This window comes from Peromyscus maniculatus, chromosome 4 (genome assembly GCF_049852395.1).
Source record: "Peromyscus maniculatus bairdii isolate BWxNUB_F1_BW_parent chromosome 4, HU_Pman_BW_mat_3.1, whole genome shotgun sequence".
Taxonomy (NCBI): domain Eukaryota; kingdom Metazoa; phylum Chordata; class Mammalia; order Rodentia; family Cricetidae; genus Peromyscus; species Peromyscus maniculatus.
The window spans coordinates 100,368,209-100,511,478 of NC_134855.1; the positions used below are offsets into that span (position 1 = coordinate 100,368,209).

General features: G+C 44.1%; 4 protein-coding genes, 1 long non-coding RNA gene and 1 pseudogene across 8 annotated transcripts; 4 read left to right on the top strand and 2 right to left on the bottom strand.

Annotated features, from left to right (window-relative positions):
* Window positions 1–405: 405 nt before the first annotated feature.
* On the bottom strand, window positions 406–18,192 carry Gatm (glycine amidinotransferase). 2 transcript variants are annotated; one of them, XM_006981392.4, is made up of 9 exons: window positions 17,977–18,192; window positions 16,571–16,789; window positions 10,155–10,350; window positions 9,083–9,273; window positions 7,072–7,209; window positions 6,765–6,929; window positions 4,674–4,737; window positions 3,849–3,965; window positions 406–1,455 (listed from the first exon to the last, which is right to left on the bottom strand). In XM_006981392.4, the coding sequence occupies exons 1-9, from the start codon at window positions 18,043–18,045 to the stop codon at window positions 1,343–1,345; spliced, it is 1,272 nt and encodes a 423-aa protein (XP_006981454.1). In that variant the 5' UTR covers window positions 18,046–18,192; the 3' UTR covers window positions 406–1,342. The 2 variants fall into 2 exon arrangements, with proteins under 2 accessions (XP_006981454.1, XP_076426624.1); XM_076570509.1 differs by lacking the exons at window positions 406–1,455; window positions 3,849–3,965; window positions 4,674–4,737 and adding an exon at window positions 6,339–6,469 and having other exon boundaries at window positions 6,695–6,929; window positions 17,977–18,134.
* A 12,283-nt stretch (window positions 18,193–30,475) lies between these two features.
* On the top strand, window positions 30,476–31,607 carry LOC102921154 (serine/threonine-protein phosphatase 2A catalytic subunit beta isoform pseudogene; annotated as a pseudogene).
* A 12,853-nt stretch (window positions 31,608–44,460) lies between these two features.
* Afg2b (AAA ATPase AFG2B) lies at window positions 44,461–58,173 on the top strand. Its single transcript, XM_015999888.3, has 8 exons — window positions 44,461–45,606; window positions 46,518–46,703; window positions 50,484–50,642; window positions 53,126–53,335; window positions 54,488–54,680; window positions 56,087–56,217; window positions 57,162–57,287; window positions 57,985–58,173. The coding sequence occupies exons 1-8, from the start codon at window positions 44,527–44,529 to the stop codon at window positions 58,147–58,149; spliced, it is 2,250 nt and encodes a 749-aa protein (XP_015855374.2). The 5' UTR covers window positions 44,461–44,526; the 3' UTR covers window positions 58,150–58,173.
* A 5,490-nt stretch (window positions 58,174–63,663) lies between these two features.
* Coxfa4l3 (cytochrome c oxidase associated subunit FA4L3) lies at window positions 63,664–66,951 on the top strand. 2 transcript variants are annotated; one of them, XM_076570510.1, is made up of 6 exons: window positions 63,664–63,818; window positions 63,954–64,015; window positions 64,179–64,264; window positions 64,810–64,973; window positions 65,099–65,159; window positions 66,575–66,686. In XM_076570510.1, exons 2-6 carry the CDS (start codon window positions 63,980–63,982, stop codon window positions 66,579–66,581), a joined length of 354 nt encoding a protein of 117 aa, XP_076426625.1. In that variant the 5' UTR covers window positions 63,664–63,818; window positions 63,954–63,979; the 3' UTR covers window positions 66,582–66,686. The 2 variants fall into 2 exon arrangements, with proteins under 2 accessions (XP_076426625.1, XP_006981453.1); XM_006981391.4 differs by lacking the exon at window positions 64,810–64,973 and having other exon boundaries at window positions 63,674–63,818; window positions 66,575–66,951.
* Window positions 66,952–104,650: 37,699 nt separating this feature from the next.
* Window positions 104,651–122,853, bottom strand: Slc30a4 (solute carrier family 30 member 4). Its single transcript, XM_042276118.2, has 7 exons — window positions 122,253–122,853; window positions 115,044–115,190; window positions 108,922–109,075; window positions 107,422–107,626; window positions 106,519–106,624; window positions 105,552–105,686; window positions 104,651–104,890 (listed from the first exon to the last, which is right to left on the bottom strand). The coding sequence occupies exons 1-7, from the start codon at window positions 122,641–122,643 to the stop codon at window positions 104,736–104,738; spliced, it is 1,293 nt and encodes a 430-aa protein (XP_042132052.2). The 5' UTR covers window positions 122,644–122,853; the 3' UTR covers window positions 104,651–104,735.
* Window positions 122,854–123,437: 584 nt separating this feature from the next.
* Window positions 123,438–132,163, top strand: LOC121828804 (uncharacterized). Of its 2 annotated transcripts, XR_006071398.2 has the most exons (3): window positions 123,438–123,712; window positions 124,588–124,774; window positions 131,668–132,163. It is a non-coding gene; the product is annotated as an uncharacterized LOC121828804 (long non-coding RNA). The 2 variants fall into 2 exon arrangements; XR_006071397.2 differs by lacking the exon at window positions 123,438–123,712 and having other exon boundaries at window positions 123,780–124,774.
* Window positions 132,164–143,270: the final 11,107 nt, after the last annotated feature.

Here is a 143,270-nt window from a genome sequence, read left to right on the forward strand (position 1 = left end):
CCATCACACGTGCGCACACACACATGCACACGCACACACACACACACACACAAGAATGCACTCGCATACCTCAACTAACAGTTATCCACACAGCACACACATCCCCCCGCCCCTAGTTATCCACACAGCACACACATCCCCCCCACCCCTAGTTATCCACACAGCACACACATTCCCCCGCCCCTAGTTATCCACACAGCACACACATTCCCCCGCCCCTAGTTATCCACACAGCACACACATTCCCCCCGCCCCTAGTTATCCACACAGCACACACATTCCCCCCGCCCCTAGTTATCCACACAGCACACACATCCCCCCGCCCCACACACACACAAAGAACTCATTCCACAGCTACACTCTTGTCACTTACACTAAAGTCATGAGACAAAGGCCAAACTCTAATAAAATCCAATCTGGAACAAAAAGTTTATTAGAATAAAAATACATATACAATATCCAACATTAAAATGACTTCATGTCACATTTTTTTAACCTGCATTAGTTTTTAAAAAATGCTTTAAAACTCTATGCTTTAAACAATTTGCACATATGTAAACAAGTCTTAGATTACCAAAGATGTCATAATACCTGTTAGATATGGAACATCAACATTTAGGGATAGGAACTATGAGTTATACCTATTATACTAAGCATTTCTGTAAATTTTTGGGAAGGAAGAAAGAAGACAAGAATAACCCACTTGAGATGAGGTAAGCTACAGGATGAGATCTTAGGACCAAATGTCGGCACGAGAATGTTAAAAGCGTTCATGGAAAATTCACTTCACTTTCTCAGTGTTTGCATAGTCTAGGTTATTTAAAAACAAATTAAAAAAAGAAAAACTACCCAAATTTGATTTTTAGAAAAAAAAAGACAAATATCTGATTCTACTTAGGATCTGTGGGTAATTTTTTTCCCCTAAGTCTTTGTCCCATTTAGAAAAAAAAAAAAAAAAAGCAAACTGATACCAACATTCACAAGTTCACCAAAAAGAGGGGAAAATAACATTAAGACCAACATTTCAAGCTGCCTTTCGGAAAGAAAATTAAAAACAGAGGTAGATGGTTAAATATTAGCGGCCAAGTTACTCAAGTGACTAATTTTTGCCTTGGGATACATTTACTCAGCTTTTATACTTGAAGCCAAACAGTAAAGAACTGTAGGAGAAGAAAGGAAAACCTACTAAGAGTCATCTTCCTTGTGACAAAGAAAAGTAACCCAGGCCTGGGACCCCTGTTAAAGACGTGATTGTTCAAAGCACTACAGTTCATGCATGTATTAAAGCGAGAGAATGGGCCTTGCTGCTGCGCTTCTTAGGCGTATCTGAGGCCAGGCCTGCTCAGTCAAAGTAGGACTGAAGGGTGCCTCGGCGCCGGACGTCACAGGTCCAGCAGTGGAAGCCTCCCCCCAGGGAATTGGCGTTTCGAATGTTAACCTTGATGGTATTGATACCTGCATTGAGAGAAAAAGACAGGTCCGTTAGATGGACTAACATGAAGATATCCCAGCAGGGGGTAAGTCCAAACACCTGGAGGAACACAAAGGTTCAAATCCCTCAGGTCTATCCAGTCTGCAATGGTCTTTTCTTTTTTAATTTTGTTTTCATAGACTATATTTCATTTAACCTAGCCCATTACTGATATAACATCTTCAACAACAACAACAACAAAAAATGTCTACAGACTCAAGTTTTGTTCTATTGACTGTTCACAAATCAATAGCCTGGATGAACAGATATACCTAGCACTAAAATTAAGTACTAAAAAGTTAATTCTATACAAGCACAATAAGGGCACGTTCATCTTTTACAGATTAACTGTGCTAGACCACCTCAAGGAAAAACTGCATCAGAGCTGTAGTTTACTATCTAGGTCATATGGTTATTCAGGTTTCAGAGCGGATGAGACAATTGGCTTCATGGGGCACCATTTGTAAGGACACGGCTACACTGTGAATGGGCTACTCTATTAACAGCACTCAGAAAGAATACGTTACGTTAGACACGGTAATCTGTTCTTTTTCCTCCTCCGTTTGAGGGGCAGATGAGCTACAGTCACTACAGGGTTCACCGTATGGTGAGGAAGACAAGGAGGCAGGAGGGAGACTCCTCTGAGGCACTCCTATGTGGGGCTTTGAAGACTAAGAGTGGGGTTTGAACAGAAACACAAAGCAGATGAGGGATGAGAAGCATCCATGTCCTGTCTGGTCATGGCATACTCATCCTGAATTGGAGGGAATCGTAGCTATTTGAAATATAAGTTCTCCTTGTCTAAACAGACTTTAACTACAAAACCAAAACTATCAAATCAGATTATTGGGTGCTTTCCATTAGTTTAAGTTTGAGAAACAACAAAATCATAACAGATGAAAAAGCTGAACTCAAGTAATTTTGTTACTGAATGAAGGCCAAGGAAAAAGTGGCTTGGCATTTTGGGTCCAATCACTGGATTCTGCTCAGTTCAAAACTGTCAAGCTATCTTTTTAAAACCAATTCTACATTAAGGATGGATGCGGCAAATAAGAAAAGAGTCCTCTATGGAGTATATCTGAAATGTAGAACAAAATCTTAACAACCTAATTTTGACAAGTAAGTTGCCTGGCTCTTACCGAATTCACAACGTGTTAAGAACGGCTCACACATCAGCTGTACCTGCGACTCACATGAAATCCTTTCTTTCAGTGATTTAAATGTCAGGATAGGAAAACTGAGGCCCAAGTAAAAATTAATCCTATTCTTTAAGAGTGGAATGACTGACTGGCATCCTTTATTACATTTCAGAACCATTTTAACTGTTAGTTTTTTTAAAATCATTTTACATACCAACCACAGATCCCCCTCTCATCTCTACTCCCACCCTCCCACCTCTCTCCCCTGATGCACCTCCCATCCCCTCTTCCAAAAGGGTAAGGCCTTCCATGGGTAGTCAGCAAAGCCTGGTACATTCAGGTGAGGCAGGGACCAAGCCCCTCCCCACTGCATCAAGGGTGAGCAAGGCGTCCGACCATAGGTAATGGGATCCAGAAAGCCAGCTCATGCACCAGGGATGATGATCTCAGATTAGACTACTAGCAGTAGCCAAGAGGGTGCCTGAACTGGCCATCTCCTGTAATCAGATTGGTGACTACCTTAACTGACATCATAAAGCCTTCACCCAGTAACTGATGGAAGCAGATGCAGAGATCCACAGCCAAGCACCAGGCCGAGCTCTGAGAGTCCAGTCGAAGAGAGGGAAGAGGGATTCTATGAGCAAGGAGGGTCAAGATCATGATGGAGAAATCTACAGAGACAACTGAGCCAAGCTCATAGGAACTGAGGAACTTTAGACCAACAGCTGTGGAACCCTCGTGGGACTGGACTAGACCCTCTGCATTCGGGAGAAAGTTGTGTAACTTGGTTTGCTTGAGGGACCCCTGGCAGTGGGATCAGGATCTGTCCATGTTAACTGTTCTTAATGCATACACATGTCACTTTTCCAGTTGTGTTCTTATAAGCCCTCTGAAGCATGAGATTACCATTAAATTACTTCTAAAGGACCTTCAGTAATTTCTTCTTTGTAGAGGGCAAAGCAGCTCCTCTGAGTGTGGGTGACCCTCCACACATGGGCACCAGGAAACCAGCAGACTTACAGAAGACTGATTAACTATTGCCAATGGATGTTCCAGGAACTCACAAGGCTATGCTTATTAGAAATGAAACCACTAGCCAACTATAAGGTAATAATTTGGTACCTTAAGGGAACAGAAATTGAATTCAATAAACCATATGTTAGACTATGCGTGTCTTTGCTTCCGTTAGTGGTGAGCATTTACATGTGACAAGGTGGTGATGCATTTATCATACATACCCAGCTTCTCAAACATCTTTTGAATTGGGACTTCATTGGCATCTACCATAACACGCTTCTCATCTAGCATTAAGACGTTCATGGAAAGCCATTTGGATGACATCCAGAGGGGATGATCTGAAAATAGCATCAACAGTCAAAGCATGCGTGTCTGATCTTTTTTTTTTTTTTTTTTTTTTTTTTTTTTTTTTTTTTTTTGTCTAGAGCAAAGACTTACAAGGGAAGGGCACTAAAGTGACAGCTTGGTCCCCTTCCTGCTTTAGTTCCCATGTGAGAGCTTATTTTATTATCCTATGTTCCCCTTTTCTTTCTGACAAGTTTTCTCTACAACAGAAAATGACACTGAACTTAGAGTTGTCCTGCCTCAGCCTTCTCTGTGCTGGCTTTACTGGCCTGTTCCACCCTGATCTGCGCTGCTTGTGTTTTCAGTTAGTTTTTCTACTACTGGGGATCAAACCCAGGGCCTTAAACAAGTCAGGCAAGCGCTCTACCACTGAACTACATCCCCAGTTCTGAGAACTCATTTTAATTGTAGAATAATGTATCTACAAATCTTACAAATCAACGCACATTCATCAGACATTTGGAATTCATCCTGTCTTATTTTGAAAGTTGTATCTTGCTTCATATGATATTTTAAATTCTGTCTTCTCATTTTCATTTTCTATGCAAGAAGAACAACTCACAAACACTTGTCCTGGTCTTACTCTAGAGTCAGCCATCACTTTACTGCTCAGTGGGGAAATGTCATCTCTAGTTTGACCAGAGTTGGCTTTCTCTACAGGTGAAGATACTTGGTGACAAAGGACGTAAAAGCAGACATACCATCAGGGATGACTGGGGTTGGAGGAGTAACAATGGTCCATCCCGCTTTCTTGAAAAGATCAATCTGTAAGATCAAGCAGCCCAACAGACTTAAATCCACATTTGCCATTAGGTTTCTGGCAGTTGTTGTGATTTTGTTTTTAAAGATGGGGTCTGCCATGTAGCCCAGGCTGGCCTTCGCATTACACTCCACTTGCCTCAGCATCACAAGTAGTTAGGACTATAGGCATGTGCTATGACACTCATCTCTCTTTATCATTAACAGCTCTCTTGGCAAGCCATCTCCATTTACAAAATGAGGACACAAAAAAAATTTAAAGTTGATGATTTGGTAGGCTGGAGAGATGGCTCAGAGGTTAAGAGCACTGGCTGCACTTCCAGAGGACCCAGGTTCAATTCCCAGCATCCACATGGCAACTCACAACTGTCTGTAACTCCATTTTCCGGGGATCCAACAGACATACATGCAGGCAAAACACCAATGCACATAAGAATTAAAATAAATAAATCACATTTTTTTTTTAAAGTTTTAAATAGCCGTGGATACCTGTACTGGGTCTGTACAAGAATGGGCTGTTGACAGTGACACATGGATGGAGGAGGGACCCAGGGGTCCTACCCTTCCCCAGTGAACCATTGGCTACTGATAGAGTCATTGCCTTCACTTTGTATCCAGTGGTGATCCCGCTGGGCTCCAGTGGATAATCTCAATCCAGCTGTCACACAGATGGCCCTGGCCAAACTAAATGGGTCACAAAACCCACCCAAAAGTCATGAACGTAGAAAGGGACTGGCAGGGAGGGGTGGGGTTGAGAGGGATGGGAGGGTTGAAGAGAGAATGCATTGTATGTCTGAAGTTGTCAAAGAACAAACTTAATTGTGTGTGTGTGTGTGTATGTGTGTGTGTGTGTGTGTGTGTGTGTTCGCTTCCAGTGACATTAGAAAGCAACAGAACTATTAAAGCTTTTCAGGTTTCAAAATTTAAAATACCAAAGATACTTTCCCAAGACATTCTCATTAAGAAAAATTTAAATATCTCCGGTTTAGTTGTGAAAACAAACATTGTGATAATGCCAATCTGACAGCCTATCTGCTCCATACTCCCATCATTTTGCAGGGCCATGAATAAGGACAAATGTCAGGGATGTAGTCTCAAAGCACCACAGTTGCCACTAGATATCCATTACAAGTCAGCCATCTCCACATACAACCACACTCTCGATATATCAACACACTCTATTAAGTGAAATGGATCATCCTGGTCCTTGGGTATGAAAATAAGGGCTAGAAACTAGCTGTGCATGGTATGAAAGTACTTTTAAAAAGGGGTCCAGCAGCCTTGCAAATAACTCACTTCCCAGCTGGACCGAGAGGCAGCAGGTAGAAGACAAGAGGCTGTGAGCGGCAGGTAGGGAGCAGGGCCAACTTGGCAAATTGCTCCTCCCCAAGTGGGCAGGCTGAAGGGAGTCTGACCCACTTGAGGGGGAAGATACCTACTGCTCAGTGGCATTGCTCTGGCCACACCGAAGTCACTTGCTTATAATCCTGTTGAAAATGGTAAGGAAATCACAGTTGAATGATAATATAGTCAGACATGCAAATTTGATGCTTTGGCAACTGCAAAGAGCTAGAATCAAAGTCTGATGACCCTATACTAACCATCACAATGATGGTGTAGATTTCTGCACATTGAGACTCTTGCAAATACATAAGCAACTCAGTGTTGGATAATCATGCCATTGCTAAAATTGACATTTAGAACCACTGGGAATCATGAGAATGCTTAAGGTGCCAAGGTTCTATTTATTTATTTATTTATTTATTTATTTATTTATTTATTTATTTATTTATTTATTTATTTATTTTCTGGTTTTTTGAGACAGGGTTTCTCTGTGTAGCTTTGCGCCTTTCCTGGAGCTCACTCGGTAGCCCAGGCTGGCCTCGAACTCACAGAGATCCGCCTGGCTCTGCCTCCCGAGTGCTGGGATTAAAGGCGTGCACCACCAACGCCCGGCACCAAGGTTCTATTTATTGTTTAAAATACAGATGCTAGGCTCGATAGCTTTTCTGGTGTCCTAGGAACTCTCCTACCTGATGACATGGTCTGTCAGGGTTGGAGAGCACAAGACCAGGTCCAATGATGTTGAAGGTGGCGTCAATATGCATTGGGTTGGGGTCCTTGAAAGAGATGGTATGTACTCTGTAGTCTGGAGCAAGATGCCTACGCATCCACTCGATGCCCAGGTAGTTTGTAACCTGAAAATAAAAACAATCTTAAAAAATATTCCATTCTAAGTTTGGAAAATGAAAAGTATGTGGGACTTTAAGTTTTTAAATTTAGGAATAAAGAATGCAATAATGTATGTAGTCTGAGCCTTCAGAGCCAGCTGTTAGCAACCTGGCTTCTCTGTGCAAAAATATCTCTTCCAGCTCGAATGAAGTCAGCAGCGTCAAAGCACGGCTCGAACTCAGTCGTCACAAACTTTCCCTGAGAGGCCAATTTGTGTCTGTCTTCCACAGAATGGATGGGATAATCCTAGTTGGAACAGAATGAACACACACAATGCATTTATTTATTAAGGAACTAACTTACAAGGATATACATGATTTTAAAAATTAGTCAGATACCACCATTTCCTGAAACACTCCAATTCAACTCTAGATTGAAACACCCATAGGAAAGATGTCAGTCTGTGATGATCAATTCTGACTGTCAATCTGGTTGGATGAAGGAAAGCCTATGGGATTAGTGAAGCACATCCCTTTGTTATTTCCAGGAAAAAAAAAAAAAAGGTTATGAAGGGCTGTAGCCTAATCAATGGATTCATGCCTTAGTGGGGTCATCGGATCGCATTATTGAGAGATGGTGAAAGTTGGGAGGTGGGGGCCTCGCTGGGAGAAGGTGGGTCACTGGGGGTGTGTCCTTAGGGGCTCTGTCTTGCTCTGGTCTCTTCCTGAACCCCCTTTCTCTTTTTGGTCTGCCAAGTAGTCAAAACATCTCTTGCATGCTTCTGTCAACACACTGTTTAGCCAAAGCATGTGGGTGCGGCCAGCCAATGAAATCCAAACGATGAGCTAAACCAAGTCCTTTCTCACTTAGATTCTTTCCCTCAAGTACCTTGTCGTAGCAAACAGAAAAGTAATATAGGCAAATCAAAACAACAAAAGCACCAGCACAACAACAAAATGAAAATCTAGGCATGAGAGTAACTTCCTGACACTTAGAAACAAGTGGTACAGGGTGGCAACTGATTCTGAATACAATCCATGACACACATACACATGTATGTAGCTAATTACAATACGGAAGCCAGTGGGATGAAGTCACCCTTCTCCTTTAGAGAAAGAATTTGGTCCTGAGCCCAATTCGTACCCTAAAATGAGATGCCGTGTTTCTCCCTGCCAATTTTGGATGTGCTGGACTTATTTTTCATTTCTGCCTTTAAATCCCTAGAATAGTTTTTCATTTTAAAATTATTTCTATGTGATTTTTCTATGAATAATAGTTACCTTAATAAAGACATATATCCCTTGTATTTGTGAGGGGGATGGGTTCTAGTACTCCATAAATACTAAAATCTATGGATGTTCAAGTCCACTGCATAAGCTTAGACAGTGTTTGCATAGGAGTTATGCATGTCTCCTGCATCCTTGAAAACCTCTCTAGGCTAATTATAATCCTCAGTCCAACCCAAATGTTACATGAACAACCATTATGCCATATTGTTATTGAATGAGAGGGCAGGACAATTATCAAAAACAGTATTGATTTACAGTTGGTTAAATTCATGGAAGCAGGACCTGGAGGCAGGAAATGGCTACCCATTTCACCTCACTGTGAATCTGGCCTAGACACCAGATTCTTCTGCTGGAACAGGAGAAAGACTTCAGCCTAAAGAGTTGTGGCTTCAGCCTAAAGAGTTGTGGCTCCAGCAGTGAGTAGCAATGTGTCCTTAGGACAAGTTTTGCTCCCTGTGATGAAAATGATACCATTATATCACTCCCTTCTAAAGTTGTTTTGTTTTGTTTCAAGACAGAGTTTCTCTGTGTAACAGTCCTGGCTGTCCTGGAACTCACTTTGTAGACTAGGCTGCCCTTGAACTCAGAGATCCACCTGCTTCTGCCTCTCCAGTGCTGGGATTAAAGGCGTGCGCCACCATCACCGGCTCTTTCTAGAGTCTTCGTATAAGAATAAATATGATTGATGATATATCCTGAGCCCAGACTCAGTGCAGAGTAAGCAGTAAAACATTAGCTATTATTGTTGTTGTTACTCCTAATTTCATCTAAATATAATAATTTTTTAAGTGGAAATGCATAATATATGCAAAGTATCAGCGACTTCCGTTCTTACCCTTTGTGGATTATTTTGACGTCACTAAGAAGCCAGTCTATGCCTGGGGACCTACCTTGTCGTACAGTTCATCAGCCATGGTGGGCTTGGGTGCCGTTGTCCACTTGGCGCCACGGTGGAAGTAGTCTTTGATAAGTGACCTGTATGCTCTGTACTCAAAGAAGCGTGAGCGCCATGCCATGGGAGCCTCAATAATCTCATTTCCCACAACCATCAGGATGTCTCGGGGCATCGCACTGTATAAACCTATCGGACCAAAAGTTCCATGGCCACCTCAGTGATGCAAATTTCCAAGACATTAAAGTATGTGTAACATCACCTATTCATAGAAAAAGTTTACTAAAAACCTGTTTGTCTACATAATTATATAAAACAGGGAAAGAGGAATGATACACACTAGAACAGATTGTTAACAAGAATTCCCTGTTGAGTGTTGCTATCAAGCCAAAAATGGAAAGGAAAAAGTGAGAGAGGTTTTGAACCATCAAGCCTTCTCTACTTACTTGCAGGTTCATTTTTTTTTTTTTTTAAAGATACAGAAACAGAGCTCGTAATGGATAGGATCACATGGTAAGAACCAGGCTAAGATCATTCTGGAAAAACAAATTCTAGAACCCAAACACAAGAGCACTTGTGAAGTAATAGCAGTTTAGAAAAGGGAATGTTTCCATTCTCCCCCTAAAAAAACTGAAACGTGTGTACATGTGTCGGTGTGGGACTATGTGCACCAGAAGAGGGTGCCAGATCCCCTGGGGCTGGAGTTACAAGCTGTCATGAGCAGCCTGATGTGGGTGCTGGGAACGCTGGACCCCCAGGTGCTCTGCAGGAGGTGTGCTGGCTCTGAACTGCTGAGTCGTCTCTCCAGCCCCCCTTTCCCTTCTAATTTCCGTCATTAAGGAAAACTAAGGACAGTTCACGGTTCTTATGTAAAATGTCTATAATGTTTAGAATGTGGACACCTCAACTATATCAAAACGAATCGGACACTTCCTCAATAATCTCTACAGTTTGGAAGGATTAGCAAGTAAAACAGGATTGTTAAGAAATTCTAAGAGCATTCTCCTTACATATTCAAGAAGGAAATGGAGAACCAAGGCTCTTCAGATTACTCTCTTGACGGCACTTACCTGTAGACTCAAAATCAGGAGTCTTATACTTCAGTGACCAGTCAATGGGGTCAGGTCGCTTCACCGTCACGCCTTCCATTTTTAAAATATTGCACATTTCTTCAACTTCAGCCACAGCCTTTTTCAAATGGTCTTTGGGAAAATAAAGACCTCCATTTTTCTGGTAAAATGGCCAGTACTTTTCATAGGTGTTAGCCTAGAAGCAGAAGGAAGTAAATGAAAGCATTACAGGAGAATAACGCAGCTCAAGGTAGGTTCATAAGCTGTGAACAGCTATTTGTATGTTGTGAGAGGGACCCAGACCCAGACTGCAAACAGATCTTGTTCAGAGCTCATCCCCAGCACAGAGCACACCAGCCTCTACACAGACACCCAGGATTTGTTGAATGAAGATCTCTAAGTCATCTTGCTATATATTTTTAAAGATTTGTGTGTGTGTGTAATGAATTTCCTGGAGCTGGCGTTACAGTCAGTTATGAGCTGTGCCAGACATTGGTGTTGGACTAAATCAGGGTCCTCTGGAAGAGCAGGAAGTACTCTTAACCACTGAGCATCTTTCTCCAGCCCTAAATTATCTTGAGGTCTTTGATCCTTCCGCCTCAGATCTCATGCCCAACCCCTAACAGCTTGTGGGTTCCCAATACAGGCTTGGAATCTTCCTGGCCATGCTTCACAGACAAAACAGCACACAGACACCCCTGTTAGAGAGTCTCAGTGAGATGGAACGAGCAGACAAACAAAACAAAGGATAAAAACTTCTACACTAAGCCAAGACCCTAAACTATCCACAAACTCCCGAGTTCTTATGGGAAAGCTGCACTTCAAGAGATTTTTTTATGGGACAAAATAGATATTTTTTAACTGTGTGAAGATTATGTTCGCAAATGTTTGACATGTCTTAACACACATGGCTCACTTTCCCACTGGACCGAATTTGCACTTAACAACACTGTGCAGTGGTGCAAGCCGGGCTTTGGAGCTAGTCTGTCGGTGTGTCTCACACCCAACATCCCCCACCTCTCTTGAATTCAACCTCACATCATTCTGGGCCCCTTTGGAAGAAAGGTAATCTGGAATGCAAGTTCACCCAGTTTCACTATTCCAGAAGCTAAGTGTGTAAACACTTTCCAAAGGTGAGGTGCAAAACATAAAAATTGAAAGAGTCTATGTTAAGATTGTTTGGCATGCATCTAAGTTATCAGTCAGTTTAAACCATGCACACTGGTCATGTGCATGCTGTATATTACAATTACCCAGACAGATGAAGCAGAGAATCCAGACCCTGGGAAAAACTCTTAGAACTTCTCAACACTGGCAAAGTCATGCAACATTTTAACATTTTTTAGTTGAAAAACACATTCAACACAGATATTATTTTCAAGTTTTTTTTTTTTTTTTTTTTTTTTTTGTATCACTGGTTGACAACCAACTACTGGTTCTAATCATGTCTTATACATAAGGTTTCTACCTCAAATATGACATTCATAGATAGTAGTAAGTATTAAAAAGAAGGGGCAAAGATGGATTAAAGCCTCCAGTGCATTGGAATACACTTAGTTTAGCTAGATATCCATAGCACTTGGCAACCCTACCCAAGAGACAAGGTGCTCAAACACATGGCCTTTTCACATGCAAGGACCAGGTTCAGAGAGGTTGTGTACTCACCTCCTACCTGATTAAACAGGACAAAAACGTCAGTCCTCTGACTGGACAGTGTTCCAGATAGAGTCAGTGGCTTGGCTACTGCATTCTATACGTTTGAACATTTTCACCTTGATATATAAAGCCTTCGAACACTAGGATTACTTATTATGGTTCTAGTGCTTAAAGGTTTTTTGTTTTGGTTTGTTTTGAGACAGGGTCTCTCACACAGCCCTGACTGGCCTGGAATTCACTATGGAGACCAGGCTGGCCTTGATCTCACAGAGATCTGCTTGCCCCTGCCAGGTGTTGAGAGTAAAGGTGTGTGCCGCCACACTTGGTGTTTCTAATAGTTTTGCTCATCAGGACTGGATGATATGTCTATGTCAAAGACATTTTCCCCTAGGTTTATGTCTCTGCTTCCACATTTACCTTCATCTGACACAGAACAAGCTGAAAAACAAAGCTTTCAAAGACATGAAGGATGCTAGCTAATTAAGCTCTGAAAGCTGAGTTGTTGGTAAACTAAGGTCCCCAGGCCAAATCCAGCCAGGCTGTTTATTTTTATAAACAAACACTTAAGGGGCCTCACCACGCTAATTTTGTGACGTGGTGCCTGGGGTGGCTTTCCCATTACAGCGGCAGGGCTGAGAATTAAGAAGCTGCAAGTAGACTTCTGCTCTCTGCAAAGCTGGGATCATCTACCGTCTGCCCCTCTGCAGAAAACAAGTTTGCTTGTCCCTGTTCTGATTAACTTGACTTTGGAAGATCTATGAACAAATAGCAGGCTCAACTTCTAACCCAGGAAAAGACGTCATCAGCATGAAACATTGGAATGTTTTGATGGCTAATCCCCTCTCAGCAAAAACAAACTACGGGCAAACCAAACAACAGGGGGTCCTCTACTCATAGGCATTTAATCAGCCGCAGCTAGAACCAGAGGAGAATGACTCTTTATTTTCCTCTCTGACACATCCTGGTACTACTCCCCATCCATTCACCACGCCCATCTTCTTATGCCAGGCACATCTCCTACAGTCCTCTAAGGGACAAGAAGCCTTTGACAATTCAACGCTGAGTGACGGCAGACACCGTCAGGTCATCCTGCCAGACGCACGCCAAAGCATCTAGCATCAAGTATCTGTTCAGAGCGAGCCTTGCTTTGATATGAAATACTAAGTCAACTATTCTGGGAGAAAAAATTTGTTTGAACAAATGTTTCTGCAGTTTATAATCTGGCAAACATTGGGCAAAGTCCAAATGATCAGGGCAAATTACATTTTCTAAGAAAGATTTAGACGTTGTTTACACTTCCTTTATAACCTTGGTAAATGAGTTAGCAATCATTTACCAAGCATTTTCCAGACAATGAGCACTCTACTGTAGCACGGGATGTCTTTAATAACCTATGGCAGAGATGGAGCTGCATTCCTGGAAACTTTGTAGCCCCCACATCCTCAAACCCTCTCTGCAGAGTCTGTCTGCGACAATAATTTTCAAACACTCTCTTTGAAAAACCCTCTAAGAAATACCAATAGACAAACTTTTTGTTAATCTGGCAATATACTTATATTACTTAACCTTAATTAATAATATTTTTTGAAGTCCTCTATCAATGGCCTTATTAAAACTAAGACAAAAACATATTTACTATGTTTTAAAAAAAGCCATTAAGGTTTTGAAATAGTGCTTTCTGACCGATGTGTTTCTTGTTCTTTAAAAAAATTTCCAACATGTATGCCTTGTAAAATATTTTAAACTCTATTCACCTAGTGCCACTCTACTACATTATTTATCATTCTTTTCTTTTTGAAACAGGGTTTTGCTATGTGGGCTAGGCTGGTCTTGAACTCAAGATCCTCCTGATTCAATCAATGTCCTGAGTGCTAACATAGACATGTGCCACAAAACCCAGGCATTATTTCCTTCCTTCCTTCCTTCCTTCCTTCCTTCCTTCCTTCCTTCCTTCCTTCCTTCCTTCCTTCCTTCCTTTCTCCCCCCCCCCTCTCTCTCTCAAAACAGGGTTTCACTGTGTAGCGCTGGCTGTCCTGGAACTCACAGAGATCCTCCTGCCTCTGCCTCCAGAGTGCTGGGATCGAAGGCGTGCACCACTACTGCCAGGCTCTTATCGTTCTTAAGTAATCTATCTGTGTTCCTGGGTCTAGTGGCACACATCACCCTAGCATTGGAGGTAGAGGCTGGGGGATCAGGAGTTCAGGGTCATCTTTGGATGCACAGCAAGTTTAAGGCTAGCTTAGGCCTCATGAGACTCATCTGTCTGTCTTTCTACCTCCCTTCTAGAGGATGTATATATCTTCTGTTTCCTTTCTTTTCCCTTAATACCTAGCTTAGTCTATCACATAAGATAGGAGCAACCAGAAAAATGAATGAAATCAATATGGCTAATGCTATTGGTATCTACAGCTTATGTTCTCCCAGCATACTTTTGTGCTGTAACTGACAAACTGGGTCCATAAAAACTATGACTTGTACTCTCCATATTTGGGGCTCTTCAATATATAATTTTATACCTTCAAGCTTAATCCTGTTGGCAAACTTCATAGGAATTTTGCAGGTCAAGCAGCTGACAAGGCTAGTTTCCAACTTTTATCAAGTCACTAATTCAACGCCAGCCTCCGGACTTCAGTGGTGTTAGTTCCACAAGTGTGCTAAGCTACAAAGTCTGAAGTCCTAAGTCAAGTGACAAGGCACTTCAAATGACGTCTGGGAATGCTGATTCCGTAAGGTCATGCGGTACTGGGGCTGGAAGGAGGGTTTGGAGGTCAAGAGCACTTGCTGTTCTTCCACAGAACCTGAGTTCGGTTCCCAGCACCCACGTCTGGCAGCTTAGAACTACCTGTAACTTTAGCTCCAGGGGATCTGACACCCTCTTCTGGCCTCCACAAGTACGTGCACAGGCATGTGCACAGGCATGTACACACACACACACACACACACACACACACACACACACACACACACAGATACCTATAAATGGAAAACATTTAAGGTCAAATCTTATGAATGTATAATGGTCAATAATTTTAAAGACAGATTAAATGATAAACTATTACCTGACTTTGAATTGTCCCAATCAAAATGTGTAGGGATACTTCTTCTTTTTATTTTATATTTTTAAAAAAGACTTTGAAAGACCATGTCTTCTTTATTGTAAAATGTGAGGATAGCATATAAATTAATCTGCTTATCAAATTTCAGTTATCAGAACCAAAGGCGTATTCAGAACAATAGGAAGAAACCATTGCTGTGTCTGCCAGGTCTCACCCAAGAAGGACTTCCTTCAGAATGCTTCACAACTACCCAATGCTTGGCACAGCTCTTCCCTTAGCGATCCTCGCACTTCAGCTGCCTTGCCAGCTGGGTGGCACAAGAGACTTAGAACCTGCGTTAAGGTATACATCATAACTCTCCAAACGGAAATGAAGCTCCTTTATGTCGATGTATTTCTGGCGATAGAGGCACTGTTACAGACTTACTTACCCACTCTGCGGGACAGATAAAAATGTAGGTATCTAGGAAGACCTCATGTACACTCTGAGATGTATTTATAACTCACGATTAACAAGATCTTAGGCACTGCCTACAAAATGGAAGGAACCCTGATAGAACACTTCATCTGAACACTAGCCCATAAGGACCCTGGCCATAAGAATATTGCAAGTGAATATTAGGAGTTTAGTTTTTAAAGGGAAGATATTATTTATTGCTAGGAGACTCTGGAAGGTATTGGGAAAGACACGTTAGAGCTGGGTAGTGGCAGAAGTGGGTGCAGGGAAATGAGTGAGAGACACTTGGGTGGGAGCAAAGGCATGGTTCTTATTGGTCCTTGTGTGTTTGTTCAGGTCTGCTAAATCTCCAGCGAGAGTACTAGAGGAGAAAACAACTTGAACAGAAATAAGTACCTGCTAACTTGCCAGACTTAACACACCACTAAGATGCGGTAACACGGGAACTGGGAGTCCTGGAGTGCAAAGAACCAGCTTGTGGAGAAACCTGATACGGTGAGGGCTTTCTTCTCGGTAATGGAAGGAGGGTGTTAGTAAAGCAGAGGAATTGTGGGAGCACAATCAGTCACATGATCGAGTCTGGCTTCAGAACAAGTCTCTCCAATGGTGGCTGGGATACGGTCTGGGGAGGGCAGTGAGGGGGAGGCAGTGGGGAGCTAACAGTAACGGTCCAGGCGAAGATGAACTCCGGACCTAGGGCAGAGACCGAAGCGTGGGGCGAGATTCCTTTTGACAAAAAGGCTGCACGTGGGGGATGTGACTGTAGGAGAAATCAAAGATGGCTGGTGTTTTGATCTGATTAAGCGAAACTGCCAAAAAAATTAAAAGGAAGAAATGAAGATTCTGGCTTAAAGATGTCCCGCAACGGGAACTCCAGCTGATACACTGTGGCAGTATCCACCATGGAGTCCACAGTGTAGACCTAGGCTGGGTGGCGCATGGGGGAGGGGTCTGGACTGGAGGGAAGGAGGCCGGAAGGAGGAAAGTGCAACAACAGGTTCACAAGTTGTGAAGGGAGATATGGAGGAATACCCAAAGAATAACCTCCCAGGAAAGTTCTCTTCCACTCCCAGAGGCGTTTCAAGAAGGAAGCAATGTGTAAATATTACCAAATACTGGAGGTATCAAGCACAATTACTTAAAATGACTCCCCTGCCCCACTGAGGGGAAAGCCGATGCAGAAGAGGGCGGGAGCAGAATCAGGCTGCAGATGCTGAGGAGAGAACCCGCTGGAAAACTCTTGCTTACCTTCACCTCCACCGTGAATGGTGGGACACAGGCATTTTCTGCTCTGCCCACTATCACTTCCTCTAAAGGGTCCCATTCGTTGTAAGAGGAGACGGGGCAGTTCTTGGGCAGAGGATCGGTGGCCTTGTCTTCAGCCGCAAAGGAATTCCGGGAGGAAGCTGTAGCTGCCTGGGTGCTCTGGAAAGTTCGCTGCACCCATCCTGTCAAGGATCCTCCAAGCTTAAGAAACAAAAACAAACAAAAAAACTCAAACAAGGTGGGGTTAAAGTCTGAGCACCCAGGATAACACAGACAGACATCTACTTTAGGAGACACCAAAATGTTAGTTAATGGAGGGGTTGTGGGTTACTTAAAACAAACAAACAAGCCACACAACTTTCTTTGTGTGATTATAGATTTTGTTGATTATAGATTTTGCTTTTGTTTGTTTATGTTAAAAGCTGTAACTTTTTAAAACCTCTGGGAAGATCTGGTTCCTGGCTACCAAATCCCCCATTTGCATTTCAGAATAATACAAACAAGCTTTCAGAAACTTTCACAGAAGACAGGTCATTCTCTTCCCTAAGTAAGTGCCTTGCTGTGTCGGACTGGGGGAGGAAGTCTTCCTTCCTTGGTCTGGTAGGTTACTAAAATTAGGCTCTTTTTACAGAAAATAACATGGAATCATTTGAAAAGATCTTATCTTTCAGAATAAGCAGCTCAACCTATTTTTTTTTTAAGTCTCTGACATATACTTCACATTCTTTAGCATTTCAAATCGGAGAGTGACCAACTGTCGAAACTGCACCAAATTACAGATGGTCCATGGTTCCCTAGCTACCTACCATAAGGACCAACCCAGACAGGCACAGAATTTAAACTTAAAAGTTGATCTAAGCATGTCAAAACGTCTTTTAAAAATACAGGCCTAGGTAACCTAGAGCGGGTAGATTCCCTCACCTCCTCCCCTGCGCCAGCCTCACCCCGCCCCCTAATCTCAATCAGGCTGTTAAAATTCCTCCAGAAGGGGGCTGGAGGGACCCCAAGGGTGGAGACCCACAGCAAGAGGGCGAGTGACAGCTGTTCAGGAACCAGCTGCTGGCAGACCTCATCTGCCAAAGCTATTCCTGTTGAGGAGCTAGGGAGAGTCTGCAGGCATGCGCGACAAACTAGGGAAGCAGAGGGCAGGACGGAGCGGCAGGTGGGGAACAAGATAGACTCATTCCAACTCCCCTGTAAGCCCAGGGAATCCATGTTACAACTGGAGTCAGCAACTCCATCCACCCACCCACTTGCATCTTCCCAGAAAAAGCGCCTTCGCGGGCAGCCGAACCCAGACCACGCCACGGTCTTACTGGGGAGTGCAGTCCCCCTCTGGGTCCCCACCCTGAGTCGCGCAGAGGTCCCGAGGCCGCGGAGGAACGCACCCGAGAACCGATGTAGTGCACCGCCTCGGCGCCTCGGCTGCCGCCGCGCAGACACCGCACCCTCAGCATCGCTCAGGTCCTGGCTGCTCCGCGTGCACAAGGTCCCAGCCACCGCCCTCGCGCCAGCTCCCAGCCTGCGGCCGCGCGCGCTCCTTTTGTAGCCGCGCCCTGGGCCCGGCCTATTGGCTGCCGGGAACAGGTGGCCTCAGCGCCCGCGGGTCACGTCCCCTCGGCTTGCCCTTTTTTAGCTCTTGCGTCCGTCCGTCCGGTACTGGCTCAAGGGAGCGCCGCGAAGCCTCACAGGGAGGCTGCCCGATGCCTCCTCGTCCATGTGGTCCGTTCCTCTATCTAGTTGGAAGTCCATTTTTTTTTTGCAACCTGAATTTGCAAAGGCCAAGGACAGTCTTGAGCTTAAATTCGGGTTTGTGCACTGACTCAGAACCCAAGGTGACACCGAGTGAAACGATCCTGTGTTAGCTTCCTAGGTTTGCGATCCGCGTCTGTGGGGTGGTCTTTAGAACACTGGCCCTTTCAGTGGGGTTTGGCTAGGCGCAAACTCAGCCTTGAAAACAGACAGACATTAAGTCAGAAATAAAGGAGGGCTGCGGATAGCTTTCCCTTCCGAAGCACGTCTTTAAAAGATTTCTTTCGAAACTGTGCTTGATTGCATTGTTTCCTTGCAGCGCCGTCTTACCCGGGTTTGGAGAACTAAAAGTAGAGAACTCTAATAGACACGTCGCTTCTTAACGGAAGAGACAAACGCTTTGAGTAAATCTCCTTGTGATTTTTAAAAACGCTCTTCTGTGCTTTAGAGTCTGGCTGTGTAGCTCAGTCCAGCCTCGAGCGCACCATTCTCCTTCATTCTGTGATTACCGGCTTCTTTGTGGTCTCTTCTGGAAACCGAGAACAGTTGCATTGATTTCCCCTGGTCCACGAGCTAACCAGGGACCAAATAGATGGTGCAGGTAAAGTGTGGGCAGCTCTAAGAGTTGTATGGCTATGAGGTAATACTCTTATCAACGGAGAGGCCCCAAGATCCTGGTGCAGTCGAAGGAGCCAGCGAGTCAAGGTTCCTATCTTAGCTCTGGTCCTAAAAGGCTGTGTGGCTTGGATTCGCAACTGTTGACCTTTCTAATGAAGGTTCCTTCTGCTAGTGAGGACTTTGGGAAATCTCGAGAATTTCTCAGAACTTAAAAAAGCAGTTCACTCCATAGAGGAACACAACCAGCTCTGGGGGCTACATCTCTGGGTGAACTTAGGGTGACCAGATGTGCACCCGCCTCAGTAAAGGGATTTAAAAAGATGGTAAAGGCTAGGGATATAGCTTAGTAGCCGAGTGATCACCCAACATGCATTTCAAAACAAGCAAACAACCAAACCAAACCAAAACCTCACCTCAAACCTTGCAAGGCCTGGCGTAGTCGCTCAGGCTACAAATCAAGTTCAAGGCCAGCTTGGACTACCTGATACCCCTTCTTAAACAAACAAAAGCTGGTAATTCACTTAACAAGACTTTTACTTTGCCTCACTTCAGTTCTGCCTGAGATCTGAAAATACCCTCATGTCTCTCATTAAAGACATTATTTTTATTTTGAAAGAGTAAGTTCTAAGAGTGCCTGGCTAAAATAAGGCTAAGGTGCAATTTAGTTTTAGGTAACGGAAAACTCTCACAGCCAAATAGATACCCTTATCTCTTGGAATCCAGTAGTGTGGTGGTGGTGGGGGAACAACAGTGAGATAGAGGAGCCCCACAATCCTACAGTCATAAAAGCAACGCAGATCACTCTCTCCACACTTGCTTTTTTTTTCTTTTCTATTTTGAGGGTTTGAAAAAATTCTGTAGCTTTATTTTTTTATAACCTCATCAACTGAAATCATGTCTTCTCTACTGGCTGTGTGCCTAACCTTGGGGCACATCTGTAAGGCATCTGTAGTAACACTTGACAATGACCTGGTCTTTAGCTGCTGCCTCATTCAGAAGACGTACAGAATGGGAGCTCCTGACTTCTTCCCTCCCTGGAGATAACACCAGTTGAACCAATAACTTTAGAATGTTGGAGGTCTCACACTAATGTTAACAACATATTAAGTCTAATAGTATCATACTTTGTAGATTAACTCAAAGGCACAATTCAGAGTAGAGTGGGTATGGGAAGATAAAGGGCAAAGTGTAGGAAGTTATTTCAGAAGCATGGGGAAAGAGTTTTTGCCCTTTATTTCTCCCTCATTGATGTTGCCTTAAAGATATGCCTCATTCAACTTCATTCCAACCAATAAAATACAGAGTTTTTGAAGTATTTTCTGAGATTAAAATGAAACAAACAAAAACTAATGAAGTCACTGGACCAGCAAAATGAGCAACAAAAGAACCTGTTGGAAGAAACCATATTTCATAGCTATGGTTGACATCGAACTTGTGTGTAGGTATGGAGTCTCTGAAATTTTCCCACATGTCCACACACAATGGGTAAGGTAAGCTATCTGCAGAAGTCACCTATTCAGAGACACATTTGTATCTATAGTGTAGGGGATTGGATACTCCCAAATTAAGCCAGAAAAAAATACAGTAATATTCAAGTTCAAATAAAGTAACTAAAGTGTATTTTCACAACTGGGATGTAAATAAGGGAAGTCACAATTGAAAATATTGACTCCTAATGATAGTTCCTACACTCAGATCAGCGCCTTGCTCAGCCATCATCAGAGAAGCTTCCTCCTGCAGAAGATGGAAACAAAAACAGAGACCACAAAGGACAAGGTATGGAGAGTGACAGACCTCAGAACACTCAGTCCCAGATGGGATGTCTCTATCAAATTCCTCTCTTTGGGGCTCAGGGAACCCCTCTGAAGAAGAGGCAGAAAGAATGTAAGAGCCAGGAAGGATGGAGGACACCAAGGAAACTTGACCTATGAGCTATATCCCTGACCATTGTTTTTCTTAGTGTTGTCTTTCCTACTTGCCTAATCGATTGGAGGAGCTAATGAAACCCCTTTTCTATACCTAGGATGCTACAGGATTGGCCTCTTTGCCCAATACCCAGTGTTCTAGTTCACAGCATCCCCCCCCCCAGTTGCTTACTGGTCCATTTTTTTTTCTATAGGCTTCAGGCTCCTCAAGGACAGGGAGCCTGTTTTATCTTCCACTACGCCCTGAGCACAGTGCCCGATACAGCCCGACCCTCAATCAGTTGTTCAATGCTGAAAGCCCAGCCCCATCTCTTTGACCTCTTACAGTCTTTGACTTCAACTGAATCTTTGAATGCTCCTGGGGGCATCCTCGGTGCTACAACCTTACAAATCCACTCAGGGTATGTATCAGCTATGAACAGCCACATTCTAACTGTTCAGCACGTTCTCCTAATGAGGAGGATTCTTTCATCAGAAGACAGCTGCAGTGAGAAGCGCCTGTGAAGGTAAACTGCAGCTTCCTCTAAGTATTTAAACTAATCTCAGCTTAAGTCAGCCTTCACACTGATCTAGCTCTAAGAAGATGGAAGGAAACAAAGGCATCTTTTCCAGGGGACTGTCTTACTTCTTTCACATCAGTTTTCAGGTATCTTTTAGAATTCCAATGCAGTAAACACTTTCTCTTCTTTCAGGTCCTGGACAAATACAAACTAAAAGATGATGCCAATCCATCTGATAGTATCTTGATATCAGAGTATATAGCAGACAACTTTCTGGATGGGAAAAGAACTGCATTTGAGTCTCACACTTAGCAGTTTTTCAAACACCCGTTTCATTTGATAGAATCCACACAACATAGAGCTCGTCTGTGCTTTCTCCCTCATTCCATTCTCCAAACTCCTCTTCCACCCTGTTTCCAGCAGTCTTCTTTCAGCTGACTCCCTGTTTTTGTTTCTGGTCTAGACCTTTAAAAGAAAATCCTATAAAACAAGAAACAGATCGAATGATCAGGCCCACAAGAATGGCTCAGGGAGTCACAACACATTTGGCTTAGGGCAAAGTTCTTCACTCTCAAATGAGCAAATACATTTTTTTCTTAGTGGATGGTTCTTTTTTATTTTTAGGTTTAAGCACTGATTTATTTATTGTGTGTGAGAGAGCACACAGTTCCACAGATGTAGGCACAGACAGAGCTCAGAGAGCAACCTAAGGAAGTCAGTTCTCTTCCTCCACCACACAGGCCCCAGGAATTGAATGCAGGTCGTCAGACTTGGCAGCAAGCAGCTTTACCTGCTCAGGAACATCACTGGCCCCTGAACATTCCTTAAGTGAATTGATAAAGTTAAGATTTAGAGCCGGGCGGTGGTGGCGCACGCCTTTAATCCCAGCACTCGGGAGGCAGAGGCAGGCAGATCTCTGAGTTTGAGGCCAGCCTGGGCTACAGAGTGAGTTCCAGGACAGGCTCCAAAACTACACAGAGAAACCCTGTCTTGAAAAACAAAACAACAACAACAAAAAAAAAAATAGAATAAAAAAATTCCATCATAGGACAGAACATGCATCCTTTAAGAAGGAGGTTTACAAAGAAATCTAACAACCCAGAACAACGTTGATATCAAAAGCACACTAAATCAAAGCAAACAAAACAAAAACAAATAACCCAAAATAAAATGGACCCTATAGTAGTCTCTCAACTATATTAGACATGTGTGCACGTAAGCCAAGAAAAGTTCATTACAATGTTAATAATACCTGTTGGGCTAGAAATGCAATAGGTGGTCTGTAGTTCTCTCTGCTTCTAAGTATCTCATGTACTTTTCTGCAGGAGACATTATTACGTTTATAATCAGAGAAAGAAAACCCTAAAAGATGTTTTCCTTTAGGCACAGATACTTCCTTGTTGTCAGTGATATTTTCCTTTGCATCTCAGCTCAGGCAAAACCGTAGGCGCTGCTCTGGGAGCAAACCTCCCACGGCCACCTGGCTCCCCTCGTTCCACAGGCAGCCCTGGCCCGGAGAAGAGATAGGCGTGGGAAAGCAATTCTGCCAGGCTCCTTTGTGCGCTTTGCAGGGCGAGCCGAGACCCGCGCTTGCTCTTTCACTCTGGCCTGTCTCCCTTAACTCTGCTGAGCATTTCCCCAGAATTATAATCCCCCCAAATAAGATTTTCTCTTCTCTAGGAGTCCATAATATCCAGATCTGGGGCAATATCACAAAAGAAGAAAGTTGTCCTGTGCTTCTCTCCAAAATACTGCCACAGTCATTGGCCTGGGCTTTAAGAAAAGCCTGTGTGAATTTGTAAGGTTAGTTTTAAACATTTGCTTAGGAACTCTCAATTTCTGCCTCTACTGTTATTCAAAATTTGAGGGCAGAACAGAATACCAGGACTACATATTGCAAGGCCTAAGCCAGGAATCTCGAAGGATGGAAATGGAACGCACTGAGAGGCAGGGCTTTTTATTATGAAGGTCTAATTTGGAAGTGACAGACTATGGTAGCCGACATACTGCCTTTTCTGGAGAGCAATTACTGACCTCAGGGGACAGATTTCAAGCCTGTCTATCTTCCCAGCAAAGGCTCCTGTAACAAGTTACATGCATGTTTTTCCTAGCCCAACCCTGCAGCAGTAGAATGTCGGCACTCAGAAGCTCTTTAGTTGTGAAAAAAAAAAAAAAAACAGCCAAATAATCTCCAACTTTTCCTACCCAGTCATTTAGATAAATGTTTGCTATTATTGGACTGACTCTCCACTGAGTCTAGTTAGATGAAACACTGTTTCACATAATCCTAGTTTTTGTGCCTACAGCGCCTCTGACTTCTACAGAGGGAGTGAATTAATTTCCTGATAGACCAGCGCATCTTGCTAACACAGCATTCACCAAGTATCTGTAAGAGCCTGCTGCTTATGGAGAGATCTCTTTCACCAGGTTTAGACCTCATTGTCTAGTCTGAAAGTTCCCTTTGAAGTGATTCAACACTTTCTGTAGGTGGGATACGCAGCACAAGAAAGCTCAGTGAATTATCCAAACTCACCAAGCACTCCAAGAAGCAGTCCTCAGCACAATTTTCTTCTCAAGAGTTAAATGAACCAAAGGAAAATGGACTTTGATTTGACACTCTGGAAATGTAAATCTGTAAACCTTTAACTCCAGTGCTTACCAAAATAGCGCAACAGGCTCCCGTGGATGGTTTGAAGTATGGAAATCACAGGCATTTGCACACTTCTTCCTTCTAAACAGTAGAAAACTAAAATGAAATAGAATCTGCTTTTGAAGCCTTATCCTTGCTTTTTTCCATAGGTTTGTGGGAAATTATTTATTTATTCATTTGCTAAGAATGCAACTCAGAGTCTTATGCATGTTAAGGAAACATTTTTCTCAACTGAGTTACATCTCAAACCCTTTATTATTATTATTTTTCTTAACTTCTGAGACAGTCTCTTTAAGTTGTCCGGGCTGGCCTCGAACTCTCCTTGCACATGTACTCTTTTTGCCTTAGTCTCTGGAGTAGCTGGCATTACAGACAGGAGCCAGTTGTATTTCTTTTCCATTTTAGTTTTTGGATTTACAGTCAAGTTATGAAGATGGTACAAAGAGCTCCTGCGTACTTGTCAGCCTGGATTAATTGCCTCAGCCTTACTCCTGACACACACAGCCTTTCATGGATCCTGGTGTATTTGTCCAAACCGAGGAAACAACACTGGGAGAGATGAGCTGAACTCCAGAGCAGGGATTTCCCAGCTCTAATGTCCCTCTGCTGTTTCGGTCTAACCCAGGAGACCACATCCCATTTAGCTGAGATCCATTGTCTGCCTTCCTCTGCTCTACAACAGCATCTCATTCCTTTTGTTTTCCAGGACCTCGAGGCTTTAAGGAGTGTGAAGTCTCAGGCAATGCACTGTCCTTTAAATTTTTTTTATGCTATTCTTCGGAGCTTTTGCAAAGAAATAAAGCAGCTTTCTCACTGTATCCACATAGGAAGGGGAGGATGTCTTCATCTCACTGGTAACAGTAACTCTGATAGTTTAAATAAGAACATGTTTCTCGGCTGCAAATTTAGTGTCCTCCAATCCGCATGTTATTATTTGGAAGTGAGTCTTTGAGACCAGAATCAGAAGGAAGGTGAAATTCTTTCGTAAGGAAGATATTTCTTTCTTTTTTTCCTCCATTTGTTTATGGAAACTTTAGTTTGATAAGTCTTTACACCCTAAAGGCATCTCTGCCAACGCAGCAATCCAAATTAAACCAAATCAGACCGAACTGGAAAAGCCCACCCTCCTGGGTGATTCCTGGCCTGGGGTGGGAGGTGGGGGCGGCGGTGGACGGAAGAACCACATGTCTGTTTTCTGGGATGCAGCTTATATACCCTGTGGGAGTGGTCTTGAGCCTCTCTGGGGGAGGAGCTGTGTTTGGTGGGCTTTGAAGGGGTGGGTGTAGGGAAAGAGATAAGGGGAGGGGAGTTGAGGTGGATCTTCCACCAGAACATAGTTTAATAAATAATAGTGTTTTTGAGTCTGTCGAGAGTGAAGCTAAAATTATAATTGTGCAGTGCAGCAGCTTTTGGCAGATATGCAAGATAACACTGGAATACAAGTTTAAAGACTAAAAATCAGGAGTCGAAGCAAGTGGATCTGTGAGTTCAAGGCCAGCTGATCTACAGAGAGAGTCCTGGGTCAATCAGAGATACATTGTGAGAACCTGACAAATCTAAAAAAAAAAAATGAAAACAAATGGATAAAAATAAATAGACGGGCTGGAGAGATGGCTCAGAGGTTAAGAGCACTGACTGCTCTTCCAAAGGTCCTGAGTTCAATTCCCAGCAACCACATGGTGGCTCACAACCATCTGTAATGAGATCTGGTGCCCTCTTCTGGCCTGCAGTCATACATGTTGTATAATAAATAAATAAATCTTTAAAAAAATTAAAAAAAAAAAAAATAAATAAATAAATAGACAAACCTCTTTATGGGATACTATCATGGCCCAGACATTTCATGTCAGTAAACTTTCATAACTGAAGCAAATTCCTTTAGTCAGTACACATTTTGTTTTAAATATGTAAGCTTCTATCGATTCCCAAACTCCTTTTACTTTCTTGAAAATAACACAACTTAACCTTCCCAGAGGGGGAATGGCGATTTCGCTGATGTTCACAGCAGTGATGTTGGTTGAACTTGATGGTCTGTGAGTATCTTCCAGTCTAAGTTTCTGTGGCTTAACTACCAGACAGAGCCATGAAATGATATCTTCATACGACCAAGAACCAGGGTTTTGTTTTTTATACATATTTATTTTGTTTTTAATTATGTGTTTGTATGTATGTGTGTCTGTGCACATACAGGATACTGAGGAGATACTGGCCCCTCTTGAGGGGGAGTTACAAGAGGCTGCGCCATATAAACCCAGATCCTCTGCAAGAGCAGCGCACACTCTTACCACTCAGCCATCTCTCCGGCCCTCATGGACCTGTTCTTAAGCTGTTTGCCATGGAATTTGGTGTCGTAGTCTCAGCCTTACTTACAAACCACAGGAAAGCAATAAATAGGTGTGCACACGAAGGGACCCAGAGCAGCAGAGAGCCATCACGTCCAAGCAGGTAGGAACTTTGTTCAGAAAAAAAAGTTCTGATCTGGGCCTGGAAGTCTCCATTTTGTCGGGGGTAGGATGGGGCGGGGGAGTGAGGGTGATAAAGGCCTGAGAGCCTCTCTAACACTCTGAGGGGCTGGGATGTCTAACGGTCTCCCAGCTGCTGTCGATGTCGATAAGTAGGACAAGGCAGGGAAGCCCACACACTTTAACTGTGGGGCCTGCTTGCTCACTGGGCCAGTAAGATGCTGAGTGGTGCAGAGATTTTCTCACAGGCTATGGTGTTTTAATTAATCGTGCATCATGCTAAGTGAAGAGGCTGGGAGAAAGGACCGGATCCCCAAAGCTGCTCTTTGACCTCCACCGAGGCAGGTGCCCCACCCACCCCATCATATATAAACAGTAATAACAAAGTAGAGTTATAGGACTAGAGAGATTGCTCGGTGCTTAGGAGCACCTGGTGATCTTGTAGAGGACCTGAGCTTGATTCCCAGCACCTACATGGTGGCTCACAACCTTATGTAACTCCAGTTCCAGTGGATCCAACACCCTCTTCTAACTTTTGGGGACACCAGGCAGGCCCACATGTGGTATGCATGCATACATTCAGGCAAACACTCATACACATAGAATAAAATTTAAAAAATTAAAAATAAGGAATTTAACTCTCTCTTAAACAAAACAAAACAAAACAAAACAAAACAAAACAAAACAAAACAAAACAAAACAAAACAAAACAAAACAAAAACTAATCAATGGGGCCAGGCAGTGGTGGCACACACCTTTAATCCCAGCACTCAGGAGGCAGAGGCAGGCAGATCTCTGAGTTTGAAGGCAGCCTGGTCTACAAAGTGAGTTCCAGGACAGCCAGGGTTATGCAGAGAAACACTGTCTTGAAATAAAACAAACAAACAAACAAACAAAAAAACCCACAACAACAAAAGCCAGTCAGTGGGAAGAATTCCTAAATCAGTTACCCACCCCCCCTTTTTTTTTTGGCGAGGCGGGTGGGCACAGGGGTGGGGGGGGTGGGGGTGTCAATGACAACAGCCAGAAATTTTAATTCATAAAACATCATAAGGTTAGTGAAGAAAACAAAATTAATCCTCATCTCCTGTTTTATTCAAAGACACTCAAGACTAGCTTTCCCTGCCCGTCTCTTCTAGTTGCAACCGTTGCCTGGTTGCTTAATCTTTAAAAAAAAAAAAATGTTTCAGACTTAACACAATAAAGAAACCAAAAAACAAAACAAATCTTTAAACAGAACTGCCTAGAACATTCCTTACTCTGTGGCTCCTTTGATGGTCACAGGACATATCCACTACATCAAAAGGCTCAGGGAAGCCAAGGCCTGGAGAGCAAGGCTTGGGTCAGAGGCGGAGGGGCCTCAGCCTCAGCGTGAGGGCTCCAAGCCCAGGCCCTTCACATGCCAGGGGTTATATCGGCTTCCTTGCTCTGCATGGGGTCCTGGGCGGTTCTTAGGCCTGGCTCCGTTCTGCTCTGGACTTCTTTTATCATGGGCTGGGGAAAGGAGACAATTCGCTTCCCCTGCCTACAAGGTTATAATGTGGTTTAGGAGATGAAGACCACCATGCAGCAGACTTTTTCTTTTGGGCCACCAACCAGCTCCCAAATCTCGCCATGGAGACGTATTAGTTATGAATGCCTGGCCTTAGGCTTGCCCCTCTATCCCTTATAACCTAGCCTGTTTCTCTTCTAACTGAATCTGTTTCTCTTCATCTGCGTTTTGCCTCGGGTTTTTTTTTCTTCACCTTTCTTTCCTTCCGTATATCTTACTTTCACTGCTTCTCGTGTCTGTCTGTCTGTCTGTCTGTCTGTCTGTCAGCTGCCTGGCTTCTGGCCTCCGGTGTGTCCCTCTCCTTCTCCCTCGTTCTCTCTTCCTTTTTTTCTCTCTCTTTTTTTTCATTACTATCCACAAGACAAGCTTGAGTCTTTATTCAAAGATAGGACACATGAAACAAAAAATGCCTTAAAAGCTAAGAAATGAAGTCATCTAACAGCACCATTATCCTACTTTGAGAAAACCCACAGATACAAAAGATTTATTAAGCAAAGGGCTGAATCTATTTACTGAAATCATTCCAAAGAAAAAATATTTTCACACACCAAACAAGTATTTCTAAGGAAAGGACCTCCTCAGTGGTTGAGCAACTACCTAGCATGAGCTCTGTCTGGGTTTCACTCCCAACTCGAAAATTATCTAGAATAATGGAGAATCTAAGATATGCAAAGCAATCATAATTGTAAAAGCAAATAAGCTTTATAAAAGGAAATCTGAAAAATAATGACGGTTTAGAACTAATTCATGTAGACATGGGCCTCCCCCCAAAAACAAAAAGCAAACAGAAATCATACAGATCTGAATGAAAAACAAGATTATTCTCCAACTCTGAATCAAAACCTCTGCAGTATGAACAAAGGAGCAACATCTTCACATTTTACATGTTTAATCATAAGCTGGACGTGGCTTGTGCGTGGGGTAAGAGTATCAAGGCAAGGCCATCCTCAGGTGAATAATGAATTCAAGGCCATCCTGGCCTTCTAAAGGCCAGGCCTCAAAATAAGTCTGACCCCAAATTTTTAGCCCACACATGTTATTCTACTTTTTCAAAGCACAACCAACACTGGCATTTAGTGGTCATATAAAAAGATCTCAGCCAGGTGTGGCGGCACACACTTCAATCCCAGGGCTCTGGAGTCAGAGGCAAGCAGATCTCTGAGCTTGAAGACAGCTTGCTCTGCTCAGCAACTCCAGGCCCACCAAGGATACATATTGAGACTGTTTCAAAGAACTTAAAACCAAGGTCAGGCATGAAGTGTAAGACTTCATTCCCAGCACTTGGGAATCAGAGACAGGAGGATCTGCCTGTGAGTTCAAGGCCAGCCTGGTCTACATAACAAGTTTCAGGACAGCCAGGGCTACATAGAAAAAATGTGTCAAAAAAAAAAAAAAAAAACCCCAAACCAAATCAATAAGATCTTTTTTCATTACATCAAAATATTAGTTATTACTTAACCCTCAAAGTCCTTTAAAATCTGAGTGTCTCCAACAGGCAGCCTTTTAAAGGTAATTGATAACGATTCAAAATGATTCTTCTAAACTATTAATATTAAATGCAAAAATATTTTATGCATCCTCTCCTCATAGTAGCCAAAGTATTCCAACTATCATACTTCGCACGTATTTCTTTTATGGCTACCAAAACAGACTAGTTCTTTGAGGTCAGAACTTTTCAGAACATGCTGTTATGTCATAAAAATAAAGAATAACAAATTGAACAAAAAATTCAGTTCTGTGTAAATTTATTCACCACCCATATCCTAAGTGTTCTTTTTAAAAAAATCTTTTTAATTTTACATACCAACCACAGTTCCCCCTCCTTCCCCTCCTCCTACCCCGCCCCCGCGCCCCCATCCACTCCCCAGAGAGGGTAAAGCCGCCCATGGGGAGTCAACAAAGTCTGGCATTTGAAGTTGAGGCAGGACCAAGCCCCTCCCCCTGCCTCAAGGCTGAGCAAGGTCTCCCACGGTAGGGAAAGGGTTCCAAAAAGCCAGTTCATGCACCAGGGATAAGTCCTGGTCCCACTGCCAAGGGGCCCCACAAACAGACCAAGCCACACATCTGTCACCCACATTCAGAGGGCCTAGTTCGGTCCCATGCAGGTTCCCCAGCCGTCAGTCCAGGGTCCATGAACTCCCACTAGCTCAGGTCAGCTGTCTCTGTGGGTTTCCCCATTATGGTCTTGACAACCCCCCCCCCTGCCCCCATCATACAATCCCTCCTTTGAGTGTTCTTTAAATACTAATACTGAACAGAAAGCTGAGTCCCCAGCTAGGGCAATCGGAGGAGGAGCCACAGCGGCTGGCAGAGCGAACCAGCAGGCTAGCGCCAGGGTCTAGTACCGCCAGGAGCCGCAGAAAGCACCTGGAGAGTGCAGTTTCGGTGTGTGCACGTGGCCTGGGTGAGCCTCGCGGAGTGGCAGTCGTTCGGGCAGGAGTCATCATGGACGAGAAGTTGTTCACCAAGGACCTGAACCAGTGGATCGAGCAGCTGAACGAGGGCAAGCAGCTCTCATTCAAGAGCCTCTGCGAGAAGGATAAAGAAATCCTGACAAAAGAATCCAAAATGCAAGAGGTTTGATGTCCAGTCACTGTGTGTGGAGATGTGTGTGGGCAATTTCATGACCTCATGGAACTCTTTAGAATCGGTGGTAAATCACCAGATACAATTTACTTGTTTATGGCGGACTATGTGGACAGAGGGTATCACTCAGTTCAATCAGGTACACTGCTTGTAGCTCTTAAGGTTCGTTGTCGTGAGCGTATCACCATACTCTGAGGGGATCATGAGAGCAGACAGCACACAAGTTTATGGTTTCTAAGATGAGTGTTTAAGAAAATACGGAAATGCAAACGTTTGGAAATACTTCACAGACCTTTTTGACTGTCTTCTTCTCACTGCCTTGGTGGATGGGCAGATCTTCTGTCTACATGGTGGTCTGACGCCATCCATATCCACACTGGATCCCATCTGAGCACCTGATCGCCTACAAGAAGTTCCTCATGAGGGTCCATGTGTGACTTGCTGTGGTCAGATCGAGATGACCGTGGTGGCTGGGGGATACCTCCTCGACGAACTGGTTATATTGTTGGCCAAGATTTTTCCGAGACATTTAATCATGCCAATGGCCTCACGTTGGTGTCCAGAGCTCACTAGCTGGTGATGGAGGAATATACCTGGTGCCATGATGGAATGTAATATCCATTTGCAGTGCTCCAAACTATTGCTATCTTTGTGGTAACCAAGCTGAAATCACGGAACTTGATGACGCTTGTAAGTATTCTTTCTTGCAGTTTGATCCAGCACCTCGTAGAGGCAAACCACGTGTCCCTCCTGGTACCCAAGACTGCTTTCATCTGCTCCTCCCCATCTCGGAACAGCAGCCCCTCACTCACCACGTCATGACATCCCAGCTCACTCATGCTCCTCTCACAGCTCCCTGCAGCTGCACTCAAAGCACAGCACACAAAACTACTGTCCTCCTTCTCTCTTGTTCTTATCTCTTCTCCTACTTATTCTCTCTGCCCACCAGCCCTGCCTATCCCAGTCCTGCCTAGCTATTGGCCACTCAGCTTTTTATTAGACCAATCAGGTGCCTTAGGCAGGCAAGGTGAAACAAATGCAACACATCTTTACGTCATTAGCAGAGGCGGCAGAAACCAATGCAACACACCTTTACGTAGTTAAATACTCCACCACACTGCCCCTCCTCCCCCACCCCAAGTTTCCCCCATAGTCTTGCCTCTTTTCTCTGCTACAATCAGCATGGTTTCTAACTCTGGTTTAGAACTCTGTTCACACCAGGCTTGGATCCCTCATAGAAGGAAGAGTAGACAACTTAATATGGGGTGGAGAGGGATATTGTGACTATAAGAGTCCAGGTGGACCACGGTCAGTCTTACAAACAGCACTCAGCCAGCCTGGTGCTCACCGGGCAGTGCTGGGCCTGTGAGAGCTGGAATGCAGAGAGCTGCTGCTGCTGGTGTACTGCTGTCTTCACCCTGGAAAGGAAGCCAAGCTGGGCTGTTCTGGAGCCTTCTCTTTGGACAGCACTCTGGGACGTACTGTGGAAACAACGTCTGGACAGTGACTTGCTAAGGGGGCACATGAGAACTTATCCCTTTCTTCAGTTATTATTTTTTACGATAGCTTGTATGTAAGATATTAAAATCATAAATCTCAAAACAAATTTAACCTTTCATTCTCTATTTATAATTTTATAGCGTTCTCCTTAAATCTTGTAAACTTCAACAATCATTTATTCAATCAAATGAAGAAACAGTTGGTTTGAAAAGAGATTGTAGCCAGTGGTGGTTACACCTATAATCCCAGCACTTGGGAGGCAGAGGCAGGCAGATCTCTGTGAGTTTGAGGCCAGCCTGGTCTACAGAGAGAGAGAGTTCCAGGACAGGCTCCAAAGCTACACAGAGAAACCCTGTCTCAAAAAAACCAAAATAAAAAAAGAAAGAAAGAAAGAAAGAAAGAAAAGAAAGAAGCGATTATAAATTGCTTTTTCATCAGGTTGATGGAATAGAACGTCCTCTTCTGGAACTTGATGTCTTCTGAGTTGTAGCCGATGGTTTGAGGACAGCATCAATGTGCATCTTATTAGCTTGCTTCTACTCCTACTTTCTCTGTCCTCCAAGATCTAAGCCACAGCACTCAAGCCCTTAGCTATTTTCAAGTTAAGCTAACAGAGCATATAAAATCTGCCCATTTCAGCATAAAACAAAGCGTGAGTCCCAAGTGACAGGTGGTGCCTTATAAAAGTGTCTCCCACCACTGTGTGTGTGACAGCCTGTCTGAGAGCTCTGGAGGAAGTGCGGTCTGCATGCCAACCAAGAGAACTGAATTCTAGCCACTGCTCGGCCTTTGCACTTGGATAACCTGGGATGGGATGCGTAGCCTCTGTGTTAGGAGAACCCGGGATGGGATGCGTAGCCTCTGTAGGCCTACCAGTTACTCTCATGGTGTCTTTCGAGTGCTAGTTTTTCACTATCCCATCTTGCTGCTTTTGAAAGGCACCAGGTTTGCATTTCCAGGGAGTGTTTCTCTTTTTCTATGACGCCATAAACTGATTTTGCCAATTTTACGCCTAACCTATTCTTCAGTAAGTGGCAACTTGAATGCTATTTTATACCAGAGACCAGAAGAAGAAAAACATGGAAACTTCGACCTTAGTTCTTTAATAGATAAGCTGTGTTGTAAGATAGCCACGGCTTAGTTAATTTTGTGCAGAGCTGTTGCTGAACTCTTATTTTCCTTAGATGATTATACACACACACACACACACTCACACACACTCACAAACTCGCAGACTCACACACACATACACATACTCACATCTACACATACCCACACACACCCATATACTCACACACTCACAAATACACACACACATATACTCACACACACACTCACACACACATACCCATATACTTGCACACTCACAAACTCTCATACACCCATACACTCACATACTTACAAATTCACACACACACTCATATACCCACACACTCACAACACATTCTCATACACACACACACAAATTATGCCATTCAGTATTTCTCATTGCTGGTAACAAATATCCTATTAGAGTTAGTTTTGTCCACACGGAATCTATGTTTGTTGATAGAGCTATAAAGAGTCAAGAGGAAAGCCTATGCCTGTTTCCTGAACATTTTTAGCTTAGTATCACGGTAGGCACTGTGGCAGTGTAAAACAGTCCAGGATGGTGGCAAAGACTGTGGCCTGTGTGTGCTAAGTCTTCTGACTCTATAATTTGCGAGCAGGATGAGATTATGTAAGCTGTTCATTTCCCCAGTACCTCAGACTTCTCAGATTCCATAGGCTGTAACTCACTGAAACGTGATAATCAAATGAGCTAAAGCAGTGGAACTCTTACAATAAAACCACTCGCTACATTTTACATGCTGTTATTATTGTCCTCATGACCTGAAATGGGGGGAAGGGGAAGTAGGCAGGACAGGAAGCGACATCAAGAAACAAAAAGATGCTGACAGCAGGTTCAGAAATGGGGAAGGAAAATACTTTCCGTATCTGGTTCCTACATTGAGAGCTCATTTCCTGTGCACTAATGACACCTTTTTTTTCTTTTTAAGACAAAACTTACCGTGTAGGTCCGGCTGGTTTTGAACTCATAATTCTCTTATATCAGCCTCCTGAGTGCTTAGATTATTGACATGTATTACAGCACCTGGCAGGACAGCACATATACGTCCCCTCCCCCCCCACCGTGTGTGTGATATTTTAAAACAATTTCATATATACCATCTAATTTGATTATCAATAATCCAGAGAGGCAAAGTCTCTCCTTTTTTTAAAAATTTTTTTTTCTTTTATGTGCATTGGTGTTTTGCCTGTATGCATATCTGTGTGAGAGTGTCGGATCCTCTGGAATTGGAATTATAGACAGTAGTGAGCCACCATGTAGGTGCTGGTAATTGAATCTGGGTCCTCTGGGAGAGCAGCCAGTGCTCCTAACTGCAGAGTCAACTCTCTAGCCCCAAGGCAAGGTCTCTTATAAAACTCGGGGAATACTTCTAAATCTCTTAGAATGTGGGCAGCTCAGGCTGTAGGACAGAAGTTGAGTATGCTAAAATCCAGCATTGAAGAGTACTGCATGCCCTGTTTCCCAGGTGTGTTCTAAGAGCTATGGTTATTGGGCTTGTCTACATGTCATCAGAGAAGTAACATGCTGCCATGTCGTTGCCCAAGATACATCTGCATACTCACTGCATACTCACTTTGTGCTCCTTGGTGGTGCCAAGCATATTTTGCATGTCTCACCTAGCTTTTATTGTGTAAGAAATGCTTTCCTTTTTTTAACATCCATGCCAATGCGTTTTCTCTGATGAGTCTCAAGAGACACTTGCTTGTTGACTTTGTTTGTTTCCCCTCAGATGGCAAGGCAGTATTCTGTAGATCAGAAACATTCAAAATACTGTTAGAGGACAGAGAACATAATCTCTAGCTGGGTATTAGGAAATACCTATCAGCTACATTAATAGTTTGCTGCTTGTAGTTGTTATCAACTTCACTCAACTTAAAGTCACCTGGGAGGAGAGTCTCAATTAGAGATTGTCCAGACGAGATTGGCCTGTGCATGTCTGTGGGTGGTTGTCTTAACTGTTGTGAGAGGACCCAGTCTGACAGCAGCAGCACCGTGGTTCCAGGAGATGGACTGTAAAAGAATCGAGAAAGATGGCTGAGCATCCAGCATGCCTGCAGTCATTTCTCTCGGCATTTGATTATGGCTGTCCTGTGACCAGTCATTGTAAGTTCTTGTTACTTGCACTTCCCTGCTGTGGTGGAGTGTAAACTGGAATTATAAGTTAAATGCACTCTTCCTCCCCCAAGCTGTTTTTGTTGTTGTTGTTGTTGTTGTTGTATTTTATTAGAGAAACAGAAATGAAACTAGAGCATTGTGGTTAATTAAGATAATGAACACCAGCTACTTGAAAGTGTCTGCTACGTATGGGGAATCCGGTGAATTTCCCTGAGGAAATGAACAAATATCTAGTCACCATAGGCAGGGCACTGACAACAGACCGAAGAAATGATTCCACCAAAGTCTAGTAGAGTGAACTGGTGAGTTTATTGGGTGACTTACAGTGGTGTGGCTGGGGAGTTCCCTATAGGACCATGGATGACTCCATAGTAGCTGCTTGAACAAAAGCCCACCCGGCATGGATGACAACTCATGAAACCCGCATCCTTAGAGTTCCAGGCCAGCTGAGGAACCTTCTTGCCCTGGAAATGGTTTGTTGCTTTAGAATCTTGGTGAAGGGCTTTGTGAATCGTGTGCCCTTAGAAGGCCCCAGCCGTCGTCAGCCTTCTAAGTTTCATTTCTTTTCTAGGATTGGCATGTTTCATTTACTTCTAGAGACTTAGGAGACTCCCCACTCCTTCCAGAAGGGAAGGTTCCAATTTACAGGAAAGACTACACAACACACTACTCCTTCCTCTAGCTCTTACATTCTTTCCACCAACTCTTCCTCAGCTTTCCCTGAGCCTTGGAGGGGTGATATAGGTGGCTGATTATTTTTCTCCACCTATGGCTGAGCACTGGGCCACCGTCATAGTAACAGTCCAAAGTTTATTAAGGTACACAATATTTTGGTGAACACAATACCACCACATCTCCTCTCTTTTTGTCTAAAATTAAAAAAGCTTATAACTAATACAAGAAAAACTATTTTCAATAAGTATATGCAATATACAGTCAAGATTACATTAACAACGTCTAGTCCATTAACATTTGACAGATCCAGACAAAAAAATTCCATTATATATATTACCAATGTAAAGTCCAGTAACATCTGATAAACTCAGACCAAAAAATATATCTTCAAGAGCTTGACTGATTGTCGAGCTCTACACTTCACAACCCATTGCAAAAAGAAGTTTTTCTCCACTATTAATTGAGCCTGACAGCAGTAGTATTGTGTACGATTTTTTAAAAATGCTTAGAAGGCAATTGAACAGGTACATCACATCTATTTAACAGAACAAGGGCATGGCCTTCCTTTGAGGACTACGACCTCCAGGCATGGCTCCTGCTCTGGTTTAGTGCCGTCTGAGTTACTGCCTCTAGATCAAGCTTTATATCCACCCCAAAGCTGTTAGTAACACTTGGAGCAGTTGTACCACTATGGCACCAGCAGAAACATTTGGGCATCTTGGAGCCATAACATGTGGGGTTCATAGCTGAGCAGAACCTTGGGTGACAATCCCCCCCCCCATCTTGTATGGAATCTTCTGGCACTATGAAAGTCAGCCAGCAGGAGAGGACCTTCCAGTCTGTCCCAGTCTGAGTTCTCCATGTCCTGCAGTCAGAACATAGTGTCTTCAGCAACAGTGACTTACCCATGTAGCTCTAGCATGCAAACAACAGCAAGGCAATAAACAGTCTTACTGATTTGTGGGGTCTCCATGAAATCTTTTCTTGAGAGGTTGGGTAGGATAACTGAAGGCTCACTCATCATCCATTCCAAGTACATGTCAGTTGTACTCAGGCAGCTAAGGTGATGCTAATTTGAAACATGAGCAAGGTCCAATACAGAACAAAAATATCTTGACACTTCGACCATTTTTTTTTTTCAGAAAGCAGTATTGGGTAGAACAACATACATATAATACAGTATGCCATCTAGCTAACTATAATCAAGCTCCAGTTGTCATGAGATATCTTTCTTTCTGATCTTGGGGTGCTGTGATCACTGGGCTGTTGCACATCTCCTCCTCCCTGGCCATCTTAGTGGGGCAGCCTTGCACTGCCTCGCTGGGCTCAGACCCAAGCAGGGGACAGGGCTGTACTCTGTCCTGCTGCAGAACTGACTCTCCAGTTGTAAAAGACTCTGACCCAGCACTATGGTCCTTGCTTTCTCATCAGTTCTTGTAAGGACACTGCTTTCAGATGATTTGGCATTGGCTGCATGGCTTATCACTTGTTCTTGAGAGCATGCAACCACCAGGACATCAAGGGGGCTTACTGTCCCGTACCACACGGAAAGGTAGGCACATCAGGATTGCCCCATGAACATTTTGCCCTCACATGGATCTGTTTTGGCTGCATGCACCAGCACTCATTAGAGGGATGGCACAATCATTCCTCCCCAGCTCATGTTTGGTTCTGTCAACCTTTGTTCACCAATCATGTCAGGTTGTCGAGTCCGCCTCGTCCAGCAAGGAAGACGCAACACCAGGCTCTTCTCCAAGCAGTTTATTCAGGAACCTTGAAACAATCGTCTGACTTCTGACCCCGGGGAAAGTCAACCCACAACCTAAAGAGCTTCTGGTCAGCCAACCCCAATCTGCCATGTAGGTACTGCGGATAGGTCCACGTGCGTGGAAGCAAGCCAAATCCTCAGCCTTAGCCAAATGAGTTGTTTATCACAGAGAGTGCCCACCATCAGGAGGGTGGAAGGCAGAGCACCATCTTTGAGGTGTGGCTGCATGAAGCTCTCTATATCAGGTGACCTGTCCTGAAGAGGAGTGAACAAATGTCTTTTCACCCTAGGGTAGGACACCTAACAGACCTAAGACATGATTCTATCCAATTCTGGTATATGAACTATTGCACTTATGGGGATTTTGTTCATTTGTTTTATAAGAATATGGGTGATGGGTTGCTTATAGGACAATGATAACTCAAGGACACTGCATCACAAAAGCCCATCTCAGCAAGGGTGACAACTCCTGAAAGCTGCATCCTTGGAGCTCCCTGCATGACTTACAGGCAGCCTGGCCAACCACATCATCTTCTCACCCTAGTAATTCTTTTTTTTTTTTTTTTTAAAGATTTATTTATTTATTTATTTATTATGTACACAGAAGAGGGCGCCAGATCTCATTATGGATGGTTGTGAGCCACCATGTGGGTGCTGGGAATTGAACTCAGGACCTTTGGAAGAACAGTTGGCACTCTTAACCTCTGAGCCATCTCTCCAGCCCATAAACGATTTTTTTAAAGAGTAATTATTTATTGCTCTTAAAGCCTTGGGGCAGAGCCTCGTGATTATTGTTTCAGGGGATTGTAAGTTTTTTTTTTTTAAATTTTATTTACTGGACCTTATATGTTTCATTTATTTCCAGACTTTTATGAGCCCCCTTCTTCCTTCCACGAGGGAATGTTTTAACATAGACACAATTGTTGCCCAATAGAAGTGTATTAAGCAAATTTAATTATTATGATATTGATATGGTCTAGCCCATGTTAAACGGAGGTCAAGAAACATTTGTTAAATAAATGAATCTACTAGGTATGTATTAGTTTGACCCTCAAGTTAGGTGTGGAATTCAAAGCTCTGCCTCAGGTCACAAACTGCTAATTGGAAGACCTTGTTTGTACATCCAGCTAGGTTATAGTATAGTACAGTGTGATGGTCCAAGTGAGAACTTGGGGCCCAGCCAATCCACTTGGTTTGGTATCCTTGCTCAGAAACTCACTAGCTCTGTGAATTTTAGGAAAGTTATGCCTCAGTTCCCTCATCTATGAAGTAGAAATATTTCCAACCTCCCAAATTCACTGGGAGGATTCAGTGAGATAACACATATGATGCATTAGATGCTGTGCCTGGCCCTGCACACACACACAGCTGTCATTGTTGAGTAGAGCTTCATGTTACATGCCAAGAAGGCTTCAGTTTTTCAAAAGAAATTTCAGTAAATTATCCAGGAGTGTTCTCATAAGGTGGGTGATCATAACTACAGCCACTGCTGTAGTAGATCACTTCATTATCACAATAATTTTGCAGATTATAAGAATTCTGTCTAGAGAGCTTAAATGAATTCTCAAGAACAATTCCTTCAAGACAGACTGAAGTCAGGTGCCCGCAGTGGTTCAGGCTGAACATGGAGGCGAACAGGAGGACATGGATGAATTCTTCCTTGAGATATAGCACATTTGCCAAGATTCCAATCCAGTGGTTCTGAAACAGGTCAAGTACTAGTTCATGTTTCTGGAACATACTGTGTTTACTTGAATTCTAAAGATGTGAAGGTCTGGGATAACAACACAGAAAGAAGTAGGCCAATAAAATGTTGGAAAATGCCGAGGCATTCACGGCCACTCCTGCACAGTCTGTGTGTGGGAGGGAAACAGAGACCTGCATTACAATGGACAAATGAGCCATTCAGCCGCGAGGACAATAGGAACGCTGTGGTTGTTCTGAAGAAAGTCTCCTATCTGCCCAGTTCCAGATGATTCAGAACCAGTATCTTCCTCCCTTTGTCCTCAATTTTGCTACTTTGGAAGCCAGCATATCAACTTCTTCCCAGAGAAGCCCTCCCGTTATCAGTCCCAACGGTCACAAGCCTTCTTTTTCTCGCCTGTCTCTCAAGGCTTCACTGACCAGAGAGGTCTTTTTGGTCAGTAAAGCAGAACAGTTCAGCAAAAAAATATCTCTCTCTCTCTCTCTCTCTCTCTCTCTCTCTCTCTCTCTCTCTCTCTCTCTCTCTGTGCTTGGCACCAGTACCTTAGAAAGTGGAAATTAAAGAATGCATTTCCTATTCGGAATGAATGTGGAAAATCACCAGAGAAAACCTTAATGGAACAGAGACCCATGAAACACTATAAACAAGCTCTTTTCAGACAGTCAGCTCCCTACCTCTAGGCTTGCTTTGTTTCTGCTCAGCCTGTAGGTCAGGCTGTATACAATATTGGCAACCACTAGGCAAGTCTGAGCATTCAAAAAATACAGGAGTCACACGATGGGCTGAAATTCTCAGCTCTAATATGCCGAGGTATAGCATCCAAAACAGATATTCTAAAAATCATCAAGCTCATTCTCCTACGTTTAAACAAATCTAAGTGAATTCATTAGTAATTGAAGAAACGAAGAGATTTAATTACTGAACACCTGGCATTTTACTCAGTGTTGGAACAGGGAGCAGATCATTACAAGCCATTAAAAAGAGCGACGGAACAATGGAAAGACACTTGAAAGTCCATTTTCGTAAGTGGCTAACGATGTAAACAGAATGCAGCTAGATGCATAAATGTATGGATGGTGCCCCAGGACCTCAGGGTAAGAGAAGAGAGCTTTGAAGTACAGGTGTGAGGGAAACCTCCCTGGAAGAGGTTAGCTTTGTGCCGAGTTTTTAAATGAGTGGGGTGGAGTGAAAGGTTTACTCGGGGAGTGGATACTGCTGCTCTGCCCTCTCAGCCACGAGTGCGCTCTAGATGTCATTCTATCTCACTTCCTAGCACACTTGCTGGGGCAGAAGGACAAACCGGACGGCAAACCAGACGGCACTGGGTTCTTCAGTGAAATTCTCACTTTCCAGCTCAGCCCAGTCTCCACTTGCTCGCTCATTCACTTCATGGTTTTGTTGTTTTGTTTTTTTAGCACTAACATGTTTTTCTGTCCTTGAAGGGTTTAGGTCAGAGGCAGAGATGCAGCTCAAGTAGAGTGTATGCCTAGTGCGCACGGACAAGATCTAGGTTCCGGCCCCCCGCACCACATGGATCACATGTGGTGGTATACATACACATTTCTAGCACTTGGGGAGGAAGTGTCTTGTCTTCCTTCTGAAGCGTCACAAGCCAGGCCTCCATTGTTTCTCTCCGCATTGCCTTCCAAGTTTCCACAAGAGCTCATTAAACTCTGAGCATCTAATGGCTTTTCCAGCTCAAAGCTCCAACACGCTTTAGTTTCTTCACACAAAACATTCCAAGGCATAAAAGCCACATAGTCGGGCCTGTCACAGCAACACCCCATTCTCTGGCACCATTTTCTGTCCTGCTTTGCTTTTTGCTATGATAAAAACACTGGCCATATCCAGCTTGGAGATGAAAGACCTTGTTGGACTTATAGGTTATAGTCTATCATCAAGGGAAGCCAGGACCCCAGAGGCAGGAACTAAAGCAGAGCTCATAGAGGAGTGCTCTTTATTGGCTTGCTCAGCTACCTCTCTCATACAGTGCAAGCCCACCTGCTGAGGGATGGCACTGCCCATAGTGGAAAAGGCCCTCCTCTACCAACTAGCAATCAAGGAAATGCCCCAGAGACATACCTATAGGCCAATCTGATTGAGGCAATTCCTCAGTTGAGGTTCTTTTCTCCCATATGTGACAACAAAGAATATTTGTGAGGGTGTCATTATAAAAGAGACCCAAGAGAGTTAGAAGCAGCCAGGCAGTGGTGGTGCACGCCTTTAATCCCAGCACTCGGGAGGCAGAGGCAGGTGAATCAGCAAGTTGGACACCAGCCTGGTCTACAGAGAGAGTTCCAGGACAGCCAGGGATACACAGAGAAATCCAGTCTCAAACAAACAAACAAACAAACAAACAAAAAGCAAAAACAAAAACAAAAAAACCCCCACCAAACAACACCCCCCAAAACCAAAAAACCCAAAACAAAACAAACAAACAACAACAACAACAACAACAACAAAGAGTTAGATGCTTCCTTCCACTATCTGAGGAAAGAATGAAAAGGTACGTGACCTAGAAAGTAGGTCCTCACTTGTCCTGATTCAGTCAGCACCTAGATCTTTGTCTTCTGAGCTTCTGAAACTGTAAGAAGCAAATAACTGAACGCAAGTTATGCACCTACATACATGAAGGCAGAGCACTCATACACATAAGATAAATTAATCTTTAGGCTAGGCAGTAGTGACACATGCCTTTAATCCAAGCACTTGGGGAGGCAGAGGCAGGCAGATCTCTGTGAGTTCAAAGCCAGCCTGGTCTACAGAGCAAGTTCCAGGACCGGCTCCAAAGCTGCACAGAGAAACCCTGTCTTGAAAAACAAAAATAAAAAGGAAGGGAGGGAGGGAGGGAGGGAGGGGGAGAAGGAGAGAGAGAGAAAGAGAGAGAGAGAGAGAGAGAGAGAGAGAGAGAGAGAGAGAGAGAGAGAAGGAAGGAAAGGAAGGAAGGAAGGAAGGAAGGAAGGAAGGAAGGAAGGAAGGAAGGAAGGAAGGAAGGAAGGAAGGAAGGAAGGAAGGAAGAAAGGTTAGTCTTTAAAGGGGGCTGGATGGAGAAGCCTGGCAGCGGTGGTGCATGCCTTTAATTCCAGCACTTGGGAGGCAGAGCCAGGCAGATCTCTGTGAGTTCGAGGCCAGCATGATCTAAAGAGCGAGATCCAGAACAGACACCAAAACTACACAGAGTAAACCCTGTCTCGAAAAAGCAAAAAACAACAACAACAAAACAAAACAAAAAACAGACAAGCAAACAAAAACAAACCACAAAAAGGTGGGGTGGGGCTGGAGAGATGGCTCAGGGTTAAGAGTACATTCTGCCTCTTTTGCAGAGGACCTGAATTCAATTCCCAACACCCACATGGAGTGGCATACAGATGTCTGTAACTATCCCTCCAAGAGATCCAATGCCTCTGGGCTCCATGGGCCCCTGTGTGCAGACACACACACACACACAGTTTAATTTTAAAATATTGCAAAAAAGTAATTTGTTATTGCCTACTCTAACCTGCATCGCTCATAGTGTTTTGTTGCAGGAGCCTGGTAATGCAGTAAGACCATACATAGACTGTGGTCGGTTTCATACAACTGGGTGTGAACCCTGGGGAAACTAGTGGCAGGCTCAGCTGAGAATGCCGGACCTTGGAGGACCGGAGGCTTCAGTTGCTGGTTCTGGGCGCCCTCTAGTGGTGCATGAGTTTGGTGCTTTAGAGGGTGCTCACAGAATTACCAGATTTGGGACCACACAACTATTACAATGCTTTTTCTTTTCAAGGTTTTCTTTTTCTTTTTATTTCTTTTTTGGAGACATCTTCCCATTCTGTAGGTCAGGCTGGCCCAGACCTTACTGGGTAGCTCAGGTTGGCCTGGAAATTGTGATAATCCTTATGTAGGCTCCCAAATATTGGGATACAGGTGTGAGCCACCACACCGGGCTTAGAATCGTTTTCTACAAGAGTTTGTCATTGTAGGTATGATAAACTCGGGCATACACATGTTTGAACCAATACGTTGAAAAAAATGGTCTGACTCAAAGGAGCAGGCTGGATTTCCTGGCTGGCAGGGGAAAAGACGTCTGTAGTTCTACGGAGAATGAGTGAACAAGAGTGGGAGGCGGAGAAACAGGATCCCTTGTGGATATCTGTAGCACAAGGAGAGGAATAGCTGTTTCAGCGGGGAAGTTGGGTATTTCCTGGCTAAGGTCAGAGGAATTTACAGTTTGACCCCGAATGGGACCAGCTTCTCCATGCCACACAAAACAGTATGTATTCTCCTCTACTTCCTATCCCTACCAGCACAGCCTCTACCTCTGTTAAATCAGTGCAGAACTCTGTAAGGTTAAGCTAGCTCTAATTGTCTCCTCATGTGTACTTCCCTCTGTTGGCGTCCCTTATGATCTCTGGCTGTACCTTTCACGCGACCGTGCTCAAAATATGCAGAGAAAACCTCTTGAGATCATCCTCGTTAAACTTTCATGTCCTGGTCAGTTCTATACCACAGTTATCCACAAGTACGCTAACTTTCGCACACACACTCCCCTTCATATACTGAAGATGGTTATGTCTTATTAGGTCTTCTTGCCCATGTCTAGAGGCTCCGAGCTTTTTGGAACGAGAATAAAAGAGGTTTCGTAAGTTGTGGGCACCATGATTAACTGGGCAGGTGTTTTATTTACACCTCAGCAGCCTGTCTTCCCCGCCAAAAATGCAAAGTTCTTACTGAAGAGTCAGAAGGCAGAGACCTGACACTGATGTGGCAGCCAAAATACAAGCTTATGTCCTAGCGGAGCGGCCTTGCGTCTGTCAGATGCCAGTTTAGACGGTCTCTGTAAGGCTGCTGGACAGACAACCGCCAGCTCTGTCAAGTTTATGGAGACCCAGCCTTCTCACTTTCCCATAAGCCCTTTCGACCGTCAATCAGAAGCTTGGGTTTTGTTTTGGTTTTTTTTTCAAGGCGCATGCGCGCCGCCTGCATCCGGCAGCCGGGTAGAATTGCTGCCAGGCTCTCCTTGGCGTGGTTCTGCTAGTCATGGCTCCGGACTCCGGGCCTTTCCCCGATGGACAGACTTTGAAGCTGCTGCCGGTGGATCCCCGGGACCGGGGAACCCAGCGCTGCCGCCTGGGGCCGGCGGCCCTCCGCAGCCTGGGCGCGCGCCTGGGCTCGCCGCTGAGGATCTCGTTGCCCGCCGGCGGCTGCTGCCTCTGCACGGCCTGGCCCCGGCGCGACGGGGCGGACGGCTTTGTGCAGCTGGACCCGCAGTGCGCGAGCCCCGGGGCCGCGGCCGCCGCGGGGAGGATCAGTCTGGACAGCTTGCAGCCGGTGCCCTGTCCGCCGCTGCGGCGCCTCGAGGTGTGGCCGGTGCTGCGATCGCAGGCGGGAGCCCCGAGCCCCGACGCGGTGCTGGAGGTAGCGCACGAGCTGCTGCGCCACCGGCCGGTGTCGCGGGGACACGTGGTGGCCACCCCTCCGGGCGTCCCCGGCCCCGTGGCCGCGCTGCACGTGGTGGGCGGGACACCGGACCCCGAGCCCGCCGGGTTGGTTACCCCGCACACCCGCATCACGCTCAGCGACAAGCCGCCGCCGCCGCCACAGGTCGAGCCTCCCGGGGAGGTGGCCCTTGGGGGCCTGTCGGAGACGGCCGACTCCCTGCGGGAGCTGCTCCGCCTGCCGCTGCGCTACCCGCTCGCCCTAGCCGCGCTTGGGCTGGCGGTGCCTCGCGGGGTGCTCCTGGCGGGACCCCCGGGAGTGGGCAAGACCCAGCTGGTGCGTGCCGTGGCGCGCGAGGCGGGCGCCGAGCTGCTGGCGGTGAGCGCCCCGGCGTTGCAGGGCGCCCGGCCCGGGGAGACCGAGGAGAACGTGCGGCGCGTCTTCCAGCGCGCTCGGGAGCTGGCCAGCCGCGGGCCCAGCCTCCTCTTCCTGGACGAGGTGGATGCCCTGTGTCCCCGGAGAGGCGGCCCGCGGCGAGCCCCCGAGAGCCGCGTGGTGGCCCAGGTGCTGACGCTGCTGGACGGCATCCACGGGGACCGGGAGTTTGTGGTTGTGGGAGCCACTAACCGGCCAGACGAGCTAGACCCAGCGCTGCGCAGGCCCGGGAGGTTTGACCGAGAGGTAAATAGCCAGCTCTGGTGAGAGCCCCTGGTCTCTGGAAGCTCACCTTGTCCGACAGCTGGGTCAGGCAGGATTTGTAGATCTCTTGTGACTTGTGAGCCAGAAGCTGATTATTCTAGAGTCAAATCATTCTGGGAAGCAGGATGGTCATTAACTTTGCTGTGCAGGTCATGAAGGTGAAGAAGAAGAATAATGTTAATTCTTAAGGTAACTAAGCCTGTTGCAAGCATATTAAACTGAAATAGTGTTGGAATGAGAACTTAGTCACAGTAAGAGGAGGCAGGAAAGGCAAATAAAAGCAGGCATTAGCCTCTAAATGTGTTCATTCCTTGTCAAGATACCAGCTTCCTGTTCTACAGTTGACTTGCTGGGTTGTCAAGAAAGTTGAATGTTCAGAGCAGCCTTGTTTTATGAGCTTTGGTCCTCAAGTGACTTTTTTTTTAATTGCTAAGGAATAGTTAGAATAATTAGTAATTAAGTAATGTGTGAATTTTGTGGTAGGACTTTGCAGATGGATAGCAATTGCATACTTCTTAACTCTTTTGAGGACTTGAGTGGGTTTCTTCCTTGTACCATCTATTAGAGGCTCTTCTTCCAAAGAGCAAGCACCTGGATTATCTGTCCTATAGTTTGACCCCCAACTTGGTGTGTTTTCAAAAAACAACAAAGACCTCTCCAGTGGATTATATAATTTTCATTGTTCAAATTCCCAGCCTCTGTTGCTCCACTGGGCAATTAGTATATTTTTATTTTCAGAATCTAAGGTGTGCTTAACAGTTGTTCATGACGCAAGTTCCAGAATGACTTGCTGAATTACTGTTCATATTTGTGAGGATGCTTTTAAAGAAAGGTTTAATGTTGTATACTTTAAATTTTCTGGTTTTTTTTTTTTTTTTTTGCGTTGCCTGTAGGTTGTCATTGGGACTCCCACGCTTAAACAAAGAGAGACAATTCTGCAAGTGATTACTTCAAAGATGCCCGTCTCCGGTCACGTTGATTTCGGTCTCCTGGCAGAAATGACAGTGGGCTATGTTGGTGCCGACTTGACGGCACTCTGTAGGGAGGCTGCCCTGTGTGCCCTTCTTAAGCACGAGAAGGTAAGAAGTGTTGACTTGGACCAGCTATGTTATTCTTCCTATTAATATGACAAATTAATTTGGGGGATTAAAAGAAGTGGTAAGAACAGTACATTCCTTGGCATGGTTGGCAGTCTCCACAGCTGTTTCCGTGTATGTTTGTGTGTGTGTGTGTGTGTGTGTGTGTGTGTGTACATATATCATGTATACAAATTTATCTCATGTACATATATATATATATTTATATCTCAATGTCATATAAATATATGATTGAAGATGAGAAAAATGGCTGAGTCTTCCAGGAGGTCTCTTCAGTGAATTTTCTTCACTTGTCACAGTAACTCTCTAGAGCTAGAGCCTGGAGCAGCTGGGAAAGATGGTGTCCTTCAGAAGAATCTGACAGATTTGAATTTAAATGTTTTTTTTCCCCAGACAGGGTTTCTCTGTGTAGTTTTGGTGCCTGTCCTGGATCTCGCTCTGTAGCCCAGGCTGGCCTCAAACTCACAGAGATCCTCCTGGCTCTGCCTCCCGAGTGCTGGGATTAAAGGCGTGTACCACCACCACCACCACCACCACCACCACCACCACCACCACCACCACCACCACCTGGCATAAATTAAAAATTTTTAAGCAGCAACCTCAGACTTACAGAGAAAAGTGGAAAAATAAAACTAATAGATTGTGTCTAGCTTCTACCCAGATAATCCAGTGGTAACATTCTACTGTGTTTACTTTGTCGTTTCTTTCTTTGCGTGTTTGGGTTTACATGTGTGTCTGTTTTTCTGAAACATTTAGAAATAACCCATAGGCACAATACCACAACAAGAATTTTAGTCATTGATGATTAACTTCAAAGTTAACTTTGATTTCTAGATTAAGATGGCACCTATAAGATTTCTCCCTTGCCAAGATACTGTTTTTTTTTTCTTTATTATTGATAAATATCTATGGGAAAAACAGAGTTCCCTAATCCAAGAGACACTGATTACTTGGAATTGTATTTTCTTCGAGATTGTCACTGATTTTTAAATTTTGAATTCATAATTACTTTAAAAATATTTAGGATTATCTTAAATGTAGTATTTTTCAATACTATTAATTTAAAAACAAGTCATTTAGTATCTGATAACCCGAGTCCCTAAACCTCTTCAGCAAATAATAATTTCAGCAGCTGAGGATTCTGGGACATTTCAACTTCATTTATAGCATCCTAAATTATTTTCAGCTATATAGTTTATATCTTTCCTAACTTTTCTGTTATTTTTATCCTAACACTGAAGGTGGGAGGAAGTTTAATCTTCTGTGTTCTCATCTTAATGGCTTTGGTACCAGACTGCTTAGAGCTTTAATGAGACCCTGTGTAAAGGTGTGAGACTGTATGTCCTTTGTAGGGAAGGATGAGAGTTCCAAAGAGGGGCAGGGAGGCACATTTAGGATTCCCTTTGCTTTGAAGTTCCAGGCTTGATCTTAAGCATCTCTGGCTTAGGTGGACCAGCCAGCTCACTGCTACCTGAGGAGGGGCCTCCCTTCCTACAAAGTCTAGTCACCACAGGTGATGGCTGAGTTCAGAAACAACCCAGGGAAATGGAAGGAAGTAGGGACAGAGACATCTGGGAAGGCACTGGCTTGTCTTTTTTCTCCCACTAGGCAGGTGAGGGGCTCGGTCTATGCCAGGGCAGGCGAGGAGTCTGTTTTTTCTGAAATAGTCCAGTTGAGGAACTAGGAGCATAGTTTAATAAATACAGAGGAGAAGGATTTATATGCCCGCAAGGGCGAAGAGCGTCAAATGAAATGGTGAGTGTACACCAGTGGTGAGTCTTGAAGTGAGATTTTCAAATGCTACTTGATATTATCTAAAAATTAACTAGTATTCGGTGCCCAGGATCTAAAACTGCCAGCCACTAAAGCAAAGAAACAAAAGAGAACACAGTGGTTATGTGTCCCGTAAGTCTTTTCATCCACAGTGGGCAAATGCACAACCATGACAAAAGAGCTGATGAAAGTTTGTCAGAATGTGTCCCCATCAAACACACGACTGAAACTCAACAGGGTAGCAATGTGTAAAGAAAGTGAACTTTGCCTGAAACTTCACCCTAGAGGAGACAGATGCTGACATTTTTAGGTAATACTGTTCAGAGTAGGTCTACCATAAGTATCCACTTTCATGGTCTTACATAAATGGGATAAAATAGTTGAAAATGAGAGCTTGTAGACAACCCAACATTTAGAATTTGATATGAAGGCAAATTATTTAACAGCAATACAGATAAAATGGAAAGGAATGTAAGGAGCTTTTAACTAACCAAAATTGTGCTTCATTGAAATGGATCAAGAAAATTGTAAAATAGTATCTAATGTTAGCAGGAAGATGGCCTCTGAGTATAACAAAAGGAGCCAATGAGGACTTGCCAATTTGAACATTTGGAGTCAAATGAGCAAACTTGCAAACTTAAGACCAGAGAAAGGACTTTCAGCCCATTTCCTTCCTATGGAAAGAACGTTTAAAGACAGGACAGGACCGGCAACCCAAGAGAAAAGATATGGACAGGCACTGGACAGTAAAACACTGGGAAACATGATAAATCTGCTTCGTTTCTTTAAAAGTCATTTCAAGGGGGCTGGAGAGATGGCTCAGAGGTTAAGAGCACCGACTGCTCTTCCAAAGGTCCTGAGTTCAATTCCCAGCAACCACATGGTGGCTCACAACCATCTGTAATGAGATCTGGCGTCCTCTTCTGTATACATAATAAATAAATAAATCTTAAAAAAAAAAAAAGAAAAAAAAAGAAAAAAGTCATTTCAAGTTTCTTATTTAACTTTTTATTTTTGAAATCATTTTTATTTTATTGGAAAGTTGCAAAATAGTTACAGAGAACTTTAACCAGACCCTTTATCCAAATTAATAACTTTTAATATTTTGTTAACTTAGCATTATCACTCTCTTGTCCATCGTGTGTGTGCGTGTGTGTGTGTGTGTGTGTGTGTGTGTGTGTGTCTGTGTGTCTATGTGCATGTGTGTTCACGTGTTTGTGTGAGTGTATGCATGTATGCACACATTTATGTATGTGCATGTTTTATATTTTATAGGGGTCGCTTGAGAATATTTTATTATCTGAGCTTTGTGACTTTGACATGAGTGATCCGGGTTAGTTATTTTGTAGAATGGTTAGATTCCAGGTATGCATCCCTGCTGCGAACAGTACATAGTCAAGATTGTGTCTTTACCACGTGGAGGCACATACCCCTCAGCTGCTCATTGGTGTTATAGACTGAACCAGGCGATGTCTGGTTCCTCCACGGAGCTCTTGTGTGAGGAGATGCTTTGAAATGTGAAGGTGTCCTCTCGTAGGTGTTCTTACTCAGAATAGCTTTTATAGAACGTTGCAAAAACCGATGACTTTCCAATTGTTACTTCTTCTACTTCACTCTGAATTGAAGAAAGTTAACACAGTGTTGAGTATCATTTCTTCCTGTCACTTCCTTGCAAACTTAAGAGTTTGTTAGAGTCCTTGGGGAAAACAGCTGGAGGAGCAGGAGTGACTCTGGCTTCTTTAGAGGACAGTCCGTTAACAGCTGTAGTGTCCCACTTTAACCCTTGACCTCGTGAGCTCAGCGCGTCCACTTTGAGGAGGTGATTTTCTGAGATGCTTGAACTTGAGAGTAGTGATAATTAGATTTATATGTTCAAAAGAGATTTTTTATTTTTTATTTTTATTTTTTTAGTTCTTTGTGCGTGTATACTATGGAAAGGGCCTACCTAATTTTTGGCTTGATTTTTCTTTTGGGGATATTTTTCTTCAGAACCAAGACAGTCCTAAGATTGATGAAACAGACTTTCTTGAAGCCTTGAAAAAGATTCAGCCCTCATCATTTCGGAGTTCTGTAGGACTGATGGACATCAAGCCCGTCGGCTGGGAGCAGATAGGAGGACTTGAAGATGTAAAGATAAAGTTAAAGCAGGTAACAGTTACTGATCAGCTCATCCCAGCTGATTGCCAGAGTAGCATTCTGTGTGTAAAATGAAAATGCTGTGATCAGACTGCTCTTGGCATCTTACCCAAATTCCTGCTCATGTGGTCTAGTCTGAGTTTAGCTAGACTTCTAGAGACATCAAAACTAGTTTTCATGTTTCCCCATCTTAACGCTCTTTTAAAATTATTGCTTTAAAGAATTCATTATAATCTAGAACACAGGTCAGCAGAATTCCCATGACAAGCTGGATAGTAAATGCTTTAATTTTTGAGACATGCACTGAACAGATCCAACATTTTTTTTTTGTTATTTTCCCCTAAATAATGCAGTATGCCGACTATGTACACGGTATTTACATTATTTGGGTATTATAAGTGATAGGAGGTAATTTACAACAAATGGATGTAGGTTATATGCAAATACTGTGCTTTTTCTCCTGTGTGCTGGAGTTTGGAGCTATGGGGAGCCTTTCCTATGGGCTTGTCTCATTTCATGGTCACAATAGTAAAGTCTGAGAGACATCAGCCACACTCCTTTGTTATGTTCTGTTAGTCTGGCTGTGGCACTTTCCTACCTTTCCTCTCCCTTCACTGAAATGTTGGTGCTCTGAGAGACTCGTGGACACCTTTCTTTAAAATTTTCATTTTATGCATATGTATTTTGGCTGCATGTACATGTGGGCATCACGTCCATACATGCCTTCTGCCTGTGGCGATCAGACGAAGGTGTCAGATGCCCTGGGCTTGGAGTTATGGGTGGTTGTGAGCCACCATGTGGGTTCTGAGAACCAAACCTAGGGCCTCTGCAAGAGCAACATGTGCTCCTAACCACTGAGCGTCTGTCCAGCCCAGACACCCTTTCTGCAGTCCAAGGTGATGGTCACAGTGTCCAAGACTGTTCTTAGCTGCCCCTTGAAAAGTCTTGAGTAGACTTTTCTTGAGGTCATTAGGACTGCTTAGCTGTCTGTCTGCTAGATAACCAACCACAGGGCTGTCAACATGTCATGTCCAGGGTCCAGTTAGTGCCAGGTGTAGGGCACACGCCTTTAATCCAGGACTCGGGAGGCAGAGGCAATTGGATTTCAGGAGTTCGAGGCCAGCCTGGTCTACATAATGAGTTCCAGGACAGCCAGAGCTACATAGTAAGACCCTGTCTCAAAAAAAAAAAAAAAGCAAACCAAAAAGTAGAGTCCAGCTAGTCACCGCCCCCTCCACATCTAAGGCTCCCTGTGTGGGTGAATGCAGTCAGCCAGCAGTCCCCGTGGGAAGAGTGGTGACAGCGCTCTGTGAAACGCAGTTCCTTATGTCTCAGTGGCCAGTCTGCCTTACCACTTTCATGCCTCACGATTTTTGTGGCATGAGTCATTGCCAGAGATCTCTGGCCTGTCAGAGCTCCCTGCCTCAGTTTCCTTTCCTTCCAGAGCGCTCCACATATTTCCGCATTGTCAGTTGGAACTTGCAGGGCCCGTTGTGGTCTCACACCACTCTTTCCTCCATTGGTCTGCTCACTGCTGGGACGCAGTCGAGTGGATGGTTTCAGGTGTCTCTTTGTAGTAGCCCTTCTCCTCGGAGGGCCTGTGTGGGCCTGGTTGTTTCCCTTGGACCAGAGCTCTCACCGTCCGCTCTTCTTTCTGGAGGCCACTGTCGGTTCTGCCGCCTCTCTGGCACAAAGTTGGACACTTGCTAGCAGTAAGGTTTATGTCTAACTTGTATCGCGTTTCTGAGTCGGTTAAACGATTGTGAAGCCGTTACCTTTGAGGTGTGTCGGACTTCTTCACTCTTCAGTAACGTTTATTGAGGCCCGCTTGAGGCAAGTGCTACTCTGGGTGTTGAGGGTTTAGGTGTGAACTCTGCTGATTTTGTAGCAAGAACAGAGTGGCCCATCCCACCTGGAAAGAGAATAGTAATGAACTCTAATATTCTAAATAAGGTGGAAGGCAGTACAGGGCTTCCTGGGGCTGGGAGAAGGGGCTCTCCTCTGCCCAGGGTTCTTGGGGAAGTCTTCTCCAAGCAGGTAATTTGAGCTAAGGCTGGAGGGATAGAGATGGGGATAGAGAGATGGCTCAGCCGTTAAGAGTACTTGTTGCTCTTGCAGAGAGCAGATTCAGTTCCCAACACCCATGTAGTAACTCACAGCCATCCATAACTCCAGTTCTAGGGGACCCAGTGACTTCTTCTGACCTCTTCCAGGACCAGGCATGCACATGATGCACAGACATACATGCAGGCAAAACACCCAAGCACACAAATTAAAAGATAATTAAAAGTTTAAAAAGAATAGCACAGAGAACTTTTGGGAGAACACTCAGGCATCGTGCGGTATCCCAAGTGAAAGCCATTGGGTGCAGATGAGTCATGTCCCCCGGGTTCCTGGGCTGGTGGGGACGAGAGCCGGGGAAGTGCCGGATGGGGGGAGGGATTTGGCATGTGCCTGCTACACTAACACCTCTCTGTCTCCCTGCCTGTTGACAGTGTGTTGAGTGGCCTCTGAAGTTCCCTCAGGAATTTGCTAGGATGGGTCTGAAACAGCCAAAGGGCCTTCTCCTCTATGGTCCCCCTGGATGTGCTAAGACCACTCTGGTGAGGGCCCTGGCCACAAGCTGTCACTGCTCTTTCGTGTCAGTGAGCGGAGCCGACCTCTTTTTACCTTTTGTTGGAGACTCAGAAAAAGTCTTGTCTCAGGTTCGTTTATTTTTGAGTATTGTTTTTCCCCTAGTTGTAAAAGTTATCCGTGCTTAAGTTTAAGTAAGAGCCTTCCTCCCTGTGATCCTTCCTCCTGTCACTACTGTTTGTCAAGTCCATCTCTCTGATTTTGAATAAGGTTGAGGTAAGCTTTTATCATTCTGCAATTTTATCTTTTTAAAATTATTTTTAATTTTTAAAAATTATTACATATGTGTGTGTCCATGTGTGGTAAGTGCATGTAGCTAGAGTTTTCCTGCCTTGCCCACAGTCAGAGAAAATCTTTGTCACCCGCCAGTCCCACAGCCGCTCAGACCCAACCAAGTAAACACAGAGACTTATATTGCTTACAAACTGTATGGCCGTGGCAGGCTTCTTGCTAACTGTTCTTATAGCTTAAATTAATCCATTTCCATAAATCCATACCTTGCCACGTGGCTGGTGGCTTACTGGTGTCTTCACATACTGCTGGTCATGGCGGCAGCTGGCAGTGTCTCTGCCTCAGCCTTCTGCTTCCCAGTGTTCTCCTCTCTCCTTGTCCCACCTACTTCCTGCCTGGCCACTGGCCAATCAGTGTTTTATTTATTGACCAATCAGAGCAACAGATTTGACATACAGACCATCCCACAGCAAGTGCACTTGTGTGCAGGTCCTCACTTAGACCAGAAGAGGATGCCGGTTCCGCTAGAGCTGGAGTTGCAGGGGGTTCTGAGTCACCCAGTGTGGGTACTAGCAGCTGAACTCAGGGCCTCTGGAAGAGCAGTAAGCACTCTTAACCCCTTAGCCATCTCTCCAGCCCTTTTATCTTGGTTTTTAAAGTCAAACATTTGTCATCAGGTGGGTGTGGTGACATATTCCTTTAATTCAATACTCAGGAGATAGCGACAGGCAGATTTCTATGAGTTCCAGGCCAGCCTGGGCTACATAATGAAATCCTGACTTAAAGCAACATTATCACTTCTGAAATTCCAGTTAAATATCTTTTAAGAAGACACCTTTTTAACCACTGCCATTGGCCCTTGTTTTATTTACTGATTCCCCAATTCTTAAGCACTTAGAATCTTCATTTTTCTGTTTTAATGATTGCAGATAGCGAAGTGAAAAGAGTCACCGGAATGGCGTGTGACATTATGTTTTTTTTCCCTCACTAAGGTATTTCGACAAGCAAGAGCCAATACTCCAGCGCTTGTGTTTTTGGATGAAATTGACTCAGTCTTGGGGTCTCGCTCAGTCGGCACCTTGGGATGTGATGCTCGGGAGCGAGTTCTTTCAGTTCTGCTGAATGAGCTTGATGGTGTGGGAGTTAGGACGGTAGAGAGAAGAGGGAGTAAATCAGACCACCAGGGTAAATACCAGGAGCTGGAGACGTGAAGCGCTGTTCCTTAGCCAGAGTGCACCATGGTTCCGGGCCAGGATTAAGGAGCCTTCCTGCACGGCTGCATTTCCTAGGCTGAATTCATCTTACGGAGGGGTTTATATGATTCCACTCGCATTCTTGGGACTTTTATAGGGCTGATAAAAGTTGTGATTTGGGCAGAAAAAGTGAAAAGTTTTATAATTATCTTAGATGTGAATTCTCGTGTGTATATCCTGAAGAAGGACCTACCCTTCTCCAGTGACAAAACAAACTAGTACTCGAGTAACTTCAGTAATTGAAAGCAAGTGAAGATGGTTTTTGGAGTCCTCTGCCTCCGTGAGCCTCTGCCTCAGATACAGTGGTTTCTTATTGTCCTGAGAAGGCAATTTCTGATTTCTGTTATTATAGTCATATTCCTGTCTGGGTCCCATTTTTTTTTTTAAATTATGCCATAGAAGGAACATTTTAACCACTCTGTAGAAATAAAAAACACTCTATAATTAGAAGGGACCCATGATAACCTGATCTCATGATGCAGGGATTCCTTGTACAGCAGCCCATTGGCATGCTGGGAAACTGCTGCTTTGAAGGGTAAGCACTGGAGAATCACTTGGATTATTCAACTCAGTGAATGGTTTTGATTTTAGGTCTTGCCGTGTCTTGCTTTTAACTGTTCCGTCTCTTGGGCTTGGGCTTGTATGTAATTCAGAGGCAGAGTGACTGCCTGGCCTGAACAAACCCGCAGGCTATCCCAGCACCACACAAAGTCGGATGTGCTGGTACATGCTGGTAAACCCACTGCTTTGGGGTTGTGAGCAAGGGAGCAGAAGTTTAAGGTCCTTTTTGTTGGGTAAAGAGTTTTGGGACAGCCTGGGGTACAAGAGACCCCGCTTCCAACAGAAGCACATGTTACTTCTCCTCCAGGGTTTTCATAACTGCGACTCAGGTTGATTATTTCTGCCCCTGGAGAGAAGAATGGGAAGTAAATTCCCACTGGGGATATTGAAAGCTATACCTTCCAGAACTCTGGGTCCCCATTAGTCATGCATTCCGCCTTTGTAAGCAGTCTCTTTATATGTCATTCACGGGCGCCTGAGTGGATCTGGGCACCAGCCAGGTGTTCCTCCATCTGGCTTTTTTTTTCATCAGTTCTCGCACGGAGAAACGCCTGTCAGGACTAGCCACTCCTTTCAGACACACAGGTAGCTCTTGGATTAGTGAGTTGTTTGTGGGGTGGCTTGATACCAAGAAGGTGGCTGGGGTGCGAGTAGGCATCCTGGCTCCAAGGACAGGTTATCCCTGTTCAGACACAGCGCCTTGCCATATGTGACTTACTAGAAAGGATCTTAATAACGGTTTGTTGACATTACTTTGTATTGTATGTTTTCCCTCAGAATACCAAGAAATGCTTCATCGGAATGTCATGATTGTTGTGGCAACAAATAGGCCTGACGTTTTAGACGATGCCTTGTTACGACCCGGAAGACTGGATAAGATGATCTATGTGCCTCCTCCTGATCGAGAGGTAACCACTGATGTTTCCTCTGCGCTGAGCATGTCTGGCCTGAACTCCAGACTGGGTGCAGGTGGACCTTGTGCTCCGCTCTCACTGTTGAGTGCTGGTCTCCAGTTCTTTGCTTGGTGGCTCTTCGTGAAGTCTTTGTCCATGCTGGCTCCCTGGCCCTGCCTTCAGGGAAACGCTCCTGGAAGTGATTCCTGAGGCACTGCATGTTACTGAGCCCTGGCCTGGAGGAGGTGCTGAAGGGGCTGTGGCAGTGTCTGGGTCTGCAGGGGTTGCAGTGTGTCCCGTCAGGAACTCCCAGAGCAACCACCCGGCACATGGTGAAGGGCTCCAAGGATTAAGTTTTCCTTCCTTGGGCTTTTACCAAGTTTTAAAGAGATTTAAAAAAAAACAAAACAAAACAGTAAATGTCTGATGCTTCTAAATGCATTTGACAATTCATGTGTTTGTTTCTAAGACTGTTGTGGTAGCACTGCTTATTCCCAAAAGAGAGTCATCTTGTTTCAGAAATGGTTATGATTGGCTACTTTAAACAGTAATTAAGAAAATACTTATTTTACTATTGCTGTGTGGAACATTAATGACTCAGTCTCTTTCAGAAGCAAGAGTGATTTTTAATTGAATATGAACACATACATATACACGCACACACACCACACACATACCACACATATACACACACACATCACACATACCACACACACAAATACACACACCATACACATATACCACACACAAATACACACACCATACACATATACCACGCACACACATACACACACTACATATAGACACCACATATCACACACACACACACACACACACACACACACACACACACACACTTTGTAATATGATTAAACAATTTGAACTTCAAATGTTGACTGTATCAGTGTGGAACGTAAATATTAAGGATTGTAAATGTTTTGTTTTTGGTTTTGTTCCAGGGCAGGCTTTCTATTTTAAAAGTCTGCACAACCAACATGCCAATAGGGCCTGACGTTTCATTAGAAAAGCTAGCAGCGGAAACATGTTTTTTCTCCGGAGCTGATCTTAGAAACCTGTGCAAAGAAGTAAGTTTGTACAGCTTTATTTCCAGGCAGAAAGGGTCATTGTGGGCTTTTCTTTTTCTGTAAACTTCATTAAATATAAATTCCAGAAGAACGCATAGATCTTAAGGATATGATGTTGAACGACTGTAAAGTGACCATACTTTTATTACTGCCACTTGTGTCGGGAAGAGATTTTCGGTATTCCAGAATCTTCCTTGGACCCTTCCTACCCTCTGTCCCCTGCTGCCCCCAAAGGTCACACTCTGCATACTCCTACACTGGAGACACCCCGCAGCTTTTGAGGTTTCAGTCTCTACACTCTGCCATGAAGTTTGTCTGTGGCGGGAGGGTGGGGCTGCATCTTCCGTACACGGGCATGGCTACAAGGAGAATTGCTGGGCCGTGAAACAAGTCATCTTTTCCTTACGGAGCATTGCCGTGTAAACTTTCTTACCTCCGGGTCAAGGTTCCTCTTAAACTGTACACAAGAGTGTATGCTAGTCTGCAGTTAGCCCATTTAAGGCTAGATTTTTAATGTACAAAAAGCTGTGGTCTAGGGTGGGTTTTTAGTCACCTTAACTTTTAGCTTAGTGTCTTTGATGGCATTGAACTCCTTTGATGTGAGACCAAAGATTTACAACCAGATTGCAGTGTTGATGTTACTGTTAGTTTTAAAATGAAGCAAAGTAACTGTTCTCTCTTGCTTGTCTGTCTTCAGGCCGCCTTATTTGCTCTGCAGGAGAACGGACTGGAAGCAACCACCGTGAATCAGGAGCACTTCAGAGAATCACTCAGGACCGTGAAGCCATCCTTAAGTCGGAAAAGCTTGACTCTGTATGAAAACCTGTTTAAGAAAGGACTTTCTGACTTGGAAGATAATTAAATTTGTATTTTATTCGGCTTTTCACTTGCTTGTGGTTTGCAACTTTACACTTTTCATAGGATTGAGAGAGACAGAGACTAAGAGAGACAGAGGCCGAGAAACTTGGCCTGGTAAAGACCATTTTACCTCTAGAAGGTATATTAAAACGCTATAATAAAAAGTGTGTGTGTGTGTGTGTGTGTGTGTGTGTGTCTGTGTGTGTGTGTGTGTATGTGATTTTGTTAGCATAATTATTTTTGGGTGATCGCTTTCTGGTGACTTTGGAGTGATGTCATGCACACAGAAGAGTTGTGGGAATAGAACAGAGAACTTGAGCATTCTCAGCCCAGATTCTCCAGTTTAGCATTCTGTCAGTTGTTTTCTCTCTTTCCTCCACACACTGTTTTCTGAACAGTTTGAGACTAGAATACAGTCATGCGTCACTCAGCTCGGGGATGACTCTAAGAGGTGTGTCATTAGGCAGTTTTGTCCTGAACGTCATAGAGTCGTGTGGCTATCCAAGCAAGACAGTGACCGCACGTGCGACAGTCGTGGGAATTCACTGTCATACATGCCTGTCACTCAAACATCGCCTGACTCGTTTCTCTGTGTGCCGGATGCTCCAGTATGGCTAGCGTTTAGTGGGTGCGTCTTACAAATAAGATTGTCTTATACTACAGTTCACTCTCCAAACTCAGGAGGTTTAACATCGACACAGTATTTGAATGGATTCAGTGAATTTCTCTCTCTTTCCCAGAGATGTCCTATGTTCATCCTTTTCTGCCAGACGGTCTAGTCTGGGATTACTGTGAGTTTAGTTGTCATGTGTTCCGTGTCTTTACTTGGAAACAGTTCTCAGTCTTCAGCTTGGAAACACGTAGACCGGTGTTTTGTAGACACTCAGCCCCTAGGTGTGTGTCTGTCAGCACTTCTCGGGTGTAGGCTTTGTGTCACCGCCGGAGGCACAGTGCTCCCCTCGTTGGTGCCGGTCACTCTGTCCACTCAGTGTTGTTGGGTTTCTCTGTTCTTCACTTCCCTTTTGTAGTTGTAAGTAATCCGAGGCCATGGATTTGTCTGCATGCTCCTATTTTTACAGACGCAATTAAGAATGAAATCCCCTTTGGTGTGTAACCTTCCCGTGCTTGAACCCCAGAAGTAATGGCAGTGCACAATTTTTTACCACTTTCCTTGCTAGCAGTGTGCAAGGAGCACCTAAACTGGGCCATTCCTCACTCAGGGTGGCATCTAGGTGCCTGTCACCGGAAATGCCCAGGAAATGGCAGGGCCCGACCAGGACATCCTGTGACTCAGTTTCCACGATCAGAAGATTGCTCTGGACAACTTCCGAGACTGTTTAAAATGATTTTGTTTTTTTTGTTTTTTTTTTTTTTTTTAATTTATTTATTTATTTATTATGTGTACAGAAGAGGGCGCCAGATTTCATTACAGATGGTTGTGAGCCACCATGTGGTTGCTGGGAATTGAACTCAGGACCTCTGGAAGAGCAGTCGGTGCTCTTAACCTCTGAGCCATCTCTCCAGCCCCTGATTTTGTTTTTACTTGCGTTTTATGGTGTACTAAACTGGTGTTCATGACCTTCTCACCCACGTGGACTTTGTATTGCTTTTCTCCACCCTTCTTTCCCACTGGTCTACTCTGATACCCCAGAGTCCCCATCCCACTTTCGCTTGGCCTGAGAAGCACGGCGGTAAGTTGGCAGGCAGTGTTTGTTTTCCCCTGGTCTGAGCTCACGCTGCTCTCGAGCCTTAGTTGTTGACCCCAGTGTATAGAATGTCTGGATCCCAGTATCCAGCCCAGTAAAGCAGCCACGGAAGGATGAGTGACAGGACCAACGTAGCCCACTGTCCAGGTTGGTCAGAGTTTCAAGCAATAAGAATATTCTATTTTGGGGCCTGGAGAGATGGCTCAGTGGTTAAGCACACTGACTGCTCTTCCAGAGGACCTGGGTTCAGTTTCCAGGGCCCACATGGCAGCTTCAACAGTCTGTAATTTCTGTCTCACGGGATGCAACGCCCTCACACAGACATATATGCAAGCAAAACATCAATGTACATAAAATACAAATAAATGTTTTTTTTTAAAAAAAGACATTTTTCTCTTGAAGCCTGAGTGGGGCTGATTATGTTTAGATTCCATGGGTGATAGCCGGACAACCACGGTTGAATGTGTCTGTCACTCAGGTCACCATAGCTAGAGAGAGCTCTGAAAGTGTCTAGCATTTGGAGTCGGGGAGACAAAGCTTCCTCAAAGGATTGGCAAGGTCAGTGTTACTGGCTAGTGCCCTGGTGGGAACTCTGGGGCCTGCCAGAGTTTAGATGTGAAGGGTGGGAACCATACCTGTTTGACATCCTCGTCTCCCAGGCAACAGTGGCCTGGTGCCCCACCAGGTTGCCAGTATTCGGTGCTTGTGACGGGGGCGGGGGGAGGGATCTCTGCTGTGGTTAAAGTGTGGTGGTGAGGCTATGAGTTCTGTTTTATTTGGGAAACCGTATTCTGAAGAACTGGATGATGGAAAATTCTAGATGGTTCTGCCCACAGCAAACTCGGAAAAAAAAAAGCAAAAAATGATTCTTTAATCATATACCTATTTTTGTAATGACATTGAGCAGATAATTTAATATTTGAATTGCTGCATTTACCTCAATAAATACAAACCACCCCAAATTGCTGCAATTCCTTGAACCTAAGGGAAAAACAAAACATAATAATATTACCTCAGCATCTCTTAGAATTCAACACACATGGGCATTAATGCAAAAGGACAAAATGTAGCTTCCTGGATCTGTCATTGCTACAAGTAGAAATGTGTATATTTTAAAGTTGTATGGGCACATTCTATGTGTAGATATCAATTTTCAATTCCTTTAACATTTTATCCTGAAAACCTGGAAACATAAAATGGAATCATGAATCAACTTTCCTCACTATCTGGCACCTACACTGGGTGATTAATACTATGGCGAATTTGCTAGCCATTGTTACTGGAACAGTTATGAACGTGGATGAGCATGTGTCTCTGTAGTAGGAAATGGTCCTTTGGATAAGTGTACTGGAAGGTGCTGTGTAGGCAGCTGGGCTGGGTGGGGACGGTGTCGTCAATGGCCTCACTTATGAACTACAGTAATGACCAAGTGTGAGGCTAGCCTGGGCTATGTTGTACTGAGAGCTCCCTGGGTGGGGTAGTGGCACAAATGCTATGAGATAATTAACCAACCGTTAAAATAGTTTGGATAATGCTTGGTCCCTAAGGGAGCTCTAACCCTATCTGAATGGAAAAGGAGGAGGAGTGGATGGGGGATAGAAGGGAGGTCAGGGGAGGGAGCGGGAGAAGAGGAGGGAGGGGAAACTGGTTAGTATGTAAAATAAAGGGAAAAATAGTTTGGATATAAGAAAATGTGATTGGATTTAAGACCCACTCCCCAGAAGGAAACGCATGCCTGATACTGCATATCTGGCCAAGAGCCTACAGTTGGGAAGTTCAGAGGCCCAGGGGTGAGCATACTACAATTTCTATGCTAACTGGACATAGCATAACGGCCCTTTAAATCTGTATCTTTCCTGGTAGATAAGTACAGCTCTCAGACCACATGACTTCCTTGTCACTGCCTGTCTATACAGACCTCCAGGTCTCTATGGTTGGTACTGAGATTAAAGGTTCAGGTCACCACTTGGCTGTGTCCTTGAACACACAGAGATTCTGCCTGCCATGTGCTCAGAGTAAGGGCATGTGCCACCACCCCTGGACTTCTGCTAAATGGCTTGCTCTTAGCTCTGATCTCCAGGCAACTTTATTAACATACAAATAAAATCACATCTCAGCACAAATAAAATATCACCATACTTGGGCAGCAGACAGTGGTTAGTCCAGAAACCCACAACTGACTAAAATGCAGAGGCTAAATTGCCAGCCGAGTACTTAGCCACAAATGGGACATCTATATCATAACCTCCCTCAAGGTTCAAAGACCATCATGGAAAAGGGTGTGTGTGTAAAGAACCAGAGGTTGTGGGGGACTGGAACTTAGCAGTGTCTTCTGGACATGACAGGGTCAGTGCTCTCATGAGCTCATGGCAGCTGGGTGCCTCCACAGGACCTGAGGAAGAGCAAACTAGTCAACAGTTCATCACGGAGTGGGAAGGGGTTCATGACCCCACACCCTTAACTGAGGAGCTATAGACAGTTGGTGGCTTTTCCAGAAGGGAGAATCAGTTTTCTTTAAGGATGTGGCCCCCTAGCAGGTGGCCATGCTTCAGGGGATGACCCCACACCCCAGAGTATATGGGAAGCAAAACACAAAATCCCACGAAGTTGGGAGGGTAGGGAGGTAGGAACGAATCTGGGAGGAGCTGGAGGAGGCCTGGAGGTGAATATGATCAAAATACTTTGAATGAAATTCTCAAAAAAATAATAAAATAAAAATGTAAAAGATATTCTCTTTTTGCTTAGTTGCACACATCTATGATCCCAACACTCAACTGGATCTAAAGTTTGAGGCCTGAGCTATGTTGTAGTAAGATGCTGTCCCCACTCCCACTCCCCAAAAGTTTCTTTTGTGCAGAAGGATTTTGTACTGGAAATTTACCCAGGCCACAGGATCATTCAACTTTTTGACATTGTGACATAATATCATCACCTTAAATGTATTGGGCTATCCTGCAGCTCAGGGCCCAGGGGTCATAGGCTGGACACTAGTACATCCTAAGCTAGAGTTTTTCCACTGAAATACAACTTCCCCCTCAACGTGATTTAAAATAACTTTTGAAGTAACCAGGCTTGTTTTGACTTACAGGGTGCACTAAGTGCTGGTGTTAGGAGCCAGACTTCCCTTCTGATTGCATCTCTACCACGCACTAACTGCATGCCTTGAGCATCTCTGCATCTAGTATCCACCCCCACCCCCACCCGCCCTGGTCCGAGGAACCTGGCTTAATGTCTGGCACACAGCCGCTGGTCTAGTGGAATTCTTTCCAAAGCAAACTGCCAGCCCAAGTTACTGCGTTAAGGGGGGACCTGAAGACAAAGCCAACAGTCGGAGTCCACAGCATAAATGGATACCTGGTATCTTCTGCAGTTGAATTTTTTTTCCGTCTTTTCCCTTAACTCTGACTTTTTTTTTTTTTAAGCAATGAGGACACTGTGGAGTTCATATGAACTTCACAATTTACTCTTTAGCAATCTCCATGTGTGCGACGTGTCACATTTTAGAACTTTTATGTGGTTGAATTTGGTCAGATTTACCAAACTGCCCTGCACCTGACATCGTCTCCTAGTACTACTTCCGGGAAAAGGTGGTAATCAAGTCTGGAGCCCCTGCCCTCCCTTACCCCTCCCTCCAAGTCTCTTTTTAGAAGGGCTGAGTGTCTTTCACCCAGACTTTGGCCATCACATAGGAACTTGAACCTCCCAGACTTTTGGAAGTGCGGGACGGGGACAGAAAGTGATGGGGGACCGTGGGAAGGGACCGCACGTAAGGACCGCGGTCAGCGGCCGCGCTGCGCTGCCGTCCGTCCTGCAGGGGGCGCGCGCGAGCTGGCTCCGTGCGAGTCCGTCCGTCCGACCGGTCCCCGCGTGACCCGAACGCGGCCCTTCCCGAGCGGGCGAGCGGTTGGCGGCTTATAAGGCCGGCTCGCTGCTGGGCGTTAACATCTCCGGACCACGGCCACCCCAGGTGCGTCTCCTTTCTGGAAAGTTCTGCCGCCGAGCGGGCCCTCGCCCGACCTTCCGCCTCTGTTGGACGGCACGGTGCCCGGGCCCCGAGGGAGGATGTTTTTGACCAGTATCTTGGATTTTTTCCTTCTTCTAGATTTGGAATTCTACACTAAAGTCATCATGGGCATTTTCCAGAGATTGATGAAAAATAAGGAAGTAAGGTTTTTTTTAAAGCAATCGATAAGTCTTGACTTCTGATGGTTCTTAATTTTTTTTAAGGGGGAGAGAGAAAAGATGGTGAAGATTTTGAATTTTTATACTATTTTGTTGTATTTCGGAGGCTTCATACTGAATGTATCCCCCACCTGCTCTCTCTTAGCTCATTCCTTTGGCGGTTATCATAACTACGGCGGCCACTGGAGCTACATCCTTCGCTTTGTATGCTTTGAAAAAAACCGACGTGGTGTAAGTACTAACACCTCCTGTGTCTGCTTGTCTCCTACCTGCAGATTCCTAAACACATGCTGTCACTAGTGGTCTGGGTTTTTCCCTCCGAATCAGAATATCAAAGTGTGGGCTGAAAAACAACGCAGGTCTCCGAGAGGCTGACAGACAATGACATTTGTTTTTTTATGTCTCAACTCTCGGGTAGTGAAGTAAATTTTTATTTCTTTATAAATTTAGGCTTTGAGATTGAAATACTTCAAAAGCGCTTAGAGGGTACATATTATCAAACATAATCGTTTTAAGCTTCAAAATTTCAACTTATTAGAAAGTTCTTTCCTCGTGTGGTAGAATTGAAACATTCAGCTATCTGCGATGAACTCTGTTCTCAACGTTGGGTAAAGAAAAGCACTAAGCCTTGTCTCCTGGGATGCAAGGAAAGGATATTGAAACAGACGGTGGCTGGTTCAAGGTTCAGAGAGAGCAGCAGCCGCTCTAACATCACAGAGCGGGTAGTGCCTGGAGCCAGCGCCTGCGCAGCTCAAGCCTAGCCCCCATCCTTCTAGAAACCCGGGGAGCCCCTTACTGCTTGTCCTTTCACCCCCATTGCTGCCTGTTTGTGGGGGCAGTCTCCAAGCCGCCCCCAAAGCACACAGACCTCTTAACCCCGCCCTGCAGAGGAAGGGATCCGCGCTGGAAACGAAGCCTGAGTTTTCGGCTGTTAGAGCAGGTGATGAAAGTTAACAGTGCCAGTGTGGAGACCACATCTGTCTCCAGAAATTTCATAGACCCAATCTCTCTCAGGTTTGTGTAAATGAATTTACCTTCCTTTCATTCATCCTCTTTTGTTTTTAGTATTGATCGAAAAAGAAACCCAGAACCTTGGGAGAGGGTGGACCCTACTCAGCCTCAGAAGGTATTTCTGAAGTTACAGTGTGTGATTGACACTCAGCTCGAACCTTTTCCAGCAAGCAGACTGTAGCCCTTGCACTGACAGTGACATTCGGTGTCACTTGGGAAAGAGTGGTCTAGAGACCTGGTTAAGTCCTTGCTCTGCTCTGCTCAGACACTGTGGACAGTTTGGCTTCTCTGAATCTGTGAAATGACCACGATAGTAAAACTTGCCCTTAGAGCTTAAAGAATCTAAATACACAGCCTTTTAGCACAGTGCCCGGCCCATATTTAGCACTCAAGCATAAATCTTTATCATTTTTGAAATATTTACCTCGTTTCTCTATTACCTAAAATTAATATAAGGTGGGATAAACAATAGGAATTCCTGAAAATGGGAGTGGATCCCCCCCAGTGGAATTAACTATCATTTACTCATTTTCCAAAGACTATTCCGAAGGTCTTATTTTTTTTAAGCATTTATTTTTAAGTATTCGTTGGGGGACGGGGAGTCACGCCTGTGCTGTGGCTCATGTGTGTGGAGGTCAGAGGACGACCGAGGTCTTCAGTTCTCTTCTCCCACCACGTGCATCTCAGAAGTCAAACTCAGGTTATCAGCCATCTTGCCATCTCACTGGCCTAGGTTTTAATTTTTATAATTTAAATAGTTTGAAGGCTAGAAGCGTGGGGTCAGAATGAACACCACTGAGGGCTGTTAGCAAAGACATTACAAAAAGCAAAACTCTGATAACATTTAAGTCAAGGAGAGGCATTCAGGATCTTTGTAACTGTGTCTCCTGGGGCCTGGGGTGGAAATGCTGGTGGGAACGAATGGGGATGTCTGAATGAGAACTGATTGGGTCATCTGTGCCTCCATGAGGCAATTGCAAGGAGGAAATTTTAAGAGCCTACTGTGTGTCTTGCCCCATGCTTGGACCATTGTCCATTCATTTACAAGGAATGGCTGCACCTCTTGAATTTGAATGCTATCTCAGCAAATTAAAAATCTTGGAACAACTAAGGAAAGCGGGACAGACATATGACTGCTCCCCCCTGATCCTGGGACACCTAGCAAGACATATGTATGACAGCTCCCCCTGATCCTGGGACACCTAGCAGGACATATGTATGACAGCTCCCCCTGATCCTGGGACATCTAGCAGGACATATGTATGACTGCTCCCCCTGATCCTGGGACACCTAGCAGGACATATGTATGACTGCTCCCCCTGATCCTGGGACACCTAGAGACCCAGGGGCTTTAGGGGATGGAGTGGTAGAAATAGACCAGTCTGCTATTCTGTGCCTGTTTCAGAGAGGGATGGGGTGGTTCTTTGACTACTACGGGGCTGCTTTCCCTTAAGGGAGTGTGGACTGCTAAAGGAATGTGAGGATTGAGAGCAGATCCTTAACAAAGAGGCTTGCTTTCTGTTTTTCAAGCTTATAACCATCAACCAGCAGTGGAAGCCCGTGGAAGAGCTGCAGAAAGTCCGGAGGGCAACCAGATGATGGCTCTTCGCTCCTCCCTTCTGAAGAGCGCTCTATGAATCTAGTGGAAACACTTCCGCACAGACTAGAGTTTGATACCAGTGTGCGGAAATGCTTCTGCTACGTTTGTAGGGTTTGCCCGCTTTCTTTGGATCCTGTGTAAGCGACTGAAGGTAGCACACAGTCCGAAAATAGTTTTCTGTGTTTACTGGTGTAAATTTCCATTTTACATTCGAAATTTTATGTTCCTGATGCTTGGGTGTATTCCTTGAAATGTATAAACATGTATAAATTAGATTACTACCTGTAATAAAATGTTATTTATGCAAGAGATGTCAAAATTTATTTGACTTTAAAAGCTGGGGAACATCTTTTTATGGGAAAAAGCACATTTTAAAGTATAAAACTCCATCTTTTAAGCGTCATCAAGTGCATATTTCTAAGTTCTACTCCAAGCTCCCTCACCTTCACCCCGGAAACCTTTGGAGCAGGTGTCGTTCGCAGTAAGGCAAAGAACAAGTGTAAGGTTTGGAAGACTGTGGATGTGGAAAGTTCAGGAGAGGGAAGTGGAGGCAGGTGAGAGGGTTGTATGAAGGGCTAGTGAACAGGAATCAGAGGCACACGCAGAGATCAGCCCTGTAGATGCCAGTGGGAGCATGGAGAGGGCAGGATGGGGGTGGGGGGTGGAGGTAGGGGGAATGGGAAGGAGCTGGGGAACCCTGGCCAGCGCCCTGTAGAGTCTGGCCAGAGACTTGAGGGAGATGGTTTAATTATACCCAGAATGCTTCTCCCCCACCCCCTCATCTCCCCTACCCTCATCCCTTGACTGCTCTTAAAAATGGGATCAAGTAGGAAGTTGTTTTTCATGGAATATAAAATGAATTGAGATATAATTCACGTGTCTTAGCAGTCACCCACTTACATTGCACAGTTCAGTGTTTTTATTATGTTTACAAAGTTAGGCAATTATCTCCATCCACTTGTAGAACTTTTGCATCATTCTCAAAGGAAGCCTGTGCCCATGAGCAATTGCTGTCCCTGACCCCTCTGCTCCCAGCCCAAGGCAAACAAACACTAATCAACTTTTATTTTCTGGGCTTGGACTATTCTAGACATTACATATAAACAGGACCATGTGTGAACTTTTGCGTTTGACTCTATCTTTGAGGATTTTCAAGTCATTTATGTTGCATTACATTATCATCCTATTCCTTTTGCTGAGGAATTCTATTATATTGTATAGATATCCCACATATTGTCTGTCCATTTGAAAATGATGGACATTGGCAATGTTTCTTTTTTGGGCTATGGAGAGCAATGCTAATAAGAAGAGTCATGAGCAAGCTTTTCTCCAGGCCACATATTTTCACTTCTCTTGCTTATGCACCCAAGATCATTAACTATTAGATTATGATGATAAATATACTTTTCTTAATTTTTATATAAATATAGTGGAAATATATGAAAAGGACTAAATTCTTGTCCTTTCATAATAACAAAAACCCACTGGCACTTGGAAGTTCTGAAAGGATCCACACCAGATTATTTCTCTCAACCTTTGTTTCTTATCACCTCAAATTTTCCCATAGGGAAATCTCTGATGGCTGATCCTAGGGATTACATGTAACTGTTGGGAGTTACATTTCTTTATTTGCTTAAGTTTTTGAAGTGGAATATGATCCCACTTAGAGAAATAAAAATGAACAGCCTAGTGATGGTTAGCCAACCCCGAGAGCAAAGTATAAAGTGCTCTTGGAAGGATGACCGAGTCATTTCATTTTCAAACAAAGCTGTAAGCCGAGTGAGCGTGGCGATGGGAGGCATTAGTCTGCAGGTCTGTGAGGGACAGATCAAGAGCAGTGGTGGCAGATGTGGGGGCAGGAAAGGTTTCATCTATCTCCTGCTATCATTTAGATCCACACCTTTATGACGAAGGGTGTAGAAAAGCAAAACAGATTCTCCTTACTGGAGCCAAAGATGCAGCTAGGCTGAGCTGTCTGCTTCCGTGCTCCGTTTCCACTGGGCCTGCGCATTTGGGTAAAAACATGGCTGCACTGAAGGGCCGCCAGCCACTGCTGGACTTGGGGGGTGGCTAGACTTGGGGGGGGGCTAGACTTGGGAGGGGGCTAGACTTGGGGGTAGATTTGGGGAGGGGACAGTAAGGCCTTTGCAGGATCTCCTAGGCTGGCCTGTGCTGCCCTCCTTCCTTCTGGGAATGGGGCCCAAAGCTTTCTAGGACACACAAGGTAGGGCAGACAACTTCATTCTGGTAAACTCTCACATAGAAAAGTGGGAGGAGGTCAAGGCAATACTCTCAGGTTTTATGGCTGGCTTTTTGGAGCAGCAGTTCTCATTTCTATGGCCCTTCTTGAGACTGGGGAGTTTTAGTTTCTATAGTTTGCCTCTGGGAAAGAATGAGGGTTAGGAGATAGACGGGCAGGAGAAGGTCAGAGAGAAAATGCTTCAGAAGCCTTCTTTTGGAGGTCTCATTTCCACAACGCTTTAGTTTCAAAAAGAGTTGGTTCCTAAAGTGATCTTAAGATGGGCATGGTGGCATCTGCCTGTAATCCCACCACTAGGGAGGCAGAAGCAGGAAGATCAAGAGTTCAAGGCTAACCTGGGCTCCATAGTGAATTCTAAAGCCAGCCTAGGCTACATGGCAGATTCCTATCTCAAAAACAAACAAACAAACAAAACCCCTAAGTAATAAATAAATAAACAGATAGATAGATAGGTAGATAGATAGATAAATAAATAAAAATTTTAGCCTGCTTGCAAATATTGCTTTAATTTCAAGTATGCGGAGAAGTGGGAGGGCTAGAATTAGGAAGATGCATGCTTTCCAGCTGATATTTTACCATATTTGCTGTTCATGTCCGTCATTTCAAAATGAACTCTTTGAAAAGAAGTTATGTTACCAAAGTTGTCAGGATCGTAACCTAGGTTCTGGCTGTGCCTAACAAGCCAGGCTCAGCCACCTGTCCTCACCTGGCCAATTAAAGATCAATATGGGAACAATGGGAAGAGGTCCAGTGACCCTGCCCCTCAAGTTCATTTCCAGGGTCCCGACATGAGATTCAGGTTTAGAGGGAGGGTGAAAGTTACATCACTAAGCAGTTGGGAGGGTGTGGTCCTCCTCATCACTGGCTGCCGTTGTCATGGCTCCAGCCTCCCCTGAAACGTGCTTCGACAGGTGAGAGCCATATGGAGTCTCTTCATGGAGACAAGCTCCTCCAGCTGGCACCAGGCTCCATCCTTCTTCCTTTTCAGCATGAGATTCCGGGGAAATTCCAGTAGTTTGGGGTCCATTATTTCAATAGCCTGATCACCTAGGGGATCACCTAGGACACCTATGTGTCCTCCTTTACAATGTCTTCTCAAGGCAGAGAGGCGAAAAATAGTTGATATCTGCTGGGGAATTGAAGGAGTTTACTGTTGTAGGATATTGTCTTAAGATGTGTTGCTTATTTTATGCTGCATTTGTTCAACTCTGTGAAGCTGTGTTACTGTGCCTGTCTAAAACACATGGTCTGATAAAGAAGTGAACAGCCAACAGTGAGGCAGGAGAGAGAAATAGGCAGGGCTGGAAGGCAGAGAGGATAAATAGGAGAAATCTGGGCAGAGAAACAGCAGCCAGAGAAGGAGGAGGACTCCAGGGGCCAACCACCCAGCTACACTGCAAACCACAGAGTAAGAATAAGATATACAGAAGTAAGAGAACGGGAGAAGCCCAGAGGCAGAAGGTAAACCAGGTTAGTTTAAAGTTAAGGAAAGCTGGCAAGAAACAAGCCAAGCTAAAGTCAGGCATTTATAAATAAGAATAAGCCTCCGTGTGTGATTTATTTGGGAGTTGGGTGGCCGGCCTCCCAAAAGAGCAAAAAAACAAAACAAAACAAAAAAAAACAACAACAGTTTACTGCATGGAATTTTTCATATTAGAGTATGAAGTGGGAGAGATTGAAAAGGCCTTCTGTTATCCCTAAGTTACAAAGGAAGGAGAAGAGGAGGTTAAACTAAAGAACTCCTTTAGTCAATAGAGACATGGGCTGTAGCAGGTAGAGGTGCAGACGTGCACTGATCAAGATTTGGAATATGAAGGATCAATGCTGGTGGTCCACGGGATAGAAGATAAGAGCCATGACCAGCCAAAGGAAATGGAGGAAAGGAGGATGCCTTTGAGTGGCCAAGCCAAAAGCAGCACTTGGTCCCACGTCTAAAGGCTCCACCAGCTCCCACCAGCACCTCATGCAGGGACCGAGACTTTAATACGGCCTCTGAGGGACGCTTCCCCAGACTACAGCAAAGGCACACACCTGAGAAAAGAGGGCTTCAAGGCTGTCGTCGGTCTCTTGGCACCCCAGTGTATTGAGGATACAGTGATAGAATTGAAGGCAGTCAGGAGAAAGGAGAACTGAGCAATCAGGAAGAGCCCAAAGTGAGACCCTCCATGTCCACGGCTGGCAGGTTTAATACCATCAGCTCTGAGCCCTAAAATGTGGCAAGGGCAGCTTTGGAGGCAGAGCCTTGGAGGGAGCAGAGGAACCACATTCGTCCTTACTAGTGGTGAACATTGTGGCCCATGTGCCTTGTGTGGCTGGTTCTAAGGTCTTTCACGCCAGCCTGTGACCTCACTCTGTGCTGGCCCTGGGGAAGGTCCATTCTGGATTTGTTCTCTGAAGACTTCAGTCAGTGGAGGAACCAGTGGTGGGAAAGACATCCCCTCAGGGCTCCAGCTCTAAGAAAGTACCTGCTTTATTGTCCTTACACATTGGGCCCATTGGGTGTGTCCCTTACACCTAGGGAGTTGGCTAACAGCTCCATCCCTGCTGAAAACAAATTCAGATGCCCATGATGGCCAGTTTCAGTTGATGATGCTTTGCATTGAACAACAGATGTCTTTCCTGTTCCTAAATTCCCTCAGTGTGGTATCAATGCTGACACTTGGGTGACGTTGGATTTCCTCTCACTGTGAGACTTCTGGGAAATCAGAACTCCAGTGTTCAGGACTCACCATGCCCCAGGCACATTTCCAAACATACTTTAACCAGCACGTCATCTTTCTTCCCCATAGCCTACAGTCAGGCAGCCCTGAGTAGATATTCCCTTGTCCACTTTTCCTGTACCGAGAGGTGGATGCTCTGCCCTGTTCACTCAGACCTGTGGCCGGCAGAGCTGGGGCTGGCACTGTGAAGGGCATGTGACGGGTGAGAGGGCCAGCTCTGAGCTTCCCCTAGCGCCAAACTTCCTGCTAGTTCTGAGTCACCACGGGCCTTGGAAATCATCCTCAGACCACAGGCTAGTTCTGGTCTTAGGGGCAGGATGTTCCTCTACAGCTTTAGCCCCATGACAGGAGGAAAGAGCTTCCCCTGCATCACGTAGTCTCTTTCACAGGAAAGGTGGGGTCATAGCAGCAGCGGCAAGGGTTCCAGTCCACTACTGTCGTGAACATTTTTTCTAAGATTCTTATTTACTTCCTTATGCACCTCCCCTCCCTTAGAGTGCCTAGAACTTGGTAAGTACTCCTTAAACATCTTCCGATTATAATCAGTAGTGAACACTTGTGAAATTTCTTGCTACAACCAAGCTCTGCTATGCGGTCACGAGATCTTCAGATACCCACATAGTCATCGGCTGTTTAAACGATGTCAGGCCAGGTGTAAGTGATCAGTTGCCGGCACAGACTAGGTCCTCACAGGGCTCTAGCCTTGTGGTGGGAGAAACACTTTCCCAAATGCACACAAAAGGTTAGTTGTAAGGCTATCAGAGGGAAGAGGACAGGACCGTGGACACAGACAGGAGGCTCTGGTGAGTCCAGAGCTGGCTCCCACCCACCCCATCCACTGTGGTTCAAAGGGGGCTCCTTTTCCAACGGGCAACCCAATGGCAGGAAGGATGTGACTATCAGAGCGAACTGCCTTGAGAGCAACCATATACCACCCAGTTCTCAAAAAAAAAAGTCAGACTATGGAGGCACTGACAGAGTCCTGGGGAAACAGAAGTATGTTGGACCAGCTTTTCTGGAGGGCAGCCTGGCAGCCTGTATCCAGTTTCTGCCACGGTACCCTGAGGGCCCACTGTCGGAAATATTCCTAACAAAGACACAGTGGTGTTGTGTTGGGAGCAAAGTGCTTTTTTTTTTTTTTTTTTTTTTTTTTTTTTTTTTTTTTTTTTTTTTTCTCGAGACAGGGTTTCTCTGTGTAGCTTTGTGCCTTTTCTGGATCTCACTCTGTAGACCAGGCTGGCCTCGAACTCACAAAGATCCACCTGCTTCTGCCTCCCGAGTGCTGGGATTAAAGGCGTGCACCACCACCGCCCGGCTAGCAAAGTGCTTTTTTAAGAGGAAGTAGACAAAGGAAAATCAGACAGCATTAAAATGTAAAATTTTTAAACATGAAATTAAAATATGAATATGGAAACATGGCTTTATGAGGTGCACCCGTTGAAAACAACAAAGATGTGCAGCACCCTGCAAGTCCAGGGTAGATAGATAGATACACAAGTCCGGGGTAGATAGAGAGCACAAGGCAGGGCGGGGAATGCAAGGGGCGCGGCTGCAGGTTCAGTAACACATTCATGAATATTGGAAGTTCAGAGACATATAAAAGGTAGAGATTGCAATGTGTAAATATGTTTTAAGCTCATATTATTTTTGGAGTAACTCCAGATTTAGAAAAGTTATAGAAAGAATTTAAAGAACTTCCACACTCCTCACTAGATTTCCACCGTAAACATTTTACCTCATCTTTCTTATAATTTTCTTTCATATCTTTATCTACCTATCATATCATATCATATCTATCTATCTATCTATCTATCTATCTATCTATCTATCTATCATCTTCCTGTCTACCTATGTACCCACCTATCTATGTGTAAGTGTGGCATATGTAAGTATGTTTGCATGTATGTATTCCTAAGGAAGCATGCATGTGTGTGTACAGGTAGAGTTCAGAGGTTAGCACTGGCTGTATTCATCGATTGCTCTCCACCTCATTTTTGAGACAGGGTCTCTCTCTGAACCTGAAGCATACTGATTAAGCTAGGCTGGCTGGTCAGTGAGCTCCAGGGGTCCACCAGTCTCCACAGTGCTGGTGTTACAGATGTGCACTGCCAGGCCCCAGTTTTATGTGTATATTGGCGATTAAACGCCGATCCTCACGTGGCGGCCCTTTACTGTCTGTCTGTCTATCTGTTATTATCCATACACTTGTCTGTTTTCTTTTTTCTTCAAGACAACTTAGTGGCAGGCAGGACAAAGGGCATTGCTTCATCTTTAAGTACTTTAGGCTGCACTCTCCAAAAGACAGGGCAGATTTGAAATGAATGAGGCACATTTAGGAGCACATGTAAGGATGAGATGATGTGATTTTCCACAAAAGACCTGGACATCGCAGCTGCTGAGGAAAATGACCTCTCCCTTAGTCACCATCAGCGGTACGTGAGGACTGAGATGGAGGAGGGAGGGCTCAGGTCCTTCAGAAAGAATTTCTGAGGAAAAGGGCAAAGTTTTGGAACAACTTAGCCGGCAGGGAGGGTGACTGTCTCTGACACAGTGTCTTTGCCTTCCTCAGCCAGCACTTGTCTGGTAGCAAGCGTCCCACCCCTGTGGTGGGCAGGCTCCCACCACCAGCGGGCGGCAAGACCTCTCTAGAGTCCGTCCAGGTGTTGTGTTGGTACTTGGCTGAGGCCTGACACAGTAGAAAATAATAGTGGGTCATGTTTTTAATATGTCACTCTGCCGTTCCCATGCATCACCCTCTGAACACCCCAAACCCTTCTGTGACGAACGGGAGGCTCAGGGCATCTGGATGCCAGTAAATAGATCATGTTTCCCCGTACCCAAGGACCCTGCATTGCCAGACTCAGCACCACCGGGCCCCAGGCTCCTCAGAGGACGCTGGGCTATGGTCACACTGTCCTGTGGGTGAGGGAGCTGAAGTCATTGTCTGCTTTCAGTATTTGCTCCTGAGTCACTGCTTGGGTGGGAAGGTGAAGCTCAGGGCAGCTGTGGCTGGCCTGACTCCCTAGGCGCTGGAGGCTGCTGGGAGCGGCTTTCTGATGGTGAAGCCAGGACCCCTCCCTGGCTCGGCCACCTCTACCCACGGCCCCCACCTACTGGGATCTACTGGGGTGAGGTATGTTCTGTTGTTTTCCAGTCCCTTCCATCCTAAGTCAGGTCTGTAGCCCACGGACTGCCCACTTGGGACCTGCTGTCACTGCGGCTGGCAGCCTTGGCTCCGGTTTGTGTGAAGCTGGGTGGTGCTCCACAGGACTCACACTGGGAGTTTCCTCCCAAAGGCCTCCTCAGCAAGGGTGGGCCAGAGGACAGTCACAGCTGCTGAGACACAGGAAGAACACGAGGAAGCTCTGCCCACCGTGCCAGGCCTCTCTGGAGCAGGCAGGGTAGCTTGGCCTCCCCACAGATAGGTCACAAGGCACCCAGGGGACTTCCAGGCTGCGGGTGGGTCTCATACACATACTCAACCTGGAACAATGTTCTCAGTTTGCCTGTACCTGAGGACTCCCTGGTCCCCGGCTGCCCGTGGACTCAACATATTAGAACAGCGGTTCTCAACCTTCCTAATGACCCTTTAGGACAGTTCCTCATGTTGTGGTGACCCCCAACCATAAAATTATTTTTGTTGCTACTTCATAACTAATTTGCTCTTGATATGAATCATAATGTAAATATCTGATACGTGACCCCTGTGAAAGGGTTGTTTGACCCCCCTCCCTCAAGGGGTTAAGATCCACAGGTTGGGAAACACTGCATTAGAACCTCTGGCCTGGGATCCTTTGGGCACTGGTACCTCTCCACAAGCTCTTCAGGTGTCTGTTGGCAGCGGACAAACAAAACTGAAGGCCTCCAGTATATTAAGTTAAATTTAGACACTCTGCTGTAGTTTGGGATGTGCTTCCTCGTGTATGGAAATCCCACTAGTCCTTCTTGGCACATCTCAGGTGCCACCTCTCCTGTAAAGCCTTTCTTGAAGGCCTCTTTCCCCTGGCGAAGTCTGTGGCTGCATACCCATCGCTGGCTCTATCAAGCATTGTGCTTGGGCGGGAGAAGTCTGGAGACTTCCTGAATTCAGTTCTTGCCTCTATGATTCACTTAGAACTTTACCAGGTCTCCAAGCCTCATTTTCCTCATCTGTGAAATGGAACAGTAAATGCCCACTTGAAGTGGTTTCACTCTGCAGCTGGGTGGGCCAGTCCACGGGGGGGGGGGGGGGGCGGGGGGGGGGGCAGCCACCTTGTTCCTTTAATTCACGTTCCTGCTGCCACAACTCAACTCTGAAAACACAAACTCCCCGAGGACCGAGCCATAGCTACCTTTGTCCATTCATTGCTTCACATGCAGCCCTCAATCAACATTGGATGAAAATGAATCGGAAGGGGATCCCTATTATAAAGAGGAGCTCTGCTCCCCGACAGCTCTGAAAGAAATTAGATCCGTGCATTGATTTGTTTAGCAATCTCTTCCCTTTTGCTGAGTTACCTACAACATGATGGACTCTACAGATTGGGAGATAAAGGAACCATCGCTGTCCTTGAAGTTAGAGAGGACACATGCTCAGAGCTGTGTTAATTCTTTATTGTGCTGTAATTGGCATGGGGGGAGGAAGAGGAGGGAGGAGGAAGGAGAGGAAGGACGTGGGTAGAAAAGATACCATGAAGGAAGATACAGGGAAGGGCTTGGAGGCTAAGAAACCGCGGTAGCCTGGGGGCCTGGGGAATGGTGTGGCATGTCGGGAAAGAGCTCAGTGCTCAGGGCCGAAGCTCTGGGGCAGCACAGGAAGATGGTGGCCAGAATGCGGAAGGCTTCAGGGATGGACCCAGGGACCTCACGCAGCAAGCTGACAAGGGAGCAGCATACACCTGCGGCAGTTTCCTCCTTCCAGCCAGTCTGGGCACCTCTCTTACCTAGCTGGGCTGAGATTCAGAGGCCCCGGGAAGTCTCTCCTGCGCTGCCTGGGAGAGGCCAGTGAGAAGCAGTTGAGCCTGTTCCCACCTCTGGCCAGAAGGTTCAGGAACAACAGTGGCTATGGTCCTTGTTTCAGTCATTGGAAGTGACCTTGGGGCTCCAATTGGCTGGAGAAATAGGGTGTGGGGGTGGCCTGTGGGAAGCAGCCAGTACTGCCTGAGGGGCAGGAGGCCCCTTTTCTCTTGGCCCTTTCCTGCTCTGCCATTTTGGGCGCTCAATCTCTCACAGTTTCATCTGTAAACTAGAGGGCGTGGGCCAGGTGATCTGACGCTTAATTCCAAGGAAGAAGGAAGTTCACAAAGTCTGTGGGGTTCTTAGATAAGCTGTCTGGCGTGGGGAGCCTAGGGTGGGGACTCCAGACAGGACAAAGTCTCTTTCACATACCTTTGCTGAGTAGGTAGGTCTGAGAACACGGAGGGAAACATACCCAGTACTGCACACACAAACATACATCGCTTCCGTGACCTCCAAACCTTCAGACACTTCTCTCCAATACCAAATTCCATCCAGCACTGGCACTGTTTTCCTGGTTCCTGGATATAGCAGTAGGTCCCACAGGCCACAGCTTGAGACCCGGGTTCCCAACCATCTCCATTATAGCCCCAGCCCCAGGTCCAGGCCTCTGACCCTTCTCTGCTGCTGCCAGGGTTCCCACACAACACTCTGTGGGCTTGGTTAATCTCCGCACAGAGAAATTCAGGGCAACATTTTCCCTGTCTATCATCAAGAGCGTTAGAAAGGATACAAATGAGCAGCCGGATGGAGAGAAATCTGGTAGGGTCTGGAAAGGTCTGTATCACAGAAGCTTATCCCTGTGGATTTGGGGTTCATCATCTTCCTGGCCTGTGGACAAGCCCTACAAACCTTCCTACAAGCTTGCGTGCACCCAGCCTCCTGAACACTGTTCTCTCTCTCTCTCTCTCTCTCTCTCTCTCTCTCTCTCTCTCTCTCTCTCTCTCTCTCTCTCTCTCGGGTTGGTTATAGAGAGCTCATTGCCTAGGTTTAACGGAAGCATGGCAGTTGTGTGGAAATGTGATTGGGTAGAAGGGATCTGCTCTGCTCTGCTCTGATGGGTTAGGGGTGGGCTGCACAGCAAGACCTCTCCAGTCTCTTCTTGGCCTCTCTGTGCAGCAGGGTCTTCTGAAGAGCTTGGGGAAAGACTCTGTCTGAAATGGGGCTCCTCAGCGTCGACCACAAAGTAAGTCTGCTAGAAGGGTGGTAGGGGGCAATGGGAGGTGAGCGGGGGATTCTGGGCTTGGAGCCCAGAGACAAGACGGTGGTGAAGGGCTGAGCAGCTGGCTCTGCCCTTCCTGCAGCCATCCGCACAGACATGGGTGGGTCTGAGGACAGAGGGCACCTGACTCCAGACTTCTGGGTCAAGGACAAAGCACTGGACCAGGAACGCATGATCAGAAATAAAACGAGAGGCAGTTTATTAGGAAGAATAAAGCACTCCCGAGGATGGGGTGTGCTGGGGGTGAGGGCAAAGCGCGTGCTCAGCAGTGGTGGGCAGCAGGCACACGCCCCTCAGTGGGCTTTCACACAGCATCCGTGTTCTAGAGGAAGAGATCCCAGGTGAGGAGGAAATTCTAGTCTCTCTTGGCAAACTGACTTCTTTCAAATGTTAAAACGGATACAGGCCTTCAATCACCCGCCCCCCCCCCCCACTCCCAGTGCTGGCCCTGGCTGCCCTGGGGATCTGTCCTCTCTACCAGCTTACTCAGTCACTCAAGAGTCCTTGGGTTTCCAAACATTCTTGCTTTAAGAAATATTTATATTTTCAGGGGGACCCAGAACGAACCTTTTGTGAATATGTGATTGAAAGTAAAGAATTTTATAACTAATTAAAAAAATACTCTACTCACTCATGGATTAGGGAGAATTGAGTATCTACTGCGTCAAGTTAGGCTCCAGAGATGCAGGACCCAGGGTGGGGACAGGTGCCATGGAGCCACGTAGAAGACTCTTCAGAAGAGAGAGTTGGCAATCGCATGGAGAGTGTCACCTCAGCAGGACGAACAGCCTATGCTAAGGCAGGAGCGTTGAGCAGGAACTGACAGGAAATAGTGGTTTACCAGCGCACATAACAGTGTCTAACATCTGTGTCCCCTGCCTGCCTGCATACAGGCTCCAGGATGGGAAGCAGCTTGCTCACGGGAGCATCCTGGACCTGACACCCAGCACACAGTCAGGATTCAATGAAGCCAGAAGATGTGAACGAGAAACAATTTGCACATCCAAGTGGGTTAGATTAGAAGCCCCATGAAGCCAAGGTTTGAACATTGTGCCGGCTAGATTTACGTCAACTGGACATACGCTAGAGTCGTTTGGGAAGGGGGACTCTCAATTAAGAAAATGTTTCTAATAAGATTGACCTATAGGCAACTCTGTAGTGCATTTTCTTAATTAGAGATGGATGGAGGCGGGCTCCCATTGTGGGGAGTTGCATGTCCAGGATGGTGGTCCCGGGTTCTATAAGAAAACAGGATGAGCGAGCCAGGGGGAGCAAGCCAGTAAGCAGCAGCACTCTTCCATGGCCTCTGCTCAATGCACTGCCTCCACGCTTCTGCCCTTGGCTTCCCTTAGTGAGATAGACTAATAAGCTGTAATGTGAAATACACCCTTTCCTCCCAGGAATCACTTTTGGTCATGACGTTGCATCATGGCAACAGGAGCCCTGATTAAGACAGACATCACTTCAAGGACAGTAAGGAGTCCCTGGAGGTCTTAGCCAGGGGATCTCTTCTTAGGGTTTGGTCTGGAAGGCTGGGACCAGAGTCCAGCCAGTACCAGGGAGTGGTTCCTGTGGTAGCTGCGGGGTGGAGGGACTGCCTAAGTCCTGACCCAGAGCTGGGGGGATGGAATCTAAAAATGAGGACCATGGAGGCAGTCTCCTTACTAGAAGATGGATTTTGAATAGTTTCGATTCCTGTCAACAGGTTTGCCAAGGAAATCATGTCAAACCTATACTTCTCGGCTTCCTCCTGACTCTCAGTCTCTCTTGTCACTGTTTGAGACAGCTGCTAGTCCCAGCTGGCCTCCAGCTGGCTGTATAGCCACGGTGACCTTAAACTCCTGACCTTCCCAATCCTCCCCTCCTGAGGGCGGGGAGTAGGGTTTGCATCACCATGTGGCTTAGACCTACCTTCCTCTCCCCCCTTCCTCTCGCCTTCCTTCCTTTTTTTAAAAATTTGTTTTATTTTACAGGTATGAGTGTTTTGATTGTGTGTGGAGCACGTAGATGCCTGGTGTCAGAAGAGGGTGTCGGATCCCCTGGAACTGGAGCTCCAGGCAGTTGTGAGCTGCCATTTGGGCACTGGGAATCAAACTCGGGGCCGCGGGAAGAGCAGCCGGTTCTAAACTGCTGAGCCATCTCTCCAGCCCCAGACCCTGCTTTTTGATGGGTCCTTCTCCCTATTCTTACTGTAACACTTTTGATCACAGTGCCTTAGTTTAGGGGCCAGCAAGCATTTCCTGTGAAAGCTAGACAGTAACTATTCGGGGTTTTACATTCTCTACTCTGCTGTTGATGCACACAAGCCTTGTGCTTCTTACAGCGCACCCACACTGTGACCAATGCAGCTTCCCGGCCGGGTGGTGGTGGTGCACGCCTTTAATCCCAGCACTTGGGAGGCAGAGGCAGGTGGATCTCTGTGAGTTTGAGGCCAGCCTGGTCTACAGAGTGAGATCCAGGAAAGGCGCAAAGCTACACAGAGAAACCCTGTCTCGAAAAAACAACAACAACAAAAAAAAAAACCCAAAAAACAAAACAACAACAACAAATACAGCTTCCCGACAAAGATGGGCTGGACTGGATTCGACTGTTGATTTTTCTTCAGTAAGTTAAAAGAAAGTTGGGTTTTAGGGAACATTGCGGAAGAGGGGGTGGAAAGATCGTTAGAGCCAGAGGATCAGGGGGTTTGCTGTGAGATCCAACATCAGTAGCTCCACCTGTGAAATTTCAGTGACGTGACTGCAGATAGGTGAGTTGAACAAGGATGACATCAGGGATCGCGCCAAACTGAATGGGGAGAAGCCGGCGAGGCCTCAGCCCTCCACAAAGAACTACAGACAGCTGAGGAAAGCTGAGAGCAGGAGAGGGGGCCCTCCCCAGGGAGGAGCATGCCAATTGCCTGCCCAGGGCCGAACAGTCTGCCTTGAAAACAAACATACAATTAGCATTATAGGGACTCAACAGGTTATACTTGGGAATAGATATGTCTATACAAATACATATATGCATGCTGGGCGGTGGTGGCGCACGCCTTTAATCCCAGCACTCGGGAGGCAGAGGCAGGCGGATCTCTGTGAGTTCGAGGCCAGCCTGGGCTACCAAGTGAGTTCCAGGAAAGGCGCAAAGCTACACAAGAGAAACCCTGTCTCGAAAAACCAAAAAAAAAAAAAAAAAAAAAAATACATATATGCATGTAATAACATTGAAAAGAGAGGCCATGACTTTGAAGGCCATCAGGAGGGGTATATAGGAAGGTTTGGAGAGAGAAAAAGGAAGGGAGAAATGTAATTAAATTACAGCCTCAAAAAAAATGAAAAATAAAAACAAGAAAGTTATGCTTGGGTTATTATTATCTTTTTTTAAAAAAAGAACGAAAGGTTGGTTTCTCAGTGTGGTCTGGTAGGATTGTGTGCATGTTCCCACTGTTGCCATGATTAATTGATTCTTTTTGTCACCTTGATCCCTAGAGTGCCAGGGCCAGGCCTCTGGGCACCTACACATTGTTTACACCCAGCTCAGGGTGAGGACCTTCCAACTATTCAGCAAGTGTTCAATAGACGGATGAAATCCTCACTGGAAGTTGAAAACACAAATTTATTTTCAAAAGAGTGAGCGATCTGTCAGCATCTGGTAAATGGAGTGTCATGGACACTTCTCAAGATGTGTACAGGAAAAAGTCATTTGGCCTGAAAAACAGTATTCAGAAGCCTGGGGGCAGGTCGGAGGGAGGAGGGGTGGGGGTGGGGAGGCGGCAATCAGCTTAGTGTGAAGTTGGCAGAAGCCTTAGCTGTGAGTGGGAAGACTGGTGTGAAGAGGGAGCTGAAGGTGACTGGGAGGAACTTTAAGGAGGGGCCAAGAACGGAGTGGCCTGGGAGGGCTCCCTGTGCTGGCCAGGGCTCCCAGAGCATCCTGTCACCCTGCTCCTTATGGCCCCTCACTGTTACCCAACTAACCCTACTAACAGGAACTAGGGTGGCAGCGGCTGGGGCCATGGGGATCTCAGCCCTGTGATTCCTCAGGTCTGGTCTCTTTGTGGTCCCAAGAATGCAAACTTGTGTGGCTGCCTGCCCCGAGGGTTCACAAGGCTAGCGGCCCACAGGCCTGTGTCCTTTCTCCAAGCTGACCTCCTTACTGCCTTCATGCCCCTAGATTTCTTTCCCTTCATTTCCAAAAAGTTTGTCCCTCTACCCAGATGAGTGGAGTCTTTCCGTCTGTGCCCTGGGTAGGGGTGGTATGTTCCTGGGCATAGCACCCCTCTCCTCCCACTTCCTCCCTTTCCTCTGACTGCTGAGGGTCCCAGAGCAGGTGGCAGCAGTGGGTGGATGACCCAGGGCCACTGGCATCACAGTATCATGGGGCTTGGATAGCACTGGCCAGGTCCAGTGGTTTTCTGGAAAATATGACAAACAGGCGCTGAGGGCAGAAAGTCATGATTTGTACATTTCCCTGGTCTCTGCAGGGCCTTTTCTCTCTGCCTGTGGTGAAATGAGAGAAATCACCATGACGTCATAGAAGGCAGAATAGGGAAGAGATGCTCAAGCTGCCATGGACCATTTCCCACTGGGCGTGAGCCCCGGGGAAGCATCTGGCACGGTACGGTATGCTCACTGGGAAGTGAGGATGTTGAGTCTTTCTTTTTAAAAATACAACTGATTTTCTTATACATTTTTCTAACATATGGCGTAGAGCCATAATGGTGTAACAGTTGCTCCGCGAAACTGCAAAATTAACCATTAGACCTCGTGAGATGTGGAAACGGGCTCTAGCCAGCCACCAGCTCCACCTGGGCTGGGAGAAAAGTGAGCGACTGCAAGCCTCGAACTCTAGAGCGAGCCACCTTAGTGGCTGCGACTACTCTCCTCATCCAGATGTTGGACAGCCTCATCTGGGGCTGCAGGTGACCGTCAAAAGGTCTAAGAGTCCCCATAGAGTCAGACCTCCAGGAAAAGCACTTGGCCCTGGCTCTTCAGCGCCCACAGACATGCCATTTTTCTGGCTTGGCCCCGCCCTAGCCCAGTCTCTGGATGCCTACCCTGGTGGCTCAGGGCCAGGAAGTCCTCATGATGCAAAGCTCTTCCCCTTGGAGGTGTGAAATTCTGAGGGCTAGAATTACCACATCACTAAGACCTATGCTTGCTCAACGCTCCCCACGAAGTGAGGAAGGGAGGCACCATCTCTTCTGGGTCTTGCATCTGCTTCTCATGGCTGCAAGGGTGCCACACTGGGTCTGCATGGACGCGGCTCTGTTTGGACATTTCTAACTGAGGATGAAAAGCAGAGCAGAACTCATTCGCCATGTTCTAAGTGTGCCCACCCTTGCTCTAGCTTTTGGGGACACCTGAGGTGGTTGACCCACAGTGGTGTAAAGACTCAGGCAGTGGGTTGACTCTCTGGCTGCCTGTTCCCACATGTATGTGACACTTCCAAAGGTGTGGGTCCTGTCCAGGGCTTGAGAAACCTGGAGAAAGGGTTCCGGCCCCACACATTCTCCAGGTCCTCAACTGCAGATGCCTCCCTTCCTTCTCAAGCACAGCCCCTCTTGTGTTCGCTCTTAGAAGAACTTCTCCAGCCTTCTCCGCTGGCAGGGCTATCTCCGGGGTCTCCTTTGAGCACGGGTCATGCGTTCCTATGCTCAAGAAGGCTACGACCTTGTCATTTGGTCATTTGACCCACGTAGGGTCAAATGGCGGTGCCAGGGAGGAGAGCACAGGATGCAAGGCTTGTCCAAGCCAGAGTGTGGGCAGCTGAAGCCAGGGGGCGCCGCCAGGCTGAGTGTTGGGGAGAGCGAGCCAGTACTGAGGCAAATCCCCACGATGGCGTTCTTGCTCAGCAAGCGGTCTGTTTTCTTGCTAGGTTTCCAAAATCCATCAAGTCAGTTCTCAGGAATCACAAAATAGACGTTAAAACTGCAAAGAGGAATACAGGAAAGAGGCGGGAAACGGTGCCTCGATTCTCGATCAAGCAAGGCTCCCTCCCGCACAGCTCTTTTCTCAGACTGAGTGCCTGCCTTCTGTAAACAGTGAAACGGGGTCCCCATGTAGGGCATGACGGCCTTCCTCTATGTGAATATGTGGTAGGTGACTCCTCAGAGGCGGTTTCTACTGATGTCTCTTCAGGACACCTTCATCTGAGTTCCTCGCCTTTGATGAAGACGTCTCTATTCCTGTATTTTGAGGCGTCATTTCCCTCCCGTAGATGGATATATTCCTCTCCTCTGAAGATCTAGTTCTAGACATTTTCCCGTCTATTTATCCTGGTTGAAAATTTAATCTCTCTTTTGCTCTGTTTCCTTGAAAAATATTTTGAGAGTAGTTGAAAATATACTGGGTAAAAGGGTAAGATACAAGCCGAGGGCGCCATCTAGTGGTCGATTGTGAGTATGACCAAATTGAGCTGGAATGGAGCTGCTTATGAGTGTTTATGCTTAAAAGTTGAAGGCGTCAGTGAGATGGCTCAGCAGATAAAAGGAGCACTTGCCACCCAAGCCTGACAGCCACTGACCCTTCGAAGTTGTCTTCTGGCCTTCACACCATGGACCATCCCACCTTCATCCTATGCACACACAATAATCATACATAAAAATAAAAAGAGGAAAGGACTGTGCACCAACATATATGTTGTGCTTGAATCTTTGCAGGTCATATAAAAACTCAACAGAAACCGCAATGGACTTAAAAGGCAAACACGTGAGGAAAACGATATCCAAATGAGAATGAATCCTTGAGAGCAGTTAACAGGATACTCTTCAGAGCAGTGGTTCTCAGCCTGTGGGTCGCGACCCCCTGGGGGACTCAAGTAACCTTTTCACAGGGGTCCCATCTCAGATATCTACATAGTGATTCATAACAGTAGCAATATTTCAGTTATGAAATAGCAATGAAAATAATTTTATGGTTGGGGGTCTCCACAATGTGAGGAGCTGTATTAAAGGGTCGCAGCGTTAGGAAGATTGAGAACCACTGTTTTAGAGGCTCTTGAGGAGAAGAGATGTAGGGAAGTCTAGGACACCCACAAGCCCTATGTGCTGTACCCTGTGAAGAAAAACCCAGGCTGGGCATGGTGACCCACGTCTTTAATCCCAGAACTCGGGAAGGAAGCAGAGGCAGGACAGAAGGATCTCTGAGTTTGAGGCCAGCCTGGTCTATGGACTGAGTTCTAGGACAGCCGAGGAAAAGGGTCCTGCAAGTAGACAAAGAGTCAGTGACACCCCCCCCCACACACACACACACATGCTTCCACTGTTAGGAATCCCACAAGAACAACAAGCACCTCGGCCATAACAAAGATGCAGAGGACCCAGGTCCGACCCCTCCAGGCTCTCTGATCTCTGTGAGCCCCCATGAATCTCCTTCAGTTGATTCTGAGGGCTGTGTTCTCATAGTGTCCCTGGCCCCTCTGGTTCTTCTGATCCTCCCCCTCCTCCACAGGACTCCCCAAGCCCAGCAGAATGGTTACCAAAGAAACCAGAGAGACGAACGGGAGCAGATGCAGAGTCCCACAGGCAAACTTTTGCCTTATTTTAAAATCTGCCCCAGAGACATGCAAATTCAAGTCACAGTGTGATACCGCCACACCCACCTGGAATGGGTAAGATTAAGACCAATAACGACAAGTCAGACAAAATTTGGGTCATCAGGCGCTTACACACACTGGTGAACAGACAATCTCCTTCGTGTGTGATGTGAGGACGAAATCCAGTGCCTCACACATGCAAGGGTTCAGACCCTGAGCTCTATGCCACCCCTGTTCCACATAATACAGAGTGTGTGTGGTGTGAGGCGACCCAGGGCCTCATACATACAAGGCCCAGTTCCACCCCTTGTCCACCCCTTGTTCTAGGTAATATCATATTTTACAAGTTAAATAGGGACATGCCCTACCACATAGCAACTTGATTCCTTGGTATATATTCAACAGAAATGTGTACCCCTGTAAACCAAGACCCACAGAGTAATTCTGACTTTATTACCGATACTGGTCAATCATGGAGACGACTGACATGTCCATGAAGAGCAGGCGTCATAGTTTATAGTGTGTCAGTGCCACAAAGTAGCTAACAGCGGAACAGCCAAACAAAAAGTTGCACCTGTAAATGACAAAATATGAGTAAATCCTAAAAACTTGAGCGGATCAAAACAAGTCAAATGTAAAATCATGCAGACTGTACTAACACTGTACAATTAGAAAGATCAAAACCGCCGGGCGGTGGTGGCGCACGCCTTTAATCCCAGCACTCGGGAGGCAGAGCCAGGAGGATCTCTGTGAGTTCGAGGCCAGCCTGGACTACCAAGTGAGTCCCAGGAAAGGCGCAAAGCTACACAGAGAAACCCTGTCTCGAAAAACGGAAAAAAAAAAAAAAAAAAAAAGAAAGATCAAAACCGCGCCAAATAATGTGCAGTGTTGGGTGTCAGGCTAGTAGTGATCTTGGATACAGGGGAAGGAGATTCATAGTCTCCCTCCTAGGGGATGTGTCTCCCTATCCTCACTTGAGGGGACTACACACGTTGCTGTGACTTTTTTCTCTCCTTTGAATTGGGGGTGGCAGAGAGGTACACTATTTGTGTGAGTTAAATCGCTTGGTTGAAGAGGTCAGCTGTTTTCAATCTCCTTTTTATAAACTGCCGGACTGTCCTCCAGAATGTGATCGATGACAAGCCACCAATGTCCCAAAGTAAGGTCTGCAGAGTCTTCTGGCATTAGACCTCCCCGACTCTCCCCCAGGATCTTGAGAAATGGTTACTTTGTTTCCAAGTAATGCCTAAGTGGGTTAGTATATGCTTCCGTAACCCTTAGAGAGAGAAAGGAACCTTTTCCTCTGAAACGCTTGATGGGTAATTTCCCTTCACACATACTGTCTGCTCAACACGTGGCTCTCACCTATTTACTAGTAGAGAACTGTTTTCTTTATGGATCTGCATTTATACAGAAATCAGCTATATATATACATATATGTTTAATGTACATATTAAAATATATATGTTTTCAGAAGAGTGACATGATATATAGGTTTTCTTTAATTTGAATAGAAGTTTTTATGCATTACCTTGTTAAACTTGTTTGTTTTTCTGAGGGGGAGGCAGGGTCTCATTATGTAGTCCTGGCTGGTCTGGAACTTGCTATGCAGATTAGACTGGCCTCGAACTCACCTGCCTCCGCCTCCGGAGTGCTGGGATGAAAGGTGAGTGCTACTGTATCCAGCAATTTAATCGTTTACTCTGCCAAGAATATCCCACTGCAGATTCTGCTGCAGTGTGAAGTAAAATACATAAATCAATTTTTATTATTCATCAGCAGCTCATTGACATTTCCTTACAGAATTTATTAGGTAAGAATGCAAGGCTCTTCCTGGTGTCATTTTACTGTTCTCCATTTATTGAACAGAACTTTCCCCATGGGGATTTCTGTCGTAGTCATTTTGTTTTACTGGCTTTTAGCCTGCACTGTGTCTTTATAAGGAAGACACTTCACTTTGCTCTCTTAAAAGCATTAAGAACCTCTTATTTCCCTACTATTAATTATGGCCAAGATGGGTTGGTACCTTGGGGCCTGTTTCCCTGCCAGCAAGGGGGAAAATTACAAGTGTAGATGGTGCCTAGCCAGGAGAAACACAGAAGCACCAGAGATCCACCTGACCGCCTTGGCTAATGGAGCTGAAGGTGGGGTCCTGAGGAGGAGAAGGGAGACGAGCGGTTATTAAGTGCTTGCTTGGTGCTGATCACACTGCACATTCCCTTGGAGAACACTCAGCAGCCTGGTGTGCAAAGGCTGGAGACTGAGGTAGCTAGCTCGAGTTACCACAGAGCCTTGTCCAGGTCTAGTCAAGTCATAACTGCCACTCTGGCCTTATCCTTCCTTTCTTTTTCTTTCTCCCTCTCTCCCTCCCTCCCTCCCTCCCTCCCTCCTTCCCTCCCTCCCTCCCTCTCTCTCTCTCTTTCTTTCTTTCTTTCTTTTCTTTCCTCCTTTCTCTCTCTCTCTCTCTCTCTCTCTCTCTCTCTCTCTCTCTCCTTTCTTCTCCTCTTCCTCCTCCTTTTTCATGTTTATGTATTTATTTTGGTGGGGGGGCATGCGTATGCTCTGGTGTACTTGTGCAGTCTGGATGCCAGAGAACATCTTGAAAGAGTCTGTCCTCTCCTTCCATCATGTGGGTCCTGGGGATTGGACGTAGGTCCTCGGGTTTGGTGGCAAATGCCTTTATTCCCTGAGCAATCTCACCAGGCTTCCCTCTCTCCCATATTCATGGATCGTGTGTCTTTTTGATTATTATTAGTTGCTCTCAAAATTCAGGCTAGCCAAAATGCAAAGGCCTTGCCCCCCACCCCCCAAATTTGGGGATATGTGAGTGCCCAAAGATGTGAGGATGCCCATAGAGCAGAAGGTGAGCTGGGTGCCGAAAGTCTCCCTTTGTGTTTTGTTTTGTTTTGTGTGCCTGTGAAATTGGGCAGGGCCACCGAGGATGCAGATGGCTCCATGTCAACTCCTAGCTGCGTGTTTTTAATGGAAACAGTATCAGCTGTCTGCTCTTGCTCCTAGGAAATCTCCCCAGGAAGGACTGACCCTCTAGGCTGTGTTAATTCCCTTCTTAAAACACCATGACTGCACAGCTTAGAGAAGGGAGGAGGGGGTTATCTGGGGCTTAGCATTCCACAGGGTTAGAATCCAAGATGGCAGGGTGGAGACCGCAGGCATGGCAGCTGGGGCTGGAAGCTGAGAGCTGGGGGCTCAAGTCTTGAACCACAAACAGGAAACAGAGGGAGCAAGCTTTGAACCCTCAAAGCCCAGCCTCAGTGACATACTTCCTCCAGAAATGCCACACCCTCTCAGTCTTCCCAAACAGCTGGGAACCAAGTATCAAGCATGGGAGACTTCCAGGGTGTCTTACGCAAACCACATGGGCTGAGCACAGCTCATGGAAGGAAAGGACAGGGTCTGCGGGACCCCGACACCGAAGGAACAGGAGTCAAAGGCTCTAGGTGTTGCGCCCGTGTCGTGAGACCCACAAGCAAGACCACCACAGAGCCAATATCTGATGCAAATACAAAGGGGTTTATTAATAACAAGCAAACCCGGGCTTGGCCCTCGTCCAACACACTGGCTAGCCAGGTGAAGGAGGACGGTCCTGACCTCTCAGAGTGAAGGGTTTTTAAATGGAAAAACCACAAGCCAGGGGGTACAAGCCTTTGCGTTTCAGGGTCATACTTCAGTTAGCAGGAACATTTAGCCAAGAGAACTACAGAAGACAAAATACATTTGGAGACTCCCCCAGTACCATTGGAGACTTTGATGGATTAAGCCTTTGTTTTAGCTATTTCTTGGCCAGCAGCCTACCCACCCTGGGGGAAGGGGGTCGCCTTGACCGGAGTCTAAGCTGGGTGTTTATGTCTCTGGAACTCGGTTCAGCTTTTATCTTAGTTTTGGTAGAAATGCACTTTTCTTTAAAATGGAGTTTGCCAGCCGGGCGTGGTGGCGCACGCCTTTAATCCCAGCACTCGGGAGGCAGAGCCAGGCGGATCTTTGTGAGTTCGAGGCCAGCCTGGGCTACCAAGTGAGTTCCAGGAAAGGCGCAAAGCTACACAGAGAAACCCTGTCTCGAAAAAACCAAAAAAAAAATAAAAAAATAAAAAAAAAAATAAATAAAATGGAGTTTGCCTTGCTCTCTCACAGGTAAGTGGTCAGAGAGGTGAGTGGAGAAGCAGGAAAGAGCCTAGGCACAGAACCAGTGTGGTGTCTCCAGGAGGAGGCAGGCCACTGAGGTCCAGGTGGGCAGATCCAATTGGTACTTGGGAAGCAAGTGTAGGAAGGCTTTGGAGGCCATGGTAGGGGAGATCACAGATAACGTTCTTGGGTGCAGACAGTAAAACAGCTGGGCGGCTGTGGATTTGTGAGCTTCCCTGTGTGTTTAGGGAGCCAATGAGGGAGGAACACAAGAAGTCGCACAAGAAAGTAAACAAGCAGTTACTTCTGGGAGAGAGGCAGTTGGGGCGGGAGGTGAGATACTGCTGGTTGTGGGTTGTTTTTTTTTTTTTTTTCATATTGCCTTGATATTTGAATCATATGAAGTTTCATGTGTTAAAATACAGAAAATTAAAATCTACACCAAGAACCAAAATATGTCCAAGGGCATTGACAGTTGGACAGGCATTCGTGAATTAGTGACCTCATGGGGAGATTTTAAGCATTATATCAAGGCAGATAAATTAGGGTTGAATGGTTGGAGGAGGGTGCACTAGCCTGGCCAGAGGGGAACTCAGGGCAAGAGGCTTGCTTTGTTCTTTTATCAGCTGGCACAGGGGAGGGAAGAGGTGTGAAGAGGAGGGAAGAAGAGATAACCTACAGACATGTTTCCTGTGTCAACATGGTAGCTACTGGCCATATGTGGCTTCGGAGCTCTTGAGATGTGATGATGTGGGAGAAAATTTAAATTCACTGGAATTTTTATTCCTTTTCACTCAAGGCATAATTAACCTCCGATGCCCTGCACACATTTGAAGGGAGCATTATGATATGCTTTGGTATCTGAATATCTTGATGAAACCACGATTACACTTAAGACAGTGACCCCATGACCTGGATGTATTCTTCTCCTGCATCTTTGAGGACACTGCCCTTGTTTACTACAAGCCAGTGGCCGACCTCCTTCCTGTCACAACAGCTTAGACTGGACTTAAAGAGCTGTATACGAATGGAATCCCCCAGTAGCTGCTCCTTTCATTGACCGCTTTTGCTCAGTGTCATTATTTTGAGGTTTTTGTACCAATAATTTTATGGTTTATTAGTCACTCAGTTGTATTCTATCCCATTAAAATGCTGCTGTTTATTTTTCCATTCATCTGTGAATTGATGTTTTCAACCCCAAATTTTAGATGTTGCAGGAAAAACACTGCTATTAACATCATTCTATTGGTGTTTTATAAGCATCTGATTTCATTTTCCTGGGTTGCATACCTAAGAATGGAATGGTTGGATCCTACAGTAAAATTTAATCTTAATTACCTTTAGTTTAATAGCAAAAGGTGGCCAGTAGCCATCATCTCAGGTCACAGAGTTTTAGAGTGCACTCATTACCCCAGTGGGTCGGTGCCAGGGAGAAACTTCCACACTCGTCTAAAATCTGAATTCATTGACTTTACTCTTGAGTAAAGATGGAGTCCTGTGCTGAAGCATGGACCTTGTTCTTAAGGGGCTTGGAGCCAAATGGACTCTGGAGGCTATGTTTGTAGTTTGACTTCGTTTGGCATTTCCAGCTCACAAATTACAACATGGAGACTTATTAATTATGAAAGCTTGGCCTTTAGCGTAGGCTTGTCCCCAGCTAGCTCTTATAACTTAACTAGCCCATATTCTTTAATCTACGTTCTGACATGCTGTGGGATGTTCTGTATGGCAAATGTGTCAATAAATAAAACACTGATTGGCCAATAGCCAGACAGGAAGTATAGGCAGGACTAACAGAGAGGAAAACTGAGGGAACAGGAAGGGAAAGGAGAGACTGCCTGCAGTGGCTGCCAGGATAAGGAAGATGTAAGGTACCAGTAAGCCACGAGCCACATGGCAAAGCATAGATTTAATACAAATGGGCTGAATATAAGAGTAAGAGCTAGACAGTGATAGGCTTGAGCTAATGGCCAAGCAGTTTAAATAATGTAAGCGGCTGTATGTTTATTTTATAAGTGGGCTAAGGGACTGCCGGGGCTTGACAGGACCTGGAGAGAAAACTCTCCAGCAACACTGACATGTGGCTTTTAAAAAAAAATTTATTTGTTTATTTTTTTTTTTTACCTCTCCTCTGTTCTATATGTCTGATTTGGTCCACATTGCTAGCATCTCCCATGTGCCTATATTCATGCCCATTCCTTTCTTTCCCTGGAAATCCCACCTATCCTTTCCTGCCTAGCTATTAGCCGTACAGCTAATATAATTATTAAACCAACCAGAATGCATCTTGGCAAAGACACATCTTCATAGCATACCAGAAGATTATCCCACAGCACATATTTGTTGCTGAAGTCTGCCAAGAAATAGGAGGAAGGACCCAGTGTGACTATGAAGTAGTGTAGTTTAGGCAGGTGGGTGGGCTTGGGCAGTGGACTGAGGTGACCTGCACAAATCAGGTTCATGGATGGGGGTGAGGAGGGGGTGCAGCTGTTGGTGAGGGAGGATGAGGACACAGCTGTGTTAGTAGGAGTTGTTCCAGATGGGACATGGTGACTCTGTGCACTCAGAGTTCACATTCTGCCACACAGTGATGGGATATAGATGTCTTCAGTAAGTGCTCTCCTTTGAGAGAAACTATTTTCAGGCTATGACTTCTGGGTGTGGGTGTACTGAACTGAGAGACTTCTTAAAAATGTTAGGTCCTTCTACGCATGATTCCATCTTGCCCCAGGACACATTCCTCAGAGGCAATGGCAGGCTTTTGGTGGGAGAACGAGGGTAGGGGGGCTGTCATAGGGTGTAATTTCTGAGCTGAGGGAATACTCTGGGCTAGGATGATTATGAGTGACTCACTTATGAAGCTCATCCTGCATCCTACATGTATGTTTAAGTTAGAGACTTGGGAGCCTGTTTGTGGAGAGTCTGTAAAGCCAGAGAGACCAGGGGTAGGTACTACAGAAACCAAAATGCAGCGACAGTTGTGAAATACTCAGCTTCTGCCAGGGGTCTGGAACGCACAATTTCATTTAGTTCTCATGAGAGTCCTATAAGCCAGGCAATGACTCCCACTTCACCAGTGAAAGCACGGGTCCAGGTCGCACCCACCCATTTGGTGGGTGCGACCAAATGGGTGGGTGCGACCTGGCCAGAAGCTGATTTAGATAAAATAAACTGACTCAAAATCCTCTGCAGCCTCTTTTTGTACCAACTTAACACGGGCTAGAGTCATCTGAGAGAAGGGGACCTCAACTGAGACAATGCCTCTTTAGGATCAGGCTGTAGGCAAGCTTGTAGGACATTTTCTTAATCAGTGATTGATGGACGGGGGAGGGCCCAGCCCATTGTAGGTGGTGTCACCTCTGGGCTGGTGGTCCTGAACTCTATAGGAAGGCAGGTTGAGCAAGCCATGAGGAGCAAGTCAGTAAGCAGCACCCCTCCATAGGCTCTGCATCAGCTCCTGTCTCCAGGTTGTTACGAAGTTTGGGTTCCTGCTTTGGATTCCATGTAATTCTACCAAATCCCAATGATTTATCACCCTAGTTGCACACTTGAGTTCAATGGACTGGGACTTGGGGTATGTAGGCCAAATGAACGCTTTCCTCCTCAAGTTACTTTTGGTCATGGTGTTTCGTCACAGCAATAGTAACCCTAACTAAGACACATATATACTTTCCACTTTCAAATTAATCCCTGAGGAGAGAATCTACTTGGATTAAACTAAATTCCCTAGAGGTGTCTGTAGGGACATGTACAATCTCTCAGTCATGGAGTGAGGTCAGAGGAAGGAGATAATTTGGTACTAAGGACTACCCTAGAATTTATGAGTGATACTTTTATTCACCTCTAAGGCTCCACACAAGGCATGACCTTATTCTCTTGTATAGCTGAAAATGGGCATAGGTTTAGACTTATGCCAATTTGCCTGTATGAAACCAGCAGGCTTGAAATTGAACTGGCTGTAGGCTGGATCCAAACCCAGTGCTTTCTTTCCAGTATCTTATCAAGTGCCCGAGAAAAGCACAGCTCCTTCAGGGCTTTTGTTTACAAAAAGCATCGACTAGGCCCTAGCAGTTCTACCTTCAGTTAGGCCACTATTGATAAAGCAAGCCCGATCCTGCTGGGCACCGCTCCCCTCTCATCCGCCCCAACCCACACAGCTGCCCAAGCAGGCAGGTTCTCACCATTGCCTGGGGCAGCCCCTTAGAGAGCACGAGTTGCGACTGCACTGGATGAACGATAAGGTCAGTCCCAGCTCTAATATGATCATAAAGGCTGAGAGCGGGGACGCTGGAGTCAGACTGTCTGGAACAGAAGCTCAGCGCTGTGCTTATCAGCTAACCTGAGTGAGTTTACACTACTTTTCTCTGCCTCAGTTGCCACGAGTGTGCAACTGGGGTAATGAATCATCAGGATGTTTGGTGGAATTACATTGAGTTACTGTCTAAAAAGCTTTTAGGAACACTTCCAAGTATACACAGCACCACACATTTTATTATATTTTATTATATTTCTAAACAGCCAGGTCAGACTGATGCCCTGCAAACAAACAAACAAACAAACAACATGTTCAACGAGGTAACCTACTTACAGCTGAGGTTAAACTTTATCTTATTAATCCAATGAGTTTAAATATACACAGCTGATATTTTAACTGCGAGAATAGAGATTAATGAGTTTTAAAATCATCAAAACTTTGAGAGTGGTGTGAGTGATTACTTAATTTCAAGATAAAAATGATCACCTTATTAATGAACCTTTTAGAGGCTTGTATGAAAGCACACATGTCAGGAACGCTAGAACTGTCATGAACCAGCTCAATGTCAACATTGGGCTCAGATGGAGAGATGATCATGTGCTCTAAGGGTAATAACTGTTGCCTATTAACAGTAAGCATTTATTGTATTTACCCAAACAACTGTGTGGGATGTTTTGAGAAAATATCCTAAAATAGAGACATGGAAAACAGCCATAAAGATCTCACGGCTGTAGCATAACCACACACACTCCTAGTACACAAACTTGGTTCTGTGTATTGGGAGATGGCTAGTTTGGAGTGATTTCATGAAACAGCAGATACATTGTAAGAAAAAGGTTAGAATATTGATGGCCATTGGGCAGGATCATTAGGGATTTTGTAAACTTCCATGTAGGGGCTGGAGAGATGGCTCAGTGGTGAAGAGCACCAACTGCTTTTCTAGAGGACCTGGGTTCAGTTCCCAGCACCCACAGAGCAGCTCACAACTGTCTGTAACTCCAGTTCTGTGCAGGTCCTGTGCATGCTGCCACAGTCTCTGTGAGTTCTTATGTGTGTCAGTCCTGAAGGGCCTGGAAGACATTGTTTCCCTGGAGTCATCCACCACCTCTGGCTCTTACAGTCTTTCTGCCTCTTCCACACAGATCCCTGAGCCCTGAGGGGAGGGGTTTGATGAAAAATCCCGTTAGGACTGAGTTTATTACTAGAGCTCTGTAGAACAATTTGAGGTCTAGGATGGTGGCACTTCCAGCAGATCTTTTATTGTTCAGTATTGTTTTTAAAAGCTACCCTGGGCTTTTGTGTGTTTTCATATGAAGCTGAAGATTGTCTTTTCATTTTCTGTGAATTGTGATGAAATTTGGATGGGGCTTGCATTGAACGGTAGATTGCGTTTGGTAGAGTGGCCATTTTCACAGTAGTAAGCCTACCAGTCCGAGAACCTGGGAGATCTTTCCATCTTTTGCTGTCCCCTCCAACTTGTTTATTCAGTGTCTTAAAGTTTTATTATGCAAATCTCTCACTTGCCTGGTTAGAGTTATCTGAAAATAATTTTTGAGGCTACCGTGAAAGGCACTGTTTTCCTGAGTTCTTTCTCAGTGTGTTTGTCTTTTGTTTATAGAATTCCTGCTAATTTTGTAGTCCTGCCTCTTGACTGAAAATACTTCAGTTGTAGACTTTTCTGGTGGAAACTTTAACCTTTTGTGTATCAGATTATACCATCTGAAAATAAAGATCTCCTGACTTCTTGATGAACTATTTATGTCACCTTTATCTCCTTCACTTGTCTTATTGCTCTAGCCAAGACATTAAGTACTACATTAAATAGGTATGAGAGAGTGGACATGCCATATGTTAGTCTGTGTCTTTTTATTAGGGAATTAATATGAGGATTATCAATAAACAGTTTTAATTTCTGTTACTTTTTGTTATGTTGTGGGCTTCATCTCCCTCTTTTGATTTGCTGCTCAGGAATTATTTATTCCTTGTGTCTTCTTGGGTGTGGTTAGCCTCTTCAGACTGGAGTTGTCTTCTAGTGCCTTCTAGAGCTGGCTTGGTAAATTGAAACTGCTTGAATTTGGTTTTATCATGGATATTTTGTTGGTTATGATTGATAGTTTTGCTGAGTATAGTAGTCTGGGCTGGCATCTGTGGTCTAAGTTTGTAGAACATCTATCATGGCCCTCTGGCTTTCAGAGATTCCACTAAAAAGTCAGACGTTATTCTAATGTGCCTGCCTCTGTATGTGACCTGATCTTTTTCCAATGAACTTTTTTTTTTAAAAGACTTTTTTTTAAAGGTTTACTTATTTATTATGTATACAGAAGAGGGTGCTAGATCTCATTACAGATGGTTGTGAGCCACCATGTGGTTGCTGGGAATTGAACTCAGGACCTCTGGAAGAGCAGTCAGTGCCCTTAACCTCTGAGCCATCTCTCCAGCCCCAGCAATGAACTTTTAATATACTTTGTTTTTTACATTTAGTATTTTGATTATTATGTGTTGTAGGGAATATCTTTTACTGGTCCTGTATATTCAGGGTTCTGTATGCTTCTGTACCTGATAGGGACCTCCTTCAGAGTGGGGGAAATTTTCTTCTATGATTTTGTTAAAAATATTTTCTGTGCCTTTGAATCGGGCTTCTTTTCCTCCCTCTATCCCTACCATTTGTAGGTTTGGTCTTTTCATGATATCCCAAATTTCCTGAAAATTTTATATTTAGGTTTTTTTTGTTTTTAGATTTAATATTTTCTTTGACTGAGCTAACCATTTCTTCTACTTTGTCTTTAAGACCTGAAGTTCTCTCTTCCATGCATTTCAATCTGTTGGTGAGGCTTACCACTGAGGTCTTCACTAAGAGTCAGAGTCCCCAGGCAGTGGAGGTGAGTGGGGAGGGAGGGCTTCTGCTGGCTAGTAACTATAACACTAAGAGTACTTCAGAAGAGACTGGAATTGGGGACAGGAATGATAGTAGAAACCTACCTGTATACCAGCTCAGTGTGGCCCCTGGGGTCCCGGGTAGAACATGTTTCTACAGATCAGCAGCTGACACAAAGGAATGGATATGGGCTAAAAGGAAAGGCCGAGAAGGATTGTGGGAAATAGCTAGGGGAACCCTTGGGTCTGCACCAAGAAGTAGGGGGCAGGTATGGTGAGAGGTGCGCCTCCTGCGGGCAGGCTGCAGCTGTAGTAGGAGGAAGAGTCAGGTAACCCTAACCCCATTTTATGGGTGAAGAAACTGGAGAATGGAGAAGTCACAGATTTTGCTCAAGTCTCACTGCTGAGGGGGAGTCAAAATGGAGCACAGCAGGTTGTTTTGAGTGAGGCTGTCACTGTGTGAACTCACAACAAAAATATGCATGTGGTTTAGGGCAACCTTATAACTAACTCTACTATCAACTGCGTCTTATCCACTCACTTGAACCTCGACTTCTGACTTCCTGCACAGCTCTGTGACTTTGCAGATGTAAGCTGTTGTTTCTGGTGCTCCATGCAGCATTTCAGAGCTGTTCATTTCCATCCTGTCTTGATGATGGTCTATGTGTGGGTCCAGTCCTTTCTGCTTAGTATAGCCTTCTCTTAGATGTGGAGTACTGCTATGACCACTGCGGGCCATGGGATGTTTTATTGTTATATGCAATTACTTCCTTCTATCAAAGACCAGACCAAGGGAGGATACAATACCCCAGTGGCATAGCAGAGGCCAGTTAGAGAGTAAAGGTCAGCAGAAGCCTTAGAGTTACCATTGTAAAGGCTGAAGAGAAGAAGACACAGTGACAAGGACACTGTGGGACCTTTATCTGATACTAGTCTGGTGCTCCCCCTCCCCCAGTGACCTAACACAGCAAACTCTGGCTACATCATCATCATCAACCAATCATCAATCAATCACCATCACCATCCAAACATGCATGTAACTTTGGAGAATGCTACTAAACCATTGTTATTCATTATGTTTATACGTCACCTAAAACTTGGTTGTGATTTTTAACCACATTAGCCAACACTGGATCCCTTTCGAGTTACATCTTACTAATTGCAACTGTTTGTAGTGTGTGACCTACTCCTGCTTTCCAGCTCTACCTACAGGACTTTGGGGAAGTCATCTATCCTCTCCTGATAAGGATTACAATATTCTTCACGGCACCATCCTGGGGACTAACTTAAGACAGCATATGGCACATAGCACAGCTTCTCAAATGCGTAAAGATGAACAAATACAAGCAATAATATATTCCTCAGGTTAGCCAAAGCTGGTTGTGGTTTGGCATGGCTGACACAGAGGCTGCAGGACAGTGGCAAGGGGATTTAGCAGTGGGGTGGTTAGCTAAGTGGTGACCAGATCAGGATTTTGTGTTTACCGAGAATGGACTTTATCCTTGTGGGTCAGGTTCTGAAGTCATTCTTCAATGGAAGACAAGTATAACCTTCTATCTGTTGGGAGGTAGATTATGGTCCAAGATGTCCCCATGTATAACACTATTTCCTGTTTAACTTAGCCCATAGCAATTCCGTGCCCTATCCCACACCATGCTTGGTGGCAGGAAGGTGGTCTTTAAAGGATCTTGAAATGGAAGACATTTGCAAATAGTTCCCATATACTAGTGTGCTAACCCTTTGAGATGCCTTAATTCCAGTATCATGGCATCTTAGAGATGAGAAGTGCCTCTAGAGCCAAATATACATCCGTGCCAACACACTGGGAGTTATATAATACTTTGTGTTAGGATTTTAAAGTTATCTTAGTCCTTCTAAAATATATTCACACAAAGAGGTATAGCTGGAAGTTTTCCTGTGTCCTGCAGCTGCTCAGTCCCAAATGAACAGACAGAGGCTTATATTAATTACAAACTGTTTGATCTATGGCTCAGGCTTATTGCTAACTAGTGCTTTTCTCTTAAATTAAAAATTAACCCATTTCTATTAATCTATGTATCACCACATCTCGTGGCTTCACCTGTGTTACATCTTGCTCCCCCAGTGGCCCACAGCATCTCCCCTGATTCCTCCTTTCTTCTCCCTGTATCTTTGCTTGGATTTTCCACCTGGCTATAACTTGTCTTGCCATAGGCCAAGGCAGCTTCTTTATTAACCAGTGGTAGCAGCATGTATTCACAGCATACAGAAAGACCATCCCACAGCAAAGAAGCAAAGGGAGAATGGAAAGGACTTGTGTTCTGATAATAATGAATGCAGGAGGTAACTGATTAAGAGCCCAAAGGAACAAGAATTGTCCCTTTAGCTGGTACAGGTGATAAGTGAGTAGATAGCCAGGAAATACACTGTGTCTGCCCCCAGGACCTTCTTCATACCCTGAATGAGGTTATAGTTACCACATTATTGTTTGGAGACAAGCATCCCTGCCATCTTTTAAGTAGTTAGTAGGTTTCCTCTGGGTAGAAATGGAAGTAGGTGGTAGGAAAGGGTGGGCCCCCCTAGGGGCTTTGAGGGGGGCAAGGTGGTTTTCCTTTAAAGCTAGCTAGACCTTACTCTCATGAGGTCTTTAGCATTTTTCTAGTTTAAAAAGAAACCTACTCTTACAAAGAAATAGCTCAATATATTTTGGGAAAAACCAACCCACATACATTTTTATTTTTTTTGTCTTGTGGTACTGGGATTTGAACCCGCGCTTTGGGGAAGGTAGGCAAGTGTTTTGCCACTGAGCACTTACCCTACCTTCATCTTCTCTATCTCAGTCAGGTTTGTTAAAATGAAAAATTACAAAAATCAAATCAACCCTCCCCCCAAACCAATGTGCAGAAACTGGCAAGTAAAACCAAAGGAATTTGAAAATGAGGCCAGAACCAATGTTTAAAAACCATGTCTGCCAGGACAGGACACATGGAGCTATTTGGTAACCCAGAAGTATCATCTTGGTGTTTCTTGTGCAATACCCACAGACCAAACTCTGTACTTTGTAATTTTCTGTAAATGTCACATGAAGTCTGTTAAACCAGGATGCTGCTCAAAAGATTGTATCTTTTGTAGATCTCTAAATCTCATAATCTTAAATATGATGCCTGTGGGTTATAGTCACAAGGCTGTAGACTTCCCATTATTGTAGTCTTACATTTTCCTCAGTTTTTGTTATAACAAGTGAGAACTGAAAGTGTCATCTTTAGTTGAAGGCACATTTCCACGGCAGCAGCCAGCATGTGCTGTGCAGACTGCTCTCATGGAGATCTGGAACACTAAGATGGGAAATCTTGCTATTTGGATTATTTCTGCCCTGGACCCAAAAAGGAATAAAGAAAAAAGCCAAGCAAAGATCCGGTGGTCAAAGATGCTTCACCTTTACCAGATACATAAACTTCCAAGTGGGAGTCTCAAACCATGCATGCTGTTGTAGCCTTGCAAAAGTACAGCAATCAACACCAGGGCATGGCAAACATGCTACAAAGTCCCCACGGTAAAAGCTCGTGTTGATCACAGCTATTCAACACTGCCGCCACCGCCCAGCATGAGAGCAGCCATGGCTATGGAGCTGGATCGTACACATTTTCCCAGGCACACGATGGCCACTGGAACTTAGAGTTCACATAATCTTCCTATCATGAAATATTCCACTGACTAAAACCATTTAGAGACGTAAAACCCACTTTTAGCTCTTGGGTCAAACAAAAATGGTCGCAGGTAAGGCCTGGCCAGGGAGGGGTTTTATCACTGGCCCAGAACACTGGAGTGGCTAGGCTGTTCTCCTCAGTCTGATTTTCATGCTAGCGTCTGTCTCTTTTGCAGGTTTCTGTTAATGGAGGGGCATTACAAGTGATTGACACCAAAAGAAAAAGGTTCGTTTAATATCTCATCCTGTCTAGGCAATTTTTAAAAGAGGGTTTATTTCTTAAACACTTAAGAGGGCATTGCAGTTTGAGACTACAAAGTTAGACAGTTATGTTTTAAGGTCTTCCACTATTAATCAATGAAAATAGCAAAAATTTAGGACACTGTACATTTTGTTTTTAATAAACCACAAGGCAAAAACAACACTTTATTTAATAATCATATAGGAAATTTCATTTGAAAATGGCAAATACAGTACATATACAAAGAATCTGATCTTCATTACACAGTAAACCCCAGCTTCAAAAATCTTTCTAAAATCAGTCATATGCAAAATACTTGGTTTTTGGAGGAGGGTTAAGTAAAGTATATACAATTTCTTAAACCGTGATATGGCTTCTTTAATCACATATTTATTTAGAGAGGCAGATACTTTCCAAATACAAGGTATCTTCCAGGTAGAAAAGGGACATACTGGCACATTTCAACGTTGTGCTGCATTTATTTCAGGATATTCTTAATGGCACTATTTAAATCGACACTGTCATGGATTTAGCTGTCAAAGTCTCTAAAAACATTTGCCAATCTTAACAAAAATCAGAAAATGACTGTTGGTTCCCAACAAACCTTCTGTAACCAAGAACTCAATGACTGGCTTGCTTAAATGGAGACACATACTGAAGATTTCCCACAATTTCTTCTTTCCAGTTTGCATGCTCCCACTAACATCACAAACAACATATCTAACTGTAAAATAAAATCTGAAACCCTGGCCTGCAGGATCCATCAGACAGCCCTGGAGTTGGAGTTACAATCTGCAAAGGATGCTCTGGCTACAGAGATGTTAGGCCAACCACTTGGAAGTCAGACTTGCTTCCCCTCAGCACAGTATCTAGTGAGATGCTACTGTTCATTTATAACTAAGCATGGTCCAAAGATGAACTGAACCGGATAAACTGATCTTGTATGTAGGGATACATTCTGTAACTACATACAAGGTAGTCAACAGCAAAAAATGCCTATGACTATACTTCAAATGGGTTCAGATTCTGTAAGAACATCTTATGATGATGAACCAATGATCCTAAATACATAAAGCCAAATGTAGCTGAAATATGTGCTTTAGGATCAAAATCTCCAACAGAGCTGACTAGCATCTCGAGAAACCCAAAGTCCTTCACAGTGGCTGCTCATTCTATTTCTGTCAATATGCTCTACTAAGTTCAGTGTGCAGAAACCTGGGCAGGGGATGATCTACTGTTTTAAAAACCTTGATCACCTGGAAAGATATTTCTAAGTATTGCCTGAAAGTTCTCTCTGAAAAATGAGAGAGAAGCTGTGTATCTATCTGATCTTGACTGTATCCACTCTGGGAAGGATTGGCTAAAGACAAAGCCTGACAGGTGGGCCACCTGGGCTTAAACAGGACACTGAGAGTTGTATAATCAGGAAACATTTCAGAGAGAAGAAATAAAACCCCTACCCCAAACTGAAAAGGAACACAATAAACTAAGAAATCCAGTGATCTGGCAAACAATGCTGATGGGAGCTGTGAAAATTTCTGATCACATCAAGACCTGTAACACAGCTGTATGTAAGAATTACAACAGCTTCGGGTTCTGACCATCAAGTACGTTTCATTCACTGCATTCTTGTTACACTTGTTAAGGTAGCAAGGTCAGTAGTCAGATAAAGTCTTCCTAAAACAAGAGACTGCAGTGGCCAGAGTTGTGAAACACAGGTTAATTCCTGCAGTAACTGGTTATCTGCAGATATCCGTGAGAACGGACTGCAGTGGAGCATTGCCAAGTTTTATGTTGTGATGGTTCCCAGTGCAAAATTAGCGCTGCAGCTCTCCGATCCAGACCCTGCTTTTCACAGTGCAGAGAGCTTGGCCAGCTCAGCTAAGACGGTGTGCCACTGTACGCTGGGCTCAGCGGGTGAAGGACAGAGCAAACCCCACAGCTGTGTCGTCGCTGGGGCAACTGCTGAGTTAATGTCCTCCTCTGCAGGTGCTGACAAGTTAAAAAGTAAAATCTATGTTCTCTGTCTGGTGGGTCCAGTCAAGGACAATGCCTAGCTGCAAAGCAAAGCACAGAAACTGCAGGTACACCCCACTTTAAGCAGAATATGAGAGTTCAGATTTGCAAAAGTTTTCAGTGTTTCTGTATTTTATAAAACCCTTCTCAATATTCAAATTGATTTTTAGGCTGTTTTATCAAATAACTTAAAGAATAAGTCAATAAGAAAATCTAGATATGGACTACAGAGTGAGTTCCAGGAAAGGCGCAAAGCTACACAGAGAAACCCTGTCTTGAAAAACCAAAAAAAGAAGAAAAAAAAAAAAGAAAATCTAGATATGCCCACATTGTGATAAAGGATGCTTACAAGAAATAAACTCAACTGACATGGGAAAATGTTAAGTATAAAATGTACATTTTCCCTTTCTTTCCTAGATACCTAAAGGCCACAAATGCCCAGGCAGCCACTTAAATGCCTGTCACTTACTCATATGGTTATCGTTGTTGTATTTAGTTTATATTCTAAAAATTTTGAAATTCAAACATTTATAATTTTAAGTAGACTCACAATAATAAGTCAACAAAGTAAATTTAATTCTTTTTTTCCAAAGCGAACTTGGAATTCAACAAATACTGCTGGGTTTTATTAGGTAACATCAGCTGTTTTTTTGATTCCCCAACAACCTTATGGGTAAATCCAGATTTCCTTATTTTAGCTTTACACATAGGGAAAGTCTGTAGTAAGAGGATAACACCTATTCCCTCTCTTCATTTACACATCATTTGGGTTTCTAGGATTTCAATTCACAACATGTTGGGACATTGTTACTCCACTCTGCTTCTCTGAGGAGCCAAGAGCCACATAAAGGGTCTATGCTGAAAAGAGATTATCTCAAAACAACTGTTGGAAACGAAATATGAATATTCATGACTGTCTCTTCTGCCAATTATGTTCCCTTAAGCTTGGAAATATTTATGCTGCTCCCTTAGACATAGCTTGAACGTCCATCCTTACTTCAGTTCTTTTGTGCACATACATGGTTAAAAAACCAAAACCCTTTATCCTTTGTTTTCTCAAAGCACTTTCTCTGCCAAGTCCTCTCTATCTTTCTGCTATAGCATTATTGCAAAACTTCAAGACTGTACTTTGGGGGTTTCTGTAATGCATGGAGAACCCTCAACCCAAATCTCTGGAGTAGCAGGGTACTCTGTATGGCAGGCATTAATAAACTCAGGTACTCTCTAGGCCACTGAAAGATGCATAGGGATCATGGTGTACACATGAGAACAGGGCACCAAGCAAATGATGACTAACAACTGTTGGCACTTCTTCAAAGGACGTGGAGAACTGTTGAAGCTTTGTTGTCTCCTACTGTCCTTAGACAACTCTACAGAAAGTACAGAAGTGATCTTCAGGGAGGACGGAAATCCAAACCTCACACCCCACTGCTTGCTCCTCTGTTTTAGAGGCCACATGGCAAAATAACTGAGGTTAAATCTAATCTCTGCCATTCAGAGTTATAGTAAAAATTTCCTAAATAATTTAATGACAGTGATCACATTATTTCTGATGAGATTACAAATAATCAAAACATTGAGATTCAAAACCCAGTAACATCTGGAAAATTTGCTTATAAAGTATGACTCTAGTAATAATATTAAGAGTTATCTGTGAAATAAAACAGTTCTGAAATACTTAGGAATGCATGCTTATTCCATTTTCTGGATATTATTACTTTCTGAAATCTGTTGAGGGCTGATTTTTATAAAAAGAGAACACAAATCCAGAAACTAGATGCCAAGATTACACAGAGACATAAAATCCCAAATGATTCAACACTGAGTTTGCTAGCACTGACTTCATATAAAAGGCCTTAAAAAGTAGTTTTAGATGCAAATACTGAATTCCGAGTCTTCCTGTACGTCTTGTGTATTCTGTCAAATTAGTGAAGTATGGTCTTGGATTGTCTTCTATGAGGTATCTGCAGAGTTACAGCTCACTCTGTAAACAGTACTTTGGAAACTTCATCTGAAAATCATGCAATTATCAGTCAGACCCGAGTGACTGTTTTTGAGAGACTGGTACTTGACATGGACACAGCTGTCAGGGACTCCATTAGGTTTGCATTTATTGCTCTCAAGTCTGTGACTTCAGGATAAATAAGGCTGTCGACCCCAACTACACAGACTCAGGTACTGGAACTCTGACAATTTGCACAAGTTCTGTTCACTTCTTGTCTGTAACTCTGGAGCTGAATAGTGCATTTATACATGCCAAATGTGTTCAGTAATAAATGCTTAGCTTTGGACTGTACTTCTTCCCATTTAGATGAACTTCCAGGAACTGCAATATCAAGAAAATATCCCATTATCTATTGTACACTACTACACATTAGTAAACGAGATACAGAAAGAACCAACAGTACACTGCGATCACATGCTCATCTGTCTGACTCCCCCTCGCTAAGCCCTTCTTCTGTAGAAGGCAGTTCATAAGGCCAGAATGGCTTCTGAGGACCTCAGTCTTTCCACACTCAGTAGAGAGAATGCTGGATACAAGCCTCTTGTTTAAGGACCTTAGGCTCCTTAAGAAAGAATTAAATGCATATATTATTTTGATTTTAAAAAGCCATCAATCTCTGAAATGATTTAAATAAGAGTCTTGTTTTTATTATCTAATAGACAGCACAGCAGAAGTATGTAATGTTTTTAAAATGCAGGTAGATATCAATTTGTAATATTTCCTCTCAAAGAAGTACAAAAAATTAAATGTTATTATTTGTTTATTTGGCGTTCTGGGAATTGAACATGGGGCCTCATGCACGGTAGGGCAAATGCTCTACACTGAGCTACTGTCCCGGCCCTGTTATCCTCTGGACCTGCAATTTATCTTTGAAGAGCCTCATCCCCCCTTAAGTCTTTTTGTCAGCGAAGCCTTCATACATATGGTAAACTCAGATGTTGGCTCCAAAAACAGACCCCTGTGAACCCCCTCAGCAACATACTTAGCTGCATGTGAACTATGGCAGTGGATTTTCCCGAAGTGAGAGACCAGATATTCAAATCTTCCACAGAATATACATCTTCTATTTTCATCAATGACTCTTTGATATAATCTACATTCAAATGGCTTGGTACACCTATTAGTTTGGAACACAAAATTTGTAAGTTTACTTTGGTAGGAAAAGTTTTATATTACATTTAAAGAAAACAAATGGTTTTTGCCAAATTCAGTTTCTATGAATTGGTCAAGCTATGTTTGTACTTTGATATAATTATAGCCATTTTATAAAAACATAGGAAATATACATGAGATGAATACATACTTTTACTCCTCACTAAATGGAGTGGCAGTCAAGTTGGAACATTGGCTTAACCTTAATAGGTTAGGATATAAAAATTTTTTACATGGTTTCACTATGTAGCCCTGGCTGGCCTAGACTTCCCCCTGTGTAGATCAGGTTGACCTTGAACTCACAGAGATCCACTTTCCTCTGGGTTGTGAGTGCTGGGATTACAGGCATGTGCCACTATGCCCAGCTTAGAAACATTTGATAATGTCAAGTTATTGCTGAGAACTTTTGTCTTCATGCCTAGACATGCTTTCAGTAAGACAAGGATGTCCAAAATACAACAAAGTCACAAATTAAATGAGATGAAGGAATTCAATAAACCACAACTGCATTAAGAATCAAAAGGTGCACTCTTATCCTAACTACAGTTTATTAGTGACATGACACTGACCGTCAAACATTTTCTTTTTTGTAAATGTCAATTCACTCAACTGTCTGCTTTACCTACTGTAAGGGTCAAGTGCATGACCCACAGATGGTAATGTTTTTTGTTTGCTATGTACAAGAGAGTATCAGGAAAAGGAAAGACATGGCTCCTGTCCAGAGCAATCCTGTGACTTATCTCCACTAGGGAGGGCTAAATCCACAGTGGGGTGTTTACCTTCCAGTGAATGCTTACCTTCCAGGATTATCACTACTGTGTCCCATATGATGCGAAATGTTGTGAAAGCCACAAGTAATGAAAATACATATGTACAGATGGGGTCAGCAATCTTGTATTCTGGCTAAAAGGCAAGCAGATGAAAGTTGTGTGACTAAACAGAGAGCGACATTAAAACACACTATAAAGCAAGCAAGGTGCACGTGCCTGCTCTTTATCTTTCTTTAACAGGATTGAAACCACTTTTAAAACTCAGATACTATAATGAGAAACATCGTCTCTCTTAAGATTGTTCAAATGACTTCCTCGTGCGTCTTTTCTGGAAGTGTGATCATTATGTCTATTCTCCTCTGTGCCTTCTCTGAATCCTTTACTCAGAAGCATAAGACACTGAAGCTGGAGAGAATTGTACCAGCAATCTGGATTTAAATACTCATGAAGAGGACTGAATTAAAATTTAGAGTTGCTGCAAAGGTGAGAACCGCAGCACACAGCCTACCATCCAGTGGTTCTGAGACAAGGCTTAACAGTGAAGGTGCTACCAAAGCCAGCTACAGAGAAACCAGCTGGTAAGGTGACAACACTGTGCTTACTGATAAAAAGTAACTATACCGATGGCCAGTTAATCTTACATCAGTGAAAAATGAATAGAAAGGCATTAGTGTCCAGTACATTGATAAAAGACAACTAGCTTCTTCTTTTTTTTTTTTTTTGGTTTTTTGAGACAGGGTTTCTCTGTGTAGCTTTGCGCCTTTCCTGGAACTCACTTTGGAGACTAGGCTGGCCTCGAACTCACAGAGATCTACCTGGCTCTGCCTCCCAAGTGCTGGGATTAAAGGCATGCGCCACCACTGCCCAGCCGACAACCAGCTTCTTAAATAAGCATTTAATACTTTTGAAGTAGGAAGTGCATCATTTTACCTTGAATCGTATGATGTATGCAGCTATAAGCACACCAACACTCTGGACCAAATCCCCCAGGGCATGTACAAATGCAGCTCTCACTGCCAGGCTGTCCTGCCCATGGCTGTGTCCACTAGACACCATGCTTGGAGAATTTGAAGCCAGGGAGTGGGAATGGGAGTGGGAATGGTGGTGGCCGGACTGGTTCAACAGAAACCCCATTCTGTTCAAAATGAAAGGAAACACATTATTTCTCTAAACTATTGCTAAAACACTTATTACTACCCAGACAGTAATGGAGCAATGCAGAACAGTCATTTAATAAGGATGAAGCAACTGTTACACAGCAAATATTGTTTTAGGTTCAGGAAGCTTATGATCTGGATGGGACATCAGAAGCGTAGGCAAACACTCATCGCCACACAGCCAGTTAATGCGAAATGCCTTGGAAATGTCTACAGCTTTGTAGGAGCATGAAGACGAGAGGCGGGGTGGTGGCGTAGGTGGGTGGGGTGGGCACGGAAGAGCTCCTCAGACTCCATGGGAGGAGCAGAGACTTACACAAGTCAAGAGCAGATGGTGGATGCGTATTCTAGGAAGAACAGCAGGCAGAGGCTTAAAATGAAATGTGCTCAGTGCACTTGAAGAAGGATGACATTGTGGCCAAAATAAGGATAGTAAGAAGTGCTAAGAGGCAAAGAGGAGGGCTACACAGGGTTTTATTTGAAAGGTGATTTTTATTCCAACTTCAATAGAAGCCATTGGCCACCAGACCAGATCTGGCTGTTTTTTAAGGTGAAGTTTTAATACAGGCATATATATTTATTCACACTGTGAATCTGGCTGTTTTTGTTAACACCAGGGTTCCATCACTTCAAATGAAAACTCCCAGACACTCACTCACTAGCCTTTTAGTTGTTTTAGAAGTGCAGGAATCAACCCAAGGCCTCAGGCATGCTAGGGAATGCTCTATCACTAAGCTTTACCCATAAGCCTCATCTATTCTTTAAAGAAAGTCTGCTTAGTTCTGCGCTAAATGGTTAGGTTGATAACATATTTCAGTAGATTTGAGGAGGAAAGAATAATTTTAAAAACTGGCTAAGAGACTGGTGATATAGCTCAGCAGGTAAAGGTGCTTGCCGCTAAGTCTGACAGCCTGAGTTTGATTCCTGGAACCCACAGAATCAAAAGAGAGAAATGACTTCTGTAAGGTGTCCTCTGACCTCCATGTGTGCACAATAGCATGTGCATGCCCCCCCAACACAAATAAAATAAATGTAAAAAAACCTTAAAATACAATTAATGTAAAATTATTAAATATTAAACATACTTGGTTCTACTTAAATTCCTTAGTGTTCAACATGTGGGTAAGTTAATGAGTTTATAATGCTCCATTTTATTATACTTTTAAGTAAAATTTATGTGCTGTATTTTTAAATATGAAAATATTTAATGGCCTGAATATATACATGTGCAATAGTCTTTTAGCTTATAGTATGTGAAAAAAATTGTGCTTACATTACATTAACTGCAACTCCAACAGCTGCGGTGATGAGCATGATATCACCATTTATTTCATAGTTCATATGGATTGTTCTCTGCACAGCTTCATATAAGAGGAATCCCATCAGTACATACACCAACATCACACTGATCATTGCTGACAAAACCTCTAGAGGGAAGATGGAGAACACACGAATCTTCAGCACAGCCATTATACTTCAGACCAACTAAACACTGTTCACATTTTACTCACATTTTCTTTCCTCGAAGGAGGTAAAAGCACTATGTTATTTTTGTCATACAACATTTTTTATGTATTTCACAGCTTGAATTATCTAGACCCTTAACTAATTCATCCCCATCCTTTATTCATACCTCCAATTAAGTATATTTACAGGCTATTCACAAGGTAAAACCGATAAAGAAGAAAATGGAAACGTGACCACAGACTGCTTTTCTAACAAAACAAGTACACTTAAAAGCATAACAACAGGCGTGTGGTGTAGTTCAGCATGCAGAAAGCCCTGGGTTGATCTCTAGCTTAATTCAGGTCTGGTGGTGCATCTGTAATCCCATCACTCATGAGGTAAGGTCAAATGGATTGGAAATTCAAAGTCATCTTCCCCAGCTTCATATTGAGTTTGAGGCCAGACTGGGATATAGGAGAGCTGGTCTTAACAGGACAACAACAAAATAAATAACCTATAAGAAAAATAATTTCTAAAAAGAGGTAAGGAAAGAAAGTGTAATTTGTCATAGAAAGAAATGGACAAATTTTCAATAACAAATGTAATAAAGAAAATTGTATTTTAATGGGTGTTTTGCCTGCATGGATGTCTGTGTACCATGTGCATGCTTGGTGTCCGCAGGGGACAGAAGAGGATATGGGATCTTGTGATTGGAGTTACAGACAGCTGTGAGCTGCCACGTGGGTGCCTGGGTTCTCTGGAAGAGCAGTCAGTGTTCTTAACCTCTAGCCCCTCAAAATTTTTATATCCTTGTTAAGTGACAAAAATATTTAAGACTGATAATTTCTAAAGTTAGCAGGGATACTAACAGAAATATTAAATGGTTTAACTTGTTTTTGAAAGCCAGTTAGTAAAACTAATCAAAATTTAAAATGCATATATTTCTTGATGTAGCAATTTTACTAGTAGAAAAGAACATGTGTACAAAGACATCTAGAGGGCTTTGTACTGTAACACATATCTGAAGACATGTTAAATGTACATCCAACAGGAACTTAAAGGGTTAAGCATTATATACACAGTGAGGATACCAGACACCTACTTATACTACTTAGAAGGTTAAGTATTACACATACAGTGGAGATACCAGACACCCTCTTATCTACTTTAAAAGAAAAGAGGATAACAAGAAAATAAAAAATCAGGCAATTAATGATTACAAGACAGGAAGAGAAGAAAGCATGTATCTGGGAAGTGGAATGAACCAGGGGCTGAAGGGACTTTTTCATTTTATTTTTTATTTTTTGGTAATTATACTAAATGGCTTAAAATGCTAATCAAGTAATATTGCTTATTCTGATTAAACAAAAGAGCTATTTTACTATGGATAAATAAAGGTTTGGAGAAATGCCAGGAATAGTGACAATTACTGCTTAAAAATCTCTTTTTACTTAAGGTGACAGGATGCAAACTGTAGTGGTTTGAAAGAAAATGGCCCCACAAGGAGTGGTACTATTAGGGGGTGTGGCTTTGTTGGAGTGGGTGTGGCTTTGTTGGAGGAAATGTGTCACTGTGGAGGCAGGCTTTGAGGTCTCAAATATGCTCAATCCACACCCAGTGTCTCAGACTACTTCCTGTTGCCTGCAAGTCAAGATATAGGACACTCAGCTACTTTTCCAGCACCATGTCTGCCTGCATGTAACCATGTTGTATCATGATGATAATGGACTAAACCTCTGAAAATGTAAGCCACCCCAATTAAATGATTTTCTAAGAGTTTCCATGGTCATGGTGTCTCTTCACAGCAATAGAAACCCTACCTAAGACACAAGAAATGACAGGTTAAGTTTGTCTCCAGAGAAAAGGAAGAGTTCAATCATCCATGCGATGATGACACTATGGTCCACTCCAGATGTCTCATTCTTGCTTTGGGTTGGTCTCTGGTCACACAGCTTACAATAAGCTTATCATTCCCTACATCACATCTACAGTGCCAGCTATGGTCAGGTTGACTTATGATTATCCAATGTTGACCATTTCATTCATGTCTTCCTTATGCCTCAATTTAAACTCCCATTTTTAGCAAGTTCTAGAACTCAATTCTTTTCCTGTAAGAGTTCATGTGACATGATTAATTATTTGCAATAAGATGTGAATAATAAAAGGCATGAATTTTGTCGAGGGTAGGGGGAAGCTGTTAAGAATGAATCACAACTAGGTAGAAGGGTGGTTTTTTTTGGATGCTTGCATGAAGGAAATTTTTAATGAATGCTTTCTGATCCTCTAGCATCAGGGGATAAAGCAACAAACTATACAGAATTAGTTACAGATTAAACCTTATCTAACTGGGGAGATGGCTCAGCATGTAAGAGCACTTGCTCAGCAAACTTGGGGACCTACATTCAAATCCCCAGAACCTGAGGAAAAAACCAAACATGGTATTGGGTATACTTGTTGGCTCATCGCTGCAGGGGCAGGCTGGAAGATCACCAAGGTTTCCTGGTGATCAATCTAGCTCTAGGTTCAGTGAAGACACTTATCTCAAGGGAGCAGGTGGAGAGTGACAGAGCAGGACATCTTTGTCCTCTGTGTGCACTCATGAGTGAATGCAATCCCCTACACATGTGCACGTCAACCACATATACTACACACACACACACACACACAGCTCTTTATCGTAAGAGTTGTGCATGTGTAAGAGAAAGTGTACACATAGTGTTCAGTAATATCCATGGCCTCAGGTGTTCACTTGGAGTCTTGGAGTATACTCCTTGCATATGAAGGGAAGCCATTATACAAAAACTATCTTCATAACACTGTCTACATAACTATATAGCATATATCTGTAGCCAAATGCTGCCCAAGACACAACTAGCTGGCTCTGACCATGATCTCTGCTCAGCAAACATTTTGAACAATTCCTGTCCTATCATCATTGACACTGGCTGAGGAGTTAAGCCACACACACATCACATCACACACTGCTCCCCACCCAACACACAAACAGCTCTGCTTACTACAGTCTTTCTGCCAGTGGAATCCCTGAAGATCTGGAAGAAATGCCACATAAACAAAGACAATTACTAAGGTAATTCACAGAGAGGCAGAAAGGAAGCATGGAGATGGGGGCAGCTGTCTTCAGAATGGCCCCCTTGTAAGAGAATCTTTTTCCTCCTGAGGATTTGAGATTTCTTTCAGCGTGGTTTCATTAAGTCCTGAGTTTTATTAGTTCTTAGAGTAAAGAGACATGCCCACGTCAAATAAATCCAGACATTGAAAAACAACACACAAGGCTTCGGTCCTCCCTCCCTCTCCCCACATAAACCTGCTGCTGTAGCTCACTGTAAATAAAGAAAACCCAGAATGATTTCATAGCACCCACAGCCTTACACAAAGGAAAAGAAAAACTGCAGCGATTTAAGAGACTGGTGACAGCTCTAAGAGAAGAGGGTGACAAGCTCTCCTGCTCATTTCCACGGGCCCTCAGAATTTCTTTTCTGCTAAGAAGCACACATTCTGTCTTATCTCACAATGTGGATTCTTAACAAATTATGATAAAAAAATTAGCAAACATTTTCAAGACTGGATATTCCAAGGAGTTATACTGGCTTTTCTGCACACATGCATACCTGCTACACAGAAGCCTTGAATTCATTTTAATTGTTTTTCAGAGAAGAAATGAAGCTGATTAAATGAAGAATGACGATTCCTTTAAGTGCTGGGTACTGTCCTGAGTGCTTTTCAAAGAGTAATGCACTTACTGCCCTTAATAACTCTATGTGGAAGGCACTATTATTAACATCCTTTACAAACAGAAAATGGAGGCACAAAGATGTTACAGAACTTGCTAAGGTCAGATTGGTAGGAAGTGAGACAGCCAGGATTTGAACCAAGCTATAGGTTTCTTTGCTGCCTCTCATGTGTGTTTGAAAACACCAATTAAAAGGCTATAATCAGCTGGGCAGTGGTAATGCATGCCTTTAATCCAGCACTCAGGAGGCAGAGGCAGGTGGATTTCAGAGTTCCAAGACATCCAGGACTACACAGAGAAACCTTGTCTGGAAAAGCCACCCCCCCCAAAGGCTATATTCAATAGACCATAACTGTGTGTGTCTATACATGGGTATGCACACACATGAGAGCAGAGGACCGCTAGACCAAAGGCAGCTGACCACTGGGGCTGAAGTTATAGGCAGCAGTCAGCTGGGAACCGAGTCTTCTTCAAGAGCAGCACATGCAGGGCTGGGGCAACAGCACAGCATTAAGAGCACTGGCTGCTCTTCCAGGGGACTGGGTTCAATTCCCAGCACCCACATCGTGGCCCACAACAGGCTGTAGATCCAGTTCTAGGGGATCTGATGCCCTCTCTGGCCACTCTGAGTACCAAGCATGCAAGCGGTGCACAGACATACATGCAGGTAAAACACCCATAAATATTAAATAAAAATAAGTAAGTCTAAAGATCAAAGTATATCTTTATTTAAAAATAAAACAAAATTTAAAAAGAACAGTGTGTGCTCTTAACAGAGACATCTCTCCAGCTCCAGAAAATGTGATCTCTAAGAGTGGAGAACATCTACACAGCAGAACTAAAATGACAACTGCAATTAAACTGCTGTGGACTATTAGTTAAAGCTGTGTTACATTTGCTTACACTGTGGAACACTTGTTTAACGATGCAAAGAGGTGTTGCATTCTTTTAACTCCGTGAAGCTGTGTTACTGTGCCTGTCTGAAACACCTGACTGGTCTAATAAAGAGCTGAAGGGCCAATAGCTAGGCAGGAGAGGGATAGGCGGGGCTGGCGGGCAGAGAGAATAAATAGGAGGAGAAAAAGAGAAAGGGAGAAGGAAAGGATGCTGGGGGCCAGCCACCCAGCCAGACACAGAATAAGAAGGAAAGAAAAGATATACAGAAATAGAGAAAGGTAAAAGCCCAGAGTTTAGGTAGATGGGAAAATTTAAGTTAAGGAAAGCTGGCTAGAAACAAGCCAAGCTAATGCTGGGCATTCATAAGAAAAAAATAAGTCTCTGTGTGATTATTTGGGAGCTGGGTGGCAGGTCCCCTAAAGAGTAAAGAGTTTTTTTTAAAAAAAAACAACTACATTAAGCCATGTTGATATTTACTACTGTCAGATGTTTGATTTGGTTCATTAATACAATGCTAATTTCTAATAACTCCAGTCCTATTTTCTGATTCCTTATGTAGAATCTCAATGCAATAGCCAGTGTTTAGTTTTTATTCAAAAAGCCAAAGAACATCATTTTTATCTCAATTCCTTAATGTTTATTTTTATCTCAATTCTTTAATGTGCATTATCAAGTACTGAGCTTTTCAAACCAGGAAATTCTTAATTTGGGGGTTCTGTGCAAATATCTATTGATATGGCCCTTCATATAACAGTTCACATAGTTTATATATTTTCAGAATAAGAAACAAGTTTAAAACCACATCAACAGTAAGAACCAGAGCTATGTAGGTAATGATATAGATTTAAACCCTTCTGAATTAAATATTATGAATGTATTTGCAGAATTACATTGATATAATGCAAGGTCAGTCACATACCATATTTTGTACATATGATGAAAATGCTTAAAATATGGCTTCAGTTGAAATTCTTAGAATACGAAGAAGCAGCAAATGCTTATTAGAGTTACCCAGATGGGTTTGCTAGGTTCAATAAACTGGAAATAAGCCTCCTTACAGTGACATTTTCAGACACAGGAAGACATGAGTAACTGTAACCACATAATTCTGGTACTATTTAGGGAGGCCTGAGTGGGATGTTCCATGGAAGACAGTTTTGTGGATAAGTATCGTTATTTATTTTCATTTGCTTTGTTCAAATCCACTATTATCACCTTAAAGATTGCAGTTAATTAGGGTCATAGTTCATTGTAGTTTTACATTAAAATATTATAAGCCAAATGAAACTTATATTACCTACCTAGGCGATGAAATCCAAAGGTGAATCTTCTGGTTGGTGACTTTGAGGACAGCCACAAAGCAAGCAAAGTGAGTATGATGGCACTGAGGTCAGTTAGCATATGGAGTGCATCTGTCATAATTGCTAAGCTATTTGCAATGTATCCACCTGGTAGAAAGGGAAGGAAGATTAACTGAAAAATGTCAACAATCAAACCTGAAATGTACAACATCCTACAAAACCTAACTGTGAGCTTAATTTCTATCCTGATATAGCTAAATCAAAGTATTCTAAAATTTCATGCAAAATAGTATATATGTCATGTCATAACCTTCAGTTTATATGGGGATGGTTCCAGAAACCCTTTGATACCCTTTGGGTATAAAAATCTGTGTGTATTCAAGTATCTTATATAAAATGGTGTATTTGCATACAGCCTTACATATAAACCTATACATAGTTTATCTTATTTCTAGGTTACCAATACCATCTGATACAATGTAATCATTATACTGTACTATTTACGGAATACTATAAGGAGACAAGTTATATATACTAAAAGAAGACATATTCTATACAGACATTATTTTTTCAAATATTTTCCATCCATAAGTAGCTGAAACTATGGTTATGGCAGCTGTGGATATGCAACTTGTGGGTATGGAGGCCCCACTGCACAAATTTCTGGCAAAAAACCCCCCATTTTTATCAACAGGGTCTCCAAAGTGTTAATTACTTCATACGGTTAACCATTAAATTGGCAGTAAAAACAAAAGAGGGTTGGAAATTTTTGCTCAACTTACTAATTCTATGAATACAGTGAGTTAATAACTACAATACCACAACAAAGCAGGAAAACGTGTTTTCTTTTATTCATACATGAAATGACATTGAAGAATTCAATAAAGTGCATACTAGTTCAATCCAAAGGGTAAAACTAACTTAGCTTATAATTCTGAATACAGATAACAATCTCTGAAGAGAGGAACAAAAAATGATATTTAGAAAATATTTTATAATCGATGGCATAGTAGTAGTAGTAGTAGTAGTAGTAGTAGTGTGTGTGTTAGAGCTTGGATGTCTCCACCACAACTCATACTGATGTTTCATCTCCACGAGGTATTAAGAGGTTGGAAATTTAAACTGATCATTGGGAGGTAATGTTAAATGAGACCCTAAGTGGAAGGCCTCAATTTAACAGGACTGTGGCTTTATAGGAAGAAGAGATCTAAAAAAGGGACATCTTCCTTATCATGTGACCCCCTCAATACTGCTTTGAGACTATGAAAAGGACCTTAACAAATGTGGCCTCTAGATCTTGAATTTCCTAGTCTTCAGAAACACAGGCTGAATAAACTTTTCTGCTTTATAAATTACTTAGTAGTCTTCGGTATTCAGCTATGGCAACATAAGACAATATAATTAGGGTTTAAAATTTCAGGCATCCACTAGGAATTTTGGAATATATCCCCATGGATAAGAGGAGGACAACAACACAAGTGTATGTATGTATGTATATCAACACACATACTTTTTCATTTCTCTCCTATTATTAATTTTATTCTATTCTGGAAAAGTATAATAATGACTCATTTTCTTTTCTTTTTTGGAGCTACAGTCTCCAGATGTAGCCCTGGCTGGTCTAGAACTCACTATGTAGGTCAAGGTGGCCTTGAACTCAGAGACCTGCCTGCCTCTGCCTCCCTAGCACTGATATAAGACATGCACCACCATGCCTGTCCCTCATTTTCTATGAGTTTTTTTGTTTGTTTTCAAGTTTCTTTTAGGCTTTTATTGTTCAACAGTTTTTTTTTCTTTACCCTGAATTTCTTTTGTAGAACAACATGTTCTTTTCTAGATACATGATCTTATCTCTGAGTATACTAATTATATGATTATAACTGGTTCTTAAAACAGGTTTTTCATTAGCTTTCCTCATTTTAGCCTTCTTTGTACATATACAGAGGCACCTGGCATGGCCCAGTCTGGCCTGCTTAGGATGATCTAGTGCAATAATCTTCTTTGTAGGTCCTGTGGGGGTAGCATCAGCATTCCCTGGGTTCCAACAAAAATGCAAATGCTGGCCAGGTATAGCGAAGCACACCTTTAATAGCAGCATTCAGGAGGTAGAGGCAGGTGCATCATTATGAGTGTGAAGCCAGCCTGGTTTACATCATGAGTTCCAGGCCAGCCAGGGCTACACAGTAGCAAGACTGTCTCAAAATACATTCATGCTCTGGCCTTATCCAAAATCTCTCTTATTAGAACTTTTGAGGGTGGGGATCAGTAATTTGGATTTTAACGAATTCTCTTCATGACTCTGATGTACAGCAAAGCTTGAGAAGCACTACTGTAGCGTAACCTGGGTTGGTCCTCAGCTGAGGTGTTGGCTTTCTTGAGTGTAGTAAGACAGTTAACTCTACCTGTTTCTTTTCCAGTTTCCAAGATTTTTGCTATTTTTCTCCTTTTTAGTTTTTCTTGTCTGTGTGGATTCATCCCTTCCCCCAGCAAGACAAATCCCTTTAATTCGTTTGGAGAGATACTTTGAGACAGGGCAAAATTAAATACACCAGTTCTTTATCTAAAAGTCAGTGTGTATATCTTTATGTGTTTTTAGGTGCAATAAAAACATGTAAAATATTGCTTTTTCTGTTACCAAGTCCAAAGGCTATCTTAGTTTTCATTTAAGAAGTTCTCATTTCCTCTTTGGAATACAGTAGTTCTCCTCACCCTATCCTGAGGCATGTATTCCAAGATGGTCACTGGACACCTGGAATCTCGGCTAGTACCAAATACTGTACATGTATTTCTCATACACATACGAAACTAAGATAAAGTTTAAATTATTAGTTAGGCACAGTAAGAAACTAAGACAATAGCTAATAATAAAACAGGATAGCTGTAACAATACACCACAATAAAAGCTACATGTGGGTACATTCAGACAAAGGGATGATTCACATCCAGGGCAGGATGGAGCAGGACTGCAAGACTCCATATTAATACCTCTAACAGTGAACAACTGAAAACATGGATTATTTAGTTCTTGAATTCTCCATTTAATAATTTTGGATATAGCTGTTGTAATCAATTAAAACTGCAGAAAGTGACATCAACGGTAAGGGAGGGGACTGTAGTTTGGTTCCTTGGATTTTGGGACACCTGTTTGCCTCTGTTTGACTTTCTAAAGTTGAAGTTCCTCAAGACATGGGTTCTCAGGGAGTCCTGTCTGTTCTAGGGGCATCGTCTACTGTGCTGGGCTGTCTTCTAAAGCCCAGGCTTGTATTTAATAGCCCCCCAGACCTTTCCACTTGTCTGCATAAGCATGCAAATAAACATGTCTCAACAGCCTCTGAGTCCATGCCCCAGCCTTGCTCTGCACCCTTTCCACTTCATACATGACGTCCCATGTATCCAACAGGTGAATGAGCAGCTCAGGATCACTCCTGACCTGTGCTCTCCCCCACCCCATGTCCAGACCAGTCCGTCTGTTCATCTTCCCTCGAGACTGCCTCTCCAGCAGGACATTTCCCTGCATCCACTCGGGTTTGTTTCTAGCCAGGAGCTCTCTAAGTCTGCTCCCACTCTTGCACTCACATTCCTTTCTTCACAGAACATCCACGGTGAACTTTTAAAAAGTTGCTCTCCTACGTAAAGCCCTTCACTGGCTTCCCATTGTACTTGAACAAAAACTGCACTCATTCGGTGTGGTCTATCAGGACCTGTTTATCTGGTCTTCCTGTTCCTTCCTTTCTGCCCACTACACTCCAGGCACACGAGGCTTCTTTCAGTTTCTTAAAAGAACTGAAAGTTTGGGGTCCTCTGCACATGCTGTTTTCTTTGCTTGGGTGATTCTTAATATCCTTTTTGTTGTTGGTTTTAAATGCTCCTATCCCACGCAAAAACTATATCCCACTGGGTAATATGTCTATTTTTTCTTTGTAGAACTTAATATTTGAATTTACAATTTAATCACTTGGCGATTCATTTAATGTTTGTCTCCTATATTAGGCCAAGAACTTACGATGATAACAACAGTTTTGCTCTCCATTAGAGAGCAGAACATGCAGGACAATGCATGCAAACTAACATGTAGGTGCTCAGAAGGATCTGCTGAATGCAAGAGAGGAAAGAACAGACCCTGTCCAATGTCTTCAGAGGCAAACTTAGATTCAAAATAAGTCTCCACTCTCAAATCTTTTAATGATTTTTTTATTGGCTCATACTTCCTACATAAGATGATTTATTTCCAAGTTCTCTGAACACATTTTAATAACCACTCCACTAGATCTAAGTCTAGATAACATTCTGAGCACTATGGTTCCTATCATTTCTGTATTATTAACAAAAGATTCTGTATTTAGATATTGAATCAGTATTTGAAAGGAAACATTGTGGCTTTTGCAAAGTATTTACCAAGAGACTCTGGAAATGAGAAGTCAGGACAATTAAATATTAATTTTTACTTAAGTTAAACTATATCTAAATTAATTTTAAGGGAGAAAATTATGATTAACATGACTAACTTCAAATATTCAATATCAGCTTCAAAAATCACCAAGTCTGAACGGTGAGTATTTTAGCTGCATGAGTTTGAGAAAGTCCCTGAAACTTAGTCTGTTGAAGTCATGCGATCATGCTCTGACCACAGCTTACCATCTCTGCATTTTAGAGTATATACATTTATAATTCTCTAATAGAAAAAATATTTCAGAGTGCTCAGCCCTAAATGGAACATCTACATCGCCTCCTCTGAGGCTCAGGGAACACGTGGAAGGGGGGGTGGAGATTGGTTTGGAGCTGGAGGATGGGGAGATGTGCCACGGAAAGCTGTCTTCTGTATATGGCACAGCTGTTGCACTCACGGTGCCACCATGATTCCTTAACAAGAACTGCAACACGACTGGGCCTGTCCATACTTCATCTGGGAGAGAGGAATGTATAGGGTTTCACCTCCCTGAGGGACTACTGACAGCTGCAGCCCATGCTTCAGAAGTAACTTTTCCCCAATGCTCACACAGACAGCCCCAGTTAAAGTCAGTGAGTGCATCACATATCCCCAACGGACATGAAAGTGGGAGCCTTGTTGGGAAGAAGGTTTCCAGTAGGAAAGGGAAAGGGTATGAGAGAGAATGGGTGTGTATAATGATTAAAATTCATGATCAACAGTAAAAAAAAAAAATCCAAGAATTTAAAAAATACAATTAAAAATTCAACAAAAGCTCATTTACTATGTCTAATTTTTATCATTCGCCGTTGGAGGTGTTAGGCAGTCAGCTTACATTTCAACAACAACAACAACAACAAAAAAAAAAGGGCATGGAGATAGTTAAAGCGGGAAAATGACAGGTTTACTCCAGACAGTCGAAGCCAAGCCTTTCAGAGGGGTCTTTTGAAATGAGATGAGACATGACTGACACACTAGCCAAGGGATGATCTGGGAGAAGGCAGGGATCCAAAAGGCAAGCTCAGAGGCTGCAGAGACAGCTCAGTGGTGGCTCCCAGCACCCACAGCAGGAAGTTGACAACCACCTGTAACTCAGCTCCAGGGGATGTGATGCCTCTGCCTTTAGGCACCTGCACACACTCACGTGCACACACTCATCCTCCCCACGCATACACGTAATTAAAATTAAGTAAACATTTTTGAAGAAGCTGGAAGATGGGTGATGTGCCACATCTGGCCTACTGGTGGGCCACTGATTTCGTAGAGTGATGGGCTGAGTGATAACCGAAGACATTAGAATATAGCATGTAAAATTTGTGTTTGCTCTGCACATATTTATACTCGCATCTGTGGATACGTACAGACCTAAGTTTGCATGTGCAGTATTTTTTATTAGCGTGTATTTCTTATTACAGTGAAGCCAACAACAGCTTGAAAACCATTGGGGGGAATCAACCTGTAGGAAAGCCATCAGGGCAGGAGAAGGGGAGCCCCGAGAAAAGAAAGATAGTCACCACAGGTGAGTTCACTCTGGGGAAGAAGGCTGTGGCATGGAGGTAGGGAAGGGACATGATTCCTCTGCACACAGCTTCCATAGCTTCCGCCCAAGCGTCTGAAATGTGGGTTGCCAGGTCTCAGCCTGTCACAGTTCACTGTAAGAGACAACCATCCCCCTGTTGCTGTCACTTCATAATCTGTCACCAAGAACTTGTTAAGTCCTCTCTCTCCGCAAGTACTGCCTTCGTGGATCCCATCAATCGTGGATGGAAAACATCTGGAAAAACAACAGCGCCTCAGGACTCTCCCTGCACAGACTTGTCCTCTAAACAATACGGAATAACAACCACTTACACAGCATTTAGTGTGTGTCTGGTAGTCGAAGTAATTTCCAAATGACTTAGAGTACACAAGGCCGTATATGTAGGTTATATGCAAATAACTGCCTCGTTTTATGTAAGGGACCTTTACATAAGGCATCTCTGGATGAGGCATCCTGAGATTCAGGTTTGCAGAGAGGACTCCTGGAACCAATCCGCCTTGAATATGAAGCGGGGAACTATAAACTAATGTGACAGTGAAAAATAAGGTCTAAACTGAGAACCTTAGAGTGAGAAATTATCAGCTGAAATAGTTCAACGAGAAAGAAAACAAGCTCCTGCAGCTGTGGAGGCGCCCTCTGGCTCACACAGATTCTCCTTATAATAATAAACTTTAAGTTAGTTGACGGGATTAAATTTTGTAAAACTCTTGGTTATAATGTCAAGAGGAATGGCATAAAAGGATCCAAACAAGCCAAATGTAGAGGGAAAGAAAAGTCTAGTGCCCTAGATGGCTCTACCATTGCCCAGTAAGGTGGCCTCACAAGTTAACCCCTTCAGAACCTCTATGTGTGAAAACAGGCTGGTGTTGAGCAACGTCCCTTAATCGTATAAAATTCTGATTCTAAGTCACGTTGGAATTATTATAGGTGTTCTGAGATCAACCTGGTGTCTTATCAGCATCTGTAAAAAGGGAAGTTACGTGATACACAATCACGATAACACCCGAAACCCCACAGTAAATGGCACACGGAGGAATTACAAGACAGCTGTCCGTGCAAGCTGTCTGTGGACGCTCACGGAACCGCACTTCGGAGCCCGGTGGCCCTTTCCATATCCCGCGAATGTCTCTCCATACCTGACACACACTTCCTGAAAACAAAGTTTCCACCTCCACCGAGGCGTAGGTAGGTAGCTACCGGGCCGGACCGAGCCCAGGGAAAGCGAGGCGGCGACAGCACTCACCTACAAGCTCTCCGATCATGAAAAGCAGGTACAGGACGGCAGCAATGGTCAGCCTGGTCTTCACCTTCCTCTGCTTCAGCCGCTCGCGCCGTTTGCTGCAGTTGTCGCAGGGGTCCATCTTCAAACTCAGCTGACTGTTGGTCAAAGGTAAGTCCTGGTCCAATAGGGAGTCATCGTCGGCCTGGAGGGCCGGGTGCGCCCCGTTCACGGGCCTGTCCGGGGCTTCCGAGTCATCGTCGGCCACCACGACCCGAAGTTTATTAAAGCGCGAAAGGCCCTCGTCGCTCACCTCGTCCGAGAAGTCAAAGGCGCTGGTGTCATTTAAGAAGAGCGGCGCATCGTCCTTTCTCAGCAGGGATTTGAGGCGCTTCCACGCGCCGGGGCCGGCCATGGCCGCGGAGGGCCGGCGGCGGCGGCGGCTCCGCCTTCACCGGCGCTCGGGCTCCTCAGGGCAGCAGCACCTCGCGTCCCTGCCCATCGTGAGGAGAACGAGACCCGCTACGATCGCCGCCGCGCCCCGACCGCGCGCCAGCTCCGGGGCGGCTCAGGACCGCGCGGCGCTCAGCTCCCCGCGGGCCACCGCTGCCGCCGCCGCGCATCCCCTTTCCCGGGCGGCTCGCGCTGCGGCGGCTGCTGCTGCTGCTGCTGCGTCCCGGGGCCAGGGATCGAGGCCGAGCGCCTGATGCTGCTGCGGCTGCTGCTCCCGCCCCGCGCCGCTCGGAGGCCGGCCGCGGGGTCTGACAGGCCCGGCCTCCTCCGGCCCCTGCGCGAGGCGGCGCGTGCGCCCCGCCAGCCTGCGAGGCGCGAGGGAGGGGTCGCCGCAGACACGCGGGCCGCGCGGCTCGGGGGCGCGCCGAGGGGGCGTGGCCGCGCGTCGCCCCCCGCCCCGCCCCCGCTCCTCCCAGCCCCGCCCCTTCGCCGCCGCAGTCCCGAGCTCTCGGAGCCCCGGGCTGTGCGGCGGAAAGGTCCCTCCCCGGGCTGGGTGTCACGGCTCGGAAATTCCCTCCACTGGAGATGGGTCTTGGGAATCTCGGGTCCGATCTTGGTTATGGCTGGACCGGTGGAAAACGTCACTTTGTGCTCTCTTACTAAGCGGGGAATCTTGGTAGCATCTCTTTTGCCAAATTGGGCAAAATTGGCTGCTTAGCTTGGTCGGATGGCTAGGACAAGGTTATGACGGTCAGTAGTTCTATGGCTTGCCTTATGTTTACTCTTTCTCAGCACACATGTGTCTTCCCTCTGTGTTGTTCACTGTGCTACTACTACGCTCCTTGTGCAAAATGGCTGTGAGCTTCTTTTCCTTACCTCTCATCACATTCTCGAATGTCATCAAGACACAAGATTAAAGACCCACAGTCAAAAAAAAAAAAAAATCATCTTAAAGTGTATCCTGGCTTCTATTCCTCCCCCCACCCGCTTTGAGATTCCAGGAATCGAATCCAGGGCCTCATGCACCTTAGGTAAGTGTTTTACCTACTGAGCAACACCTCCAGCCGGCTGGTGGTGTCCTGCAAGCCCCTAGTTTCCTGGTGTTTAAAAAGACTGTAGTTTTAAAACAGTTTATATCTTACCAAATTGCAAGTCACAAAAATACAATAAAAACCACACGAAGCATTTGGTTCTGAAGACGGTTGACACCTTAGAGTCATGGGTGAGCACACTAGCTGCTTTTTTATTCCAAGGAGATCCCTCATTTCTCAGTCTCCACACATTTCCCCCAGAGCTGCAATCATGACAGCAAGTTAGGGAACCTGAATTAGACACTCTCTGTTCCCTAAATCAGGAAGGGAAGACTACTACCTAGAATTCCATCAATCAGGACACTGGTCATAGCCAAAGGAGAGAGCTTACTGGGGATTACTTCTCCAAAAACTTCAGGAGTAGGTGGTTCTGTTGTTTTTAATGTCCCGTTTTACTGCCTGCAATGTTTCAGGAGTGTCATCAGAGTCTCTTGACACACAACCTCAAGGAAGGAGGAGTGTAGATGTTTCAAGAGTAGTTGAAATAAAAGCGTGGTTGTTTGGGAACATTTACTGCACGCTGTGTTGAGGAGGGCTGCAGTTATGACTTCTGTTTTGTTTTTGCTCTTGTCTCTCTGGATTCTGGAGAAACTGATGAGATGACACCAAAAACTGTGTCCGTAAATTCTGTGCTAACCCCACTCCTCAGGAGGTAGAGTTAAATCCCCTTCCTGTTGCTGTGGACAGCACCTAGTAATGGCATATGACCTGTAATGAATAGAATATGGCAGAAGTGACTGTGACTTACGGACTAGGTCATAAAAGGCATTGCAGCTGCTTCCTCATTCTCACTCTTGGATCTCTTGCACTGTGAGGAGACAGCTACCACATCATGAGGAACTTACCCAGCACCATAAAAACCTGTGAGGGAGGGAGCTTAGCCCCATCAACTGCCATGTGAGTGAACCATTAGCGGTGGACCCTCACACCCTAGGAAATCCTTTGGATGACTTCACCCTGGACAAGAAGCTTCATGAGGCATCCTGGGCCAGCACTACCCAGGTAGGCCACTTGCAGATGATGCAGAGACTGTGTGAGATAATGGATGCCTGCTATTTTAGGATATATTTTGGGATAATTTCTTTTACAGTAATAGATAGAGAATACACTATATTACAAATTTCTCCAGAACATGGAAATACTCTTTTATTCTTTCTTTTTTTTCTTCTTACATCACATGGGGTCTTGTTTCTACACTTGCCCTGGTACTAATAGCATGACTTATTTCATCATGCTTTCAAATGGGCCAAATAGACTTATGTCAATAGATATGGAACATAACCACATTTACAGCCTTATGTCTCTGTGTTTGGTGTTTATAACAATAGACAAACTGTTGAAACATGACTCAGCAGCAAGACCTACAATTCTGCTCGCAGACACTCAGTATGCATTCTTTTATATGCTTTTTTCCAAGCTGGAGACTTTTTTTTTTTTTTTGTAACACATAAGAAATTTCACCACCATTGAGCCTACCTTTCAGCCAGGTGACCCATAATATGTAGGTTGTTTAGGTAATGCCAGAGGCCTTGCTGAAAGAAACACAGCTGAGATAGACATAAATCTACATCAAAACCTATTTTCTGGCCTAGATGTCTCCTAGTAACAAAGCCAAACATTATAAAACAGCTGACATTTACTTACGACTTGTTTATGTGCCAGGCACTACGCAGGGAGTGACTTATGTTAATTCAGTTAGCTATTAAACAGTGTGAGGAAGAAGGTAGTGATAATAACATGGCTTTCGGAGTCCAGTTGCTTATCTTTGAATCCTGGCTCCACCGTTCTCCACCTAATAGTCTCTGGCAAACTACCCTCCCTTTGCTTGCCTATCAAATGTAGATGATAACAGTGCCTACTTCATAGGGCTGTGGTAAAGACTAAAAACGCATGCCAAACAAGACACACACTTTCCTGGAATGTGGTAAGTGCTCAGTCACTGACAGCTGTTATTTCTACATAGGCAAAGGTACAGTCTCAGAGTGCTAAGTGTCTTCTTGGTCAAGATCATACAGCTAGGAAAAAGAGCAGGAACTCAATTGCACATGGTTTCAGTGCTCAGACTCAATAATTTCTGTACCGCCTTCCTTGTTATTTTTTTTCTGCGAACAAATGGAACCCACCTGAAGAAAAGCATTGAGGGGCTTAGAAGTGTACAGAGACCTTTATTTCATAGAATACCAAGGGCTATGAGGCCTCTGTACATCCTGGGAAAATTCCTCCTTGGAAATTAGTAGGGAAGAAGTGTTTTAAACATTGAAACAGACTAAGAGGCCACTTAGTCAACTGAGTTCAGTACTGCACATATTAGAATGCTTTTTCTCTTTTCAGAGTGTGTGGCCTTAGGAGGTTTTCCCATGGGATGTGTTCTCCTTTTCAGGACATGGATACTGTTGGAAGAACAGTGATAACTATGTGATACACAGCTAGTCATATAATACAGGCTTTCTTTGGGGGTATTCTGCTAACAAAATGGACAGTTTCAATTTGAAACATCCCCCGAGGGAGGAAACAGGAAGGTCCCAAGATAGACAAGAGAATTGTCCAAATATAGGAAAGGCCCCTCCTAGGATGGAGGGGAATACAGAAGGACCCCTAGCTGAAGGGCATCTGCCTAGTCAGACAAATCTACCTGTAAACCAGATCTGTAGGCAACTGAGTTCATTGTTTAATACCTTTGGTTTTGTTTTCCTATAGTTTTTAAAGCAAATGTTGCTAAGTATTCCTCTATTCATGCTGCAGTGTGTTTAGGGGAATAAATGATAAGATGGGGGTCTGGAAGGCAGCACTCGGCTGGAAGTTTGAAGATGAAGGCAGAAGAGGGAGTGATTCATCACAGAGCTACCTGGGAACTTGGAGAACCAGGAGCAGCTTCTAATTTTGTCCCCCATTTCCTGTGACCCCCTTGTTGTACACTATTGCTGCGTTAGCTTCTTGTCTGTGAAAGGTAGGAAATGGTATTTGTCCTACCCACTTTATAGGGACACTGTAAGATCAAAACAGATTCCTTGCTGACTTTACTAAGGGAGATTAGAGATCATGGTGCTGGAATTAGAAGGTCAGGAATCTAGTCTAAACTGTTTTTGTATCCACAGTACCTAACATCATATCTGATAGGAGCCCTGGAAATACTTACAGACTTATTCCTGAAAACTATTTTAATCATAGGGCATCCACCCATAGCTTTACATTTCTCTCTAACATAAATGTCTAGCTAGTTGTTTAAAAGCAAGCATAGAAAGCCATTCCTAAGAAAATTCTCAAAGACTGGTATGGCTACATCTCATTCCTGTAATCATAGCACAGGGAAGATTGAGGCAAGAGGATTGCCAGGAGTTTGAGGCCATCCCATCCTGAGTTATGACTCAAAAAAAAATAAATAAAAGATAAAGAAATGACAAGAACAAACAAAAAGGCAAGTTTTAGGGGTGAGCTCAGTGTTCCTCATAATGATTAGTGATTACTAACTCACTATAGTTATTCTAGCTCTATTATAAAATTCATGAATTAAACCTGGACAAGAAGCAACTTCATACAAAGTAACTCGTTGTGGCCTCTAACCATTGGTGACTTTAAACAATAGGCCTTTGTATAAACTCACTCCAGAGCTTATTGTGAGGATGATTTAGATTAAAATCTGCCAAGTGCTTCAAGCTTTTCTCAGAATTCTTTTATAAATAAAAATGGCATTATTTTTTTTTATCTCAAAAAAGAATGTTTATTCTGGTCCTGCCAGAATGAAATATAACAAGCTCACCTGCTGCTGAATTGCTTGTGTTCCCTAAAGAAAAACAAAACAAAACCCAAGATTAAAACCAAGCCTAAATTACCTTTAATGGCTTTAAGCTGACTACAGGAGCACACTTGACTGAGCAGGAATTACTACCTTAATCACAAAGAGTTTGGTGTATAATTTATACTACACAACAGTACCTCATAGCCATCATGCCAGATGGTAATTATATATAAACTCTGTAATTACTGTAGCTATTCTACACAGAGGAGCAAAGATTTACTATCCTCTTTGTTATTTATATTTTAATAATTTACATTCTATTCACTTACAAATAAGATGAAAGGCAGCCTTCCCTTTAGTAGGCTTCTTCATACAATGTAAATGCTAAAAAAATTTCTCCAACACCAAATACTGTTCAATCTTCATTGTATGCAGAAGCCAGCTCTCAGAAGTGAGATCCAAAGGCTGGCTGACTTCCTTGGGGACCCCTGCTTGTTAGCTGCCCGCTGTCCTCTGGTCGGAATCCTGTCCCTAGTGACTTGCCCACCTCAGGTAGGCTCTCCCCACCCTCAACCAGAAGGAAGAGCTCTGAATATTCTAGACAGTAGGCTTCTGGCTGCAGAACTCTGGAGTAGGCCAGATCTTGGAAGAGGGTGGATAAGAGCCTCATTGTATTTTCAATGGCGCCTGTCTGGCAGGTGGCCAGCCAGGTTTGCTTGGGGCTGCAAGGGTTCCTGGGACTTGGGACTTTGATTTACTGTTACCTGTTTGCCTGGCAGTGAACATAGATAGATCCTAGAACCCTGACACTGACAGATTTGCTGGGTGGGGAGAGAAACCAATCCTGGGAAAGACACTTGGTGCCTTTTGGATCCTGCAGCTGAGTATTCTCAGGGAACTCTGGGCAGAACTCTTGCGGCTTTGAAAGATGTCAGAGGTGTCTGTCTAAGAATCAGCGCAGTTTTACTCAGGCAGGACTTCCATGGCATCAGGGCTCTGGAGCCAATAATGTCAGTCCTTAGGTCAACCAGTTCTACAGCTTTGCAGGTGGGGAGCCAGCACCTGGTGGGTCAGTGTGGTAGGAAACAGCTCCTGCTAAACAACCGTGCCTAGACACTGAATTCACATATCCTGGGGATATGGTGATCATGTTCTCTAGAGGCTCTTTTCCAGGAACTAGTGACCCGACACACCTAGCTGCCTTAGAGCTAAAGCAAGGATATCCAGGAGATTTAAAGAACATTGTTTCCCGGTATGTCAGCTTCCCTCCTCCGAGTCACCCTCCTCAGCCAGCTCGCTTGCTTAGGTCCAGTCCAAACCCCCGTGGATCTGCTCAGTGGCCATTATCCCTGGCCACCTTTCATTCATCCCTTCTCTCCCTATTTCCCCTCCTGTCCTTCCCCCTCCCTCTTCTGTCTCTCCTCTTCTTATCTTCCTTCCTTCTCCAATAAATATTATTTGAATGCCTAACAGATGCCAATCATTAACTGTGACATTTACACTCTAGGGAAAGAGAAAGCCCAGATGATAGTTCACTCCTCAGTCCTGCATTCACAATTGCAACTTCTAAATCTGGAATAAATGCAGATTGTTACTATCTATATGTGTGTGTGATTTTAAAAAAAAAGATTGATTTCTTTTTATTTTATGTGTGTTGGTGTTTTGCCTGCGTGCATGTGTGTGCACCACGTACGTGCCTGGTGGCCTTGGAAGCCAGAAGTGCAACAAAACCTCCTAGGACTAGAGATACAGACAGCTGTGAGCTGCCATGTATGTATTGGGAACTGAACCCTGGTCCTCTGGAAGAGCAGTCAGCACTTAACCACTGAGCCATTGCTCTAGACCTGATTTTTTACTCTTTTTTTTAAAAAATATTGCCTGCCTGGCCTTGAACCCTGAGGTTCGAGTCATTCTCCTGCTTCAGTCTTCTGGGTAGTTGAGTCTGGAGATGCTCATTATTGTACCTGGTTATCTATGTGTAGTTTTTAAAGGAAATCGAAAAATAATGGATTCGTTATTCCTAGGCGATTTTCAGTCTTGCATTCTGGGAAAGGTCTTTGTACGCTCTCACCCGATGAAATATGCAGATAGGCAGCCATTTGCGTTATGATCTGGTGCAGGAAGCTCTTGCTTAATTCTGTCACAGCTGCCTCTGGTCCTGAGCTGCCACCTCAAAGCTCAGAGTCCTGTCTTCACTTTGCCCATAATTTGGATATTTTTATCTCAAAGTGCATTACTTTGTATTTGCTTCCACAAAAGCTCATTTATCAGTTGTCTGATCACATGGTCAGATTTCTGGGCTCTTCCTGTAAAAGGCCAGATAATGAATAATTTCCGCTGTGTGGAGGGATTGAAGTGTCTTTTTTTTTGTTGAAACAAGTACAAAAGCATGCATGGAAGACAGAAAGTCAAGGACAATGACTGTGCTCTGGTAAACCTTACTTAGAGAGAAACAGTTCATGTAATTTTTACTTGTCATAGAATAGGATTTTCCCCCCCATTTCCTCCAACCATTTAAAAAAAAAAGTAGAAACTATTCTTAGTCTTCAGGTTGTACAAAAATAGGCAGAGGCTGGCTTTGTGTCCAGGGCCTGACCAAGGCCATCACTATCTAGAAGTGTTGTTAGAGACTGTTTACCCACTCTGCCCTCCACAGCATCACACCTGTACCAGTGGGCCCCAACCGGCACTGACGTGGGAGGGTCAGGCTTTTACACAGTTCTGTTAATCCTGTCTTCCCTGGATATATTAAGGCCTCCGTGTTTAAATTGCTCAGCAGTCCTTGTTTAGGTGAGGTGTAGCCGAGGTCTCTCTCTGCTTCTGGCTGTCCAAAGATGGTCCTGTTAAAATACCTGGAGCCTTTCAAAACAGAGACGATTGTGTCTACCCTTCATCCTCAGCTCAGGGACTCTTCCGGTGCCCCTGTGCTTTAGTCACATCACAGTGCATTTGTGTTGGGCCTTGGCAGGTGCAGTTCGTTTTCGATGCTCTTCGTCACCGCTTCTTTATCTGTTTAACCCGGATAAGCGTTAGAGTGACTCTGCCCCCTGGGAGCCATCCGTTTTACCTCAAGTCCAGATGAGCCCACTAGTTAGAGGTCGTCTGCTGCACTCCTCCCTCCCTTCCTAAGTGTTAGTGGCACTGTCTGGCCCAGGGCTGCCTCTAACTCCTTGTTAGTAGTCTCTAAGCTCCAAGAAAGCAGGGACTGTCTTTGCTCACCACTATATACTCGAATCCTAGCACTAGATCTGGCACAGAGCCAGTGCTCAGTAAGCACCCAGTAGGGCCTCAGCCTGCTGGCTGGGACATTGACACCTCTTGTCACAGTCTCCCCCGTACCAGTAGACTGAATGGCCTTGGGTGAATTATAAGATCTTTTCTGTTTTCCTCTTTTAAAATAGTCCTGGTAACTAGTATTGTTGGGTTGTGATGATTTAATTGAGATAATGTGCATCACACACACACACACACACACACACACACACACACACACACACACACCCCTGACCTAGCGACTGCTAGGTTACTGTTAACTCTCTTCCCCACTTGCCCCTCACTGATGTCAAATTCATGGTTGCTTGACTCCCAAGTACCATTTTCCCAGATTGTTAAGGGTGTGGTTCTCCACCCTCCCGGTACTCTACCTTGTTTCCATGGAGAACTGCGGTTTGATTAGCACGCCATCATCTACCCACTGTCAGAATCAGTCACCTGGTTCCTGCAGTTCTACCCACTGGACTCAGGAGGCCCCACCCATTGTTTTCAATTTGAGCTATTTCCTTATTGTTTCACAAAACATTCCGATCCTGGGCAACTTATGTCAGCCTGTCCCTTGGAAACGTGTCAAATGTTTTATGAGGTCTCTAACTTGATTGTGCTAAACAGGTTTTTAAAATCTACCTACTATTACTTCCTCAAGAATTAGGCCGTCCAATTTGATCCTTAACTGTATCATCTTGACATCCTTTCCTGATAGTTTTTTTTTTCCTATGTGGTTAGTCTGCCTATGTCACAAGTCCACTGTGACTTCCCCTGTTCACGTTAGAAGTTTTAAAACAATAACATCATTGTGCAGTAATGATTTCACGGCTTTGAGCTTCCTATGCTAGAAATATGCTTGTATAATTTATTTAATTTAATTCTTGTAATAATTTTGCAGATGAGACACTGTGAGAGTGGGAACTGGAAAAAGTGACATCAGAGTTACCATGTGAAAGAAGCCGGTTTGCAGAGGAAGACAGAAAGCCCTTCCTCATCCTGCTGTCATCTAAGGAACAGAGCATAATCAGCAAAACAAAATACAAGAAATACTAGAGAAGACCACACATTGTGTGGCTGGACACCTTTGGGACTTGTCCTAGCTCACTTTCCAGCACTGTCATAAAGACCATGGCCAACAGCAACCTGGGGGCACACGGGTTGATTTGGTTTGCATGTCCTGATCACTTTCTGTCACCAAGGAAAGTCAGGGCAGAACCTCAAGCAGAGCAGGAACCTGGAGGCAGGAACTGAAGCAGAGACCGTATAGGGACATTGCTTTCTGTCTTGACTTCCCTAGCTTGCTCAGCTCCCTTTCTTTTACAGCCCAGGGATGGAACTGCCCATAGTGGACTGGGATCTCCTACATCGACCATTAAACAAGAAACTGTCTCACAGACTTGCTGATAGGCCAGTTTTATGGAGTAAATCCTACAATTCAGTTTCCTACTTCCCAGATGACTTTAGTGTCAAGTACACACATGTATACACACACACACACTCACTCACTCACTCACTCACTCACTCACTCACTCACTCACTCATTCACTCACTCACTCACTCACGCACACCTATCACAAGGCTCTTCTTTCAGCTCACCATCCCACTTCTGTTTGTGAGAATGCTTTTACTTTCCTAATAAAACTGTCTTTCTTCCATGCCTGACTTAAAAGGTAAGGCGCTCTCTCTCTCTCTCTCTCTCTCTCTCTCTCTCTCTCTCTCCCCCTCTCTCTCTCTCCCCGCTCCCCCATGGTAACTACTGGAATTTTTTGCCTAAACTGTACTATGTTTTTCTCTTATAGTCAAATAAAATTGTCCTCAAGCTCCCTTCTGAGTCCATTTCTAATTTCTCTTTACCACTTAATGAATTTACTACTTAATAAAAAATAATTAAGACTAAGAACCCCTAAAGGGCACATCAGCTTCTCTGGTAAAAACACTAATGTTGCCATTTTGTTCGGTGACTAGAAGAAATTTTATATATGATTTGTTCAAAGTCACAGAATTGGAAACCTGTCAAAGAAGGATTTGTAGAGGTTTGTCTGAGCCTGTCCATCATGGTTCCACTCCTATATTTTCCTTTTATATTAGATTTGGTGGTTAGTGACGGCAGTGGAAATGGTATGTGTGTGCTTTTTTTTCTCTTTTCAAATTTAAATGAGTAGCTACACATTTTGACTAAGTGTCTTAGATGTCATATTGGACTTCTAAAAGAACTCAGGTATTGTCCTTGTATGTAAGATCATCATCCATCTGTCCATCCACCCATCCAATATCCTGTACAGTTTTGTATACCAGATATGTGCTATGTACTAAACATAGGCCAAAGCTTAAATCTCTAGTTTCTGAAAGGACATTGAGAGTTAGAAGAAGAGACTTTTGGCAGGGGGGTGGAAAGATGACCTAGGAAAGATCTCAGAGCTAAAGGAAGGTCTTCCTGTGAAGATAGGTCCTGGGTTTACTAGTTTGGTAGAGAATTCAGGGCACTGTCTCTCAGATTCATGTGCTCCAAGATGTGAGTGGTGGGTGGAAATGGCCTTCTGTCCTGGTCTGACGTGGCTCTGTGTGTGGTTTACTGTGGTTCTTAGTTCCCTTCCCCATAAGCGGGTGCTTTCCTGGTTCTTAGTGCTCTCATTTTCAAAGTCAGTTTTCAAAAATTTCTGATGTAGATATTACCTTTGAATTTTGTGGTCTCTGTATAAGTAGCACCCTATTTTAGGTGTCTTCATATGTTTGGAGTCGTAGTAGCTCTCTGAACTTTAAGCTCATAATTCAGCTAGGCTGGCTGGCCACTGAGTTCCAGGGATCTGCCTATTTCTGCTTCCAACCCCCACCTCAATGTTGGGGCTACTGCAGTGGCCCAGTTTTCACATGGGTGTTGGAGTTTCAAACTCATGTGCTCATGCATGTGTGGCAGGCACCTCACTGACTGAGCCGTTGTCCCAGCCACTCATTACCTTGAAAAGAAGCTGTGCAGAAGTGGTTTGCTTCATTTTCTGCTGCAGGTTTGTGTTATGCATATGTTTGTATGTGCACAGTGGGCACATTGTGCCCTTGAGTGTGTGTGGACCTGTAAGAAAGGAACCTGGATTGTTGTTGTTCAACCATTAAAAAATGTTCAGACAGGAATCTTGGTGACTTAGAGTTCTTTGTGGGGACTTTAATTTGATGAGTCAAGCACTTGATTTTGTTGACATTCTCAGAGTACATTTAATCCCCTTTAACCTGCTTGCAAAAACCAACAAATACAAAGCAGAATATTGTGAGGATGGATGGATGGATGGATGGATGGATGGATGGATGGATGGAAGGGTGGGTGGGTGGATCTATCTATCTATCTATCTATCTATCTATCTATCTATCTATCTATCTATCATCTATCTATCTATTTATCTATCATTTATCTACCTATCATCTATATATCTAAAGGGGTGTGTGTGTGTGTGTGTGTGTGTGTGTGTGTGTGTGCATGTCTTGGGGATCTATAGGGAACTAAGCATCTTGGTCAGTGTGGGCTGTGATTTCAGAACAACATAGACTTTATTTTTGACAGTTCTGGGGAAGTAAGTCCATAATTGAGAACAGGCAGCTGGTGCATTCGCTGTCTGGTAAGGATCCTCTTTCTGGTTATGGGTAACCAACCATCTTTCCATGTCCTCACAGTGAGAAGAGACCAGGGAACCCTTAACAATCTTTGCTGGGAGGACATTAATTGTGTGAGGTCTCCACATCTGTGAAACCTGATTATTTCTCAAAGGCTCCACTTCCTAAAACATTGCTTTAGAGTTTAAGGTTTCAGTTATGAACTTTGGGAGCACACAGTCAGGTCGTAGCAGAGGGGATGAAATGATTTAGGTGCAGGATTTTCTTTTCAAATGATTTAGGGATTGACTTCTAAAACTGGCAAAATTTTAAGGATTTTATATTTTATTCTATGTATAATATATAGTAGTCATTATAAAGCAGTGGTGGCACATGCCTTTAATCACAGCACTTGGGAGACAGGCAGGTGGCTTTCTGAGGGTTCTGTCTAGTCTACACAAGACCCAGGTTCTTTTCAACAATAAAAACTTCTGGGCAATAGACTGGAAATGATGAGGGTGGGAGATTTTTATCTTTCCCTTTAAATAGCTCTGTACAGTTTGAAATTTAAAAACATGCAACCATTGCTTCTATAAGCTACAAAGTTAAATATAGAATGACACTAAATAAAAATACTCACCAATGAATCATTGCTTAGGTATATGTAATGCTGGATATTTAGTGAAAAAATGAAGTAGTTTTATGTGAATTTTAAGAAAAACAAGTGGCAGAATTATATGACTATGATAGCATTTCAAACAGTTTTGGGGGGTGGGTGGTAGTGGTGTAGCTGTGTGTAAACATGTATCCAAAACTGGAAGGAGATATATATGAAAGTGTAGGGATGACAGCTGGGGACACTTTGACTCTCTATGCCTCCATATGTTAATCATTTTCAAGGACCATTTACAAACCATAAAAGAATATAGAATGTTGTGTGGATCCAGTGAAAATTTCTGAGAACTCTTCCTTCCTTCCTTCCTTCCTTCCTTCCTTCCTTCCTTCCTTCCTTCCTTCCTCCCTCCCTCCCTCCCTCCCTCCCTCCCTCCCTCCCTCCCTCCTCCTCCCTCCCTTCTTTCTTTCCTTCCTTTTCTTTATTTCCTTTTTTTTTTTGTTTTCATGAAATAGGGTGACTCTATTGCTTTACGGTGGAGTCAGGATCTCCACACTGGCTTGTAGTTAAGTGTCTCTGTCCCAAAGTGTTACAAATGGGAAATCTGTGAACTGGTGAGTCCCTCCCTCTCTAATGTCCTATCTCTCTTTAACATCAGCACAATTTCACCAGAAGTCTGAGTCATATTTCCTTTTTCATTTTTAGAGTATACGTCACCAGGAGAAAGTGGGTTTAAAACCTCCAAACTCAGTCTTTGATGACTGTTTTGAGATCCACCACACCTTTGGAGTCTTGGATTTGGTGTTTTGACCAACCCTGATACTCACTAGAATACTTTAATGATATTAGCGATAAAGCCACTGACTCTGAGGCTCTGTATATTCATCTGCCTGTTATGAGTCTCCCAGTGAACCTCAGCTTATTACCCAGATCTGTTGTGATGAACTAATGAACACATATGAAAACTATAAATGCTGGAAAGATAGAGGAGTATTACTAGGCCAAATAACAAAAAGATACTTAATGTCCACCAACCACAGCCACCGTGTTTACTTCCTCTTCCTATCCCTGGGAAACCACCCCCACTAATCTAACCCCCCTCCACACACAAAATACAAAAAAGGATTTATTGCTAGATTTGATGAGTAAGTGTCTTCAGAATAGTGCATGCCCATGAACTTGTAGCAGAGCATTTCCCTTTTTACCTTCAGCCTGGATTGGTCCCTGGCAGCCTTAGGTAGGTCTTTTGTATCCCTTCTCCTTTCATGTTTGGTTTTCACTAGAACGGAGTCTTATGGTCCATCTGGTGCTTATTACCAGGTCTTCTGATGGGGCTTTAATGATTTTTAATGATGTTGACAAATTCCTCATCACTCCCCTTATAAGAGTCACATCTGTATTCCCTCTGAGTCTGGGGTGAACTCTTTCCTGCTCTGGTTGGTGGAATACGGCAGATGTGCTGCGGCTAAGTCTCAGAATACTGGAGCTATTCCAGTTCCTGAGAACTTCTACTTAGACTCCCTGCTTCCATGCAAGAATAGCAGCCACACAGAGCCATTGTGTGAGAGTGGCCCTGGGTAGATGCTCTGGTCAACTGTCCTCCTTTAGTCTAGGCTTCTAGCCAAGAAGCCGGAAATATGAGTGGAGCTCTCTTGGACCTCCGGGATCTGGGTCACCACACTTACCATTCTGAGTCTTACTTTCTTGTTTGTTTTTACTGTGAAAGAGCCCAAGTGTTATTTCATTATATTACATGAGAGTCAGAACCTTATGTTGACACTTTTTCTTTTGGCTAATCTATCCATTGCATGATAACCAAAAGAGTTTGCACTTAATTACCATATATTGGTTGTATAAAGCAATGGGTTTCATGGCATTTTTCTGCATGGATATAATATACTTTGATCATATTCATTCACCTGTTATCCTTTCTCATTATCTCTCCCCTCTTTCTCCTTCCACATCCCTAATAGTTCCCCTTTTACATATAAGAAAAAGCATGTAGTATCTGCCTTTTGTGATCCTGGATTATTTTACTTAAAGTGATATCAATTCTACTTATATTCTTGCAAGTGGCATTCATTTATTATTTATGACTGAATAAAACTCCATTGTGCATATATTCCACAATTTTACTATCCATTCATCCTTTGATGGGCACTTAAACTAATCCCATAACTTGACCATCAACAAATCAAACAATCAATGTAGGTGTGCAGGTATCTCTATAATAAAATGACTTTGAGGATTCACCCAGAAGCTTACATTGAAATTCCCCATGGACCAAGGACATTCTCTGGCTCTCTGTCCCATGTTTTGTTTTAGAGACCTTGACTGAGGCCAAATCAAGGTTCATGGATTCAACACACTTGTGCCTTAACATCACTTTTGGTGTGTCCTTCACCAAAATGTGCTTGAACAGAATTCTCAAGCCAATGATCTGCAAAGTTGTTTGGGGTTAGTTTGTTACATAGTAATTGGAAAACAGAACAGGAGGCATCTATTCCATCACCATTTTAACTTAACTTTTGGGGCAGATTAAATAAAATTATGGAATCAGTTTATCTTCTGTGGTAGTTTGAATGTAATTGGCCCCCATAATCTCATAGGGAGTGGCACTATTAGGAGGTATAGACTTGTTGGAGTAGGTATGGTCTTGTTACGGAAGTGTGTCACTGTGGAGAAGGGCTTTGAGGCCTTATATATGCTCAAGATACTTCCCAGTGTCACAGTCCACTTCCTGTTGCCTTTTGATCAAGATGTAGCCATCACCATGTCTGCCCGCACGCTGCCATGCTCCCCATCTTGGTAATGGACTGAACCTCTGAACTGTAAATGAGCCACCACAATTAAACATTTTCTTTGTAAGAGTTGAGGTGATCATGGTGTCTCTTACAGCAATAGAAACCCTAAGATATCTGCCTTTTCCATTTGTACTGAATTTTTACATTATTTATTTACTTGTGTGTATGGGTGTGGGCGTGTGTGTACAGGGGTCAGAAGGCAACTTATGGGAGTTGTTCCACCATCTAGGTTCCAAGAATCAGTTTCAGGTTATCAGACCCTAAGCCATCTCACTGGCCTTTGCACTGAACTTTGGATATAAAAATAATTCTGGTTCTTTTAATTGCATCCACATGTATTATGAGTCTGGTTCATTCATACTTAGTATTTTCTTCTATTTCTAATTTAATTTTATTTGGGTTTGCATTTTTGGTACTCTGGGGCCTTCAATGGGTATAGGGATCTTCACTAAAGCCATTTTTCTTGTTGCTCCCAAGGAAAACGTGAGGTTTCCCTTTAGTCAGGACCTTTTTCTGTCCTCATCATGTCACAATTGTAGATGTGTCCCCATTTATTTTGCCACCTAACTTTATCTACACATCTTTCTGTTCCTGATTTGCTTTGAATTATGACCATAACTAACGAAAAGCTTCATGCAGCAACTATGCTACAGCCTGAGTGTTATTACACTATTTTAAAATTTCTCTGCCCTGTTATTTAGCCTCTTATTTTTGAATTCTGCCTCACTCAAATTTTTAGGATGCAGGCAGATCATAAGCAGATTTTCAGCCAGAATAGCACAAATGTCCTCTAGTTTAATTCCCTGTGGAGTCCTCGTGTGTGTCTCTCTGAAACGTCGTGAGTTCAGTCTTTGTTGTCCACATTTCTGTTGGTGTTCTGTCTGCTACGAGACAGCGTAGTGAAGCAGGGCCTGAGAAGAAAGACTCCTAGAATCCCGTCGAAGCTTTTTGTCAGCTGAGAAGCAAAAATTCTACCACAATTATCAGCTGCTTAAAGTCTTCCCAGCTGTAAACCTGTAATTTTCTAGGATTCTTGCCAGGCACTCCATTATAGGGAAAGGACATGCACTAAACCCCTTGTGCTGCCCTGGTGGCTTCTGGTTTGATCTGATCAGATCACAATCCATCCAAGGCAGCGGTGGAGCCAACACATGCATCTCTTTGATCAAAGGAGAGGAAAAAGGAGGAAGAGGAGATTTATTTTTTATGTCTCACGGGTGTGTTTTATTCCTTCCAGTGTGAATCACGTGAAAACCAAGATGCTGTATTATTGCCTTCAATCGACCTGCTATTTCCTGGAAACAGTAATTTGCCAGACCTGTCCTTGTTGTTGGGGTGAGTCTAACCCTGTTCCCTCCATGCCCTCCCTCCACCTCCTTTCTAGGAGTTAACAAAGCATGGTATACCAAGTTGAGGCAGGACTAAGCTTCTCCCCTCTGCATCAAGGCTGAGTGAAGCATCCTATCATAGGGAATAGGTTCCAAAAAGTCAGCTCCTGCTCCAGAAATGGATCTTGGTCCCACTGCTAGGGGCCACAAACAAACCAAGCTACACAACTATCACCCACATGCAGAGGGCTTAGGTGGGTCCTATGCAGGCTCCCTAGCTGTCAGTCTAGAGTCTGTGAGCTCCCATAACCCAGGTCAGCTGTCGGAAAAGATTTTTGTGGCAACTTTTGTAGCTGTAACCCGAGAGCCACCAAAAAGGTATATATATATATGATAGTGCTAAGAAATTAACTGCTCACTCCTCCCTTCAGGAGCCTGCACCCAAGTTTAGCTTTTCCTGTTTTCCTCTACTGTCCATTGGGAAGCACATACCCTTATCTGGGCGGGTCTTGCTTTCTTCTGAGTACCTTCTTTCTCTTAATCCTCATGCTCAAGTCTATATTAAAATCTGTTTAATAAAACACCCGAGACGGGCCCAGCGGCGGCAGCCGACAGGGACATCCAGGCCCGGCGGCAGCCGGCAGAGACATTCAGGCCCAGCGGCAGCCGGCAGAGACATTCAGGCCCAGTGGCGGCCAACAGGGAAATTCAGACCCAGCGGCAGCCAGCAGAGACATTCAGGCCCAGCGGCCCACAGAGGTAGACGGGCCCAGCGGCAGCCCGCTGAGGTAAACGGGCCCAGTGGCAGCGGCCGACAGGGACATTCAGGCCCGGCTGCAGCCAGCAGAGACACTCAGGTCCGGTGGCGGCCCCCAGAGGCAGACAGACCCAGCGGCAGCTGACAGGGACATACAGGCCCGGCAGCGGACCGCAGAGGTAGACAGGCCCAGGGACGGAGACAAGCAGACGCAGCTTGGAACAGGGACGCCCCTAACCCCAACATCTGGGGAAGAAGCTATCTCCGTGGGTCAGAACCAGAACGAATCTGAACACTCCATCTGAGGACAACCCAGGGCCCAGCTGCTGATCCTGTGAAACCCAACAACTTGGAGGTGTTGGTGAGACTACCCTGCTCAGCTGAAACCCATCTGGGAGAGGATTCAGATGCCTACAGTTTAAAGTCTGAAGAAACAAGATCAGCTGAGGAGTTGACAAATGAACAAAACGTGACCTGGGAACACAGAAGAAGGCGCTACCCAGACACCAAACCAGATCACCAGAATCATAAGTACATAATTCACCGATCGACCCAATAGCACCAATTTAACCAAGAACCCCTACTAAACCAAGACTAAAAATTAGAACAAGAGAGGCACTCTCAGACACAGACACCACCTGCACCACACAGAGGAAGAGATGAGTAGACGCCAGTGCAAAAATACAGGCAACAACATAAAGACCTATATGGCAACATCAGAACCTAGTGATTCTACACCTGCAAGACCTAAACATACCATGACAGAAGAAACAGAAGAAATCAACCCTAAAAATGACTTTAAGAAGATGATAGAGGCCCTTAAAGAAGAAATAAAACATTCCCTCAATGAGGAAATAAAAACTTTCCTTAAAGAGGAAATGAAAAACTACCTTAAAGAGGAAATAAAAACTTTCCTTAAAGAGGAAATAAAAAACTCCCTTAAAGAGGAAATAAAAACTTCCCTTAAAGAGGAAATGAAAAACTCCATTAAAGAGGAAATAAAAACTCCCTTGAAGAGGAAATAAAAACTTCCCTTAAAGAGGAAATGAAAAACTCCATTAAAGAGGAAATAAAAAACTCCCTTAAAGAAATGGAAGAAAATACGAACAAAAAATGGGAAGAAATCAAATCAAGCCAAGAAAAAGCAATTAAACAGATGAAAGAAACATTCCAAGATCTGAAAAATGAATTTGAGACAATAAAGAAAACACATGCTGAGGGAATGCTGGAAATAGAAATCCTGACTAAAAGAACAGGAACTACAGAAACAAGCATAACCAACCGATTGCAAGAGATGGAACAGAGAATCTCTGACACTGAAGACACGATAGAGAAAATAGATTCGTCAGTCAAAGAAAACAATAAAGACAAAAAAGTCCGAACACAAAACGTCCAGGAAATTTGGGACACCATGAAAAGACCAAACCTGAGCCGGGCGGTGGTGGCTCACGCCTTTAATCCCAGCACTCGGGAGGCAGAGGCAGGCGGATCTTTGTGAGTTCGAGGCCAGCCTGGGCTACCAAGTGAGTTCCAGGAAAGGCGCAAATCTACACAGAGAAACCCTGTCTCGAAAAACCAAAAAAAAAAAAAAAAAAAAAAAAGACCAAACCTAAGAATAATAGGGATAGAAGAAGGAGAAGAATACCAACTCAAAGGCACAGAAAATATATTCAACAAAATCATAGAAGAAAACTTTCCTAACCTAAAGAAAGAAATACCTATGAAGATACAAGAAGCTTACAGAACACCGAATAGGCTGGATCCAAAAAAAAGTCCCCTTGCCACATAATAATCAAAACACTAAACACACAGAATAAAGAAAAAATATTAAGAGCTGCAAAGGAAAAGGACCAAGTAACATATAAAGGCAAACCCATCAGAATAACACCAGACTACTCAATAGAGACTATGAAAGATAGAAGATCATGGACAAACCTCATGCAGACACTAAGAGACCACGGATGCCAACCCAGACTATTATACCCAGCAAAACTCTCAATCACCATAGGCGGAGTAAACAAAATATTCCAGGATAAAACCAGATTTAATCAATACCTGTCCACAAACCCAGCCCTACAGAAAGCACTAGAAGGGAAAATTCAACCCAAAGGAGTTAAACACATCCATGAAAAATCAAGCAATAGATAATCCTACACCAACATACACCACAGAAGGACAACACAACACAACCAAAAAAATAACAGGAATTAACAATCACTGGTCATTAATATCCATCAATATCAATGGTCTCAACTCACCTATAAAAAGACACAGGCTAACAGAATGGATAAGAAAACAGGACCCATCCATATGCTGCATACAAGAAACACACCTTAACTCCAAAGACAGACACTACCTCCAAGTAAAGGGCTGGGAAAAGGTTTTCCAAGCAAATGGACCTAAGAAACAAGCTGGTGTAGCTATCCTAATATCTAATAAAATAGACTTCAAACTAAAATCAATCAAAAGAGACCAGGATGGACATTACATATTCATCACGGGAAAAATCCACCAAGATGAAGTCTTGATTCTAAACATTTATGCTCCAAATACAAAAGCACCCACATTCATAAAAGAAACACTACTAAAGTTTAAAATGCACATCAAACCCCACACATTAGTAGTGGGAGATTTTAACACACCACTCTCACCAAAAGACAGATCTACCAGACTGAAACTTAACAAAGAAATAAAGGACCTAACAGATGTTATGACTCAAATGGACCTAATAGATATCTACAGAATATTCCATCCTAACACAAAAGAATATACCTTCTTCTTAGCACCCCATGGAACCTTCTCAAAAATTGACCACATGCTTGGACACAAAACAAATCTCAACAGATACAAAAAAATTGGAATAACCTCCTGTATCTTATCAGACCACCATGCCTTAAAGTTAGAACTCAATAACAACAAAAATTATAGAAAACCCAAAAACTCATGGAAACTGAATAATGCACACCTGAAACATCAATGGGTCAAGGAAGAAATAAAGACAGAAATTAAAGAGTTCCTAGAATTCAATGAAAATGAAAGTACAACATACCCAAACTTATGGGACACTATGAAAGCAGTGCTAAGAGGAAAATTCATAGCTCTAAATGCACACATAAAGAAGATGGAGCAATCCCATACCAATGAATTAACAGCACAACTGAAAGCTCTAGAACAAAAAGAAACAAACTCACCCAGGAGAAATAGACGCCAGGAAACAATCAAATTGAGGGCTGAAATCAACGAAATAGAAAACAAGAGAACAATACAAAAAATCAATGAAACAAAGAGTTGGTTCTTTGAAAAAATCAACAAGATAGACAAACCACTAGCCAAATTAACCAAAAGGCAAAGAGAGAGCACCAAAATTCACAAAATCAGAAATGAAAAGGGAGACATAATAACTGACAATGAGGAAATCCA

What these genes read in the sequence shown, in the direction of transcription:
- Slc30a4 (XM_042276118.2), bottom strand. Translation starts at nt 122,643, where the DNA reads ATGGCCGGCCCCGGCGCGTGGAAGCGCCTCAAATCCCTGCTGAGAAAG. An exon ending in CATACATCATACGATTCAAG is followed by an intron (nt 106,625 to 107,421) that starts GTAAAATGATGC and finishes CTTGCCTTTTAG; the next exon opens with CCAGAATACAAGATTGCTGA. An exon ending in CATAGTTCACATGCAGCTAA is followed by an intron (nt 104,891 to 105,551) that starts GTATGTTGCTGA and finishes TTGATATTGCAG; the next exon opens with TTCCTGGAAGTTCATCTAAA.
- Afg2b (XM_015999888.3), top strand. Translation starts at nt 44,527, where the DNA reads ATGGCTCCGGACTCCGGGCCTTTCCCCGATGGACAGACTTTGAAGCTG. An exon ending in CCGGGAGGTTTGACCGAGAG is followed by an intron (nt 45,607 to 46,517) that starts GTAAATAGCCAG and finishes CGTTGCCTGTAG; the next exon opens with GTTGTCATTGGGACTCCCAC. An exon ending in GAGTAAATCAGACCACCAGG is followed by an intron (nt 54,681 to 56,086) that starts GTAAATACCAGG and finishes GTTTTCCCTCAG; the next exon opens with AATACCAAGAAATGCTTCAT.
- Coxfa4l3 (XM_076570510.1), top strand. Translation starts at nt 63,980, where the DNA reads ATGGGCATTTTCCAGAGATTGATGAAAAATAAGGAA. An exon ending in TTGAAAAAAACCGACGTGGT is followed by an intron (nt 64,265 to 64,809) that starts GTAAGTACTAAC and finishes CCATCCTTCTAG; the next exon opens with AAACCCGGGGAGCCCCTTAC. An exon ending in GTTTTCGGCTGTTAGAGCAG is followed by an intron (nt 64,974 to 65,098) that starts GTGATGAAAGTT and finishes TTTTGTTTTTAG; the next exon opens with TATTGATCGAAAAAGAAACC.
- Gatm (XM_006981392.4), bottom strand. Translation starts at nt 18,045, where the DNA reads ATGCTGAGGGTGCGGTGTCTGCGCGGCGGCAGCCGAGGCGCCGAGGCG. An exon ending in CTGATGAACTGTACGACAAG is followed by an intron (nt 7,210 to 9,082) that starts GTAGGTCCCCAG and finishes TGTTCCAACTAG; the next exon opens with GATTATCCCATCCATTCTGT. An exon ending in CTGACAGACCATGTCATCAG is followed by an intron (nt 4,738 to 6,764) that starts GTAGGAGAGTTC and finishes TTGATCTTACAG; the next exon opens with ATTGATCTTTTCAAGAAAGC.